Source organism: Micromesistius poutassou (genome assembly GCF_964030765.1).
Source record: "Micromesistius poutassou genome assembly, chromosome: 3".
Taxonomy (NCBI): domain Eukaryota; kingdom Metazoa; phylum Chordata; class Actinopteri; order Gadiformes; family Gadidae; genus Micromesistius; species Micromesistius poutassou.
Genome location: NC_140273.1, coordinates 14,900,896 through 15,033,803, shown reverse-complemented (window position 1 = coordinate 15,033,803; position 132,908 = coordinate 14,900,896). Strand labels below are relative to the sequence as shown.

General features: G+C 43.9%; 6 protein-coding genes across 8 annotated transcripts in view; 4 read left to right on the top strand and 2 right to left on the bottom strand.

The window, feature by feature from the left end:
• Nucleotides 1–239, top strand: part of LOC311340822 (lecithin retinol acyltransferase) — a gene marked incomplete at both ends in the record, with an annotated part of 1,523 nt that extends 1,284 nt beyond the window's left edge. The window contains one exon of the mRNA XM_084465714.1: nt 84–239. Coding sequence (XP_084321840.1) covers nt 84–239 — 156 coding nt within the window. The remainder of the gene's footprint in view (nt 1–83) is intronic.
• A 5,623-nt stretch (nt 240–5,862) lies between these two features.
• Nucleotides 5,863–7,008, top strand: npy2r (neuropeptide Y receptor Y2; the record flags this gene model as incomplete). The annotated part of the gene is made up of 1 exon (XM_084465966.1): nt 5,863–7,008. The coding sequence occupies one exon, from the start codon at nt 5,863–5,865 to the stop codon at nt 7,006–7,008; it is 1,146 nt and encodes a 381-aa protein (XP_084322092.1).
• A 4,372-nt stretch (nt 7,009–11,380) lies between these two features.
• Nucleotides 11,381–18,392, bottom strand: pdlim3b (PDZ and LIM domain 3b). The gene is made up of 8 exons (XM_084465157.1): nt 18,216–18,392; nt 14,570–14,721; nt 14,156–14,240; nt 13,885–13,965; nt 13,615–13,721; nt 12,890–13,017; nt 12,275–12,386; nt 11,381–11,954 (listed from the first exon to the last, which is right to left on the bottom strand). The coding sequence occupies exons 1-8, from the start codon at nt 18,306–18,308 to the stop codon at nt 11,765–11,767; spliced, it is 948 nt and encodes a 315-aa protein (XP_084321283.1). The 5' UTR covers nt 18,309–18,392; the 3' UTR covers nt 11,381–11,764.
• Nucleotides 18,393–21,019: 2,627 nt separating this feature from the next.
• LOC311341050 (uncharacterized protein) lies at nt 21,020–59,744 on the bottom strand. The gene is made up of 30 exons (XM_084465965.1): nt 59,609–59,744; nt 50,298–50,353; nt 47,106–47,132; nt 46,830–46,954; nt 46,731–46,739; nt 45,214–45,912; nt 44,258–44,773; nt 43,172–43,298; nt 42,443–42,621; nt 40,883–40,949; nt 39,779–39,829; nt 39,361–39,577; nt 38,827–38,941; nt 36,957–37,028; nt 34,501–34,557; nt 33,544–33,596; nt 32,235–32,410; nt 29,530–31,596; nt 28,816–28,895; nt 28,352–28,449; nt 27,769–27,883; nt 27,161–27,292; nt 26,246–26,440; nt 25,409–25,638; nt 24,523–25,153; nt 23,976–24,119; nt 23,227–23,364; nt 22,790–22,827; nt 22,304–22,410; nt 21,020–21,936 (listed from the first exon to the last, which is right to left on the bottom strand). Exons 2-30 carry the CDS (start codon nt 50,305–50,307, stop codon nt 21,875–21,877), a joined length of 6,537 nt encoding a protein of 2,178 aa, XP_084322091.1. The 5' UTR covers nt 50,308–50,353; nt 59,609–59,744; the 3' UTR covers nt 21,020–21,874.
• Nucleotides 59,745–75,776: 16,032 nt separating this feature from the next.
• Nucleotides 75,777–83,490, top strand: tlr3 (toll-like receptor 3). Of its 3 annotated transcripts, none has more exons than XM_084465093.1 (5): nt 75,777–75,824; nt 79,343–79,843; nt 80,533–80,727; nt 80,831–82,677; nt 82,938–83,490. In XM_084465093.1, exons 2-5 carry the CDS (start codon nt 79,370–79,372, stop codon nt 83,167–83,169), a joined length of 2,748 nt encoding a protein of 915 aa, XP_084321219.1. In that variant the 5' UTR covers nt 75,777–75,824; nt 79,343–79,369; the 3' UTR covers nt 83,170–83,490. The 3 variants fall into 3 exon arrangements, with proteins under 3 accessions (XP_084321219.1, XP_084321218.1, XP_084321217.1); XM_084465092.1 differs by having other exon boundaries at nt 75,782–75,896; XM_084465091.1 differs by lacking the exon at nt 75,777–75,824 and adding an exon at nt 76,152–76,291.
• A 6,375-nt stretch (nt 83,491–89,865) lies between these two features.
• cyp4v2a (cytochrome P450, family 4, subfamily V, member 2a) lies at nt 89,866–102,256 on the top strand. The gene is made up of 11 exons (XM_084465690.1): nt 89,866–90,163; nt 90,810–90,922; nt 91,095–91,180; nt 92,554–92,744; nt 92,937–93,006; nt 93,130–93,256; nt 95,577–95,756; nt 98,314–98,416; nt 99,574–99,708; nt 100,042–100,221; nt 100,689–102,256. Exons 1-11 carry the CDS (start codon nt 89,971–89,973, stop codon nt 100,847–100,849), a joined length of 1,539 nt encoding a protein of 512 aa, XP_084321816.1. The 5' UTR covers nt 89,866–89,970; the 3' UTR covers nt 100,850–102,256.
• Nucleotides 102,257–132,908: the final 30,652 nt, after the last annotated feature.

Below are 132,908 nucleotides of genomic sequence, written 5' to 3'. Positions count from 1 at the left end.
ATATCATAGCTGCAACTACATCCAACATATTTTGCAATGCGATCTTCCTTGGCTAACTCCACCTCCTTGTATCTGTCCCCTAGTTTTGCACAGCGGTCAGGAAGACGGTGTGTAGCAGGACAAGTGCCTTCCTCACGGCCCTCCTTGGTGTAGGAGCAATGCTGTATCTGGGCTCCGCTACGTCGCTAACCAGTGTCACCTCCCTGCTCGTTTCCTTCATCCTCTGGATGACCTCCTAGTGGACACTCCAGGGAATGCACATGAATCTCAGACTCCACAACCGCACCGAGAGTGAGATAGTGAGGTCCTTCAAGTCTCTTTAAACTTCACGAAACCTTTCTCCAACTCTGGGTCACGGCACCAGTGCAACACATGACTCTGCATCGGTTTGAGCTGGTAACATGATTGGAAGAGGAATGCTCTAACCACAAACTCAAATGACTGTAGCTGTTTGGATAATGTTCACCTGTCACTCATCCCCACTGTTAGGCTACATTATGAAGATGATGGAATGTTTTTTTTGTATGAAATCCCTTTGTATCTATATGGAACTATATCAAAACCTAAATGAGTGTGTATAGATTGATTGATTGGTAAAGTAGGCTATATCAGAGTTAACCTTCATATTGGTAACAATCAACTAATCTCAGTTGATTCATGAGATAGCGCATGAATTCAACTATACGACTTTAAAAGTAAATGATTGAATAGAGCTATAGAAACAAATGTTCTGTTTAGAAGTAGAGCCATACATTGTAATGGTGTATGCAAAAACAATATTCATGTGTTAATTCAGTATTGAATCACAGTTGATAACACAAATTAGATTCCAAACAAATGTGATTTAAGTTTTAAAGTTGGCTAGAACAAAGTGCACTGACCTTAGACTTTTGATATGTCCCGTTGTTTATGATGTTAGCGATCAATATTGATTGCTAATCAATAAAAATGTTTTTTTCTACCTGTGTCACTTATTGTTATAAAATAAAGCCAACCACAACCTCACTAAATTATGTGCTGTTCATTCCTGGAAGTTCAATTCTTGTGGAATAAATAATGATGTCCTTTGGAACTTTAATTCCAAAGGACATCATATTTTCATATTCAAGTCTCCACTTGAATATCAAGGGACAGTGATGAAATCAGCACTTGCTAGGTAATGTGTTTGTCGCTAAATGACAGTGAACAGACATGACCTGCCCCCCCCCAAGTATAGTTTAGTGCTAGTCTGTGACTGAGAGGAAATTTCGTTCCGCTATAGATATAGAGATAGCGCCAAGGGATAAAAAAAACGATTATTGGATAAGTAAGGCAGGGATACAGGAACTTTACTTTGCCAATAACATATCTCTGCATGTGGTAAGGCAAATTATAAGATAGACACATTGTATTGATGGATTAGGCTGATTAACAATAATAAGACCATGCTGATTGCTGACCCTCACTGATATACCAATGGAAATGTGTGGCTTCTTTCCCTAGCAAGTAATAAAATCATACTTCTAGAAATAAGTACATTTGTATTACTGTTGTGTATTGGCTAATCATGCTAGCCTTCTCTTTATCCCAGTGTTCACGACGAGGAACGATGAAATCGTGAGCTGTTCCAACCTTCCGACATTCCAACTTCCAAGAACCAACTGAAGGGAAGATTATCCCCATATTCCCTCCAAGTCAAATCTGCTTCATGTTGCAACATCATCAACAGTACCACACACACACACACACACACACACACACACACACACACACACACACACACACACACACACACACACACACACACACACACACACACACACACACACACACACACACACACACACACAAACACAATTATTTTCCCATTGAACAGAGAGTGAACAACCAAATCAAGAACCAATGTGCTGATGTCCCTGATGGACTGCAAGGAGTTTAGAATAATAAACAGGACAGCTGCCGTCTGGCACATCTTCTCACAGCCAGGTGGTGAGCAGGGCCGGGCATCCATGGGGTGTAATTAAGTTGTATGTAGAGGCGTAGAGGCAGCAGACCGCCCCAGGCCATTAGCAGTGGCTCAGGGAAAGTATGTGTGTATGTGTGTGGAAACAAAGTTAAACTGATTAAAGGCCTCTATTGGAAAGCCAGTGCAGGCATTAAACAATGGAAAGCGCTTCATCATTATTTTAATGCACATACTGCTTGTTTTTTGTGTGTGCTTTCTTTCCAGAGACAGGAGGCATGAGGAGGGTCAATAATATGCCTGCAACACAAAATGTCTTGAGAATTTGACGTGAGCGAAGTGGACAGGAACGTCGATTAGGTGAACCTGGTCCTCTGAATTGAATGAAACATGCTCCCAAGGTTGTGATCTTATTTTTTTGACAGCATCTCACTCTGCCATTCGGTGGGTTATATCTTCGTAGAGTGTGTCGTGTGAATTGCTTGCAGTGTGAAGGTCAATGTGTTGACCTACACGCAAACAAAAGTATAGCCAAGCATAGGCAGGAAAGTATTTGAGGTTTGAATCCCACAGGATATGGGCATGTTGATGAGAAACTTTATTTTTCCAGTTTCCACTGATATTCTCCAAACTTTTTTTTTCGTGGAAGCTCTCCAGGCTGGCTGTATTCATTATTGTGATCGATCAAAGGAGATCAAGCATAAATACCTATTTCATTTCTGAATACTGTGTGTGTATAGAGTGCAGAGCAAAATCTCCATACATTGCGAGGGTCTGTGTAGGAGGGCTTGTTGCGGGGGCCTATTATCAATGATCTGCAACGATGATCATTGTTATCACTCTTAGCCATTTCTACACCAGTGCACTCGCCTTTGAACATATGAAATCCCCACCATCGTTTTCTTTCTGCCGTGGTTCTAAAGCCCTGCTCTAAAGTATCTTAGAGTTATTACTGTGTTAGAAGTGACCCTGAAGCATTGATAACCTTTTCGTTCAACATTATATTGTGCATAGAGGGTGGATGGTGGCCCTGCCACTTACCTAGCTAGAGCTTAGGTATGGCTGATATTAAATAAAGGGTGTTTGACAGCACAACCGAATAGCCCAACCTTGGAACCTTGAGAGGGGACACACACGTACACGTATATTTTGTACTGCAGATATTTTCTCCATTGAATAAATCAGAATTATAAAAGTTTTCTAGAATAAATATTAAAACAACATTCACGAGTCAATCCATCCATGAAGTTTTTCTCTATAATTTGTTTTATTGTGGTTCACGTATTCTGGCCATCATATTCTACTGAATGATTAATGACAGTGGCGTCACTAGGCTGTTTTATTCGGGGCTAAAGCCCCGGATCAAATTGAAATAGCCCTGAATCTATTTGTGTTTGAAAAAAATAATAATTAGACAAAAAAAAGACAATTCAACCTTCCGTCCCCCTCAATCATCTCGTCCTCCCGCGATCCCGCATAACCCCCCCCCCCCCCCCCCCCCCGCGATCACTCGATACCCCCCACTGAGCCCCGGATGTTTAAGAAACCTAGAATCGCGCCTGATTAATGATGATGGGAAACAGATCTGCAGTGTAACATTCATACTCTTGCAGCAATCCAAAAAAGAAAATACCTGAAATCCACATCAAAATGCACTAACCGGGCAATCATGCTCTATCTATACCATGTTTTTTCTTACCCAACAAACATCATTCCAATGATCTCCCTTTTACTTCCTCATTCCTGACTACATGAGGGTGTGGGTATCATAAAGGGGGTGGGGTCTACGTCCTAAGCTAATTAATGACACTGTTAATTATCTGGGTTAGAAACAATTTTTCCTCAATATTCAGTTACAAACCGGAGACACAATCCAGCTTGGTCAACAAAGTTGTTTCAGAGATTCAGATTGTGATTGTGATGATCAGGGCCGGTGCCAGGATGCTTTTTAGTTATTTTCAATAAATTGATTTTAATATGACAAACCTGTTCAAAATATTAGGTTATCATACATACCAAACCACCAAAATGTAATTCAGTCCAATATAGATGTATGGGCATCATGTTTGTACAATGTATAATACAACACATGTATCGAACAACAGGTGTGGCTAGAAATCCATCCTTCCAAAGACCCTATAAGGACAATTTAAAGAATGTTCATATGGCTGGAGGGGGAGTTCTTTATTATGGGATGCGACCAGCATCTGCTGTACAGGCCATACTGGCTGACCCTCCACCACCAGCAGCAAGGGGACATTCACATCCCACTCTTCAGACTATATTTGGCTTTAGTGTGCTGGTGTGCTGGTGGGAACAGATTTAGAGTGACAAGAAGCTTCTCACTTCACAATTTACTTTGACATCAGCTCAAGGTCAGCAGCCACTGCTTGTTCAGTGCATTATCTCTGGGGAATATACCAGGGAATTTGATCTTGTTGATTCATTCAGGGGGCTCCTGGTTGTTTCACCATCTGCCCACTTTCATCAAAGAAAAGTGTGCCTTCAGATAACAAACAAAAGATAGAGAGAGAGAGAGAGAGAGAGAGAGAGAGAGAGAGAGAGAGAGAGAGAGAGAGAGAGAGAGAGAGAGAGAGAGAGAGAGAGAGAGAGGCAAGTGGACTGGGTAACTCGATTAGGCTACCAAAGAAGCACGTGACCCCTTGGTGGCAATCAAATTATGAGACCAACTAGCGGCATAGTAGGGATAAACAATTGGATATGGATCAACGACATGCTTCTATATTGTTCAATACGACTCTCGTTGTGACTGTAATTACTTTACTCTCTCAGGGAATACGGATTTGTCCCATAGCAAAGCTACCACAACAATCAGAGCAAATTAAAGTACAATCTTTGTTAATTAATGTGAACAATAACCACACACACACACACACACACACACACACACACACACACACACACACACACACACACACACACACACACACACACACACACACTACCACCACTCACAGAAGGACGCACGCACTTACACTCGCAGGCACAGACGCACTCGCTCGTCGCATCAGTCAGTGCGCCTCATACTCTCTGAATTTCCCTACTCGTTGATTGGAGTCTTCAACCGCGGCGCGTTCTTCCCCCTCGTTTATCTTTCCGTTTCGAGTCTTGATCTACTTTTCATTGTTAACGTCACTTGGAATCGCGGATGCAAGAAGACAAAGGGGAAGCAAAAAAAATTAAATTTTAAATTCGTGATTCTTTTTCCCTTTTTTAATTTTTTTTTTTTTTTTTTTACATATCCAGGTGAGTTCTCGCTATTTAACTAAATTGCTCATAAATGATGTGACCTACTTCGATTTGATCGAATTGTTTTTCTCAGACGTAGAGTCAGACATAACCTTTATTCTGTGCCTTTTATAAAGTAAACCAGGTAGTTGCCGTTTGGCCCGTTAGTAGCCTACTATAGATTATCCTTTTTTTGCCAGAACCAGAATGCTACCAGCACAAAACCTTTGTAAACAATCAGGTCCATGATTAATAACGTTATTCTCTTGATTGAGCTATAAGCAAAAATAAAAGAGTATTTAATAGACTATCAATCTAAGGACTATCTAGGTCTATTGGATTTTGCATGAACCTTTTATCCACTTATTTATTCCATAAGTGTGTCATAAGTTGTGATGTAATCGGTGCCCGCTCTAACCTAATCACTAGCACCCATAATCACGAGGGCCTTGTGGCTGTCATCTCCATAATCATCTGCCCCCTAGCGAACTTCCAGAGTGGCATATGGCATATTATCGTTTATTATTATTATTATTAGGCAGTTCATTATGTCCATTGGTCCATTGATGGTCTCCTAATGCTTTTCCAGGGGAAATGATTGACAGCATCCTCATTTCCATTTGTTTCCCCAGCGAGGTCCTACTTCTATAATCATCCAACTGGCCCTAATAATGAATGACTCGGGACATCTACAGATGGCGATGGAGTCCGTCCCTCCACACAATGTGACACACATTGAAGCTCCTGAATACTCCGGTGAGTCCTGCGACCAATGTTCAACAAGATCCCCACTTGCCCACCTGGATGACCACCACCTGTCGGGAGAGGGGGACAGCACCCAGCTGGTCGGGGTGCAAGTGGTCCTCATCCTCGCCTACAGCACCATCATATTGTTCGGAGTGGTGGGCAACGCACTGGTCATATACGTGGTCTACAAGTTCAAAACTTTACGGACGGTCACCAACTTCTTCATCGTCAACCTGGCCGTGTCCGACTTGTTCATGAACACGCTGTGCCTCCCCTTCACGCTCGTGCACACCCTCTGCGGCGAGTGGAAGTTCGGCCGCGTGCTGTGCTTCATGCTGCCGTGCGCGCAGGGCATGGCCGTGCACGTGTCCACCATCACCTTCAACATCATCGCCCTGGACCGCCACCGGAGCATCGTGTACCACCTGGAGACCAAGATGTCCAAGGAGACGTGCGCCCTGGTGATCGTCGCCACATGGGCCGTCAGCGCCCTGCTCGCCAGCCCGCTCGCCATCTTCCGGGAGTACGGCACGTTGGACCTCTCGCCCGGCGCGAGCATCGAGGTGTGTGCCGAGGAGTGGCCCGGGAGCAGCATGGACGGCGCCATATACAGCATCTCCATGCTGCTGGTTCAGTACGGGCTCCCCCTGGCGGTCAACTCCTTCGCCTACCTCCGCATCTGGAGCACGTTGAAGAAGCACAACAACAGCCCCGGAGGGCGCAACGGCTGCCACCGGCGGCGGAGGAAGACGACGAAGATGCTCGTGACGGTGGTGGTGGTATTCGCCGTCACTTGGTTGCCGTTCCACGCGGTCCAGCTGGCCATTGACATCGACAGCAGTGTTCTGGATCTGAAAGACTTCAAACTGCTTTTCACTGTGTTTCATATCGTGGCCATGTGCTCCACCTGTGTCAACCCGATCCTGTACGGGTGGATGAACAACAGCTACCGTAACGCTTTCCGCAGGGTGTGTAAATGTGACTTTAACTACAGGTCAAGGGCCGTTACGAGCAGGCCCATTCGAAGGGAAGTCGCCGTTTGCGCCGATTTCAAAGCTACAAATGTGTGAGGTTACCTGCTTACATTTTAGTCAGTGGAAAAAGCTGAATAAAAGTGTCACAGTGGGTAGAGAGGGCAAACTTTGTGCCAATTCACTTTTGGATTTGCAACACTTGTCTCTGAGCTGTCAGGGCAGACCGAATGGACACGGAACAAAATGGGTGCTCACGGGAAAGTTAAAGGCAATACTGAAACTTTAAGGCGTGTTACCACTGTGAAACACTGTTAAGAAAAAAAAAGGTTTGGTCCGGCAAGTCTCAGGCCTACTCCCATTTCTTATTTTTACACATGCCACTTGTTTTTAAACTTGCCCCCGGAACAGAGCCACAAGAGGGTAGTGGTTGAAATCCTCCCCTGTGAAAAGGTAGCCTGGGAGCCAGGCAATGTTGCAAGCTGTTTAATTAGCTCTGCAGATAAGGTCTGGCTCCCCTCCCTTGTAGATTTCTGCCCGTTTTGAGATAGACCGGCCAATCACAACCTTTTATCTAATGTGAGGCGGAATAAATATGAAGAAGGTGCAGAGGAGAAACAACAACCAAGATGGCTGCTGCGGATGTAGAGCAGTCCGTTAACAAACTGGATGGTATAGTTTCACTTATATTAGAACAAACCAGTGCACTTAAAGCTTTTGTTAAGAAGAAAGATGTCTCTGGTCCGATCATTGGTTGTAGGCCTGTCCAATTGTGTCCAGAAGCATTTTGGTCATTTAGTCCGTTGGGCCGTTTAGTCAAATCGAAAATGAACGGAGAGGTTGCAGTCTAATGCAGTTTGCAATTCGTCTGGCAACACCAGGCAAGTGAAATAGGGCAACCCTTTAAGACCCTGCTATTTTAGCAGTAGACACCAGTGGCATTTACATAGACACGCGACAAGTTTGTTTCTGTTGCGTGGGCTGTAGCTATCCTTTCACGGTTCTCAGCAGCAAATCATGAAATTACCTACTATGGAATTAGTAGTATTATCACGCAAATCATTCACAACTTCGTTTTACGGTATCAATCTATCAAACATAATAACATCATGAAGTCATAAAATACTAAAGAACACTGCCTTATCACCAGGCCACTTGGAGTGTGCCTCGAAGAAACCTTCATTTTGAGGGCCATTGAGGCCTACCACTTGGCCCGACCCCTCTATCCAAACAAGAATTGGGACACCTTACCCCTGTGGGTGAACGTGCAAAATGGAGGAGCAGGGCTCAGTGGTAGGGGCAAGGGGTGTATTGGGATTGGGCCTTATGCCTTGTTCCCACCGAGCAGAGCGGTACGGTTCAGTATGGTGCGGCTCGGAGCAGGACAGCTCGGTTACGCTAAATCTGGCTTGCGTTACCACCGCCGACAGTACATTTATGAAAGGACGGGATGGCGATAGCCGTGGTAGCTATGTAAGCATCGTGATCTTATAGCAACCCGACACAGTGTAGCCTGCTAATAAATCCAAGGAAAAAGAAGAATGTGCACAATGAACAAAGAGCAAGCAACAATGTAGGTAGCTTTCGCCATTGTCCAGGAATAACTTGCAGGTACTGTGTTTGTTTGTTATCCCCCTGTTGCACGGAAAGGACGATTCTGTCAACCAATCAACAGATGGCGTGTGTAGCTCAAACTTGCCGGGACCCTTTCAGGCGTCTCAGTACCTCAACGGAGTAGTACTTTGAGACGAGTACGGCTCAATGCGGCTCAGTCCGAGTCACGCCCACCGCTCAGTGGAAACAAGGCATATATGTACAAAGTTAACAAGTGGCGAGTGGCAATAAGATGTATTGGATGCCAGATTACCTACTGAATGGTGTGATCATGTAATGTGGTTGTAATAAGTAATAGTAAGTAAATAATATGAAGGTATGGAAATGAAAGAAAAACCGTGTTGCCTAAATTAAAATAAATGTTTTTTTATTAAAGAATCAACACTATACATATATACATATACTACATTTACTAAATATTGTTTTAAAGCTCAACTTTAACTTCCCAATATCGCACTGATCACCATTACATCTAATAAGCAGGATATTTTAGGGTGTTTGACTCCAACCCATCCCCTACCTCCTGTGACCATCCTGACCCAACCCCACTCAATACCTATTGCTAACTCTTATTGCTTAGTGTTGTTAGTCTAATGTTTTCCCCCTGTGTTCATTTGCCATTATGTTCACCTGTGTTTCATGTAGTTAAGTAACCTAGGTTCTGCCCATTTAGTTGGTTCCTTGTTGGTTGTATGTTTCTTTCTGTCTGCGTATTTTGACAAAGTAAAGTTTCCTGCTGCACCTACCCCAGTCTGATTGCTGCACTTGTACAAGCTGTGACACCTGCTCCTCAATGGCATGTATCTAAATGAAGACTTTTATGTTTGCTTAAGCTTTCTGCTAAGTCTTAAATGCATTGCACTTTCTACAATGCATTTTTTTTTAACTTTGCCTTTGTTTTCTTTTACTTATCTATTTTCTTTTATTTAATTTTATCGTATGACAATGTTTCTATGTGAAGCACTTTGAGTCTACCACATGTATGAAAAGTGCTATATAAATAAAGTTGCCTTGCTTCACTTGAGAAAAAAACATTTGCTAAATTAGTATAGTAGTAAATAGTAGTAAAAAAGTAATAGTAAATCTGGGGCGCAGGTTGTTATCTGGGCTACCTTGGTGGGTACATGAGCAGATTTCCAATCATTTTAAAATCTAAATCCAGTAAGTGAGTTCCATATAGTTCCATAAGACTTAAATAAATCAATATAAAGATGGCCAAGCTGCCATAAAGGGTCTCCTTGCAGGGCTGTAATTGTTTTATGGAAATAATTACATTTATTTTTCTTGCTGCCCTTCGTTCCTCCGGGATTCATATAAAGCAGGGGGCATTGAAGCCACAGCAGTGTCCCTGGCTTTCTATTCTTCTACAGACAACAGATAATGTGTATTGATTAAAAGAAGAAGTGGCTTTGCATGTGAAAGAGGTAGGCCTATAATTATATTAACTGGTTTGCTGTGTATAAAGAATGGTACCATTGAAATCGAAGGCAGGGCACATAATAGGGCACATCTTTTAATATATTGGAGTACCCTTCAACCATTCAGATTGAAATTCAATTAAAAGGATAATGAAACGAAGACGACACAAAAACAATTAACGACGCAGAAACAATAAAATCATGTTCAAATCAATAAAAATACATTTTTGTTGTTATATTTTGTGTGAAATTAACGTGTTGTTGTTTTTTTAGGCCTATCCCTGTAATAAGCGTATAGGCTACAGCCGGTCGGTCATTATCGTGAAATAACGCTTATATAACGCACATATTACCGTTCACGCAGACGCGTCTTAACGCACAGGATAGCCTATAGGCTGTAGCCTAGGGGCCCACGTGTGCAAGGGGCCCTGGATTGACCAGACTTTTCCGCGTCACAAGTTGATACTCTAGCATCCTCTGCTGGCCGCCACCAAAGTACCATTACAAGCAGGACATATGGGAACGAGGTCACAATGTTAGAAGGGCAATCTAATAATTAATTCTGTATGATGTACTGTTGCAAAGTCCAGAATTTTTTTTTTAAATTGGTGAAATTGGTTTAAATCGAGTTCCATTGATGGTTCAATGTCATTAAGACATTAATTCAAGAGCATTTGATGTGGTTAGATTGTAGGCTTAGGCACTGTTCATGTACAAGAATCTGAAAGAATATTTCATTTAAACTCACATAAAACACATCTGAACAGCGGATAGGAGAGATTTGGTAAAGAGGACTCATTAGGAGAAGCGAGAGACATGAGAGACAACCCGAAGCCTGTTGTGGAGAGGAAATACAGTAATGACTACATAAAAAGCTATCTTAATATTGATCTTAACTCCTATAGAATCTTCCATGTCAAATGTGTTGCCTTACTGTTGGGCTTAGAGTGACTTTAGTCAAAAGGAACGCCACGAGCTACCCCTGGATCTACTTTCTATTGATGAACAGACAAGGGCAAAAGTCGACACAGAGTCCTTGACATACACAATGTGACTTGATGTGTTTTCTTATCGTTCTTCATGGGGGACCTCAAAATTACACAACAACAAAAACAATAGGGTCAGCATCTTCATACTCTGCATCATTTTGCATTTTTATTATAATCATATAGGCCATATTGTCCTGATGGGCTTCTATGATTTATAGACAAAACAATGTCTCCAGTATAACGTCAGTGTTTAACTCAATTCTTTATTATCAATATTCATATTCTTATTATTAATTCAGTTCAAAATAGTACAGCAGTACACGTGTATTTGCAGTTGTTGTTGAGTTAATCACTCAATCTTCTCTTTCTTAAATACAGTAATACGTTTGTTCATTTTGATGACATTGTTCTTAATGTTAAAAAAGTGTAGTAATGTTTAAACATACATTTAGAATAATTATTTTTAAGCGTTGATGTCAATCGATGTCTATCATGCAGCCATCCACTCCATATTCCCTTTTTGATCTGAAGACACATGTGTGTCTTGACAATATGTTACGAGAAAAGGGGAATATACCATCAGATTTTACTGTATGTGAGGAACAGATCAGATTGTTTTTCAATTCTGCTCAAATCTATTTGACCAAATGTCAAGTGTAGTCACTCTGTAAAAGACAGCTCACTGTAAAAGCTTATATGTGGCAGAACGTAACAATGTAGTGTGTTTGTGTGTGAGTGTGTGTGGGTTTATGTATGTGTGTGAGTGCGTATGTGTGTGTCTGTGTTTGTAGTTATATAGACTTCCCTATACAACGTGTTCATGAACACGGACCCCTATGCAGAGGTAAAAGTCGTTATGAGGTCGTGTCCCTCTGGGGGTCTCGTCCGTGCCCGGGCGTGAGCCTCACAGTACAGCTGGCCCTCCACAAAGAAGTAACCCTGCTGCTTCAGGTTGACGTCACAGTCCGCACACACGAAGCAGCCGGGGTGGCGATACTTATCCCTGGCTTTTACAACGGTGCCCCTGTAGCAGAGAACACAGACGGAGGAAAGGAGCGAGAACGAGACGACGATGTTAAACAATGTCAAGTACCACCAGAAGGTGGCGCCAAAACCAATCAAGGGTAATTAGTTAATTGGTTTAAGCAACAAATACTTATTTGCTTACCATGTCTAGCCAATACGATATATATTTAAAGATCTATGTTTATCATTGTATATAGTTATAGTATTAGTCGTACAATTGTAATTGTTTTTATATAGTACTTTTTTTTTTTTAATTGAGGACAATCTATTTTCACAACGCTTCATCGCAGTGCTAAATATGAATTAAAATAAACTCACACAATGCCATTTCCACACTTATCACAGAGAGGCAGCTTTTGTAGATTTCCCGTGGGCGCGCTGGGCTTGGTCATGGGGGCTCTCACGCTCTTGGTCACAATGGGACGAGTACCTGCCAGACAAATCAGCCCTTTGAAGTGAATGCTTTAAAAGAAAGATAAATGTGGCAACACAATGGGAACAGTGGGATGAGATGGCTAACCTCAGGAGGGCGGTTCGAGCACCTATAAGTGGTGCGCGAAGCTAGAGGGGCTGCAGCAGCCCTGTTGTGGTCATTGTCAACCACTTCAGTGACAATGCAACACACGCAAATGACACGTTGAACACACGTTACGCATGTGTGGCTGACAATTTTAAGATATACATAATTGTCGCATAAAAAAAAGAAAATAATCCATCATTTCAAATTTCAAGGATGTGCACTAATTAAATGCGGTTAAAAAAAAATGGAAATGAAAATGTGTAACGTGTAGAAAAAGAACATGGTCTTCTGCCATCTGCTGAGCTCTTGCTGAAATCGACCATAGCCTCACAAACCATCCATGACTGAAGTGAATGCACATTCAAGTGATGGGGATCATGATAGGATTGGGACGCAAGTCTGGTGAACAGTACCGTCGCTGTCTACGAACTCCTGCAGGGCTTTGAAGGAGCCGGACTGACGAGGCTCCTGGCTCTCCTCATGGTCCTGCTGCAGCATGCGATACACATCAGACTCCTCGATGGAGGCCAGGGTCCTAGGGCTGGACCCCCACACACATGCACATGCATACATTTACAGACACACACACACACACACAGTCCCGCACACGCACACACGCACGCACATGCACGCACGCATGCACGCACACACACACACACACACACACACACACACACACACACACACACACACACACACAGGTCATTGCACGTTATAGTGTGGCCATATGTCTAATGCCTGCTATGACTAGAAAGGTCAGTGCTATGCTGACTAGAGTCACAGAGTGCCACTGTCACAGTGATATAAACCAGCTGGAGCTGCTTCACTTCTTTATTGGTGTGTAGGAATCCACCCAAGACAAAATAAATGTTGATAATGATTAATGAATGAAAAGCATAACTCCTTATGTAATATAATATAATTAATAAAATACAGTTCATATTGAAGTGAAAAATGTGTTCAATTAGTAAAAAAAATTGCATTGCATCATAAAGAGATGGTCACGCAAACAGTAAATGGTGACCATTTAGAATAACGACTGAATAACGAGAATGAAACATTTGGAGTCCTGACACATTCACAATCATCCAGTCACAGAGCTCAGAGCGTACGCCTGGCTGATTGGTACGTAGATCACCTGTCGGCCTTGTCGTGGACCAGGCCTTTGATCTGACCCTGCATGGCGTCCTGGATGTTCCCAGAGGAGTAGAGGCCTATGGGGGTGTTGTACGCCGAGCTGACCACCTTAGACACAACACAAGGCCTCTGTTATTATCTGAGATCATCGAGGCGTTAAAGCAGAACAACCGACAAGTCCAGGGCAAGTCAAACCATGACAGCCAAAAAAGTGAGTGAGAGCAAAAAGGCAGTGGTGTGCATACGTCTAAGGGGGAAATAAGGGTCTCACCTGACGGTTGTCGTCAATGTTGGCAGCTGCAATGAATGGCTGAGCCTTCCGGTTATGTCCCGCTCCGATAGGTTTGTACTCCTGAACAGAAAGAAACAAGAGAAAAATGACTATTCTCTTCCTTTCTCCTTTGCTTTGGAGGTGGTGCTCCAACACATGGACGTACCCCCCCCCCCCCACCCCACACACACACACACACACACACACACACACACACATACGCACACACACACACACACGCACACACGCATGCACACACACACACACACACCTGATGTTCTGCTTCCAGGTTGACTTTGAAACGGTTGGCTTGACCATCTTCTTTAACTTGAGGGGACCACAGCCTGGGCTCAGTCCTGATTGGACAAGAAGGGAGGTTCAGACGGTCGCATCAGCGTGGAGTAATGGGGCGTTAGGACTGATCTGATGATATGTGTTGTGTTGTGTTAGGCAGTGGATGGCTGTGCATTCCAATGCAGTCGCTGTTATTTAATAGGGAAATGGCCTGTTGTCATTTATGGATCTCTAAAAGGCCAAGATCGTTCATGTATGCCGGTCAGTGTGTAAATATATCAATTGTGAATTGAAATGTGTGTTGTTTGAATTGTGCGTGTTATTTAGAGCGTAGTGTATTGCAGATTGCCAGTTTGTGTGTGGTGTGTTTGTGTGTGTGTGCGTGCCTGACCTTTCCACGGTGAGGCACAGCTGGGTGGAGGCCTCTTTGATCTTGTTCTGGGCCTCACAGTGCAACATGTCTGTGGCCGGGACCCCCTCGATGGCCAGGATCAGGTCCCCAGCGCAGAGGCTGGCCACGGCCGCTTTGCTGCCCGGGGTTATCTACACACACAGAGAACATCAAGGTCCTCAAAAGAGGGGAAAATGTGTGTGTTGATGCGTGAAAATGTGTGAAAAATATTCCCTTCTGGTGACTTCTATCTTACGTTCAAAATTCAGCCACGATCTCCATCCTGACTTTACAAGGCCAATACATCACTACTTCTGAATTCCAATGCCAGCTGAATTCCAACTTTATGATCTCCTGGTATCATAAATGCAATCTGTTCCCCATCTCCTCCTCCTGTCCCTGTCTCTGCAGCATAACATAAGCCCAGAAGGTTCGGTGTGAATGACATGCAGCTAATGAAACTGTTTCACTTTATGTACAGTCTGGTCTCAATCAAGAGCACCTCGTATGCTTGGTCTTTCCTTCCCCCTACCCCCCACCCCCACCCCCACCCCCCAAATCCACATCTTTATAGCTCCCTTCTTATCCATGAGGTCAAGGCATCTAGAGCCAGAAGCTTCCCCTTACTTCTCCTGTCTTGGATTCATGTCCCTCCCTCAGCCAACTCCATAAAGAAAGTCCTGTCAAACCCTGGCCCTTCATGAACTCAGTGTTCTATATTAAACAGGTTCTCCCAGACTTTATCGCTTTTAGTATCTCTTATATTATAACAACTGGGATCATGATACCTCTGGACAATCCTTAAATTCTTTCAATTTTTCTGACAAAACTACACCAAAAAAAAAACGGTGCTGTATTTAACGTCAATTTCATTAAAATGTTTATTTTCAGACAATCCCTGTGTTTGTGCGTCCAAACTTTATCATAGTTAACTTATCACAGGCAGTTAATCTTGGCCTAACAACACGCGGGCTCCCATTACGGAAAAAAAACACTGCCCTGTTCGGTATGCGTGCGTTGTGTAAACGGTCCGCTCATCGCCGTGGAGACAGAGTAAACGCGCGTCTTCCCACCGACGTGATGTCGCCCAGATGGAACATGGCTGCTGCCGAGCCGCAGCGGTGATGTGATGAGTTTAGGAAGCGCGCTGGAGATAACTATCTGGTATCCCGGGAGGAAACTTTTCCTTTTGCTCTACCTCAAACCCCCCCGAGCAGCCATCCAAAGGATGTCTTTGAAGACGGACATGGCCCGTGGATGGCCCTACTGGGTTACAGCACCAAAGAACTTGATCTTTAAAGACGCATTGTTAGGCCCCCCCAAGCGAGGATACATTGACACTGGTGTTAGGTCATCAGCCTGGATATAACTGATGTAATACCCGGGGGGGTACCCGGCTAGCAGTAAATAGCCCCCCCCCCACGCCACCCAAGGGTCAGAGCCTGGCTTGTGCATCCTGTTTCTTGGAGATTCATTCAGGGGCTTCATTCATTGGCCTCGGGCCTGGATAACACACACTTTCCATCTTCTGGATCTTTATAATGTCTCGCTGTCTACGCATGTTGATGGATTATAGGGAAACATTCAGCCTCGGGTAATGTGCTCGGGAGAAAGAGCAAGTGAGGAAGAAACAACACACGTCTGGAAGTGGATATGCAAGAAACGAAAGGTGTCCAAAAAAAAGGAAGAAAGATCTTCACTGACATCATCCGCCTTTAAACAATCCAGCAGAGTTATAGAAGCATGTCGACAGACTCTCCTCTTATCAACAAAAACACATTCAATTCTTTGACTCATGGTGTCTCCTCTCCTTCTAACCGCCACATAATAATCAATGCTGTTCTATCTTCTGCTCGACCAATAAACAGCAGTGCCCAGGCCCAAAGAGGACGGTCTTTCTGACCAAACATGGCAGTGTAAACAAGAGTCCCAGGGTGCAGTCGTGCCTATGTAAGGGATGCATCACTCAGTACAGCTACTGCACGACCGGCAGCTCTCCAGGGAACCTATCCAGCAGCTTGATTCCATCTATTTACAAGCCAGACAACAATGTCAGACAGTCCTCAGCTCTCCAGACAAATCAGACACCAAAAATACCTGATTCAACTGCACTCATGAATGTACTTCTGCCTCTTTTTTCTTATCAACATATTCTTTCAAGCTTTTATGACTTGACGAACAGCAGAGTGGGTTGAAACAGAGGGAATGAAGTACCTTTGTAGAACCTCAGGTCGGAATCAAACCTGGGTGGCTACAAAGTATTGCCTACTTGGTGAGTGCAGTGGAGGATTGAGCTCCCCCTCCTACTCACTCCATCCCAGTTGTCTCTCATCATGGTTCTCATATAGGACTCTACAACAGGTGGGGGGTTAATGCACTGAGCCTGCGGTCTGGAGCGAACACTCATAGCCAGTGCTACAGGGTGCCAGTCCTGAAATAGACCCGCCGCAATCATCGCAACACAGCAGCGATACTGGCAATCCTTTATCTGATCGACATGAGTGTGATTATTTGTGGCGTAAAAAAATTAAACTGTACTTTTGCGTGGCCCTATCTCTCCCTATGTCTCTGTCTCTGTTTCTCTCTCTCTCCCTCTCTCTCTCTCTCTCTCTCTCGCTCTGTCTCTTTCTCTCTAGACTCTCTTTTTTTTATTAAACAATGTTTTAGAACATTTCAGTGATTTGGAAAATGTATAATCCATTCTTGTTGGATTACTGTAATCTTTTAGTTATTTTCTGAACATAATTTTGGAACCATGAGGTACTATTGTACAATGTACATTGCTTGTGTATTCCTGTTCGAGGATACATGCATTACATACCAGCTTTAATGTGATCCTGGCTTTGTTGTGTTAGTTATCAGTGTTGACTCAGCTGTCAAAATGAAATGTTTTGAATATTTTGCCTGGTAAGATTTTCGTCAGGACAAATAAAAAAGGGTAACAGAAGCTACAAGGTAAACGTCTAGAAGCCTTGTCTCTGTGGGTCTACCAGTGGAGACCCACACAATGTAATCCTATATTTGTATCACGCTTTTACAGCAACACAGGTGCAAGCCAGAAACCTTTCCCAGTTACAGCCATGGTCTGTCCAGAATGCAGGGAAGGGATGGCTGACTGATTACAGAAACCATGTATTGTTATGATTGGCTTCCCACTTTTACAGTTCACCATTTTAGGAATTAAAAGCCTTGTGGCGGATATTTGTATGCGCTAAGAGTGGTTAACGAAAAAAGGAAAAGAAAAAACAAAAAAGAAAAAGGCGACTTTTCGCTTTGGGATGAACTTTCCCACAATAAAACAGAGTTGTTGAATGCACATTTAACGATCACAGGGAATAATAAGGAAGGACCAAGAAGGAGATAAAGACGAAGAGAATGCTCAATTCTGAAATAGAAAACACTGTCATGCAATCCACATTTTATGGACAGTTGTGAGAAGGCTATTTCTGTATCCACACATCATACATCTACACACTTGTATGCTCTTAAATGCACTCGCACACACACACACACACACACACACACACACACACACACACACACACACACACCCCCCCCCCACACACACACACACACACGATGTATTCAAAAACAGGCATACATTTACTAACAGACAGACACAAACACGTACACAACACACACTCACCCGGGAAACAGTTAGGGGCTGGTTGAAGTCTTTCCCGCCGGTCAGCCTGAACCCCCAGGGGGCTGGTCCGATCAGAACCAGGTTGAGTGGCATGTCCGTCTCTATGTCTCTCCCTGGCACCAGAGACCTGTGGAGGTGTGTATGTGTGTGTGTGTGTGTGTGTGTGTGTGTGTTTGACGGCCGCCCGGCACCCTGTGGCGATCACAGTGAAAAGGCGAGGTTATGACTACACTGTGGAGATTCTGAACCGAGCCGAGCCATCCAAAGGAGGGGAGGAGGGGGGGGGGGGGGCGGAGAGTTTTTTAACCCCACCCTAATTGTAAGGTCATTGGGCTGATTTAGCAAACACACTCATGTGCAGAGCTTTCTCTCCCTCCCCCTCCTGTACTTCTCCAGAGCCTAGTTTTCAGCCTCGATAGCATTCAAGCATTCTGATATAAACGTTTTGGTTGAACATTCATCGTTCCACGCTTTCTCATCTGCTTTAATGTGAGATTTGAATTAATTGAGTTTGACATTCATAAGTTCCATCTTTAAGCACATTTAGGTCGGATCTTTGCTGCAGTAGTGTAATGTAACGTAAGCAAGCCCCTACCTCCACCTCCTCCTCCTCCTCTCCTCAGCCTAGCGGGGAGCTCCGGCCCTGGGACAAGTCTTCAGGGCAGTGTGGGCTCCTCTGGCTGTGCTGGAAGGATCTCACCGCTCCTGTCCTTATTTGGTGTGGAGGTGCAGCTCCGCACGAGGGCTCTGGGCCGTCTGTACGGCACATTCCTCCAGCTCCCATTGATCTGGATGGAGCCCAGGTTCCTCCTCACTCACCCCGTATCTCATTATCATGCGCTCTCTTTGTCTCTCTATCATTCTCTCCACAGGACCTAGTGTCATGCTTCGATTCATTCATATTTAAACGGCTGTTGTGGACACTAAAAAGAGGTGTCTGCGTCTTGTCTGACTTAGTTTGAAAAAAAGTTATTTCCTCCGCCTCCAATCTTTTGATGTATCATGGCGGTGATTTACACAAAGGCTTTGTTAGACACAGTCGTGGAAAGAGGCAAACGGAACAACCGCATGTTGAGTTCACTGACTAGTTAATGGGGAGTTTGGGGACCCTATGCTAAGGACCCTATGCTAAGGAGCAAGTGCTTTCAAGTCTGTCTGCGTTAAGACAGACTTCACAGAGTCTTTGTTAAAACACATTTTCAATTCCCAACAAAATCTAAGTCTAGTAACATAAGCCTGATGAGAGAAAAAGAGGGTAAAATAAATAATCAGCTTATGTTTTATTAGCAACAAAGGCCTATAAAACAATTCAACCAAAAGATTGTAGAAATATTTCAGTCCAAGAATGCATTAAAACCCGTCATTTTTTAAATGAAATCATAGATTGAGCTCATAATAGAAGCTCATTACGAATTTCCAGTATCGGTGCGCATCAGTCCACATCCGTTTTAAATGCATTCTACAAGCTATATAAAGAACTGGATAAATTTGTCACAATGATGTGCCTTATGTGCATACTCTCAAACAACTTCCAACTTGTAAGTATGGATCATGTTTTCATGAAGCCACAAGACACAATGCAATGCATTTTTTTTGCATTTAGGAGGTTACATGTGTATGTAATGTAGTCATGAAATCTCCTGTCTTGAAGCGGGCCCCATGTGTGTGTATGCTCAATAAAGACTGAATCCCACATTAACATAGCAAGAAATAAGTGAATAGAAATGACTACTATGTAGTGACGGTAGCACCACGGATGAAAACAAGGACATGTGACGGAAGAATGAGAGGAAACCAAATATAATTGTGGGTGAGAAAAACGATGACTTTATAAAGCAGTGGTATGTTGGCCATTTCACAGCTCTCATACAAAAAGGCTTACAAAAAAAAACACACACAGAACAGACACACACACAAACACACACACACACACACACACACACACACACACACAAACACACACACACACACACACACACACACACACACACACACACACACACAGTGATCTCACGCCAAGAGGAGCGCACAGGACGGAGCGATGTGAAGAAAACAATAATATGATTGAAAACAACAACAAAAATAAGGTGCTTAAACAATGGTTTGTTTTGTCAGTGTCTAATCCTATGTGAATAATACGATTAATAACCTTTAAAACAACAAAGCATATTCACTGGACGTCAGAGGTCAAGCCCTGCTGTGTGCCACCACATGTTAAACATAAAACAACACGACGTAGCTGTCACACCCTAAGCCCTATATGGTGGGTACAGTCGGCTTGGTTTCTGACGCAATCTAGTGAACGATACCGCTAACGTATTATTTGGGTGAAATGCTAATTCAACCTGCATCTGACAAAATAAATACAGAATAAAAATCATCAGGTCTTGCTGTGACATGAAATACATCATAGGCCCATAGCAACTCCGTCGGTTTACTTCCGCGTGTGTGTATCTACCTAGAAAAAGATGCTCAGCTTACCGCTCACAAAATATATTAAAAGCACACTTTACCTTAAGTCAATTGGATGAGAATCGAAGAACACACGGTTGTTACAAAGTGAACCCTTTTCTGAATGGACAAAAGATCTACCACATAGTTGTATCAGCAATTGTTCTGTTATAAATACATACAAATTCAGTTATCTTTTTGCATAAAATTCCCAAAACATGATTCCTATACCCCCCCCATAAACCCCAAATGATATTTGCCAGTGTAGGGTTTATACACTGGGTGTGAATTATTAATAAAGGCTTAGGTCAATAGGCCATGAATCAAACAAACAAAACGGCATAGAAAAAAAGTATAAATGAAAAGCATGTTGGGAACCAGGCACACTGGTAGAAAACATCCCGTCACTTTTAAATTCACTGTACTCCTCATGTGGCTACAGTCAATACAAAGGGCTGATTCCAACATGTTATTTAACATTACTTTTGATTCATAACGGGTGGTAAGTTCACCGGCATCCATCCTTCAACCTGACCATGCGACACGTTTAATGGCTGCAATGGGCATAATACAAAACAGACAGCACACATTAAAGGTTCCGGTGTACAAATAACGTACACAGAAAGTGTTGTAATACTCGCCTCACTGATTCAAACTCTGTGACTGAATGGGACAGCGCCATCGTGAGGTTTTTATGGGGATTAAAAACACTGAATGATGGAAATGTGGGACAAAGTGTAGCAAAAATAAGAGGCCAAATGTGAACATACGTCGGCAGTTCACCGAAAGCTACAATAATTGCTTCGTAGTGAACAACCATAAATATAGTCAAACCAATACAGTGGACAAAAGGCACCCTGGGCGCAGCGCTACTGATTTCACTCTCCTGGACGGTGCTTTCGTCGTTCTGTATCGCTCTCTCAGGGTCAAACGTGTGAATGGTCACGGGTGGGTATACGAAGCTGGGGTGCAGCGTCATACTGAAAATCAAAACAGAACGTGTCCCCCTCGTCTGTCTCTGAGGGGGACATCAGTCTGACGTTGGCGAGTTACAGCTGAAAGCTCAGTGTCTGTGTCCTCGGTGGATGGATCTAGCTCCGCCCCCTTGCTCGAAGATGTGGTTCGCTGTGGGAATCGGGCTCGGGGTCTTGAGTGGTTTGTACGGTAAAGGGGAAGAGGGCAAGGTTGTTGGCCGTCCGGAGGGGTAATTATAGCCGCTTCACGTAGTTCCCTGGGAAGGTTCCAAACTGCTTGCTCCGACGAGACGTTCCTTTTGAAAAAAACAAAATCAAAACAGCAAAATTGGATTAAAAAATGTAAATGGAGACGGAGACCAACATTTGAAAAAAAAAAAAAAAGCCTAGCTTAATTTTTCTTAACCTGTATTTTGTACAAGAGACAAATGGGAAACCGCAGCTGAAGGACAGTTTAAAACTTAAACTACAGCACTCTCTGGTGGCAAATACACTGTCCATCATATTCTGCCCTTTACCTTACACAATGTTGAAAAAAACATATGTTAATCCCCTAAATCAGTCCTTAGGCGTCTCTTTTTTGAAAGATCTGTATGACCATAGTCCTACAAGCACGGTCTCTGTTAAACAGAAGAAGGTAGGGAGGATCTGGGCTTTTCTTACCAACAAACCAGCCATCGTCACACTTCTCCATCACGTCCACGATGTCTCCTTCTCTGAGCTCCAGCTCGTCTTCGTTGCGAGGCAGGTAATTGTACAGGGCACGGAACCTGCAGTCACGCACGGAGGGCGGTTGGATTAACTATTCATTCATTCGGCAGACGCTGTAATCCAAGGTGATTTACAGTGAACCCAGACACATGTCATTAATGAGCTTGATTGAGGCTTCTTGTTCAAGGATGCCTACAGCTAGACTGTGGGCATTGGGATTCAAACCTGGAACTTCTTGGCCGGGATACAAACACCCTACCCACTACACTCTCCTGTCCCTGGTTATGATTTTGTAACAAGCTGATTAACAGTATGCAATATTAAAACGTTCTCCGATATCTATAGATGTGGCATAACAAAAAATCGTATTTTAACAATTTAGTGTTAGAGGCGATTTGAGTCTTTAATACGATCCTAAGGAAACCAATGTTCACTTACGGATCTCCTCCGCCTTGGAGTGGGTCTTGAAGGAATCGCTGAAGGAGACAAAGAGAAGTACAGAGAGAGATACAGTGAGAGAGGGAGAGAGAGAGAGAGAGAGAGAGAAAAAAACATATTCATAAGTAAGAATAAAGACAGTTAATGCAGACAAAGTACGACAGGATTTCTAAAAAATATATTTTCGAAAGACCACAATAAGCAACCAACCAAGCAACAAACCAAAACAACCAAGCCTTGAAACCAATTACTCAGCAGAAACCAACGACTTTTCATTCCCCTAAAACACACGCCAACCCCCACTACCATGCGCCATCACGGACCACATAAACAACCCCTCGATGGATGTGAGAAGCGTTAAGAGGTCAATGTGGTCACTGCACGACTAGTAGGATTATACAGTATGGGCGGGCTTGGGACAGGACGACCTCCCCTACCCTTCGACCTCTATCCATGGACAGGGGTGAGCTCCTGGCCGGGATGGGGCTACGGGGAGGTTTACCCTCCACCACAGTGACGTGGTGGTGCTTATAGGCCGGCTGAAAGAACCAGAGACGCGACACACTCTTCAGGCACTGTGGACGGAGGGACGCAGAGGGCCCAAAACATCCAGACACAAAGCACATACGCAGAAAGCACACGTCATGCCATAACAAAAAAAAAAAACGACAATCTGTTTAGGGAAGGGAGGCGTTAAGGACGGTAATCACACTTTGATCACACACACGCTGCCGGCCATGTCCCTTTCTCCCGGGCACTTAGTGCTCGTCGACAAACGCCAACACCAGTCACGTTCGCTAATGTTAACGGGCACACCACGTCAACACTCAACACTGTGTGTTACCTCAACGTTTAGAGACTCAGATAAATACTAGGCTTTCCAGGCCGGCGGTGTTATCAATCACTACCAGCGTTCTCAACAGCTCATCCAAGCTACAGCAAGCAGCTTTACTGTACCTTGTGCTTGGCAGACCTAGGCACTTGTCGGGGTGGGGTTGATGGAGGAGGAGGAGGAGGAGGAGGAGGAGGATGAGGAGGAGATGGAGTGGGAGGTGGAGGTGAAGATGAAGGAGGAGGAGGAGGAGAGCAGGGTAGAGGAGGAGGGGGAGGTGATGGCTGCATGTGTGAGGATTCCAAGGGTGGAGGAAGGGAGGAGCTTGGAGGAAGGGAGCCGGGGGAAACAGACTGCTTTGGTGGGTCCAGATGTCGAGGTGGTGGTGGGCTGAGAGGAGGCGGGCGGAGGTGGGGTTCGGGTGATGTGGCACGGGGGCGATCGGTTGGTGGAGGAGGAGAGCAAGAGGGAGCAGCAGCGAGGGCATTGATGGCATCTCTATCGTCACCATCAAGGAGGCCGGAGGAAACGGAGGCCGAGGAGGGGCTAGGGGCGGAGCGAGGAGGGGCCGGTGCTGGTGGCGGTGGCGTTAGCGCGGGCGATGGACAGAGGCGGAGTGGAGCGAGGGGGTTAAGAGTGGTCGGGCAGACGGCAGCCTATAGGGAAGCAATGACACACATCCATCCTGAGATGAATCCTGGCGTGGGATCAGGGTTGAGGCAAAGGAGAGATTCTCCCCCCCGGAATCACACAGCAGCTAAACTAACCGGGGACAACACAACGACACAACGAGCAACGGACACCACACATGATCCACCTCACGCGCCCATCATGTGCTATTCAGAACCCTCATCACAGCATTTTAAAATCCACAAGTGTACGGCCACACGTCATGCTCTACCTTTTGGCAGTCGTTAGGCAATCTACTGTCGGCTTCTTCGTCACTGCCGCCTCCTTCCTCCTCCTCTTCCTGAATAAAAAGCTCAATGCAGCCCTCTTCTGTGACGGTGGGCAGCCGGCCAGCCTCTACGGGGGGGTCGGCGCCGGGTTTCACAGGCTTTTTCCAACCGACAGCCGGAGGCTCGATGGGAACCGGCTTATGGCCCTCTAGTCGAACGCCGCTCATTGATTGGCCGGCGGGCACGCCAGCGGGGGGCCTCGCTTTGAGCGGCCGCGCCTCGGACGAGTCACACTTCCCGAGCTTGTCGCGCGATCTCCCGGCGAACGGGTCGGGCGACGAGTGCTGGACCGGGGACCGCCGGGGGGGCTTCTCGTCGTCGTCGTCGACGGTGACGAAATCCAGAATCATGGACAACAACAGTTCGTAAGGGTCGGCGTCCGGCGGCGTGGTTTCCGATATTTCCTGGCCGTGTTCGACTATGCTCAGATCTGAGCTGCCCCACCACTGTGGAGCCTCTGTGGGCCAGGCCTCTGGCTCCAGCTCAGTGCAAAACAACCGCCCCGACCCCGCCTGATAGGACGACGGCTGCGGCCCTCTAGTGTTTTTCACGGAGGAGACGTTTAGAGCAGGTCTGGGGGAGGCAGGAGAGTGTGGAGGAGGAGGAGGAGGAGGAGGAGGAGGAGGAGGCGGAGGTGGAGGAGGATCATGTCTTGGCCAAGCCTGATAGGACGAAGGTTGGGGCACTTGAGTTTTATTAAACAAGGAGACAGATCTGGGGGAGGAAGGGTAAAATGGCGGCGGAAGAGGAGGAGGAGGAGGAGGAGGTGTGTGCGGCGGTGGTGGCTCAAAAGGCACCAGAGAGTAGTTCGAGTCTGGCATCGCTTGCCTGAACACGGGGCTCGAATGGCCAGAGGAGGCTCGCCAGGGCGCAGCAGGTGGGCTGAAGCACCTCCTCGGGGGAGCAGGGGGGGGCGTTTTGGGCAGGGACACGAGGTGGTGGTGGGCGGGGAGTGGCGGAGGTGTGGGCGGGGGAGGGGTGCACGTTGCGCGGGAGGGGGGCGTGTCCAGGGTGAGGGAGAGCCACTCGTTGGTGACGGCCTGCAGGTGGAGCGCTCTCTGGGCGGAGGGCGGCGGCGGCGGAGGGGTGGAGGGGTGGTGGGGGTGGGGAGGAGGCGGGAGGATGCAGGGAGGCTCCAGGAAGTGAAAGAGGAAAAGAAAGAGAGGGGGGAGGCTTTAAAAAAATAGGGGAAGAGAAAGCTATGTGGTGTGACTGTTGGAGTGTGTGTGTGTGTGTGTGTGTGTGTGTGTGTGTGTGTGTGTGTGTGTGTGTGTGCGTGTGTGTGTGTGCGTGTGTGTGTGTGTGTGTGTGTAAAACTCGCAGTCGAGCAGGATTGAGACTGCAGGCTATTATGGCTTGCATTTCCTCTTTTCGTTTCTTTAAAATAACCTTTCCGTTAACAAGTTGATTAAATCACTGACATTGCTAATCTGTATTGATCCAGTAAACAATTTCATGAAATCCCATGACATTATCAGTCAACCCTATTCAAATGTAATAACACTGAAACTGTAGATATGATAGTAGAATAGATGGACGAGTTCAAACAATATGGACACGTCAAAAGGTGTGAGTGTGCGTGAATATGGTGCTGTTTATGTATTTCAGAAAATTCCGAACAGCGACGACATTTCCACTGAAGATTTTACCGGCCAACTTGACTACCTTAGTGGGGGTGGAGCTGGGTGTCCTGTTGCCGGGGTAACCGAGAGGATCCACATGGTGGGAGGGGCTTCTGGACGGAGAGTGCTTGACGATGTCCACGTAGGAGACGGGGAAGATGCCCTGCTTGGTGCTGTCTGGGATCTTCCCCTCGTACCAGTTAGGATCCACCTGCCGCAGCACCAGCACTCTCTCGCCCTGGGGGGGGGGGGAGAGAGAGAGAGAGATTTACACATACATACATACACATACACGAAAAACACAGTGGCAAAGACACACACACATTACAATTGTTTTGAAACATGCACAGATTCAGCGTAGAACTACAATTCTCATTCAATGTAAACCCTATTGTATTTTGCAACATTTCCTGAACATCCAGCAACATCCAGACATATCCAATCAAACCACTGGATCGTTCATAGACAGAATAACCACTAGGGGGGAGCCGATAGTAATAAAAAGAAGACTTTCAGTGCGTTGAACTTAATTTTTCTACTAAATCCAGATAAGACTTATTAAATGCTCTTCACTAGATCCCCAAAAAAAGCCATCATCTATAAGTTTGATTGTCAGTACAATAACTGAGACTCAAATGGTAAACAGACTGCATTTATGTTGCGCTTTTCTAACCCGTGGCCACTCAAAGCGCTTTACAATTATTGCCTAACATTTACCCATTCATTCACACCCCGACGACGATGTCTACCATGCAAGGCAGCAGCCAGCTCGTCGGGAGTAGTCAGGGTTAAGTGTCTCGCTCATAGACACCTTTAAACTCAACTAGGAGGAGCCGGGGATCGAAAACTAGCAACCTTCCGGTTACAGGTCAACCCCGCTCTACCTCCTCAGCCACTGCCGCCCCAAATGTGATTATTTTGCTGCATCTGAGCGGCAAACCCGCGGAGACACACATACCTTTCTGAGAGAGAGCTCCACATTGGTGTCGGCATTGAAGTTGTAGCGGGCCACGGCTTCTCCCATCTCCCGGACCTTGGCGGGCGGGGGGGGCCTGACCGGCTGCTGCTGCCTCTCCGACGACGGCATCTTCTACCGATGGAGCACATGTAGGTTCAGTATGTCACCCAGTCACATTAATACGTATTGATATTCCTATAAAGAGGACTTTTTTATGTTTATACAATGATCTTTATTGGGCCTTCAATACTGTGTGATGCGCTTAACGTCCGACAATAATGGATTTCACGTCAGTGCCAAGCTTTTGCCAATGCATGGTGTTTGCACGGTAACAGTTTAAAATTCCCATCAGCCCACTCACTTTACAGGGGCCATCTTTCACACTGTACTAAAACAACAGCAGCAGAATAAGCTTAAGCTTGTGTTCTTTTGGACAGGGAGGTACCACTTTGTGTCAGGGAACCGAGACACAAATGATATGTTCCAACCATGCAGCCTTTTTTTAAGGTACGATGAATGTTGAGAATAAAGTGGGCTTTATAAAAAAAAAAAAGGTACAAAACTCACACACACACGCAGACAAACCAAAGTGGGCGTATCTTACAAACCTCTACATAGGAGATGGGGAAGATGCCCGTCCTGCCGCGGTGCTCGCCCTCGTACCAGTTGTTGTCGATCTGCCGGACGATGTTCACCGCGTCTCCTTTCTTGAACGTCAGCTCCCTGTCAAACAGCCCCATAACATCACTCTCCTCTCTCTGTCTCCCTCCCACCCCCCACCACCCTGTCACCTCAGACACATGCGGAAGAGACGCCCTGACACGCAGAACCGTGGCTCATCAGCTCAAACAGCTGTTACTTCAAAATAAAAATAATGCAGCCAATGAAATGTGTGTTTCAGTTAGCCGGAATGTATTTTGTTTCATCTCAAAACATAAGGCCAAAACACAGTTTTGGCCAAGCAAAAATGAAGCAAAACATTGAGTCAAATCAGTTGGATTGGAATCAGGCAGGCGACCATACAGGTTGTTTGACGTGTCAAAGCATTCCGCAACAAAAGCTTCAAAACAAGGTTTGGAAGATGCTAAGGAGCTAATGCAACCGGCAGCACTTGGAAAGCCATGCTTCACAACCCAAGCCAGTTGGCCCACACGGATGTACTGTACTGTACACGGGCGGTCCTGTACTCACTTAGCAGATTGGGCCTTAAAGTCATAAATGGCTCTGGCCGGCTGTTTCTGGTGGAGGAGAGAGAAGAGAATAAGTTGTGTCATCTGCTTATGGGAGACCTGGGAGAGGAGAGCGAGAGAAAGAGAGAGAGAGAGAGAGAGCGAGAGAGAGAGAGAGCGAGAGAGTGTGGATTTCATCACGTATTAAAAATGTGCCTTTATGTATGTATACATACATATAAAGACAGACTTTAGGGAGATAGAACACATCAAATGAGCAGTGCAAAAGTCCAAGTCAACCGTAAATCAGTAAAGATTAAATTATTTACCTCCATTAACAGTTAAAATTCCAAGATCAAAGATTACCAAGATATATTAAAGTAATATCAATTCAAATAAGATCACCCACGGAGTCCGACCATCTAAATGAATGGACCTCCTGATTGCAGGATAACCAGAGTGTGATCCAGTGAAGGGCCAGTATACCTCTTTGTCGGGGGTGGCCCTCCTCCCTTGTGGTGTGTGGTGTCCATCTGTGGTGGAGTAGCCTCTGGAGACGTCCTGGTCTGGAGAGGGTGGAGAGGAGGATAAAGGATGAGAGTCACAAAGCGGTTATGATGGAGAGTGAATCATGCTGCTGAATGGGAAGGGGGCTCGGCCAGTCCACCACAGGGAACATGAAGGGCACGGGAAAGTTGGTACTGAAAATGAAAATAGTTTGTTTGATTGCCATTTCGACAACACAAATATTTTTCACTCACAGGAACGCATGCATCTGACCAAACTGCAGGCAAAATAATGTTTGGGAAAATCCAAATATTTAAAACATCCCAATAGAAAAAAAGATTAAAAAAATATAAACGCAGAATGAGGGGGAAAAAACAACAACCAAAAGAGGAAACAGTTTGAGGGTTCATCGCAATGCAGACCAAAATTAAAAAAACATAAAAGAAGATTGTTTTCATTCACATTACACGGATGACACATACAGCAGGCGGGAGCCGATGGTATGATGCAAGCAGATGTTCCACAAGACTCTCCAGAAACACAAATGGATGTTTTGCTGACTGCCGCGGGATGAGGTCATGGGCGGACGCAAAGCAGCACTGGGCAGCACATTCAGGCAGGGAGACGTGAAGGGCCTTCATCTTGTCCTGGGTGTACCGTCTGTACCGTATGTACTACGAGTTTGTTGTCCACCTGAGTAACACAGAATGTTTCCATTGCCCCGCTCCTCTCCGTAATCGTTGTTGTTCGCCGTGTCCGGCGAGTGCTGGCGGCTGTAGCAGGCGCTGATGGGCGACTGCATCCGCGGCGACTGTATCCGCGGCGACTGTGTCCGCGGCGAGGAGGTGTCCCGCCTGTACGAGGAGGAGGCGTACCCCGCGGGGCACCCGTCCGGGTCCCCGGCGTTGGAGGAGCTCCCGTCCAGACGACACCTCTGCCGGCCCCGCAGCGAGGAGCTCCTCTCGGGGACGTCCGGGAGCAGCTCGGCCAGCATCCTCCGCAGGATGCCGTCGTCGGGGGCCCGGGCCCCGCGGTGGCCCCTCTCCGCCTGGAGGTGCTCGTAGATGTCCCGCAGGGCGGCGTCCAGCGCGTCGTAAATAGCCTCTTTGGACTTGGGTCTGCTGCTCCGCCCTCCGCCCCCGCCGCCGCTCCTCCTCGTTGAAGGAGGCGAGCCCTTTTTCCTGCGGAAAGGCACGGGGCTGACCAGGAAGGCCAGCTTGGCCATGGCCTGCTGCGACTGGGAGGAGTGGGCGGGGGGCCGGCTGTCGCGGCTCCTCGGCTCCAGCTGCAGCGGCTGCTGCTGGAGGACGGAGGGCCGCTGGCGCTCCTGGCGCGCGCGCTCCCGCTCGTGGCGCAGCATGGTGGTGAAGCGGGTGTAGGAGGCCGGGCAGCGGCCCTTGCAGGAGCTGATGAGGTGGCGGTGCTGGTAGCCCTGGCTCTGGCCCAGGCTCTGGTGGCCGGGCTGGTGGTGGTGGTGGTGGTGGTGGTGGTGCAGGAGGCCGTGGTGGTGGCCGTGGTGGCGCAGCTGGTGGTGCAGCGCGGCCGAGCCGTACAGGCTCTCGGTGGAGGTGAGGGAGCAGTGGTCCAGGTCGCTCTCGCTGCAGAAGGACGAGCCCTCCACGGGGACGAAGTCGCTGAGGTCGGAGGCCACCGCGTCCTGCTCGCTGTCCGAGTACTCCTGGTGGGCGCGCTGGCCCTGGGGCACGGCGCGCGCCGCTGCCGCCGCCGCGAAGGAGCCGCGCGCCACGCGGTCGGGCTCAGGCCCCGCGCGGGGCTGGCCCTCGGGCGGGCTGCGGAGCGGGCGCGGGGCGTCGGCGGTGGTGGCCCGCGGCGACGTGACGGCGACGGCAGTGCTGCCGCTGGAACCTCCATTCACGCCGCCGTTGTTGCCGAGGTCCTCCTCCAGCAGGGACTCGATGGAGAAGCGGCGCTTGGGGAAGACGGGCGTGGCCCCTCCCCCGCTGCTGGCCAGCGACGACGAGCCGCCCGGCGTGTTGGTGCCCGACGGTGCCTCGCCGTCCCCCAGGTTGGGCATGGACTTGGACTTCTGGATCAGCTGCTCGTACTCGGAGATGCGGTTGGGCACCACGTCGCGCGGCACGCCCCCGTCGCACGACGGCGTCCAGGGGAAGAGGTGCTGGCGGAGGAGGTGCGGCTGGCCCTCCAGCTCCAGGATGCGGGCGCGCACCGAGCGGATGACCTCCGACGGGATGAGCTGGGCGCGGTCGATGTGGTGCATCTTGCGGTACAGCTGCAGGAAGCCCGGCGAGTCGTGGGCGCGGCGGCGGTGGTGGTGGGCGCGGGGCAGGGAGCCCGTGGAGGACCCGTCGCCCGGGGCGCCCGAGGGGCTGCCGCCGCCGCCGTCGCACAGCAACGAGCCGACGCTCTCCGAGCGGGCCGCGCCGGCCCCGCCCGAGGAGCCCGGGAGCCCGTCGTTGAGCAGGTCGTCGCAGCTGCGCGACCGCAGCTTGCCCGGCGCCGCCGGAACGGCCGGGGCCAGGGGAGGGGGCGGGTCCTCGGAACCGCTCCAGGTCTCCATCTCCTCCTGCTCCTCCTCCTCCAGCCGCCGCCGGTGGTTCTCCGGCCGGCGGCGCTTCAGGCAGCCGGAGCCCCTGGAGGAGGAGCGGCTGCCGTCGGGGCTGCCGTCCCGCCGCGTGGGGCTAGCGTCGGAGCGGAGCGCGGGCGTGAGACAGGGGGCGTGGGGCTTGGGGGGAGCCGGGGAGGTCTCGCGGGGGGAGTACATGGCGCATGCGTCCCCACCTTTCAGGCGTCCCGACACACACAGCAGCGTAAGAAGGAGGAGGAGAAGAAGAAGAAGAAGAAGAAGAGGGGGTAGGAGAGAGAGCGGTGAAGAACCATGCCAGAGGAAGAGGAGAAGGCAGAAAGAGTGTTAGAAGAGGAAGAGCGGGCAGGTTTAAGAACCTCAGACAAGACAGGTGTTAAAGCAGTGTTTCTGTTTTATCCGGGTCAAACTCTCACGCAGGGAGCGCGATAGCGGACATCGCCGCACAGCCCTTTTCATTCCCTTCACAACTGAATGGTGATAACTGGTTGATGTGTTTGATATATTCTGGAGCTGCAGATAGTCCTGTCTCGAAATGCTCAAAAAACAAGAGAAAAAGAAAACGTGTAGGAGGGAGAAGGAAGAAAATAAGAGAGCGAGACACACAGCTAGACAGAAATGGCAAATTACTAGAAAAAAAGATCTGTGCCTGCACTACAGTGTGTCTGTGAGTGTCTCTCTGTGAACCCATGCTTGAAAGTGTGAATTTATGCTTGTGTTTCTGTGTGTGTATGTGTTTGTGTGTGCGTGCACGTGTGTGTGTGTGTGTATGTGTATGTGCGCCCGCGTGTGTGTGCATATACGTGTATGTGTGTGTGTGTGCGTGTGTTCTCACCTTTAGGTCTGGAGGGAGAGGCAGGCGAGGAGTGGGCGGTGGGCTTCCTCAGGGTGCTGGCTCTGGACGAGTCCGGGGGCTTGGGAGAGGAGGCAGATCTCCTCTGGTCAACTGGGTTGTTGGCAAGGGAACCAGAGGGCTCCGACTTCCTCCGCTTCCTGTAGTCGCTAGCCGCGCTGTAAAGCCCAGAGGAGGGGGGAACAATTAACACTGCCTATTCCGGTCCTCACTGCAATACCCCTGCATCGGGGGAGCAGCCAGCCTCGTGCTGCTGGAGGCTGGAGGTTGACCTCACGTGCCAGATTTGCAGTATGCACCAGTCATGCAGACATATGATACAGCCATATGGTCATAGAACGTCAGTGCATGCTGCACAGAGACGGAAAGGCAATTATTACGGGCTATGTCTTGATTTTTTGGGAACCCAATATTATTATGTAGTAGATATGTGCCTAAATACAGAAACGTGTATGTGGGAACAAATGTGGGCCTGCCAGCCATAATTTAATAACTAATAATCCAATAATAATTTACAAATCCTCCCAAAAAAAATAATTGTCAATCCAGACTCTTCAGTGAATAACATCTGTTGTTCGTCCAAATATATAAATACATAAAAGGGAAGGATATGTGTCTGGCAGCCCTCCTAATAGGACCATGATCAAGCTCCCTCAGCGTCTCACGTGCCACATGTCCTACTCATCCCCGTGTGCTGTGGCTGTGTGTGCCGCTGTTGCCTTTCACGGTGAGTACACATGACATTAGCGGGGGGGGGGGGGGACAGACAGAATCAATAGGATGACTGACTTAATGTATTCCACTATTCCACTCAGAGATGGAGTAGGTGGTGGTGGGGGTGAAGGTGAGGGGTGGTGGAAGGCTGTCTTTACAGCAGTGACTACCGGGATTCACAGATAAACACAGAGTGACCCGAGCGTAAAGCACTGCAGATCGCACACGCACGCGCGCACACACACACACACGCCCAAGCAGAGAGAGAAAGAGAAGAGAGAGAGAGAGAGAGCAAGCTTAGCAAACGGACGCAACACTGCAGTACAATAGGGCCCACTACTGGTAAGGAGAGAGAGAAAGAGAGAGAGGAGAGAGAGGGGGGGAAGGGGGTGTGCCTTACTGTGTGTGTGAGTGTGTGTGAGTGTGTGGGTGTGCATGTGTGACCGCATGCAGCTGTACGCGAACGCGTGTGTGTGCGCGCGAGCGTGTGTGTGTGTGCACGCGTGTGCGTGTGTGTGTGTGTGCTCAGAGCAGCGGGGGGGGGGGGGGGGGGTAAAATAAAGGAGATAAAGCTTACCTCACGGGTCTCTCCGGTGCCTTAGTGTCAGCCGGCGCGATGTGCAGGGAGGTCTGGACGAGCAGCACACACACACAAACACACACACGCGCACACACAAGGAGAGGAGGAGGAGAACAAGGAGGAGGAGAGCGGTGAAGCCGACATGAACAAAGACCCCGACACCGAGCAGGCTGCTCCTGATGCTCGCTCACTAGCTTTTGTTGCTGTGTCACACTCAAAGGAGTCCCCCCCTCCCCGGCAGTGAGGTGTAAAAGGGATGAGATGGGTTCCACGTCGGAGCACCTGAGCTGGGTGGGAGAGATGTGGGCATGAAGATGCACTTTTACTCTGCTGTCTCTGGGGGTTTTTCTGTCTTTTTTTTGGGGGGGGGGGAGGGGGGATTCTCTGAAGGATGACATGAACCTCTGATAGCACAATGATATGAGAGCCAAGCTTTGGATGTGGATGTTCACCTCAGAAAATCCTGGCATGGAGTAAAGTGGAATGGGTGTCAGCGGTGTATGAACGGTACAAACAATCAGTAAAAAAATCAGGTTTTTTTGCGTGTTAATATAATATCAGATCATGTCTCTTGTGTACTTATATGCTACTGTATTAGGTTTGTTCCCCAATGGTAATTAAATGTACTAATGTAATAAAAGACAATACAGTTTGAACAAAGAATTATGTATATGATTTCATAATATTAATACAAAGATATATTTACAGATGTGGATACAAATTCAACAAAGCATTGGTACATACATTTGAACACCTTGAAATAACTAAATGCCATAAGTGTCCATAACAAAAAAGTGTCACCAGAAACATCTGGAGCAGCAAATGGTTGGAGTAGATGAGACAACATGAGAATGGCGATAATCCTGAGAATGTCAACACATTCTCTCAAGGTTAGGATTAGCATATCCTGGCTAGCAGTGCTAATGGGAGCGTGCTGACGCATGTGATGATTACCTCCATATGCTGGCGGGTGGAGACGGCTGGATTATAATCCAGACGCTTTTTAGGAGGCTTGAGGCCCAAGTGGCAGCAGTGAGGAGTATGAGCAGGAGGAGGAGGAAGAGGAAGAGGAGCAGGAGGGTAAGCAGGTAGGTGACGATGAGGTGAAGGAGGATAAGCGGTGGTCATGAGGAGAAACCAAAAAAAAAAAACATGTGAGAACCAGTTAGATATGTTTGGTCCAACAGTAACACACCACCCTATGATTCTATGAACACGTGAATACTCAAAGATTAGCACTTATATTTCCCAAACTATGGCTACATTATCGTGTCCCTTTTCATGAATGACTATGTAGTTAACAGCTAGGAGTATAATGGCTAAGGGTGCTCTAATCAGCGATCAAGGGGTCTTTTTCCTTTGTGTAGCATTATTTATTTACCTATTCTTCACAACATTCTATATAAAGTATTACAATTAGAGCTGAGAAGGTATCTGACCGGTGAAGCCATTTTAGCAGTGTAGAGAAATTGTCTTGTGTGTTTTGCGGCAACTGATCGGCTCTTCTGATCAGAATTTATAGAGACCACCAATTAAACTATTGAAAAGTGACAGATCGCTCGGAGCACCCTTAATAACTGCAATGCTAATATAATTGCAATGCAGGTAATTGTGCGCACGCACACACACACGCCCCTCTTCTGTTGTCTATCAAAATACCACAATACTTAACTGTCTCTTCACAGTTCTTGCATAACGTACATAGTCAAATTAACCTAGTACATACTAACATTACCTGTTATAACTTCTAAATAATTAAACAGTGTTAAAGACCACACCCACAAACACACACGCGGTGCTACAAGCTACGTTATTTTAACACAAGCACACACAAATGTGCTACACACTAAAAAAACACATACACACACGCACACACACACACACACACACACACACACACAAGCATGCAGAGTGTAGGGTGGCAAAGTTTGAGCAGAAGAAGCAGATAAAAGGATAGGCGTGTTGGGTGGAGAGTGCACTCAAGCAGCAGTTGTTTAGTTTTGGTTCACAAGTGCAGATCAAATCCAGCACACTGAATCAGTGCAAGTCCTTCAAAAGGTAAAGCCTGCTGTACTACCTACCGCAGAACTGTTCTGGACGTTCTGGTTCTAGTCGTTCCCCCATGGATTGGGGACAAAGGGCGAGTTTGTCTTCATTTTATAGGCTTAATCAGTGAGGTGCAACACTGAGAATTGGACGGTAGAAATATGACAATATAACCCGACACCACTGGTGAATAGTCTTTATTCACATTTCTAGCTGAATATTGAGAGGAAAAGCCCTGGAGTCACGTACTGACACTGTACTCCAGCATGGACACAGAGGAGCTGCCCCCAACACACTCGCTTCATCAACTTAACTTAGCCGGGCAGTCATTTGAATCCAGCAGAGGGCGCTCAAGACTCAATACTCAAATAACAAGGCCACAAATTAAAATAGGAGCTTCCCCAGCAGGATTGAAAAAAACAAAATGTATTAAAGTCATTGTGTAGAATATAGAAGTATAACGACATGGTGAGTGTGTGTGCGGATGTGGGGATTCTCTCTCTCTCTCTCTCTCTCTCTCTCTCTCTCTCTCTCTCTCTCTCTCTCTCTCTCTCTCTCTCTCTCTCTCTCTCTCTCTCTCTCTCTCTCTCTCTCTCTCTCTCTCGAGCCATGTGTATGTTCTGGGCTACTGTAGAAAAGAGGCGGTGCAACATGGCGACCTCAGTGGAAGAGGACCCGCTCCCTATGCAGGTATAAAGAGCTCATTTTAAGGTAATCAAAAACACGATTCCTATATTCATGGGAATATACCCAAATTAAAACTTTATATATATATACCCCATTCGTGCTAAAAGTCCATTCCCCTTGATGCCACTTTATTCAACACAGTGCCCCTTTCAAATAACAAGAATAAATCTTCATTAATGATTGGCACGCGGCCAAGAGCCAGCAGTTCTTTCTGTTTTTGAAGACACCATCAGGCCATTGGCCCGTAAACAAACAATTTCAAAGAAGAAGAAAAAATATGCATTCCATTTTCTTTCTTCTTGTTTGAACATTCAGTTATTGTTTGCCACGAGACTAAACAACCGAGGAACAGAGGAAACAAAAAACAACACACCCTCCCTCTCAAAAGACTGAGAAGGGGGGGGTGGTTAGGAGAGGCGGGGAGGAGGGGGGTGAGGGGTCACAGCACAACAGTACCTCATGCCCAAGCAACTACAGTCTCACCCCTTTCTACTGGTGCAAAACACAAAATAAAGAAGATCAAAACACATGTGGGTGGGTGGAGATAGACAGTGTACACCTAGGTCGAGTGTGGTTCAGAGCGAGAGAGAGAGATAGAGAGAGCGAGAGAGTGAGAGAGTGAGAGCGAGAGTGAGAGATATGGGGGAGGTGGAGGTCGACTAAAGCCCCCAACTTACCGGTCTCCCAAACTCCAGCTCTGAAAAGAACTTAAACCAAGGCTCGTTCTCTAAATCTATATCATCATAGGTCTGAGGGAGAGGCCGGCCAGCAACATGTTTAGGAGGAGGAAGAACCACCGCAGAGAGAGAGAGAGAGAAAGAGAGACAGAGAGAGAGGGATGAACTTCATGGTTAAGATTGGACTGGTGATGCTGAGGGTTTGGAGGAGAATGTCAGTATAGGAATGGAAGGTTACCGTCAATAATTGGCATGGCTTTGAAACAAATCAACCACAATTCATGATTGACGGTGCAATGAGGAATTGAAGCAGAGGAATTACAAGAATGGTTGCTGCAGCTGCCAGTTATATCACACTGACTGCCCATGGAGATTGTATATTAATGGGGATAATGAGCAACGCTTCCAGAGAGGGCTTTGTTTAGTCTCATCTCTGTGGCCTGGCAGCTTCACAAACTCCACCTCAGTGGTAAGATTATCTGAGAAAATACATGCAGGGTCTTGCATACATGCTAAGTTTTGTAGCTAGTGTACCAAGACAAATTCCTCGCGTGTTAATTCCTTCTGTGTGACCTTATTCGGCCAACAAACACATTCCGATTGTACTGGCACCTACTGGCACCGCAATTATGTATTTAATTTCATGACTTTTTTTTTATATCATACAATGAATGGTCAGACCATTACACAGGCGTGTTTAATTATCACAGGTTTAACCGACTTGGTGGTAATATCTGTTTGTTTTTTTAGAAACATCTTCGTTTAACAGACGTTGTGGCACTAAACGCTTACAGCAACTCCCACCATGTAGCTGTGGGGCTTGTTTGTCTTGCTGCTCTCAGTGTGTTTTAATGCTAGCTTGGACGGGCACCCGGAGTCAGTGAGTCACCAGCGCCCCACAGGCTACGGCAGCTAGCAGGGTTTCTGAGTGTTACTGGGCCATTACATTTGACTTGCAAAGCAGAGAACTTAAGCTCAGAGACGTGGATGAATCACGGTTGATATACTAAGAAGGGCTTTGTGTTGAGACTGTGCGGAAAGCGCCGGCTCAATTTAAATGTAGGGAAATTCCCGGAGATGATTGGTTAACTTCTGATCTCTGATGGACATTAAGTGGGTCTCACCGATCGCTGGATGTGCATCAAGAGTGGACATATAGCGCGTTGGTTTTAAGTGATGCGCTATATTCCCTGTTCTGGCATTTGCTACACATTATTACCTGCACATGAAGCAAATGGGCCAAATAACGCACCCACACATAGAGATCCACGTTAACTGCCATTTGGCTAAAAGCCATTTTCCCTTCACAGGTGATTTACATAGCAGAAGAACAAGATTTATGGCTTATTAATTTAACCACTCTGCAACACTCAGTCTGTGTCTGTGCCAGTGCTGGCTCCTTCCTAGCACCTAATCAAACTTGAAAACACCTCCCCATCATTTTTTACTACAATGGTTTGCATTCAAGGATAACGTTATGCGTCATAGATGTCTAGAAGGTGTCCAAAGGGGGTCTGAATCAAAACATAAATGTGTAAACTAAACATGACCCATTTCTGCATTTTCAGTAAATCAATATGATACACTTGTACGTTTACATATAGTTTAAATCAAGAAGGGATAAATAGAATGGACTTGTGATTTTATGGACAGTAAATTGCTTGAGAAAAGATGGGGGAAATAAGAAAAAAATAAAGGCGATTCCAGAACAATGATCCCAACAGAAAGGTGTACAGGAGGAGCTCGGGACAGCAAGGATTACTGTGATGCTCCTCCTTTACACCTCTCTGTATTGAGTAAAGGAGGAGCTGTGATGTACAGGAGGGATAAGGGGATGTGTATCTGGACATCACACTGTTACAATACTCACTGGTCTCTCCTGCGCCAATATGGAGGACTTCCCAGGCTCATACTCAAATATGCTCTTGGGCTCTGCCCTGTACTTTCTGGTATCCACCTTTCTGTCCGGGGGCCCCCACTGGTTCCTAGGGGACAACATGGACCACAATGTAAAAACAAAACTTGTGTGACCGACAGACATATGGTAAGGCAAATCTTATATGACAGAAATATGTTATAGGCAGGTAGACAGATATACAAAGAGGCATACGGACAGACAGGTAGACATACAGACAGACAGGTAGGCAGCCATTCAGAGAGACATATAGACAGACAGGTAGGCAGATATACAGAGAGATATGGACAGACAGGTAGACAGATAGACAGAGAGACATACAGACAGACAGGTAGGCAGAATGACGGATGGACAGACATACAGACAGACAGACAAGCAGATAAATATAGACCTACAGACTTCAAAGCAAGGCGCGTCACAAGCTTGAGACGGCCTGTTTCGGGGGTTGGTCGCCATGTCAACCCAACACACACACACAGCAGCCCTTACATGTCGTGGGACTCCTTCTCCCGGTCGCTGTCCCGGGTCCTCAGCTGGAGGAGGGAGGGCATGGGTGGAGGCGGTGGGGGGGGCGCGGGGGACGGAGGGGGCTCACGGTGGCCCAGGGTGCCCGGCTCACCCGACGGGCTCTTGGCCAGGGGCCTGTAGGTGTGGGTCCTGGGGGGAGGGTGGGCCATGGTAGGGTCCGTGGACATGCTGTAGGCGTCTGTGACGGACGTGGTGAAGTACGATTAGTATTTTAGAGCAGATGACGTGGAGATGAGGAGAGATGAGAGACTTCAATCAGAGATTTTCTCTGAATATTTTCGTTAAGGAAGCTAAATGCATTAGAATACAGCCTCATGTCGTTTACCCGATGGTGCAAAACACACAGGCACACATTTCAGGAAAATCATTAGTGTTGTACCGTTGTTGATCAAGGCGTACGTGGCGTTGTAGGTATCTGAATAATCGTCGTCTGTGGAAAGAAGAGACAGCAGCTGTCAATATATTGGCACAAAAAGACCTCACATGCTCACACCACAAGGCTCCACGCACATCTGCTGGGCCACTCCTGTTCATGGCACAGTGCGTTGACAATTTAAACCGAGATTTTCACAGTTCTGACTGACATTTACACCCTTCAAATATGTTTAAAAAAAATGCCCAACACGTGATGAATAATCACTGACATTTATTTTTTGCCCACTTACAAATGGCCCTTAAGTAATCCAAACATGACGAGAAACAAGGTCACGCTGTCCTTCTATTGGTCCACATGCGTTTTCAGCAGAACATAGATAAGACTGCTACAACAAGGAAACTATTTAGAGACCAATTAAGAAGTATCAATGCTCTGTATTCAACTCTGTAACAAGATATACACAAACTAAATAATCACATGTTGGTAAGTAGGCGTATGTGTGCGTAAGTTTGCATACAAATATGCATAAAAAATGTTCACATCGGTGCGCTAGAGTAACAGCGACGGTGTGAATTGGAACAAACAAGCTTTGTATTGACGATCTGATTTAGTGAAGCCTAAAGGAATACCGCAGGGTTCCCAGGCCACCTGACTATCAATTAAACATGTTTTAATCCAAACCCGCCGCCTCTGTATCTCAGTGTCTCTCTCCCTCCCTCCCTCCCTCCCTCCCTCTACTATTCAATCTCTCTCTCTCTCTCTCTCTCTCTCTCTCTCTCTCTCTCTCTCTCTCTCTCTCTCTCTCTCTCTCTCTCTCTCCTCTACAGCATAATGAGTTTTGGCACTAATGTACCTCTTCTCCTAACGAGAGCTGGCACGCACGCACACACAAACACAAACAAACACACACACACACACACCTGCATCAAATGACAATACAATACATTCAGCATGTGGTTACTCTCGTCCAAACATACATTGAGTGCCTACAGCGCATACTTGAAAGTACATGTGGTGTATATACCCCCTCCCCCCCCCCCCCATGAGCCCTAGGCCTATAGTGCTGAATAGGAATTGCTCCTCCTCTGTGCCACACACACAACCTACCTGCTTTGTGGACCATGTGGATCTGCTTGAACATGGTCTTGTACCAGTCCTTGGGCCGGTCCACTGTCTGTAGGGGACAAAGACATGGTCACATGACTTTCTGTTTGACATTGTGTTGTCAGTCCGATAACGGGACACCCCAGAGCAGTTTTTTCACTTAGACAACAGGTCAATGATTAGATATTAGTTACTCTCATCTATAACATTATTGGTGTTTTATCGACTCAATCAGCTGAAATGATAATATTCTTCTGCAGCGCTTTGAGCATACTGTTTTTGGGTTTCACCATCTGGTAAATGGTTGTATTTTGTCGTCAATGTTGGATTTGTAACACATTGTTTGAGAGCTGTTAAAAGGCAGAGGAGTCCCAGTATTGAAAAATAATGCCAACCCATGGAACTTTATTGGCCGATCGGGATCGACTATCCAACAATACTGTTGTATGAAGGGGAAGTTAATCTGTCGGCAGTGGGAGGACATCGGACACAGTTCCCGCTCTACTGGAAGAAAAGGGAGGCATTTAAAGAGCAGAGAAAGGCCGTCTGTATGACCAGTGTGGCCCCAGATGGCACTGGTCTGGCCGGCAGGAACAACCAATTACTGCAGCGCTCGCTATGGTTACCCACCAGAGAGGCCGCAAAAATGCTAACGCTGACACTGAGCATCTGTGTGTGTTGTCTTCCCCGCAACTTTTAATTTACCAAATTCTTTCTCTCGCTTCTACTGCCCCGCCTGATGGTTTTGTCTTGACACTTTTCAATACCCAGTTTTAGAAACTGCTCCTTAGGAAATGGTTAAGCAATTTTAGGAGTCAGCATAGAGGCAACATAGAGGTCACTCACCCACACCCGCACACACGCTCACCCACACACACATGAATGTGCGTGTGCATTATACACCCACTTGGGGCATGCATACACACACACACACACACACACACACACACACACACACACACACACACACACACACACACACACGACACACACACACACACACACACACACACACACGGGCAGAATGACAAACATGCACAGAGGAATGAGTCACATACAATACCATTGTAGCAAAGACCATGCATGGGTTGCTAATCACAACAAGCCCACAAAAGGAGTGGGAAGGAAGGAACAAGGGGGGGATAAAGTACATGAAAAGAGAGGGGAAACCACTGAGAGGGCAAAGTGCAGAGAAAAAGGCTTTTTAATGTGACGGTCCAAAGCCGTCGACAGCGAAACATAATCCCCTTCTCCTGGGTCTGCTCACATATCAGAGGAAGGGGAAGACCGGGTCTAATGAGCCAAACACCCAGACACTCCACATTCCTGCTCAAGCCTCCACACAGCACCTACGCCCACCTGCTCCACCCTAGATGAGTCCATTAAGGCGCATCATCCACCACACACCCCACCAAGAGGAGTAGATTATGGACCCCAACTACCGGCCCAACCTCCCCCATCAGGAGGACTGTATGTTGGGCCTAAACCTACACCCTGGTCTCCACCCAGAGCAGTGTATGTTGGGCCTCACCAACCACCCCGGTCCCCACTATGAGTACTCACCGTGCGTATGGCGATGGGGATGCCCGACTCGTCCACGGGGCCGATGCCCTCGTAGTGGGGGGCCTTGATGAGGGACACCTTCCTCTCCTCCTCAGAGAAGCGCGCGATGGGCAGCGTACTGTAGAGCCCGCTGGAGTGGCCGGACACCACCGTCTCCCGGGTGTAACACTCGCTGCCCTCTGTGGCACCGCATGGACACACACACGCACGCACGCACGCACACGCACACACACACACACACACACAAAATTAACATTTGCACAATGTGCACAAACGCAGGGCCAACCAACAACTTTTTATGGCTAAGAGTGTGTGAATACGTATAATCTCTGATTGGATTTGTTCGTTTTTTCTTTCGAGATATGGAGTCAAATGTGAGGCCTTGTGCCTCACTCCTGTGTTAGGATCCACACACATGCTCTCAGAGTAATGAGAAACCTATATGAAGATGTATTCAGTTGCATTGTGTTCTCCACAACTGTAACGCTTAGCCATTAGATAAGAGGACTTCAACATGCATTGAGTCCAACACCGCATTTAGAGAAGTTGGGAGTCCAACCCAGTACAATATTTGTTACGCGATATTACTCTGCTGTTGCACATGGTGTTGTGGATAACAGATACTGGAACCAAACATCACAATCCCATCAGGGTGTGGTCAGCCTAAACAAAGCCAAAAGAGCCAACAATGAGGACGTTGAATGCGTGTGTGTCGGTGCGTGCCTTCACCTGAACTCCTGCTCTGCCTGTGGAGCCCCATGTGGAGGGAGGCTGGGGGAGGAGGGTAGGCAGCGGGAGAGAGGGGCCTCTGGGGGGGGCCTGTGCTTCCATTCATGGCCTGAGAGAGGACCTGGCCCTGGGGGGGTCACGAGAACCGTCACAGACAATCAGGTGTATTGTAGGGATAGGCAGGTTTAGGGTTACATTCACTGTACAGTTGATCATGTGATAGGAAAAAGATCCAGGTCCTTTAGTTTGTTATATAAAAAACATAGGGAAAGGAAATCAAAGTTAATAGGTTAGAGATGGAACAGTAGAGAAGAAATACAGACACGGTCAGGAGAAGTGATATAGTGTGTCATTAGAGGTTAGAAAGTAATGCTGAATCTGGAAAGATTGAACATGAGATGAGTACAGTGTAATATCAGGTTAAGGGGAGGGAGAAAGTGAAAGACAGACCGTATACTCCAACACAAAAGTAGAAGCCAGCGTCAGCATCACCCAGACCAGTCATTAAGAAAATCACAAAACATCTCGTTAAAGTGAGATGTGTTTTCATTTGTGTAGGGGGATGAGCGTCTTCCCAGGGTAAATAACTAGCCAACTCAGCCAAGTGACGGGTGTATTGTTAACAGTATAATCAAACAACAGAGAACACAAGAGGCAGACAAAAGATTTCCCATTTTAAAAGACAAAGAAGATGAGAGGGGGAATTTCAAAGGGAAACTTAATAGTCCATTATGCCGACAATAGGAGGGAACAAAGACATTGTGATACACATTTTGTTGATAAGGGACCTCAGTGGCATGAAGCTTGCAAGTAGGTTAGAGCTGACAGTTAGTGTAGAGTAAACAACCGGTAGAGGCACCACCTTTCGGGAAGGGGGTAGGCTGGGGGAGCGGGCGTCATGGGCAGTTAGTTCAGGGTAAACAACCGGTAGAGGCACCACCTTTCGGGAAGGGAGTAGGTGTGTGGGAGCGGTAGAGGGTGACAAGTTCTAACCACGTAGCAGGAGGGTAACGGCGGCGTTTTTGGGGGGCGGCGGTCAGGGGGGCGGTGGTGGTGACCTGGGTTACGGCAAGGGATCATAATTACATTAGCCACAGCGGGAACCACAGCGCAGGCGGTGGTGGCGGTTAGCGTGTCGTCCGCGGCGACGGAGGCGGTGGCGGCGGCGGCGGCGGAGCTGACGGTGGAGGTCATGTAGGCAGACAAGTGGCTTAGGGTGGAGGAGGAGGGTGTGGGGGAGACGCTGGGGCTGTCCAGGCCACAGATCTGCAGCTCCTCCAGCAGACCCGCCGTGGACGTGGACGAGTACTGGCTGAGGGCCGACACCGTCAGCGGAGAGACCGACGGGGACGGGTAGCGGCCGCCACCAGCACCACCACCGGCGCCTCCGACGCCACCCGCTCCTCCGTAGCTAACGGCGGCGGCAGGAGCTGGCGCGGTGCAGGAGAGGAGGGGGACGGTGCTGCCAGCCCGGGACGGTGTGTACGGCATGGGGGAGAGGGCTATGGGGAAGAGCAGGCCTGGCGGGTAGTGGAGGGAGTCGGAGCTGTGGCTGTGGTAGGGGGGGCGCCATGCCGCAGGAAGGTCAGGGGGGTACAGGCCCTGGTTGTGGGGAGGGAGAGGGGTCAGGGTGGGATTTTGGGGGGGTGGGAGGGAAATGGACAGTGTGTTCAGTGATCTTTCTGGCCATACAATAAGAGATGGTGGGAGGTACCCGGGTGAGGTTGGACAGAAGCTACACCCTGTGGTGGAATTGTTTAAATAAAGCATTGTGGGCTCCGTCCAAACCTACACACAAAATGCTTGCTCTCCGGGAAAAGAAGTTCATTAGTTTGATTAGTGTCAAACTAATAACCAGTGCATCGATAAGTGTAAAAGGAACACTTTTACCATAGCAAATCTCATACACACACATCCACACATCTTCGGTTAGTTTGGATAAAGGGTTGAGTACACACAAATACACACACTGACAAACAGCACAGCCGTAAGAATGTACAGTTCCTTATTTGGATTTTGGGTTCAGGAGCTCGGTTCTGTACCAACAGTTTGGCCGGTGAGGGCCGTGGAGGAACGGCCGGGGCGCAGTCCCTGCTTTCAGCCGCCTGGCTCGGAGGAGGACCCAACGGCAGGGTCAGAACCGACACCCGACCTGACCCCTTGGACCCCGCCTGGGGTCCCGAGGTGGCCATGGGGGTCCCGTGGAGTGCGTGGGACGGCGAGGCCTTCTGCGTCGTGGCTTGGGGGTGGATGCTGGAATCTCTACGGGGGGGCGGCGGTGGAGGGGATGTGGAGGAAGGGGAAGCCAGGCTCTGGTGTTTGGGGGGCTGAGGGTGGGGTTCGGGGGGGTGGAGGTGAGCTGGAGGGTCAGGGATGGTGACGGGGGTCAGCTTGAGGGAAGACACCTTTCGCACTTGAGCCTGGGCGTTAGCTGTGGTGGAGGTGGAGCTACTGCCAATATCGTTTGAGACACTTCCTAAGCCTTGATTAGCCTGAGGGGGGACATCTGGAGGCAAAGAGGTGGAGGTTGTTCTGCTAGTCTCGGAGAAGGAGTGAGAGGATTGGCTGAGCAAGGTGTAGGACTCTTTCCATGCCGCACCCTCATTATGATATGGTGAAAAGGTATGGGGATTCAAACTAGCATCCAGGGCCTGCAGGGAGCTGTACGCAGGGGGGTTAGTAGGGGGGGGCAGGAGGAAACTCTCCCTCCTGGGGGGCAGGAACGGCATCGCGGTGGAGGCCTGGTTTGTCAACGAGGAACATGCAATTAAAAAGTTCAAAACATAGTGTACCCTTATGAAGGAATCATTTTGTTTTAAATGCATAACCTGGGATAACGAATGGTTTCCTGTAGATTACGTATGAGTCTTTCAGTTTATTCCCTGTGCAAAAAAGTTTGTTCAAAGGAATTTTGGAAACCACAAATGGTCATAAACAGTACAAATCAACATACACCACAAGAAGGAATATTTTCATTAGCCTTTCAACAGTCATTTAGAGAACAAACACTTTATAAACAGCATTGCATAATGACAGAAACATGGGGCAATTGCAAGGACAAAACAGAACAATGATTCATTCTAAACACACACAGTACAAATGCAGTATAAACAGTTAGATTTTATCACATAATCTGTCAACGTGTGATGAATATATGAGTGAAAGAAGCATTAACATCAAAGCAATGAGGATGGGTTTCCTGAAGGACCTAATAAGTGCATGGGAGAGAAACATAGAGATTGAGACAGAGAGATAACGAGAGAGAGACAGAGAAAGACAGAGACAGAGACAGAGATATAGAGAGAGCGAAAGAGCGAGAGACATACAAACATGGAAAATAGTAATTGCGATAACAGAAAGAAAAAGAGGTGAACAGAAGTGCAGAAATGAGAAGAGAAGATTAGTGAAGAGATTAGTATAGAAGAAAAGGGAAGAGGGGCACATCCTTAACATATGAGAGGGTGAAGGACGCGCCAGAAAGGAGAAAGAAGAAAGAAGGAGAAACAGGAAGAGATGACTTGAGAGGAGAAAAGTAGAGAAGATAAAAGCAGAGAGGCACCTCCTTTACCTATGAGAGGGTGAAGAAAGGAGAACATATGAGAAATAAGAGGACAAGACTTGAGAAGAGGAAAGCAGAGAAGATGGGCACCTCCTTTACCTGTGAGAGAGTCTTCTTGTCCTGCAGGTTGGGCCTCACACTACGGAAGCCTTTAGCTGCCAGCGAGGAGCTGTTGGCGTCTCCGTTCCTGAAGCCGTCAATGGCGCTCTGCGACCGCCATGCATCTGGACACACACAGAAGTCTTTTGTGTTGCACACGACACGGCACACGTTTCTCATTCCCAATGGGATTGGGCCGTAGTAAACACACAGTGAAAATAGAATAGAGTGGTAACAGTGTACATTGTGGTGGTGGGGTTGGTAGAGGTAGTTTACCTGAATCTGGTGAGTTAGATTCACAACCTTGGGGTAGAAATGAAACAAGAAAACTTCAGAATCAACAATGCACAGCTTTCACCAAACATCCAAATCAAGGTTCTTGCACATTTTTCGCATTTTTCTTTTCCAGAACTAATCTTTCCAAACATTATACAGAATTTCTAGAAAAAAATCTCTATATTACATTTCAACAATGCTCATACTATGTCAGACTTGGAAAGCAAGAAAGTATTTGCAAAAAGCTGAATGATTTACAACAAACTCTTAAACCTATAGAATTAACCATTTCCTTGTCCATTTATTGCCACTTGGTGCACAGGGAAATCTAGATGTGTAACCATCACAGACCAATGAAGATAGCACCCTCTCAAGCATATATTAGCCCAACCGTATACCAGCCACGTTCTGCAACCTAGTTTACAGAGAAGTAGTGTGATAAGTGCAAGTCATGAGTAGGCCCTAAGATAAGTGTTCCGAAGATTGAGGGAAGCCCCTTCGTTAAGGGGTTTATGAGGGGAGTGGGGTTTGAAGTCAGATACAGGGACTCCTTCAGTGGAAAGCCCTGAGATAACCTTTGCTAAGCCTGAAAGCTATAGCAGCTTACAGACTCTAATGCTCTGTGTATATGGTCGCCTAATGGTTTAATAGTTTTAATGGTTTGACTCACAACAGCCTTTGGATATATCGATGGAAAGGGGGAAAAGTGAAGCAGGTAAGAGCTTGAAATGATTCAAGGAAAAATGACTCATGCTCTTTATATTAATACAGGTCAAAAACATGGTTTAACTTCGATTCATAATTAGTTAGTTTAGTATACGGGTCCCTTTAGCAGTGAATACTCATATTTATAGTTTCCCATTAATTTATTTTTCCTTTGCAAACACAAATATTTACTTGACATTCACTTTGGTACAGCGACTATGTCAACAACTGATTAGACCCAGTGGGTATAAAACCTCCAATTTATTATAACGGTGAAAGAAGCTTTTTCCACCACAGAATGTCAAAAGTTTCCAAAACAGTCAGAGCTGGTCATCACGGCACTGTGCCAACATTCTAAATTCTATTCTATTCTTATTTTAACCAGCCCACATGCATGCAATGCACTACAGTACAATTATTCATACAGACATACACACTATTATAGTCATTTGATTACATTGGAGATCTGCCTCAAAGATTCAAGATGTAAAGTTAATTTCTTCATGCATCCAACAAAGTCAATACTGTGCTGGATGCATGAGGAAATGAACCACAATAAGCTAAAAGCACACATAGGGAGAGGAAATGAAGTGATTGAGGGTCCAATGTCAGGGGGGGGTTGCTGAGAGAGGCTGTCAGTAGTTGGACCATGATGCACTGGGGTAAGGTAGAATAACAAATAAGAAATAGAGTATATAATACAATATTAATGTGCAAAGCTGCATATGGAAGAAGATGACTTACCTCATGTTTCGACCACTAGTGCTATTCTCAACGTTTAACCTAGTTTTTTGGGTCATGTGCACACTGTATTCACGGCACATGACGTAAGTGAGTGTCAGTACCTGTGGCGAGATTGGGAGAGCTCTGGACCCTCTTCATAGGGCTGAGTGTGAGTGACATGGCGGTGCGGCGTGTGCATGATCCTCCGCTATCTGGGAGAAGCAGGCGTGCACATGCATGTAAGAGCGCACGCACGCACGTGGGCACACACACACACACACACACACACACACACATACAAGCCCGCACACACACACACACACACAATACACGCAAAAAAGAAAGACGCAAAGCACATGCATTACAACACCGAAATTGTTGCAGTGGGGGATGAGAGTTTTAGATTAATTGCAATGCAGTAAAATAATAAAAATTGCTTTAGCGATGTGGAAAAGAATGAACAGAAGGCAAACTATGTTGTTATTGTTTTGTCTAGTATGTCATGTAAAAGGATGCAAGATTGAATTCATTATTAATTATTATATACAGTCTACTTGTGTTATGCCCGCAACAGAGCTTCATTGGTCACACTGTTCTTTATCTGCTTTGTACTGTTCTATCGCTAGCGGGATACTCTTCTATACATTCTTAATCCATTGATAACATTTTGTGTGAGACATCTACGGTTGAATTGCAATTTAGTTAGGCTATTGTTTATGAGTATATTGTGCAGAAATATTAACCAAACATTGGCTCTAGAGATCAGTGCCACTTCCCGACAATTAATCACTTAGGAATGTGAAACACTGTACCACTACCGACAAAAGACTATTAGCTTTGGGAAATGTGTGTTAAATAGCTTGAAACACAAGATTATCTTCCTTGATTGTGTCGCTGACAATGTGTTGTTTTCAGCGCTATAAAGCTACCCTGGCGTCACAAAGTGCCTCAAGGCTTTTGTTAAAGAAACATGAGGGAAAGTAGAGGCATGGCACATTGCAGTAGGCCTATTGTATCGCTGTGCCTTGTCAACACATCCTTTTGTATGTTTTTAGATTGCAGGATTATCTGAATGCTTGGCCACGTTGGAATGCTGAGCTGCACTGCAATGCAGTTGCCATCTGTTATTCAATTTATTTCCTTCAACGATGTTATTGTAACAATCTTGATCGTTTTCTGTCAGCCAACAACATGACATATTTCCAGCGGAAGTATACTTTAACCTGAAGTTTATAGCCAAGCATGTGGGGGAGCTGTAAGTTGAGGTTCAAAGCCAGTGACCACATTACGTGAGGTTATTATTGGCGACTTGACAGTGGTGTGAACATAAAAGCTGCGACCTGTCAACATGAGCCTTAATATGCACTCCTGTTTGGGCTGACCGCCAAGCTAGGCCAAGGGCACATGGGGAAACACACCTTCATCAACTGAATTCTAAGTTGTTGAAATCTAGAGTGACAACCACAGGGTTTTTACAGCCATGATACTTACTTTGTTTTAGTGGTTAATTTTGTGTTAAAGTGTCTTTATGTGCCAGAAATATGTCCTGTCTTCATTTGTTAAGAGTTCGGATTAGAGTTAATGATGCAAGAAAGTTACAGCCATAGGGGTTTGCAGCACAGCTGGTGTATTCAAAAGAAAACAAACATGATTGCACCGGTAAAATGGTCAAATGACGGAGGGGGAATGTTGTAAAACTGTCCTATCAAACAAAGCCATGGACCCACAGACGTGTGCGTGTGCGAGTGCATGTGCCTGTTATACCTGTATTCATTGTGAAGGACACTTCTTGCAGATTCACAGTAGATGGACACACTTTTCTGTGGAAAGAAAATAAACCATGAATCATTATGCAAACTCAATGAATCAATAAATCAATAAAACAATCAGTGTGCAGTAGGCTGATCATTGCACAGCTGAGACTCTTAGATAAGAATAAAGATAAGGGACCAGAACTAACGTAAGCGGTATGCAGCAGCATATCGCTGGTTAAGATGACATCATCATTTGAATGTGACATGATCAAGCGAAGAGAACCAGCCTATATTATTACGGACTCTGCCTTCCCGGCAAGGAAATGACACATAATGGGGCCTGCAGGGCTCCACGCGTCCACATAACTTCAACCAGATAGCGTGGTCTGTCGGCTGTCCCGGTGATATATGCAACCGCTTCTGGGAACTGTTGCAGTAGAGGGTGGGTATGATTGATATAGATGATATGGAATCTTCTGAAGGCAACACACACACACACACACACACACACACACACACACACACACTTCACATGTTCACACATGTGCAATTTGTGTCATGGTGGGACTTAATGCGCACGGCAGGGCCGTAGCGCTGTAGCGGCTGTGGGTGCTCAAGCATGTCTGGTATGGAAATAACTGCAGCAAATGTTGAACCTTGCCGTTTCACATGCAGGGCCACCTGCTGCTGCCTTGAGCTGGCGGGAAGAGCAGGGGATTCAAAGGGGACGATGATGATGATGTGCATACTGCTTGGCGGTTTAGTCATCATTTGCATAACGCTGTCAGCATTTTGTGATAGGGCTGTCCGTCATCACTGAGGTCTAAATGTAATACAAACATATGTTGCTGTTACGAGTGCAGATTGCTTTTTTAAAATGCTCATCAAAAATTCATTGTTAGCCTTCAACCACTTTGTTTGCTCATTTATTCATATTTGTCTGCCTCATTAAACCAGACAATCAAACATACTAAAGTACTTGATAGGGTGAACATTTCTATTTAAGGGGGTAACTTAATCTTTTTTATTGTATATGAAAAGATACCTATGGGCATGAATGAAATGTACGGGGTATTGAATGTTTATTGCAGGAGTTGGAGTATATCCATTTACAAGCAGAAGCTTGTGTACCTTATCTAATATCAAATGTTATGCTTCAATAACACTTAGTGATGCTCTCAGTATTGTACTAATGTCTTAGTCGTGTCTGTATTTATGTAATTTGTGTAAAAGTCTACAAAGGCACGGTGCACTCAAAGGCCTCATCCTTATTGTGTGTAAGGAAGTTCGACAAATGCCCTGCTTTTGTCAGGGTATTAAAAAATAAGTCTGAGAGTGTCAACAGCAATTCTTCACCAGAGACAGCTGCAAACCTCAGAGTAGATTTCCACTGGGGGCCCTGCTAATTGCTATCAATTACCAAGGCTTACCACGGCTAAGCTAAACATAAACCTCTTTAACAATAAGTGCAAAAAAATGCCTTTCCTACACGCAAGTGGCGGCTGCCACCAGATGAATGGCATTTCATGGCGGTGTGGTTGAACATGCTTACAAGACTCCATGTATGATTAGAATGGAATTCTTTCCTGGGGGGTCGGGCCAAAGCAAGTGACACAAGTGATTGATTGTAATAATTTCCTGGGTAAAAAGCCCAATGATGGATTTCAATGAGCTGTGTAGTACAAGCTGATATTTCAGTGAACCTCTGCGCCATAAGTGCTGCTGATGTCAGGCTGGTACAGGGCTGAGGATACAAGGCACCTCAATCAGTTTTGAATGACGGATCGATTGATGGATCGAAAGTCCGGCCTAGGGGGAAGGAAGCAGGTCTGTAGCCGTTTGGACAGTGCTTGTAGTCAGGACCAAAACCAAATGGAAGACGTGTTTAAAGACGTAGGAAACACGTCTGTAGTGGTTCAGACGATTGTTGTAGTCAGGACCAAAATAAAATGGAAGTCAGGTTTTAGGACGTAGGAAACAAGTCTGTATGACACTTCAAGTCAGGACCAAAATAAAATGGAAGTCGTGTTTTAAGACATAGGAAACAAGTCTGTAGCCCTTTAGACGACACTTGAAGTCAGGACCAAAATAAAATGCAAGCCGTGTTTTAAGACGGATTGCTTCCTAGCCTTTCAAAACACAGCGCCAACACCACCACCCCGGTCCTTCCCCGCCGGTAGCTCTCTGTGCCGTGGCTCAAAGCCATAATGTGGACCTAGATAGAAGTCATCGCAGACGGAGATGCGGGACCTTGTGACATCTATCTTTCTAGTGTATCCCGAGCAAGCAGCAATACGTCATTCTAAGCCCGCTGTGAAGACTGTCATGACACATAGCTCACACAAGCGGTCGGAAATAGGCGTGGATTATGCAATGAGCAACATTTCAGGTGCTCGATTTAGCGCTGCTGCAACGCTTTAAAATGCATGCAATAATATAGCATATCAGACATACAGTAGCGCTGTGTGATTCATAGTTCCGACACATGATTAATATGTTGACATTAGTGAATATATCACTATGCCTCATTAGCAGGACTTGAGTCCTGGATAACCTTTATGTTGCTGAGGAAATAGTTAAAGACCCGTGAAGCGTTCAGTCCAACAAAGATATTTCAGAGCCTGAAGTCTCCGCATATATCCACATACACCTTTGTAACACATACGCACGCACACACACACACACACACACACACACACACACACACACACACACACACACACACACACACACACACACACACACAGGAGGGTAAATTATAGTCCCGGCGTCGCAGCCTGTCGCCGACCAAATGATGAGCAGATTATAAACGGGATCGTGTTTCTGGGGGACAGATTAGTGGCGACACAGCAGCTGTGTGCATGGTGTAATGTTATGGCTGCTCACCACCCACAGTCCACAAGTCCTCCCCCACCCCCCCTCCCCCCCCCCCCCCCACACACACACACACACACACACAACTTCTATTTCCTGCTCCTTTCCTGTGTAAAAGTGAATCTACTATCTGAGGTCAGGAATAGGCATTACCTCGCCTGGGATATCTGAATGCATGAGAAATATAGACTCCAAGCTTACGGTTGTTTTTAGATGGCGTCCAGAACTACGCAGTCACAATTGTGATTAAGTTGGTCGAAAACATGACAACATGCGGTGTTGTGAACCGTTGGTCAGCGGCAACAATCTTTTTAGTTTTTGTTTTTGTTAATCAAACTTATCCATTATAATTAGGTAATAAATGCACAAAAGTAACCTCTCAATATTATGGGAAATAGATAATCCTGATAAGTTAGCTTTGATTTGAGGAGCTTAAAATCATAAGGAACATGGACAGCATTTATTTGTACAATTGTATAGTAATATGAATGTCTATGACAATAGTAAAGCATAATGTAATTCAAAATAATTGGATTTTGTAGTGTGGGAATCAAAAGCACAATCAATCAATATTGTGACTATATAATCTTTCAAAATGCCTTGCTCAAATAAAATAAAATGTCATGTAATATAAAAAGCAGACTTGGATCCCATCTGGAGTAATATTGTTTGGCCATATTGAGGTCTAAGCCTAAGGTATTTACTATTTGGTAGTAAAATGAGAAATGATGAAGAAAATTGGTCTATCAAGGCTGACCCAGAACGTGGACCTCAAAACAAACTTTAAAAATAATAATTTGTGGCTGTCACACACAAAAAGGAGAAGGAATTTATTTTTCATGAAATTCTGAGGATCCACTGGCACCAGTTTTACGATCTTTTTTTGGGGGGGGGGGGGGGGGGGGGGGGTGAGGTCACTGGAGACCACTGGTTTAGAGTATCCACTAACCAGAATGGGCCAGAGCAGTGTGAAGAGGAATGTGAAGTTAATGGATGAGAGATGAGATCTGGATGGGCCATCCACAGGGTCAAGGCTGTGTAGGAATCCCCCAATTACTAAACAACATCCAACCCCTAAACTATAATAAATCCTACAGATATTATCTATATGATATGTTCAACACATATTCTCTATATTATGTTTTATATAAATTTTCTCTGTATGATATATGATACACATAGTCTGAAATAAACATTTAATTTAATTTAATTTAATTACAATATATTCCAGCATACATTGGTAATATACAGCAAATAACTTTGATGCATTAGTGTGTATGCGTTTGAGGTTTTTGGCACAACATGGATGCCGTCGCCCCCGGTGTGATCTTTAGCAGGCTGCTATCACAAGAGTGTCTCTCACTTCTGATGCTGGCATCAGTATCCACCTCATTCCTAGCTTACTTCAGTTTTCTCACTGTTTAACTTTCTAGCTAAATAAAATGTTTATAGCGCATCATTGTTGCTGTACTCTACTGTAACAATGATACATTTTGATCATATCGTATTTGTTTGCTGACCCCTAATGACGTATGTGGAACAGAAATACTTTCTCTGTAAAAAGCTGTCATCGCCAACTCCCATGCTAAAGGCACTGAAACATTTGGCATGTTTAGTGTGTTTTGTAGTCAGTATATTTACTGAGGTCCCGGTGGTTTATCTGCTGGTTGTAATAAAGGCACGGTTTGGTCGTTTTGGAGACGTGCAAGAGTATAATTACTGAATTCAAATTCTGCGGGGTCCACAAAAATACTGGTCAAAGCAATCGCTCTCCAAAGCGTAGAGGCCTGAGAAAGGGAATACAACTGTGATGTGATCGCCGAACGCTTTCATGAAATGTCAAGTAATTTAAACACCTGGGATGGGGTTTTACTACTGATTCTGAAAAAATAGATACTGTTTGGCTGATGGCCACACAGCAGCTTCTTAAACTCCCAGGCCTGCTGTTGGTCTGAGTTGATTTAAAGTATTTCTCCATGAGAATTATGACCTCAGCAAAAACATAGCTCCATCTTTAATCGACATTAGACACGTCGATCTCAACAAGTTTTTATCATCAACCTCAAAGTGCTTACACTGCATGCCCTTTTTGCATTAGCTGGCTTAATTAAGTTGTGATAGCGGAGCTAACAGGACCACAGAGACTAGGTTCAGCTTATAGTGCAACAGTTTTAGAGAATTAAAACATCCAAAGACTGCATTGGTAATCTGCTTTCTTGCTCCTTGTCATCCTAATATTGCAGTATAACAAATTCTAAATAAAGGCTGTACATTCAAATAACTACTTTATTATTGATTACAGAATTCAAATTTATCCATTAGAGGACTAATTGGTTTTCCAATACTGTGCTGTCACGCTGTTTGTATGTCCATCAGCAAGGCTATTATAAATGCTTTGGGGCCAAGTGTTAAAATAGACTGGGTAAAGAGTTGGATTTACGTATATCCTGTGAGTGTGCCTTTCAGGGTGGGAACATGGAGGTTGTGACCCCGAAGAGCAGGCTGCATCCCATTTATCTCCACATGGCAGCTCACTTGCTCCTGCCATTTGTACGAACGAGATCACAGGGATCGCATGACCATTTTGACGTACACACACACACACACACACACACACACACACACACACACACACACACACACACACACACACACACACACACACATTCGGGATGTTTGTTCATGTTTGTTGTAAGACAAAACACATTATAGATTATAAACTATGCAAGTCTATCATGTTTAAATGTCATTCAATGCACCAAATGTCAACAAATTGTCTCTAGGACCCGATACAATCTCCATAGACTAAATACTGCCTGACAGAGACTGTGACCCTTCCGAAAAAAGCAGAATTTCAAATTGGTTTCCAGCCTCATGTTATTTCAGTGAAAGGTTTTTTTTGGTGGGAAATATGTGGGGTAGCAGCAGGGCTTGGGAATCAAAATACGTCTGGAGCTATTTCAGTTGGGCGGTATTCTGGTGGACGCTGTAGGTTTTCACGATTCTTATCCTTTAGCCGTGGCTGTTTATTTACTTCTTCACAGCAGCTGCTTTTTTCAAGATGTTAATACATCAGACACAAGGAGATGTGGTTGATTTAACACAGTGATTATTTTTACACCGAAATATAAGCTTAAGGGTGAAAAAGTAGGGAGGTGCAGTATTCGATTTCCCCCAGCTCCTCATTCTACTGCCTGGGCAGCCACATTGCAATTAGTTCCCGTCCACAGTGATGAAATAAATAACTAAATATATAAAAAAAACAAGACTGTAAAGGAGACATCTCCACACCCATTCTTCCCTAAAGAGATCAAATACTGTAACCGATAATTAAGATATAGTGGAGGAATTGGAATTGCCAGGAAACAACCTTTTTTTCAACAGAAAAAAAAAACTCAACACTGAGTTTATCTCAGTGTTGTTTAAGACAACAATTTCTCCCTAGCTTCTCCAGTTCTACCCTCTCCGACGTCCTCGCCGCGAGACACCGAGACCACTTTCCACGCCATGTCAGTCACCATCAATTCTCCGCCACCAGGACAAACAACAGCCTGCCTGTTATCTGATTGGTTTAGTCAGTCCTGCCACTCATTAGCAGACCCCCTCCCAGGCTGTATGAATGGACAGGCGTGATTGGGGGGCAAGCAAGCATGTCCCCTCTCGGTCTCCTCCGTACTACCAACAACAGAGGCCCATGTGTACACCCCCCCCCCCACCAAAACTTGTATCAGTGCCAGGCTAACAAGCAGAGCTACTGGCCTGAGAGCATTAATGCAATTATGCAATATGAGCCTAGGCTTCACAGTGGATATGGGAGGTGTAGGGGCGGGGAACAAATAGGATGTGACAAGTCCCAGGGTTCCACTGCAATGTGGAGCCAGAGACGCACTCCGTTCTGTTTACATGGACGCAAGCAGGAAAAAACTGAAGGAGAGTTGTGAAGAGACATCGAAAAAAAGCACAAGATAAACAGAGACAATGAAAACATGGAGAGTCTGGAGAGTCCAGACATAGAATTAGACATTCACGGTACTTCTGTCGAGACAATTGCAGTACTTTTACTTTTAATTTGTGGGAGTCGGTAAACACCAAAGATGGTAGGGCTAAAACAGCAAGATATGGCATCAGCAAAACTGGCTGATCATCACACAGTTGTGCTAGGTGTTCATATAGGTACCTCGACATGTGATTGGAGAAGAGATAGCGTGGAGAGATAGCCAACTGCTCTCAACTTTGAGAGCAGAAATGTTTGAATCTCACTCAACACGTGACAAAAAAACTGTTACTGAGGGGAATGGACACACCTAAACATGCTTTGGCACACATAAATGAATATTCACAAGATTTCCTTATTCAATGTTATTTAGTATTTGGTTAAGGTACTTCTAAATACTCAACCTTGGGACTGAATTATGAGATTGTTAACAGCTTATTTTGCTTAGGGGAGTTTTGACAGGAAGCATTACAAATTAAATAGAGACTGTGCCAAATAAACAATAAAATGGGTAAGTGTGCCAAGCCCGGGCAGCCCGGTATTTATACAAAGAACCTTAATCCCACTCTGCTGACATCATCGCATTATCAGACTGCAAAACTCTGATTTTAAGAGAAGCAAGTGTGTGCCGTAATCAATACAAAGTGGCAACATTACACACACTTGTAGCTTTCTTCTGGAATGAGGATGTGAAAGAGTGGGGGGAAGCGAGGGTTCACCATGGCAACCCGGTCATGCCTTAGATATAGCAAAAGGTGCCTCTAAATGATTAACACAGCCCATTCAGTAGGGCTAGATGCTTGCCTTTACAAACTAGGGCTTTTTGGGTGATACGCACGTCCGGGGGCCATGCAAAACTGTATCCGATGAATGCTGATTCACACAGTATGTCGGCAGCGTGGCTCCATATGTTTTACGGTGCTTTAGGATCCTCAGGCGAAAGTGACCGGAATGTCCAACGCACACGACACTGGCTACTTTAAGGCGACGGGCGGGGGCTAAAATTACATCTCCATACATAGTCAGGATTCCACAGGTACCAGTGTTAAGTGTGGCGCGGGTCAGGAAGATAAGGGAGCTTGATTGGGCAAGGGGGGGCTAAATTTATGGCCATTAGACGAGACCCTTAGCCTTGGGGGCTAAGGGTTTGGAGGAGCAGAAGATCTCTGTTTGAGGAGCCCCAAGGGAGTCCCTGGCCACTATGAAGACATCAATGCCAGAGGTGTCCCTGAAACAGGGACTACATAAGCATAATAGGTCACAGTAAAACTTCATCTAGTGCATGAGAAGTACTTTTATATTTTGGCCGGTGACTAAATAATGAATATCCTTTATGTTGAATTATGCCACTTTTAAAGTATTATACAAACTTACATATGACTAATGGATGCACAATCCCACACAAGTGATCTTAATTATAAATAAACTTCTAAGGTAACAAAGATCTCAGCTGAAATCTGTACTTTGATAAGAATGTGGGGAGAATTTCAAGGGAGAAATTATCCAACTTGTGGTTTGTTTCTCACATTCCAGGCTTTAAACTTTGAATAAAAGGAATGAAGAAGAGGTGACAGACTTGAATTGAATACTGCTTGTGAGGAAGAAAGTCACAAAAAAACAAGACCAGATGTAGGCCAATTGAAAAAAGAAAATCGAAATTCCACGGTTGGCAAATGGAAATTAATCTGACCATATTCATTACCAAAACTTTATCCTGGGGAAAAAATAAAACATCTTCTGGCAAGAAGAGAATGGCTTAGTGAGTGAAGTGCGTTTGAGAAGGAGGGGATGGGAAATATGTGTGTGTATCTATTATGTACCCAAGGGTCAAGGAAACATTCCACAACACCTCTGAGACTTGTCTTAATGGAGGGATTTCGGCGTGGCTATTGTTGGGAAGGAAAGAGGAGATCAATGAGAAAAAGAGGGCTGTAACCAGAGATGGGCAGGTGTAGGTGACAGAGTGAAACATGGGAAGGTAGAGTGGTAGGGGGAAGGACAAGAATGTTTATGCCCCAAGTTTCAGTAGATATTTTAAACACGTGTCTTGACGTCTTTTATTTTCTCTCCTCTTGCATTATACATTTTTAATCTTAGACGTTTAGAACAGCAATATAGGAAAAAATAACTTGGTCATATATTTTGTTTCTTCACATGATATTAAGTGTATGTTGTGTTTAATATTATATATATATATATATAGTATTGTTTGACTATTTTGTGTTGTCATTTATCTAACAATGTCATCTTAAATAGCTAGTTAGTGTTAGGGTTAGTGTTTGTTTGAGGGACTGTGCAGTCCCTCAAATTTCAAGGATGTAGAAGAGGTACATTTTGCTTCCATTTTCCTATATACATATTGTGACACACTTTAGACCTTCTGAGAGTGAATTGTGTCAAGCAGACCACAAGCGCACAAGCCAATGAGGCCAGCTAAAAAAAAACCTTCTTACCGTCATAAACTCAAAAGCAGGGTGCTTGTTTAGAAGGAGTCAGGTATAGGTGTGCGGGATATCCAAGTGACTTCTTCTTCTTCGTCTGATTGTCAACAGCTGTCGCAGAAACAAAAATCCTTGTTTTTCCCAGAGACGCCTCCCCTTGAAGTAAAGCTTTATTTCCAGGTTTTAGCCTCGGGTTCAGCGCCTGAGGAACACAAACAGGTGAAATGGCGTTTAGAGTCAGCGCGGCACGCCAAGTGACGCGGTCGGAGAGAGTCCCCCGTTTGGGTAAAGCTGTGATCAGATAGGGCTATTTTCAGACTCGCTGGTCTGCGCTGCTGGAAAGTCAGCCCCTAGAGTCTTGCGTAGGTAGGTGTGGACTACGTGACAGGCCATCCATCGGTCACACACGCATACACACACACACACACACACACACACACACACACACACACACACACACACACAGTCTTGGACACCCCAACAAAAAAAATTATTCTTCACCTTCAAGCATCGTTAAACACCATTCCAGTGGTGGTCTCAGGTTGGTCAGAAGCTCAGAACCCAGACAGACATGCCACAGTCAAGATAAGCTGCATGGTTACATTGATGGATAGCAGGGCATAGGCAGGCTCTCAGAGAGAGAGACACACACACAGACAGAGAGGGAGAGTGTTGTGCTGTCGGATAGGTTGCACATGCCCACTTCTCCTTGTATGCTTAAATGTCACCCAATGGCTGATGATGTCACTGTGGCAACATGTAAAGTGGGCCTTGAGGGCTGAATCTGACCCCAGTGTCAGACGTATCCTCCACATAAAAGGAGATTTCACTCCATGTTGCTGACAGTTTGATTGTGTGTCAAGAGATGAGGCGGGTTAGGGTTAGGCCTACTAATGCATAGATATGGACATTTACACGTGTGTATGCACACAGACACACACACACACACACACACACACACAAACACACAGACACACACACACACACACACACACACACACACAGGCTCTCACACACAGACATATATACTGGCACTCACACACACACACACACACACACACACACACACACACACACACACACACACACACACACACACACACACACACACTTAAGACAGGTCAACCTGAAGCACCTCTAGACCCCAGACCCCCTGCTATTCCCAGAGTGGTGATGTAAATACTACTATTAGCATCTCATATTTAGAACCTGCTTATCTAAAGCCAACCTTGCTGCTACTGTATAATGCCAGCTTCCTCCTCTATCCCTGTATACCCTTACTTGATGAATACATCACACTGATTGAAAGGGTTTTTATATTTGAAGTGAAAAACCAATGTCAACCCAAACAGTCAAACTAACCAAACGACTTCCTTTCCTTTTATATGTGTGCAAGATGAAACGAACACACATCAATCCGGCACTTTGGATCGCCTACGTCTGCTAACAAGCCGAGGCACTAATGTAGCCATCCCGCTGCGCAAAGGCAACAGTCTTAGAACACTATACCAAGCTAGCACACACATGACACACCATCCAGACAAGTACATCCCTCAAACATTCAAGATGAGTACCGGGAGATGTTTATAGCCTGCCTCCATGATCAGGGGTGTCAGCAGAGGCGATCACCAAGCCAATAGAGAACCTTCTGGTTACAGGGCTGGCATGATCGTCTAACCCGGGAACTCGCAAGTGGGCTGAGTGCTAATGTGGTAACCTTGGGAACAGAATCACAGGGGAGATCAGTGTCAACCAGATAGGGTCAAAATAGTATTCTCACCTGTCGTTCTCGACTGTACATTTCAACAGTACTTGCATTACAGTTAGTTAGTGATAACCTATGGCGAGCTGGTTATTATTGCGAAATAAACCCTGACGGTGATGCAGGAGTGGATCCCCATCACAATGGGGAAGGGTCTTTCTTGAACCACCCTGAAAGGATTGTTTCGCAATAATGAGCGGCTCTCTGTACAATACCCCGCCTAATACACGGCTACTTACTAATGAAATCAAAAATTTGATGTAAAATATAACAACAAATGATTGTATTGATTTATCAATTATTGTATTGCTTCCTCTAAAGAAACAGTCAGTTGAACTGCAGCAGTCCACAGCAGTTCAGAAATAACAGACTGTAATGGTGCCATATTTGACCAATCAGAAAGTATCGAGCCATCATTTTAAAAACAGACTTGAGCGGGTCGACAGGTCACTAGGGCAAGGCTGTTGAATTATGATTTGTGAGGTCACATTCCTGACACAAGTCCTCACACAAGCTAATGTTCAGTAGCTGCGGACACAACCGCCTGTTAACCAGTCTACAATCAATTACTGTGAGTGTGAGTGGCCAAAAAAATGATTCAAATTATTATCTTGCCTATTAATCCTCTCATTTAAAAATACCACATCAACAATTTTTATGGCTGTTTTACACTCTGACACCCACATAAACACACAGCCCTATGAGCAGACCGTAGCTACCCAGGCCGTGTCGACGTGGTCGCACCAGTACAGTTTCAACACCCAATTCATTATCAGCTGCAGTGAGGGCCCTGCCAGCTCAGTAAGTGGCAGGATATTAAAAGCAGGAGCGCTATGCAGTCACACGTCTTCAATGCCGCTAGTTCAAAAGTAGCACAGTTTTAGCTATGCTATAAAAAATATAAATATATATTTATAAAAATAACAATGTAAAAAATATATACGTATATATATATATATATATATATATAGAACAAATGTAAATATATAAATATAAATATTTATTTATTTATTTTTAAATTAGTTATTTATATATACTTTTTTTATAGATACATTTTTTTTTAATCTATATAAATAACTAATGTAAAATGAAAATATACTGCTTTCTCTGGACATGATATATCTTGTATAGTAAGTCTGGAAGTAACATGGAAGTACTGTGATATAAAATACACCTCTTAGAGAGAGTTAAAGTACACAGCTCTTATTTCAATTAGTTAAAGAGGCTTTGATTCTTCTGACTTGCATGTGATACTCTACTTAAAATGTTGTTATGATCTTTACAGTGAAGAATAAAAAAAAAAAGTCTGAATGTAATCCACCTCTGTTACCACCTCAAACGAACAGAAGCAGCCCCTCCGAACCCCAGTTTAGACCAACGTAAACAAATAGTGACAACACCATCCATCAAACCTTTCAAAAAAAACAAAAACCAAACAACCCGCCCCCTCCATTCCAAATCTTCCGTTAGCTCATTAAGACAGCCAATCAACGTCGCATGACAGGCTCAGGAAGCCCTGCTGCGAACCAGTAACAGTATCTGCGTGTTGGCAGAGCTATAGCCATAAGCCTTTTTGGCTTACGCTGTATCAGCCCGGGGACTCGCACGTCCATGTCTGGTGTAGGGTTAAGGGTCTGAGCGGACTTTCTTTAGCAGGACCCTCCGTGTCGTAGGACCTCTTTCATCAAAGGACAAGACAGAAGATATGGGGGAGGGGTTGCGTTGCAGGAAGCAGGGGGAGTGTGTCCATTAAACATTTAGGAATTTTAAGTTAGCGTTGGCCCTATTGGCCCTGTTGTCCCTTTTGTTCTTTTTTGCTGGAGGCACATAAGCTCTATTTCTATCCCTCATGCTCTCATGCTCTCCCTCACCGTCTATCTTTCTCACTCCCGACTTCACTCTTCACTCCCGAACACTCTCTCTACCAAAATATCAGAAAAAAACAAAAATTGTTTCAAATAAGCGTTATTCCACAGGGAGAGGTGAATATACAATTTGGCCTTAAGCAATATGGACAAGGACCATTTCACAACCTGATAGGGGTGGCACACATTTAGGCCTATTACATTTGATTTCCATAGCAAGTAGTACTACTATTATCATTATTACTACAATAAATCGACTGCTTATGACTTAGTCCTTACTTAAAACAGCCTGTGGGAAAGAGCAGAGAAGGCCTACACTGAGCATTGGTGGACCCCCTGGTTGGTCATGAGCCCACAGTTGTGTGTGAGTTCAGGCCTCTATGGTTGACTCCCCTGCCACAGTGAAGATACTCAGGAAGCAGTGTGGGGGGGGGGGGGGGCTTTCATCCACACAGACCACTTGAGCCATGACATCACTCTCGCCTTTAAGCATGAGGAGCGGGGGTTAGATAAATGAGGAGGGGGAGGATAAAAGAGTAGAAAAGGCAGAGTATACAATATGGAAGTTGATGGGGAGATAATGGTCAGCAGGAGAAAGCCAACAGGAGTACGGGAAACGGTATGAGTCTGTGTGTGAATGGGAGAGGCGGAGGCAGAGGCAGACACAGAGAGAGACAGGGAGACACAGACATAGACAGATAAGAAGAGTGATCGAGGGACATACATAAAGTAACCACATGTTACACTCCACTTAAGTGAGGGAAATGTATCACATACTCAGGTTCCCCCCGTAGGGCCCGTTTTGATCCCCTCCCCTCGCATCTCCACTCTCTGTCTCTCTGTGTCTCCCTCCTTGCTGTGTAACCCTAAACTAGCAGGTAACAGGTGCAACCCAAATAGCACAAACACAGACATGGTTCCCCGCCGCACAAACTGTCATTTATCAGGATGTAATGCAAGGACATTTGCATGAGCGATTATCATTAGGGTCTAACTGTGAGGCTGTTTATTGGTAAAGTGAGCTCTCTTCTCTGCTTCTCTCTCTCAAAATAGTTACCCATCATGCATCCCTGGGTACATTTCACCACATAAATAAATACACAAGATACAGCATCACAGATATTTTGCACAGCGGGAACACCTACCTCTGATCCAATGACTACGCTCGCAAACACACACAGACACAGACACAGACACACACACAGACACACAGACACACACACACACACACACACACACACACACACACACACACACACACACACACACACACACACACACACACACACACACACACAGGTGTTTAGCACTGAGATGCTGTACTGTGGCCAGAGTGGTACAAATAACAGTGGCATAGTCTATTTATGCTCAACACCTACATGCTCTTTACGACATACTGCTGAGTGACAGTAGGCAGTGAGTGACCTGCAGGCTTCATTCTCCTCATTACATCACCATTTTACATCACTGCTTCCCTCCTGCCCAAACTAGGATCAGCACCTTTGGGATATGGCTACAGATGGAAAATAATGACCAAAGTCACTGGTATAATAGATCTAGTAGCAAGAATCATCACATCCAAGCTGGTATACTATGTCATATAGTTGATTAAACAATATATGGGAATATATGACAACACACACAAAGTGTAAGGAGTGCACGTCCACAATTTCAGTTTAAAGGATGCAATTTTCTAGTGGAGTCCGTTTTATAGCCAAAGACCAGCGAGGAGCATCCTTCTAGGGCGAATCATAAATCTTGTCAAAAGATAAATAGGCTATAGGATGTTTTACATCCAAAATGGCACCTATCCATTGGAATGTAAAGACAGCTGCCTTCAAAGCATGGCCTCCATCGGCCCGGTTCTTTTCGCGTGGAAAGCAATAAGTGACGTTACCGCAGCAGAGGCGACGAAGCTGCATTTACTACCATAAGAAAATAGAAAAAAAAAAACGTTACATCGCCTCCGGTTTGACAGAAAAGCGATGTCATCGCCATAGCGCTTAATAATGAACACAACGGATAAGATTTGCTGATTTACTGGATGTGGGAGAGGCGATCAGCCCTTCCTTCATTGACGACCACGAGAGGCTAAACCCAGCTGCTGCCAGAAGACAACATCAGAGCTAACGACGCATTGTTTACTCACCTTTGAGACCAAGTGTGTCTGGCATTCGCGTCCATGAGAGGAAATAATGTCTCAAATGCACCGGCTCTGCCAGGCGATAACGTCAGCGGTCGGCATAGACCTGGAGCTCGCAGGAGGGGAAGACTCCGGAGCCTGAAGTATGTACCGCGCACCTGCTACTCGACGCTCTCTTTGCCGAACGGGGAGAAAACGCGCATGGATGTTGCCGCTCAGTGGAAGCTACTCCCTCCTCCTCCTCCTCCTTCCCCTCCTCCTCCCCTCGTCGTGGGTCACTGGGGCTCGGTGCCGTCGAGCTAGAATAGAGCCATCCGGACGACATCTACCGACGACGCGGAGAAACGAGTGGTAGCGGCGGCACTTGAAAGCACGTCTTGCTCTTCTCGCGTGCTGCACTTGTTGCGACTAGCCAAAATAATAGCGCTTAAGTATGCGACTTAAAGCACGTACAGCTTTGTTATTATCATGAGCGATGAGAGCGTCTACTAAACGTGGAAAATGGTGGATAGTGCTATTTTTCATCACGTCAGGTTTTGTTTTATGACCCAATAGGCCGGCGGTAGCCGCTTCGTGTACGTAGTCATGGCAACGCTCGTTAATATCACGCCCTGGAGGACAAAGGTAGAACTATGATGTGCAAGACTGTATCAATATCGTGGGTAGAGCATCGCGTCCAACAGCCAGCTCCAAATTTAAATGAATACGTTTGTACACCGACAAACAGATTAATATTTAAATAGATAGATAGATAAATATATGCTTTTTTTTACAAGCTAAAACAACCATTAAATCTATTTTAATGCTTAACCTTCACCCTCACACCATCTGAGGTGTGCACTATTTAACTGAGAGCCACCAGCTCAACGGAAGCAGTCAGGGGTCAGGTGTCACTCATCACAAAGAAGAGCAGGGATCAAACCAGCAACCCCACCCCCCTTCCCCCATGGATGCCAGACAATCTGCCTCTGTTGCTCTACCTCCTGAGCCATGTTAGCACATTCCATGTAAATCAAGCATTTCATGGGGTGCTAAAGCACTCACGGTGGTGGACTAGCACCTCTCTTACCACAATGTCTTGCATTAGAGTGTCACACTGGATCACCAGCAGGTCTTCCATTAGCTCAGGCCTGTGAACCTTATAAATACAACCACTCTGTGGCTGTAAAATTTCATACTTCAATAGTCCACAGTAAAACACCAGCACCAGCTGATGGATCTGTCAAAGAAAACACCAGTTTGTCTCAGCTGTGCCACTCTCTAATCGGTGTCCACTGTTTGTAGGAGAGAGTTTAACTTTTTGGTCAGGTTCCAGCTACTTCATTGCGGATGATGAACTGAAAAATGAATGATATCTCACTATTCAGTTATTCATCAGACTCTTTTGAAGAGACAGTGAATGCAGATTCTTGTCATAAGGAGCAGGAAGGTGGCAGGCATCCGGCTTCCAAGAACTTGGAACCCAGCATTTTTTTCCAACAAACACGCCTCCACAACACTATCCTGTCCCCTAAGTGGATAAGATCTACAATTACATAAAATATAAAAGTAGAGTACATTAAGAATAAAACCTTGCCCCTTCAAACATAACTCACTTTCCCATTCAAGCACGTTCAGCCACAGCTGCATATGTGAACCGTTATTAAAAGGAGAATCCATGATCCACTGCCCAGGAGTTTGATGATCAATACAATGTGTATCCCTGTAAAAGAGATCCATTACCGAATTCCTCTATTCCTCTGCAAGTCAGCAAACTCTTTTTCCTTGATTAACTGGCGCCAGCTGTCACGGGCTATCCTGATACATTGACATTTCACATCATCATTGATCACAGCATTGATTTAGGGCATGGTTATTGATCAACTTGGAGTAGGAGAGACCAAGGAATTCTGTCATTGACTAGCCATTCTTAATTGATTTGTCCTGTAACAGCCCCAGTGAGCAAAGGTCCTGCCTAGAGCCGGAGGTCTGGAGACAGTCAGGTCCCTGGCCCATCTGGGTTAGTCTATTGTGACGGTAGTGAGTCCACATGAAACCGGCCAGGGAGGGACTATAGCACAATATATAGCACAAGAGTTCAGATCAGAGGGGTGAGTCAAGACCAAAACACACCTTGCTAAGGAGAGAGTGGGGATTGGATTTTTTGTTTGTTTGTGTCATCTGATGACACAATGTGTGAGTATACAGTCACACACACACACACACACACACACACACACACACACACACACACACACACACACACACACACATACATACAGTTTGTGAAAAATGCTTTTTCCTGTGTTAGCTAGGTAAGAAAAGATTGCTTTGGGAAACAGCAAACCATGCTCCCTAGACGCATATCAATACCACAGATAAAGCCGACAGCTACTGGCTGTTCATCACCATTCCATTAAACAGATATGCAGACATTTCTTTTTTCTCTTGTCACTGTAAAATATGCGACACTTAGAGATAACCGTTCTGTTATATAACGCTGGTTCATGATGTGTCTGTCACAAGTAATTAGGATAGCTAAACCCAAGGACGAGACAGTTAATTATAGAGATTGTAACGAGCAAATGATCTAAGACTAAGTTATAAGCTTCTGTGTCAATTTCCGATAGCAGTAAGATAATACAATGAAGAATGAAGAAGTATATGAGAATGTGACCTTGGTTTTATCTCAACAGACCCTAGACATATTCCATTTATAGTCCATGGTTTGTGTTTCTTCCATAATGACCAGACACCACTGGATGGCAACTTGGATCCAAGTGATTGGATTCCATACCGATACGTTGATAGGTGCCCTCTATCTTAATCTGACATTTCAAGCCGTTATTCAGAGCTATTCCTAAAACACTTCTTCCATGACATCCAGCCTACAACTAACCAACCCCATTACCATGCATCCTTCTCATACCACAACCGAAGATCATGGCATCACATACCTCTGCCAATATCCTTATGGAGGCATGGTAGAAGAAGCAGGCCTGGCTCACACTCATGATGCAACAGTGCACTTATATGTCCTCCCCCACCCACCCCAAAGCATGTGTATTTCAAACACGATAACTGATAGGGACAGTCTCCCCAGTGTGCCTTATTATATCCTCCCCCCCCCCAACTTGATTCAGCCTCACCTCTGCTTTATGTCGAGACACCATGCTTCCCTGTGTGACAGTTAAGAGGTCTGATAAGTGGGGTGGCAGTGGTGCTGCTGGTGGTTTAGGGGGACGCTGCATAGCTGGACACTGAGGGAGTGTCTGCCCTCTGGGGTGGCAAGAGCCATGGGTTGAGGGACCGTGTGGTGGGTTGGTGACATGGGGTAAAGGTGAGACTGAGGGCGAGTCGAGTAAAAGAGCATGGCCATGAGGAGGCCAGATAGTCAGTACGTTTACATGCACAGCTTAATTCGTAAGCTAATTCGTAACTATAAGGGTAAGAGATGGAAGAGCAGAATCGAGGCACACTATAGAGGAAAAAAGTGGGAACAGTATGTGTAAGGCCTAGCTCATGAAATATGAATAAAATTAGCATTTTATGGCTTCAGGGCTTTAGAAGGTGATAACACAACGGAAGTGATTATGAGGCACAATCTGCAAACTGATAGGAGAAAGTGTTTCAAATCATTTTCAGTTGGTTGAATCTGAGGGCAATCTCTACCTTAACTTGTATCCTACCATGTACATAATTCTTAATACAGATTGAATGATGTATACAAATGCAGGGGCAAGAGCCAAAGTATTGCGTTATGCATGTAGTACGAATATGCCCTTTTAGCAAGACGAGAGGCTATACATCCATAAGGATAGTCATGGTTACGATTCTTTAACTATGCTTTACGTTGTTGTTGCTTTATTGACTTCAAAACCTCTGTCAAATCAAATATACATTTCACTGAATACCCAAAACCTAATTCTTAATGTATTTCTCTTTCTCTCCTCACACACACACTCACACATGCATACACAAACACACACACACACACACACACACACACACACACACACACACACACACACACACACACACACACACACACACACACACACACACACACACACAAAAACAATTACATTTAGAATCCTGCCGTGCACAACAATGCCATGAGTCACCTAATTTACATGTGGACGTTTCATAAAGTCTTTCAGTAAGAACTATTAAAAATCGGCTCTTCAATCCTGTGCCTATTGGAAAACCAATAAATCCCCTTCACCGATCTGCAGCTTTTTCTCAGGCCAGTAATTAAGTAATGGTTCAATTAATCCTATCAAACCTGCATTGCCAAGTGGAGCAGCAGGCCTGTTCTACACAAGCCAATAGGAAAGAGATGAATAAGGGTCACACACACAATGCTATGGTATCTGTTGTTCTTCGTAGCCTCTGGTTCCACTTAAGATATTAACATTGAAACTATGTGCAAATCATTTGAGTGTGTCTTTAGTTCATGGTTCTTAAACATATTGGAGGAACAGATTCAAGATGAGGTTGCAGGTTATAGGGGTAGTAGGTTTTATTTTATAGTCTTAACTGTGATCTGTTTCCGGCATACAACAAAAATAAGGACATTTATTTGAATCACTGATGAGAAATAATGCTTGATTCCCTATCCTCGTTTATTTTTTCCATAGCTATCAAAAATACAAGCAATTTGAAAGCATTGGAGAGACAAAGTGTTGCAACAACTTTGTATCGCAGCATCTGAAACAGCCATTGTGCATGAGATTGCTTAGTGTGTTATTAAAGCAATCTGCTTAGCCTAATGGTTTGGGCTGAGGAATGTCGTTCTGGAGCGTTCTTCCTTCTTTGGTCACTGCTCAGCAGGAGCAGAGAGATGAGACACAAGATCTATTGGACCACATAATGCAGGGAAGTATTTGTGCTAAACCAGACAGGATCCATCAAATCAGGGAAGGAAAACAGAAATGGGGCGGTAAAGGGACTAATGAATGTCAGTCATACTGTATTCTTAGACTTCCGTTGACATGTCTTTGGTTAGGTTAATTTGCTTAAAGAATGTTGTACTTGAGTCAAGTTATGTTACATAACTGAAATGAAGTGAAGTCAAGTAAGGATAGAGAGACTCTCTTTAAAATAATTTATTTTACTACATTCTTAAAGCATGTTTTACATTGTTGTAACACCTTTTGGTTTCCTCAATGGAATTACTGCAAATCCTCCAGTCTGCAGCCTGCATTCCACTACAGGCCCAATAGGAAAGCTCTGTGGGTTGAAGCAGTTTTGTTAGGATGGGATATACATATTTAAATCCTCACATTCATTCATGTACATTTTACCAATATAATTTAAAATAAGAACATTCTTGCAAATATCAAAACCTTTCAAAACTTAGTGTCATCAAACTTGTTATTAACTCAATGAATTAATAATATTTTATTTATTTATTAGAGCAAGGCATTAGTCCTATGAGACACCTAAGCAATATAGTATATAGTATTTTCTTTCAGCTCAAGCAGTCAATGAACATAGTTAGCTAGCTTATACCTCAGGCCTACTGTATAACAAATATCCTCAAATAAGCCTCTGACTTTGTTTACCAAAATAACTAGTGAAAGTAGGTAGCGACTATCCCTGACAGACTAAATCAGTTAACAGTGACACAGCCAGGCTAAAGTTAAGCTTGGCATGCTGCACTCCCTTCCATGTGCTCCATCTGGGGCTGGACATCTGTAATCTGCCTGTGATAAGGCCACTTGCCATGCAGCTTGAAGGCTGTGCTCGATGCCCAGAACTCAGCCCTACTCACAAGAAGGTCTGCCAAGACCTCCAGAGAGGGCCAAGAACCACTCAGCACACACACACACACACACACACACACACACACACACACACACACACACACACACACACACACACACACACACACACACACACACACACACACACACACACACACACACACACACACACGCAGCTGTCCCTGAGAGGAAGAGAGAGGAAGCAATCAATGAACACAGGGGTCGCTTATGTGTTAAAAAGGTTGATGAATGCTAATAACCAGTCTGTCTCTGTATTTATTTATGTTAGCATCTATATCAAGAATTGGGTTGTTCTGCATATTTCCAAGTCCACTCTTTTGATGTCTGTGATTCATAAGTCATGTTTTTCCTTCACAATTACTTAAAGGCCCTGTAACACAAGCAATATGTATTTGTTGTAAGAGGTGTTAGGTAGCTCTATATTCCAACAGCCATCACTGATTAAGTATTGGTCAGGAACATGGGTCTCCAAGTCCCTCTACTCTACAGTAAACAGGATTTCAGTGTTGACTGACAATGGGTGAACAGGCAAAGCTACCGATTCCAGTGGTCCCAGGAGTGGCTTACAAAATCCCACACGTAAACCACACACAGCTGAAGAATAGAAAGAAGAAAAGCAAGCTGCCAGGAAATAGAGACAGGAGCCATGCAAGACCTGCATTTGTTATGTGGGGTTGAAGAGGGAGGGGATTGCTAAGTGTAAAAACACACAGGAACTTAAGGGCTGATTATAGTCCCATGTTAACGCAACGCAAGGGGGTTACGGACCCTTTACGTCCATGCGGACCCTCCTTGCGTCCACCACAAGGGCCTGACGTGCGCCTCCCAAAAATTGTAACCTTCCGTTGAGGCGATGCAGCCGCAAGGGCTGTGATTGGTCCGCACACTAAAACCTGACGCAGAACCATAAAGGTTCACGACGGCGTTGAAGCGTCTGCGTGGTAATTGTGTTACGTCGACGTGGAACCATAATCAGCTCTTTAGCCTCAATGACAACACTTACAGATCCTTAAACAGTCTGTGATATTAAGCATGTCCCTGCAAAACACACAGCACATGCACACACACACACACACACACACACACACACACACACACACACACACACACACACACACACACACACACACACACTGCAGAAAGGTGGGGTGAAGCCTAGTGGATGATGCAGCCTGCTGAATGCTGTTCAATATTGATGTGCTCACACCCAGTGTCTCAGCATAGTGAGAGAGGAGCAGAGTCAGCAGCACCTAGCATGCTCTGCCCGGCGATTAGAAACTCACCATCTATTTCAACCAATGAAATACTGCCCTGACTGTTGGAATATTAAAAAACACGTGCGAGGAAGAGTTATTGCCCATTTATAAGGGAATTAAAGATTCCCAGTGAATTAAATGGGGAAGAACATGAAAGAATGAGAAACAATGCTGCCAAACAGAAGAATACAAAGTGAGCTGTCTTTCTTCTTCACTATCAAACAGACACAAGGTCATCATGTGTGTAGCCAATGGCGGTTCTGGACAATGTCATCTAGGGGGCCCAGTTGTTCTGTTCGAGGGGCCATAAGACCTGTGCTTTTTAGAATATAGGGTCATTTTTTTCATATGTGTTTAGCAATGTTTATCCTTCTGTTTTTACATGTTAGAATCAAGCTACAGGTTACAGGTAATAAAGTTGAACTTTAACACAGGGTACATCTTTAAGCAAACAACATTGCAATTATAAAAATAAACTACAAATGTTTGGAAAGACTCTTGATTGGCAACCCTGAATTGGCCATTTTGATTTCATCCGTTCGTTTTTTTAATGCCATGTTGATTGCAACTATTACGAAATAGGGTTTGATATTTCTTAGATGCAAAGAACATCAATGTGCTATTAAAAGTCTGTGCATCATCCTTTTACAAATAATATTCACTAATAATTATTTAGAACTTCACATTTAGGGGAGCCACAGAAGGGGCCAAGGTTTTACTTAATGGGGCAGTGGCCCCCCCAGCCCCCCCTCAGAAGCTGCAGTGTGTGTAGCACACTGCAGGTTCTCTCTCATCATCTGGTTCACTCTCATCATCCATCCCTTCAATGCCACTACACCACCAGTGTATTGCTGAACACACCACATGTCAGTGTGCATGTAGCCCACTGGCTGCCCCAAGCGACAGAGCTATAGTGAATCTGACCTCTAAACATCATTGGTCAGCATCATGAGGAAAAGGGGCGGGGGAGGGGAGGGTCTACTGCAGCGCCTCCTGCAGTGGTTAGACAGGGAACATGCTGTAACATGCCTGGTCACGACTGTTGGTATGGTACCCCACCCCCTGTCTTTCTTTTTTTTTCAATGAACATTGGTTTAGATCATACAAATGTATTAACAAAGGATATTTTATTCTCAGAGAAATTATTAAGAAGCATCAATGCAAGTACAACACGTGACAACATATATGGGTGCACAGGCACACACACACACACACACACACACACACACACACACACACACACACACACACACACACACACACACACACACACACACACACACACACACACACACAGTTGAGTTGGGGCAAACTCAACATTTGATTTGTGCCAGGGACTTGCAGACCTTACAGTGTACCCTTTTTTTTACAAGAACTGTTTTGTATTGTATGTCTTTTTTCAGTTTTAGTTTCAAGATTTCCCAGCAATATGGGTAATGTATCATTTAACACACACACACACACACACACATTCAATCAAACAGCCCCCTCACTTATCGCTTCCGCATTACATTTAATCGTGTACCCGCAACACACACATCCACACACAACATCCACACACACTGATAGTTAGTGCAGCAGAAATGCCCCTGACAATACACCTGAACTTGTATGCCTCTGCTGTGTGTGTGTGTGTGTGTGTGTGTGTGTGTGTGTGTGTGCGTGTGCGTGTGCGTGTGTGTGCGTGCGTGCGTGCTGTTCCTTTTCTGGAGGTATACTTTCATTTTATGGTCCTGGCAGCTAAATACCTCTTAGCTGTGTACTCATCACCTAATGCCACTGCTTAAGTTTGTTGCGATCAATTAAACAAACTTAAACGGTATGTTCACACATACACCTATTGTGCTGCTGTTGTGCCAACTCGAACGTGTGAGCTCACCATCCCTTAATGAATGAGAGGACTTTATTCACTAATGCACAAAGTCCTAAGGACTTTTGCCCAAAGTCCTTAGGGCATCTGGCGCCTGGTAAGCCAGATGCCCTAAACTGGCCCTGGCTTACCAGGGGCTAAACCAATCAGGTGGTCTTTATACTGAACCAGGAAGGAACTTAGCTTGTAATCTGAGGAAAGGATAAAAAAGATGGAAGAATTCAGAAGTTGAGGCTCAATTAAACTTTACAGTAGGCCTACCAGTATTAAAGTTTATTTCTGTTGTTGTTTTTAATAGTCAGAAAGAAGCAAATAAGACATCCTCTTCTAATAACTGTAATTGTAAATCAGTTGCTAACAACATCTGGATAGAAAGTACATCCACAACAACATATATATTTGAAAATAACAATGCTTGATAACATCCCCTTTGATCAATGCTAGGACGTTGGTTAGAGAGTTAGAGTTAGGGTTGGTTAGAGGTAAGACAAAATAATAACAATTATAATAATTACTGCCAGATCCAAGCGAGTGACTGTCATGAATTTCCACCATGCACTTTTTTTTATTATTATTTAGACTGGCATGAATTGATAAGATGCTATTTTATAAAACACTGACGGGAAATTTAGGTAATTTGGTAAACGATGTTTGTTTTCCTGTGCTTTCAGCATGACTGTATTAGTCACTATGTTTATAAACATGTTATCAGGGCTGCACATCTCTTGCTATAATCATGTTCCATTGAAATAGCAAATAGTGCACTTTTTTTTTTGCACACACTTATTCCAAAACAAGCCATTACAAAGGGAAGAAAAGCTACCGTGATGGCGAAATTCAACTTGCGTTACGTTGTATTTTGCTGCTCTCTAGTGGTTGAATATGTTTGTGTAGCTATCCATACAAACATGTTAAAAACATGACGGTTCAGTCAGAGCCGCTTCAGTTAAGTAACGAAGTTAAGGGTTAGTCAATTACATGAATCGTAATAGAATAAACCAATGAGACAACAATCGACAAAGCAGTGGCACTGGTTATATCGGCTTAATCTAGACAGGGTGAGGTTCTACATTAACTCAACATTTACTTTCATGAGTGTTCAAGTGTCAGAGTAAACCCACCCGCTGTTTCTGCTGGAATTCGAACACTGAGATTAAAAAGGTAGATAATGTGCTGAACGTTTTAGGGAGGAGGGGGACGTGTTAAGCACCGTCATTGTGAATGAGAGTTATAATGAACTCGTGACTTTGTATATTCAATGCGCGCCGTGGCTTTACTGAGAAGCTTAACCCTCACTCGGACGCCTTAGTCAATCGCTGCCCAGCCCAGTCAAAGCTCGTTCTCCGGCGCTATAGCCAGGTGCTACTTGAACTTGTGCAGCCAATGCTAACAACTTGAGAGAGAATGAGTGAGTAGGGATAGGCTCAGGCTGGTCTGCACCTGAGCCGGGGAGGGGCTGGACCTGAGCCGGGGAGGGGCTGGACCTAGAGGTGGAGCTGGAAATAGCGCTGGAGCTGGACTGTCATGGCAGCTGTGCAGCGAGCAGCCTCTTGGGTGTCTTGTTGTAAGTGCTGCTCCCCCCCCCCCCTTTGATCAAATGGTGACATTGGTACCATGGTATGACAGTTAGTAACCGGTAAGTGACTATTTTAACACTGCATCGGTCAGTACATAGGACGTGACACACAATCTGGCTATATTGTCTTTATTCACCAACTTGCAACACCTACGCCACTTCACATGGCTGTACACAAATGTAGTCTCTGGATGCTTGTAGGCTGACATTGAAGTGAAAAACTTTCACTATATCATACCCAACCTTGTACACACACAAGTAACCGTCTGTATGGCTCGTCTCCAGATCCTCTGATAAGTTTCGTTTCCTAAATAGAATGGAATACGGAAGTCTAACCTACTGACGCTGTGTCTCTGAGGGTGAACTGCAGCAGCAATGAGTTGAGTTGAGTTTTCCAACAACAAAAAACATTAAACACAAATAAGTCTGTTCAGCGAAGACGTGCAGCTCGTAAGGTAACCACAACTTTGCTTGTTCATTTAACTGACCAATATGAGTAAATGCTCATGCTTTCGCCAAATCAAAACATGCAATATGTTGCAATAGCGGAGGCTGCAGTTTCAGGACCGCACTCCTGTTACCTCTAGGACCCTTTGCGTTTAAGTGATTTACTATTAAGTGATCTACTCACACCTTGTCTGGTGGTCGTTAACCTCGCGGTCCAATTCAAGACACCTGAATTTTTATGAACGTTATCAATGAAAACAGTAGTTTATGTTGTCCACCGTGCCAACTAAGGTTCATACACCTGATAGGAAGTATGATCTGAAGTATAATCTGAAGTAGGCATATCTACAAATTAAATACCTGTGAATTATAGAAGGAATACATTGTGTAGCAGTTAATGTGTTCCCCTTTAATCTTTGTAAGGTAAGAGGAAACTTCTCAATAATCTAAAATATTTCTTAATTAGAATAGATTAGATAATCATTTATTAATCCTAACAGGGACATGTGCATGGTTACATCAACCAAATGGTATAGTGCAACTGCATGTAAAACAGCAAGATATTACAAAAAAAAGAGAGCAGATGCAGTACAAAGTAAGATACAATAAATGAGTCTACAGCCTCAATGGTTGAGCTCACATTATTGCACATAGGGAATATTGATATTGCACAGTATAATATATTAATTTTCCACATGAGTCTAGCACTCAGCAGTGTTGGTTGTAAAGTCTGAAAGCAGCTGAAAGGAAGGGCCTGCTGGATCCCTCCCTCCCTGTCGTGCTGCAGTGGGCATACTGCGCTGGGCAGGGATATCTTCTCCATCAGGGAGAATAGCTTTGTCATCTGTCCCCTGTCTCCGCCCACCTCCACTGGGTCGAGGGAGCCTCCCAGAGGTGTGTAGGTATGATCTGAGGTATGCAAAATAAATGATGGCAGGACATCATCTTAGAATTACAGAGGGGGTATCATATTTTGGTAGACTGCATGTAGGACAAGGACTTGAAAGGACTTTGGCTTATGAAAAGTGCTTTATATATGCAATACATTATTATCATAATGATATTAGGATTCTTATTGATTATCCTTTAAAGGGGGGGATTCAGAATCCCTTAATGACTTAACAATGGGGATGAAATACAGGATGGTAATGAACTATGTGGCACATAATAACATTGTCAATTATAGAAGGGAAACATGATTGCCTTGGTTTTCCAGTGGAATAAAACAATTGATTAAACAAGCCACATGTGCCTATCTCTAATGAAACAGCATTTAAAACAGTAGCCTATAATAGGAAATGCTCAAAGGTAAATCAACGTCATTAAACACTAACTGTAGATTTTTATGGGGAAAGAAGCAACGGTGATGGACCGTACTAATCAAATCAAATCTATTCATTAAGCACATTTAATAACAAGGTGAGGGGTGGGGGGAGATCTTATGTTTTATTTATGGTTTTGTTATAATGCACACCGTTTTTTTCGACTTCATGCCTGTCTACTTCCAACTCGTGCTGCGTGCATGTTGCAGAAAATGTGCAAAGCGCCCCCTGGGGTCACACTTTTCGGTGGGTCGCAGAATTCGGTGTAACACCGGCTAATTTACTTTTTCCTTGAAGGCGTTGCAAATTATACGTTTAAGTTCTACATTGATATTACTAAATTCGTCTGGTTAGATGATTCGTTTTGGGTATTATGTTTGAGATGGTTCATTTATGAGGTTCAATGTGGTTTTGTTTAGGTATTTTTAGATATGGTTAAGTTTAGTTTAGGGATGGGTCAGAATATTCGATTATTCGACGATTTGTTCCTGAGGGTCAAAGTCGATTTTTAACATTTGGACTGTTAACATTTTTTCCCATTCAAATAAACAAGAATTAACGGACGGAACTAATGTTGGTTCTGTAGCACTATTATTCTTTTTTTATTATTATTAATCATGTACAGAAAAACTATATACACAAGCATAAATATTAATATACTGTATATGCATACAACACAAACACTGATCACTGTTAAAGTTAGTTTTTTTGCGTTTAAGATATTAAGTGATTTCTTGGCGATGATCCATGGCTGCCTTTGTGAATGTCGGCACACATCGAATAATCGATTATTCGTTCATACCACCCACTGATTATTCGACCATGAAAAATTTGAGTTATTCACATCCCTAGTTTAGGTAGGCTATTAGGTTACTTACGTGTTGTGTTTCATTAAGTTATTCTTGAGTTACTCATGAGATCCATCAGAGGAAAACTATACTCGCGTCCCGAAGTCATTGTCACGAGGAACTAAAGGGTCCTAGAACGGCGGTCCAGAAACTGCAGCCTTCAGGCGAAGGAGTTTGAACGGAAAATCATACAATATTAGATACAGTTCGGAAATAATATTGCCAATGAATCCATTACAACGTATCAGGTTGCTGATTGATTTGTTGCGTATTATAGGTGGTCTGCCTAAATAAACACGTGCACCTGGTCAGTCTGACCCTCCTGTTATTGATTTGTATGGAATTACTAGGCATTTACACATTACTTTAAATACATAGGTAGGCTATATTGCTAAATACAACTTTGATTATTTCAAGAAACCTCTCTAAGACAAGTGAACCTTCTCTATGCTTAAGACATAAACAAAATCAAAATCTTGGTCTGAATGTTCACGAAAAAAATCAAGGAAAATTGATGTATAATACTAGTCAACAATTATGCACTGTGTAATTAAACATGACATGCCATCATATCCTATACTATCTTAATCTTATTTGAAACATTGAAGAGGCAACCTTTGGCCTGCTACTCCCTTATCATTATTGGAAGAATGATTTTGGAAATTACGTGGAATTTCAACTTAATAACTTGACAATTAGTTTCTAAAAGTTGAAGATAGAATAAGCAAATTCCAAGTTTAGATTTAAGTTTAGAGTTTCATAAAACAACATGTGCCCTATTGCAAAATAACGTTTTCTGGCAACGTAAAATATACATTTTCTTCCTATTGGACTCTCTTATTAGACGGCTACTATTGAAAGTCGTGTGTCTCCACTCTCTCTCCCACAGTAATTAATTCGACCCTCCTCCACCACAATGCCTCTCCCACACGGGCCCACCCGTCTCCTCTGCTGGCTCGCCCTCTTCGGTCACCTCACCGCCGCCAACCAGGGCCGGGCGGCCTCGGACCAGAAGAAGACCGGCTGTGTCGTGCGGGGCGACTCGGCCGACTGCAGCCACATGAGCCTGAACAAGATCCCCCAGGACCTTCCCGGGAACATCACGCGCCTGGACATGTCCCACAACAGACTGACCGGCCTGCCCGCCGCCACACTGACCCGGTACGCCGGGCTCCTCAACCTGGACGTGAGCTCCAACAGCCTCACCAAGCTGGAGCAGGACCTGTGTCAGACGCTGTCGCGGCTGCGCACGCTGAGCCTGGAGCACAACGAAGTGCACGTGCTGAGGGAGCAGGACCTGAGCGGCTGTGTCCAGCTCACCGTGTTGAACATGGCGAACAACAGGCTGGCGTTGAAGGCCAAGTCGCCCGACCCGTTTGCTGCCCTCGAGGTACTGAGGTTCATGACCTCGTCAGATTTTTTTTTAGGACTTCTGAAGGGTTTAGACGTTTGGATCGTACGATCATAGCAAGGGGAGGGTGAGGCCACTGTGGGGGGGATTGGAGCAGTCCACTTAAATCAATGAACCGATGGAAATTGTTGATGTAAATGCATTACATGGTTTAAAGAAAACAACACGCATGAACACAGGCCAATGACAAACGTGTGCTCTTGTTATTATAACGTTACTTATAAATTATATAGCTGGTTGGTTCCTTATTCTTCATGTATTGTACAAAATCTCTAGTTATTATTTAACACAAGAGTGTCGAAACATAAATGGGCCTTGTGAGACTGCTAAGTAATAAGTAATTTGTTAGCAGGTTTCACGGTGTGTGCACCACACAGCAAATTAGATTGGTAAACACAAGGGGTTGGCATGAATGCAAGAATAACAATAGCAGTTCAACTCAAAAACACCAGAACGGTCTACGTGTTGTCTGAAAAATCGAATTGGAAAATATAAACACGGGTAGAATGAAATGCTTTTTTACTGTTTTGGTCCTCCAATCCATATTCCATCACCTTATAGTATGATTATGATAATGATGGTAGCCTACAAGTACTAGATTACAATGTCCCTTTGAATCCTATGTCTCTATAAACCCCTCCATGTGTCTCTGTTTGCATAATTCACAGAACCTGATGACTCTTGATGTATCCAATAACATGCTGGCGTCGGCCAAGCTGGGATCCAAACCCCAGCTCCCTCGTCTCGTGGCACTGACATTGTCTCATAATGCCATTTCTACCCTGAAGAAAGAGGACTTCTATTTCCTCAGTCGCTCAGCGTCGCTGCGTGTCCTTAACATGTCTTATCTGCCTCTAAGAAAGGTACTGCAGGAAATTCTAAAGTCACTGTTCCCTATGGTATATACAGTGGATCTCTGTTAACTTTGTGTTCACACTGTGTTCATTTTTTTTTCTTTACTTACAGTTTGAGGATGGATGCTTCCAACTAATTGCCAATATTTCTTTTTTGAAAATGGATGGATGCAATTTGGCAGCTCAGACCACTAAACTTTGCACAGAGCTATCCGACACGGCTATTCACACCCTGTCCCTTCAAAAGACAAACCTTGTCAAACTCACCAACATAACATTTAAAGGCCTTGATAAAACCAATCTGACTATTTTAGATCTTTCAAGCAATAAAATGAGTGGGATTGAAAAAGGGGCATTTCAATGGCTGCCAACACTGAAAATTCTCCATTTGGAAGACAATAACTTCAAGCACCTGACCAAGGATACCTTTGTGGGGCTCGAAGGTTTGAAAAAACTCAACCTAAGACTGGCTTTGGTGAAAAGTCCATCCTCCTCCACATCAATCATCGACGATTTCACCTTTAGCCCATTGGTTGCACTGGAGACCCTAATACTGGAGCACACCGCGATTCGGTCAATCACAGAAAACACGTTCACAGGTTTGACGAGTCTTCAGTACTTTTACATTGGCTGGTCCAGTTGCATCTCCCTCAGATCCCTCGGCAAAAACACCTTGGTGTCACTCGCAGCATCCCCACTCAAGTTGGTTAACCTGACGGCCACTGCCATCACCAAGATCGAGCCCGGCGCCTTCTCTGCCTTTCCAAACCTCACCACTCTTTTGTTGGACTTTAATTTCATCCGCCAAACTCTCAAAGGGGCAGAGTTTGAAGGGTTGGGTCAGCTTGAAGAACTTTTCTTCTCCAATAACCACCAGATGGTTAAACTGACCTCCTTGTCTTTTGTCCAGCTTCCTAGGCTGAGGATTCTGACACTGGGCAGAACCTTGAACGGCACCTTGGACCTTGTTCCATCTCCGTTTGTTCCCCTGACGAACCTCAAAGTTCTCGACCTCAGCAACAACAACATTGCCAACATCAATGCGCACATGCTAGATGGTCTTGTTAAGCTAATGGTACTCAAGATGCAGCACAATAACCTGGCGCGTCTGTGGAAAAGTGCCTCTGTTGGTGGGCCGGTGTTATTCCTCAAAGACCTGGGGAACCTAACCGTCCTAAACATGGAGTACAATGGATTGGATGAGATCCCTACGGATGCACTCAAAGGGTTAAAGAAGCTCAAAGAGATGAGCTTCACCGGCAACCTCCTTAACAGCCTCAAGGACTCGGCCTTCGAGGACTTGCTATCGTTGCAGGTGTTGCGTTTACAGAAAAATCTGATTACATCCGTGAGGCCCCAGGTGTTCAAACTAGCCATGGAGAACCTCAGTTTACTTGACATGGGCAGAAACCCATTTGACTGCACTTGCGAGAGCATCCTGTGGTTCGTGACATGGTTGAACACAACAAAGGCCAGTGTGACGGGAGGCAAGGACCAGTTCACGTGCAACACTCCGCTCGCCTACTTCAACCGCACGGTCATGGACTTTGACGTGCTGTCCTGTAAGGACTCCACTCCATTCCAGGCGCTGTACATACTCAGCAGCACCATTGTCATCGTAGTGTTGTTAGGCGCACTTTTGGTTCGTTTTCACGGCTGGAGGATTCAGTTCTATTGGAATGTCCTGATCAACCGCACGTTGGGTTTCAGCGATGCCAAAGTGGAGGAAGGAAGGGAGTTTGAATACGATGCGTATGTGATACACGCAGATGAAGACCAGAAATGGGTGGAGCGTAGTTTACTTCCTCTGGAAAAGGAAAATTATGTGTTTTGCATGGAAGGTCGTGATTTTCTGCCCGGCACATCACGCATCGAAGCCATTGTGGATAACATGAGAAGATCACGAAAGTATTTGTTTGTTGTCACGGAAAGTCTTCTCAATGATCATTGGTGTAGAGGGTAAATATTTGTTCCGTTATTAAATGATCACACTTTTTTTTATGTCATATAGCAGATTACATTTAAGTAACAGTAACAACTACCAGTGAATTTGGATATATTTATATGTATTTGGAGTTTAGTGGTTCCATCTTAAATCCAAGAAATTCTCAAAATATTTTTGGCAAGTTTGTCAACATGTTTCCCTGTCTTTGATTCTTTCTCTCGGTCACCCTAACATGATTCTTGTTCCCCTATTGGTTTCCGTCCATGGCACACAGATTCAAGGCCCACCACGCTCTGCACCGGGTGATGGAGGAGAGGCGAGACGCTGTGATCCTGGTCTTCCTGCAGGACATCCATGACTACAGGCTGTCCCGCGCCCTGTTCCTGCGCAGGGGCATGCTGCGGCTGCGCTGCCTCCTCTACTGGCCCGTCCACAAGGAGAGGATCCCGGCCTTCCAGGAGAAGCTGCGCATTGCACTGGGGATGACCAACGCGCTGAAACCCTGATCGCGCTGCAGTTGTCACTTTCTTTAAGAGTGGAAGATGAAGGGATGAATGAGGGATGGTCCCCAGGGAAAATGGCAGCGGATTGAAATGCTTACTTGTAATATTTAATATATGCAATGATTTGTGCTCCTATTATTCAACACCTTCAATTATCTTGTACTGAACCACCACACGGGCCTCCCTGTGCTGCTTCACCCTCCCTACTAGTACTACTGTTACTCCTCCCTCATTGGCGTTTGTGCACATGCTCAGAAGCAATGCGGCGCATTCTCATATAACCTGACCTGTGGCACACTGTAAAAAATAAAAAAGTGAATTCAACTTGAAATTTCAAGGCAACTATTTTTGGGTTTTCATGTCAACTCAAACTTCTACGTTTTGAATAAAATATCACACAGTTGTGCCAACTCAATTCTTATAGTTCTACCAGCTAATTTCAAAGTTGAGACAACTACGTTTTTTTGGTCCAAATAACTTGTCTTTCATAACAATGAAAGTCAATATTATATTAAAATAAAAGAATCCTATTAACAATTACACAAATGGACAATAAACCATCTTTTTCATTTTAAACAATTTTGCATGTTTATTTTTCACCATGAGGGTAATAAACAGCTTTAAAACTTAGGATGCCATAGGATTCATAGGATCACATATGTGACATGCTGGCTGTATGCAACATAAACTGGGGGGACCACGCTGTTTCAACAACAATAAAGAATTTATTTTGAAATAAATATAATAATGTAGCAGTATGGGCCTTTAATTAGTGCTGCAGTACTGGCCTATCACTGTTGGGTGCGCTGCCTATAAAGGTGAGTGGTTGTGCACTGGGAGCCCTCTTGCCTGGGAGCTCCTGGCTGCCCCGCCTCCTGTTATCACCGCACCTGGCCGCCTCACCTGATCGCCTTTTAGCTGGATCGTGCAGCTCGCCGTTGTTTGGCAGTTCATTGGCCGGGTCTTCCCTCTCCCGTATCGGCCCCAGTTGTAGGGCGTGCGAGTGTTTTCCTCCTCTACCTGTTGCAGCGGGGAGCTGATTGATCGAGTTGCACTTGTAATTGTGCTGCTCGGTGCAAGTGATCCCCTTCCTCCCCTTTGATGTTCATTCAACTCCTGACGGGTTGACGTGTGTGTAGGCGGTTTCTGCCAGCACGTCCCCCCCCCCCCCCCCTCTTCACGCTGCTGTTGGCCGGCTGCTGTTTTGTCCACTGGTTTATATAGCCAACACATCCATCCTACTCTGCATCTCCTACTGTGCTGTACCTGCCACCGAGTATGGTGATTGCTGCCTCATCCTCAGTCTCATTATCTTAATCTATTCATTTAACCGACTTCTAACTGATCTTATTGATGATATTATTTGTGTTTTGTGGGTTGCTTTGCATGTTTGTTTTGGTTTAATTCGTTTTCTTAGTTATTTTGGTTTGGCTTAATTGCTTTACTTATTTATTTGGATTTATCAGTTTGGATAAATCTCCATTACTTTTGATTTAATTTCTTTGTTAGTTTTCTTTTGTTTGCATTTATTGGTTGTTTAAGTTGTGGGTTGAAGCGATTTAACCCTGATTTAAACCCCATTTAGTTATTTGCCCTCCCCGTTTTGTGTATTTTGTGTTTGTGTGTGTTCGCTTTAGTGTGGTTGTGTGAACATATTTTATTGAAGTCATGTTTAAAGATTATATATATTGTTAATTAAAAGGAATTGAATTTGTATGCTGGACCCAGTCTCAAGCTTTCATTAGTAAACAAACTTGTGTGCTTTAACTTAGGTTAATCTAACTCTCCAGGTGAAATTCCTGGGGTGGCGTTGTTGGCAACTTGTCACTAGTTCTTTAACTAAACTTTATCTTATTGGTCCCTCGACCGTCGAATGCCACAATAAGAAGTGTGGTGCAAGTCAGTATAAATGAAAGTAACCAAAAAGGTAATGTGAAGATCAGTCCATGTGTTACAAAGGACCAAAGGAAATCAAATGCCTGGAGGAGGGAGAAGCCAGGTCTGTTGTCTGGGCATATACTGCGGTCCCGGTCCAACCCACACCTGCCGACAATCTCCTAATTAGTAGGGAGAGCAACACAGGCATACAAACAGCAGGGGTGGGGTCACATCCCCCCCCATAAAACAGAAGCCCACCCCCTAGATGGGATTCTGTACCAAAGAAACAATCTAAACAATCAATCCAAAACAAGTAGAAACAACCAAAAACAAAAACTCAACCACCACCAGCTATCTCCAACCAACACTCATACACACTACCACTCCTCTCGCCCACCAGTTTCCGGACCTCCTGTCCCACAGCAAAACCGGGCCCAAGCACTTTAAGAGGGACAAGGGAAGAGTGAAATAATAACATGCATGAAATCAACCACCTATTCCACCACCTCCGGGCGCTAACGCATGGGAAGTATACCATAGGTAACCATAGGATTCAATTCGTATTTGTTTATTTTGCCAACTCAGTTTATGGAGTGAGATCAACTTTTAACCAGAAACGTTTGGAAGTTAGTTGAAACAGCTCAAATAAACAGTGCAACTTGTAGTTTTATAGTTATAGTTTTGTAGTTCACTCAATGTAAAAATCAGATGATGTTTAAAATGTGTTTACTTCTTGGAGACATATATGAGGATGTGTACTTTTTTTAAAATCAGGTCACATCATTAATCTGTAATGTAACCTTAATTTCATTTGCATAATAATCTTCACAAGATTGTTTAGATTAATATATTTAGATTTTGTTTGATTCCTTTTCCTGTGGGTTATCTCTCTCATTGCTACTACCTTATCTCTCCATGGCAACATGTTTCATGCCATATAATTCATACAATGAATTCATACAAAATAAAAAATATATATAAAATATATATACAGTCAAAACAAAAATGCACAGGGAAAAATGTGCAATGGTTAATTGCTGTTTATCCACAAATATAAAACAAATATGTGTTGTATGTATATATTGTTAAGTCAGAGGGTATATTTACTGGCTCACTATTTTCATCACTATATATCACATCATAATGCAAAAGTTATGTATTTAATTAATGTAATTAATGCCTGCTGCCATCAGTCTGGTCAATGACCACATGTAAATGTGATCTCTTTTGTGTTATTTGTTGTCTTATCTGTTACGTGTTTGCTGTTATTTTTTTTATTGCTGGCTGTGCATCAAATTGCCTCTCAGGGATAATAAAGATACCTTGAACTTGAACTTGAAGGGGAAATGCATGTCGTGTCAGTTCTCCTTTGGTGTGATCTTGGGGAGGTTGATAAGCAGAACTACAACTTGTGGTACATATTCATACATAGCCCTTTTTAATGTTAACACTTTCTCTTTTGTGAGTTTTTGTAGACTGCTCAATACAGGAGTTTATTTAATAAAATACAGAATCTTTCTGACATCTAGTGGTTGTCATTAAAATGTGGCGATGAGCCCCTCGGCTCACTCCCACTTCAGGATAGGGGCTACTGGATTGATTGAGGAGGTCACAGGAATTCAGCCAGCACGGTGGTTTGCATGAAATTTTGGAAAATTTATTTATAGTTCTCACTCAAAAAAAAAGTGGCCAAGCCAAACAAAAATACTTAGAGAAACAAAAACAAAATCAACTCGAGGGTTGTTCGCTAGTCCTAGGTCTGCAGGAAACATTGTGCTACATATACCGCCTCACAACAAGCGATCCTCCCCCAGGATCCCTGCAGGCATGAACACAGGGCTTAAATAAAGCCATTCAATTATCTTCCTTGGGAGATACCATTTGCATAGGGGTGCATAGGGGTCCATGTACAATGCTATGTTAATCTTAACAACATTGTCAAACATTTATACACACTTTTCTCTTCTACTACGCATATCTCACATTATGATTATGTACATTACTATGCAAAAAAATATAACACCCCATAATAATTACCTTATAGCCCTAACAATTCCCCCCCCTTACAACTGTCATCTCCCCACATCCCAATCAGACAATTAAGTGATTCCAGGTGCCTGGGTTGCCTGGCATTGGAAATGCTTGAGGGGACCAGGAAGTGAGTGAGGACTGTCAGTGTTTGTTTATGTCGTGCAAAATGTATGGATTAATGGCAGAGAATGGGTTATGGAGCAGATCAGCTGGTACCTAACCGATTGCTAGGATGTGTAGATGAGTTACAAAAGTAAAATGTAGAAGAATAATGTAGTAGAACGTGATCCTTAATGTTTTAATGACAAGACGCGGTTGCCGGCACTGCGTGTCATTACCATATGTATGAATGCGTGTGTGCGTGTTGATCAGTTAAATGTTGTGGGTACGTGAAAAGGAGGGCTGCCTTTTCACAAGTGGTTTATATAATGAGCTGCAACCTGACTGGAAAGTAATGTCTGATAGACAGCATTAAGTACCTGGATGTCCACATCACCAAAGACCTCGCCTGGTGCCGTAAAAAGCACAGCGACGCCTATTTCAATTTAGACAGCTGAAAAAGTTTGGCCTGGGGCCCAAGATCCTGGGGGCCTTCTTCAGAGGCACAACGGAGAGCATCTTAACAGGATGCCTCACAGCCTGGTATGGGAACTGCACTGCTCAATGCCGCAAAGTGCTGCAAAGGGTAGTTCGGACAGCCGAGAGGATCAGCGGATGTGAGCTTCCCTCCTTCCAGGACACAAGGCCCGGTGAAGGCCCTTAGAATCACCAAGGACCCCAGCCACCCCAACCACAAACTCTTTGAGCTACTGCCGTCGGGGAGACGGTACCGAAGCCTCAGTGCACAACATTTTATGCACTGTATTTTGCACTACAATCAACAGTGGCTGCTGGTACCGCTACCACTTGATCACCTTACATTCTGTTTACATTTCTGTTACTTATTTTTACTTATCTTTCTTACTTATTTTTACTTATTTTATTTTTAATATCTATTTACTTTGTATTGTTGCTGCTATGTGTGTCTGTTGAGATACCTAATAATAATCATTTTACTCTTGTGTAGGCCTACTTGTACAATAAGAATGTAATAAAAAGCAATTCTGATTCTGATGTCGTGATTGCTTTACGTGAATATGCATCACTTATAACGATGCATTCTGTCAACGTGAAATTTGAGTGATTTTTCAAATACTTACTAGATTATGAAACCATAAGGCAAGGCAAGGCAACTTTATTTATATAGCACTTTTCATACACAAGGCAGACTCAAAGTGCTTCACATATAAGCACTGTCATACAATAAGAAGAAAATAATAGATAAATAAATAATAATAAGCATTGTAGATTTAAGATTTAGCAGAAAGCAGAATCTTCCCCTGTTCTTCACCAAACCTATCACCCAGCAGCCGAGTTAGACACAAAATAACAATAATAAATGACAAAGTATAGATATGCCAGGGGTCAGCTTAGCTCAGGAGGTAGAGCAGAAGGTCGCTAGTTCAATCTCCGGCTCCTCCTTCGTGGTGTCGAGGTGACCCTAAGCGAGACACCCAAGTGACCCAACCCTAATTGCTCCCGACGAGCTGGCTGTCGCCTTGCATGGTTGACTCTGCCGTCGGTGTGTGAATGTGCTCGTTAACCACTGTAAGTCTCTTTGGATAAAAGCGTCTGCTAAATGACTTAAATGTGAAATTAAAAAAAATAACATACTACACAATTATTATTAACCTTTATTTAACCAGGCAAGCAAATTAAGAACAAAATTCTTATTTTCAAGTGCAGCCTGAAGGGGAAGGGGGAGGGGAGTGCTAAAAGTGAAACAAGGTTAATAAATTACACAGAACAATTCTATATAATACAGTACATACGATATAATCAATAAAATACAATACAATACAGAGCAATTAATCAATGGAGCATGACAAGAAGCCTGTTAGCAAGTGCAGGAGTCAACTGTAATTTGTAGTAAATTTTGTTTGAAAACGGAGAGAGAGGTGAAGACAGAAAGTTTAAGTGTGTTTTGTAAGGTGTTCCAGTCAAAGGCTGCAGCGAACCGGAAGGCACTGCGTCCGAAGACGGTGCGGACTTTGGGGATGGAGAGGTTGATGAATGCACTGGACCTTAGATTGCGGGCAGGGTGAGAGAGGTGCAGAAGAGAAGAGAGGTAGAAAGGTGTGATGCCAAGAATGGTTTTGTAGATGAGCAGAAACCAGTGAAGGAGCCGTCTGGTGTGAAGGGAAGTCCAGTCTACCAGGTTATAGAGGTCGCAGTGGTGAGTGGTGAATGGAGCCCCAATGGCAAAACGGATTGTGGAGTGGTGGAGTGGGTCCAGTTTGCTGAGAGTGGAGTGAGGTGCAATTCTGTATATGGAGTCACCGTAATCGAAGATGGGCAGGATGGTCATTTTGACGAGTGTATGTTTGGCTGCACGGGTGAAGGAGGCCTTGTTCCGGTAAAGGAAGCTCAGACGAGCTTTGACTTTAGACTGAAGGTGTTTGATGTGGGTGGTGAAGGAGAGTGATGAATCCAACCAGAGGCCAAGGTATTTGTAACTGGAGACAAACTCTAGTTCAGAGCCGTCGGCACAGAGGATTTTTGAGACATGGGTGGGAGTGAGTTTCCGGTTAAAGATGATGCATTTGATGCACAATGAACGTCATTGATGAGATAAGGCATTAAGGTAAAGGTAAATTATTGAGGCCAAAGGGAAGGGGGTAGGGTAAGGGTAGATAAACAACAGTTCCAAAAGTCCAACTGGCAAATGGAAAAGATAACAGCATATATCCTGGACAAGCGTCCCTTCTGTCACACAGTTCGGAGTGGTACTTTTAGTTGTAAACGTTCTGCTTTGTTTCATATCTATATCCCATCAGACATGCTTTGAGTGTGAATATGGCACTTTTGCTGAGTGATCTTTCAGTGGCTGTAGTCGCAACTAGTGTTTTTGTGGCTATCCTGAGCTACTTATCCTACCGCCTGCTCACCGGGCACCTTCTCCAGTATTATCAGCTGAAGAGTATTCCAGAGATCGGAACCTCGTACCCCTTCATTGGACACGCGCTGATTCTGAAACCAAATGCTCAAGGTGAGGAACCAAATAAACTGAATAGAGTAAAGAGGCTAGCAGAGTGCAGATTAGGCATTTAGGCAAGGTTTATGACCTTCATCTGCCCAAGCAGGACCCCTCGATGGATAGATAAAGGATCCCCTGGATTGTAAAACAAATGCACTTTAGCATAGCAGGTGTTCAGCAAGACATCTAACTTGTACCTGCACTTTAATGATATGTGTATGATACACTCTTTTCAGTTCTGACTCGAATATGTGCTGTTCAGCAACTTATGGAGATGCATAACATGTTTTATTGCTGGGAGCTACAACAACTGAAGTCACAGGTTATTACCTATATAGGATTACCTATGCTAATCACTCATTCACTTTCAACATGTTGTGTCCGGTTTGTTGGTCATTGCATTAAATGGGAATCAAAATAGTACCTCTGCAGGTTGCCCTAGGGGTCATGGACCCAGGTTGGACGTAGAAGTTGTGTAGTGTTGTGTTACGACGGCCAGCCTATAAGGTACTGCGTTTGATCCACAAAGTCTGCCGTCCAGGCATCCTGGAGCAAGATACTATAACCCCCCTGAATGCCAGGGTTGTGTGTTCTCAAGGTGCATCACTTTGAACACTCACAGCCTGTTTTGTTCTATATATTTGAACGCATTTTCCAGATTTCTTCTGCCAACTTATTGAGGCGACAGACGAGTTCCGTAGCTGTCCACTGCTGAAAGTATGGCTTGGACCCATCCCCACGTTGATGCTGTACCATCCGGAAACGGTTGAGGTACATTCACATCTGTTTTATTCTGAAAACACAGTAGAGTGAGACATAGAGTCTACCTACCTACGTTATTGTCTTCTCTGTATTATTTTTTACAATGTATGGGATGCAGACTACAATTCAATACAAAACCAATAATCTGATTCAATGACTTGTCTATTGTACATGGATGTAGGCTCTTCTGAACAACTCAGTTCACATGGACAAGGCCTACACATATAGCTTTCTTCACCCATGGCTGGGCACAGGTTTACTTACAAGGTATGTACAGCGACAAACATATGACTACTTTATACTTATACTACTGTCAAAATGCTGTCCCATTCTGACTGCTATAACATTCAGAAACAATACAGTCAACAACAGCGGTTCTGCATTGACAGAAACACACACAATATCAAATGAATCCCAAAATTAAACAGATTACAAAAAAAAATCAATACCTATGTTACATACTTTATTACACATGGTAAATAACATTTTGAACATTTAGAACACCAATAGCGCTGTGTGCTAGTGATGTTCGAAATGTCAGTAGATGTAACATCCTCTCCTATCGTAGAGCTTGCTTCCCATTATTTTAATTATCTTGTACTTAACCACCACCAGGGCCTTCCTGCACATGCTCAGAACCAATGCGAGTGCAATTGAGTGCATTGATTACATTGTACACACTGACCTGTGGCATAGAGCACACCATTTCATATTTTGCCCGCTTCTTCGATACATATAGATTTGTAATCTTTTCATCAGGTCACATCATTATTCTGCAATGTAACCTCATTTAATTTGCTAAATATTCTTCACAAGATTATTTTGATCGTCGTTTGTTTCCTTTTCCAGTTTGTTATTTCTCTCATTCTTACTACCTTATCTATGTGCTTTCCAACCCAAAAACATAACCCCAAAACCTATCCCGGGGATTACATGGACAGATTAAGCTTGTTGTTGTATGTTACACTGCCCAAAGTGCCATGCTGAATACATTGATGTGGTGGGATCAACTCCCCCATGAGGTGGTAAGAGGTATCGTCCAACCTCATAGCTCAGTTTGACTTTACAGTAAATATGACATTTTTTCAGTACACAACAATGTTGTTGTTGTCAAACATGATCCAGATGTCATGAATAATCTGATCATGGTATGTGTATCATTTGTATTTCGTAGTTTGCTATTCACTTTTCGAGACTGTACTTTTGCAGAGCGGTGCAGAGAATATATGTGTAGCTGAGTGGCTTCCCCACTCCACCTAGGTGGCTTTTACTGGGCTCCTCCTGAACAAGTTCACAGTGGTGTGGTTATGTTGGAAATCTCTTTATTGTACAGTTTGAAGACAATGGTAGAGGAAGATGGTGATCCAATGGACATGCTGCCATGTAGGAGATCTCCCAGAGTGTGTGTGGGCATGGCTGGATTAACCTGTTGCACATTAATAGCTCAATGTACAACCATTTTCGCAGCCTCACCCAGCCCCAGAGACCAAAAGGTCAGATTAGCTGAGGCTGCTTAATCCAGCCACACACTCACACACACACTCCACAGTATGTTTCACGAAATGAAATCCAAATTGCCAAATCGTATGGCGTCGAGTCAAGTGGACTTGAGTTGACCATGGCTCCCCTTCTCTGAACAGCACCGGGCCTAAGTGGCGCCAGCGAAGAAAGATGCTGACTCCTACCTTCCACTTCTCCATCCTGTTGGAGTTCCTGGAGGTGATGAACGAGCAGGCTGACATCCTGGTGGAGAAGCTGGGCAGGGAGGCGGGGGAGGGCCCCTTTGACTGCTTCCAAACCATTACCCTGTGTGCGCTGGACATCATCTGTGGTGAGGAGGATGGCTTTAGACTGTCACTGGCCTGTCAGTCATGGTGCCCCGGTCCAAGTAGAAAGTGATCGCTGTCGTTGTATAATCAAGGGTGCTTGAACTGTGTGTGTGTGTGTGTGTGTGTGTGTGTGTGTGTGTGTGTGTGTGTGTGAAAAGGTATGGTTCTTTCATTTCTGATCGAATGTCTTTCAGAAACTGCAATGGGGAAGAAGATGTATGCTCAAAGTAATTCAGAATCCAATTATGTCCAGAGTGTGTACAAGTGAGTCACACACACACACACACACACACACACACACACACACACACACACACCAAAAGGCCTCACACTGATGCATTTGAAGCCTTTCATTAATGTTTCTCATGATGTTTTTCACTTTCCCAGGATGAGTGACATCATCGCGCAGAGGCAGAAGATGCCCTGGTTCTGGTGGGACGTCAGCTACAACCTGTTCGGCGAGGGGCGGGAGCACAACCGGAGACTGAAGATCCTCCATGAAGTCACCTCCAACGTGAGTGCCATCCCCACTGTTAAATATGGTGTTAGAGGAGGAAAGAATACATAGTAGCAGCTGTGTCCGGTATTGGGGACACTTTTGATAGCCAACAGCCTAAGGAGGCTCATATGCAAAGGGGAACCGTCGGGGCCCTCTAGGCCCTCAGAGAGGGCCTAAGATATTCTAGATATTCTAATTTTATTTTATTAATTCATAATTTGACAATCAACATCTCAACAAAAATGTTTCTAAGGAAATAAACCCTTCAAACCTGCCTATTCAATTTGTGTTGGAATGTGAAGGTTTAAATGAAAGCCCCTTTGTCAGCCTATCAGAATTTTGCTGACTCGGCAGTTGTTGGGAAGGAAAATGCTATGCAGCTCTGTGATTGGTGGTCCCACTATAATTTCACAGAGGGTCGAGTAATAGTAATTCAATGAGACTAATTTCAAATTACAGTAAAATTGACCAATCATATCTTCCCTCTAAATGGGTGGGCTTTGTTATCTCTAACTCTATGACAAGTTCCGCCCGCTGTGAGGGACACGAATCACAAGCCAATAAACTAGCTAGCTAGCTTATGGGGCATGATTTGGTTTACTTCACGATGGCAGCCGCTGCGAGTAACATAACCGAGGAGGAGGACATTGTTTCTGATTTATTATCCATGCCGTTTTCTAGGTTAACCTTTAATTAAAAAGTTGGAGTTAGTCGTAACAAGAAGGGAACTTTGGAAGGGAACCAGAGCTAAAATTGGTTCAGAAAACCAAAGCTTTTGAAAGGCATTTCAACTCCACCAACTATACGCAATACCCGTGGATGACGGGATCAACCAATGAGCAAAAGTAAATTAAATTAAAAGCAAAGGATCAGTCGCCATCAACCACTTCCAAAAGGACAGGAGGATGGACTTTGTTTTCAAGTAATGCGATCATCAAAGGGTAAGTTATTTAAAACGTATAGGCTGCCTCTGCCACTGGTTTGTGTATGTTAAGGTTTATTTGGGAAAACGGTCATTGTGCAGAATTACCAGTCAAGCTGTAAATTTACCAACTCAGCGTTCATTATGCATGGTAAATGTGCATAACATTTCATGTAATGCTGTGCGCGCTGTATCATGACAGCGCACACACAGCAGCGACAGACTTCAGAACCATGGACAGTGAGAAACCGCAGCGTGTGTCCGGCGTGGCTGGAGTCCACGGACCCGCTCCCGAGGGGGACACTGATCAGCGTTTCGCCGTGTGTGTCGCTCCTTTCCCGGGGCTAGAGTTAGGCTGCGCGTGGTTGTGTGTGTCCGGTGTGGTTGTGTGTGTCCGGCATGGCTGGAGTCCACGGACCGGCTCCCGAGGGGGACACGGATCATTGTTTTTGTGTCATTCCTTTCCCAGGGCTCGATCGCCTCAATCAACGTTACCGTATGACAACAATAGACGCGCAGTCATTGCGCTTTTTATTTTATTTCCCATCATAACCTTTCCCGGGAATCAGGAAATAGTCTTGATCAGATTCAGATTTCCCGGGAATCCCATCTCCCGGGATTAAAACCTAATGACGACCCGCCCATGTTGGAGAGGTTATTTTCTACGACCCGCCCACGTTGAAGAGGTACTTTATTAGATGGAAACGCAAAGTGCCTGGTACTGTTGGTGGAAAAGCGGCAATTGTGGCTTGGCTTACATGAAATTTTGTTGGTTTTGTGTGGTAGGGCTATCTGCTGTCATGCGTTTTGCACCCCGGGCCGTTGTCCCATATTCTACTGAAGTGCACACACAGCTTGTGTGATGATGCGATTATTTGTCAGGAGGATTAGCATTTTGCTTAAGCTTAAGAGATAGCTGTTTTTAGTTTTGGTGATAACTCTCACTCTCTCTGTGCTGTTTGCTTGTTGCATTGCTAAGGCTGGACTAGAGTATTAATTTTTGTTTCAGAGCTGGAATTGTCATAGGTAACTTTTGCAGTACTATAGAGAGGACACAGTAAGCTAAGCTGGTGGTTTGCTTTTTTCGCGACGGGGGAAGAGGGCCAAGGTTTAAGAGTCACGGTTCGCTACTGCTCATATGACTGGTGATTTGATCATGTGGGTGTGGTAATTTAGTTTTGAAGAATAAATCATATATTCAACCCCCCCACACTCACACCCCAGATCTCATCCCACACCTATTATCCAAGATGGACTGGAGGGTGAAAGAGAGTCAAGCGTGAAAGAGTGGTTTATTGAAGATGGGCAGCCTCAGGACAACGCCTCTCTGCCTCTCTTTCTCCCTCTCGCTCTCTTGCTCTTACTCTCTCTCTCTCTCTCTCTCTCTCTCTCTCTCTCTCCCTCTCCCCCAAGGTGATTCATGAGAGGGCGGACCAACTCCGTTTGGAGGAGGAGGACACAGACAGTGTTCCAGAGAATGGGACCAGGAAGAGGCGGGCCTTCCTGGACATGCTCCTGAAGACAGTGGATGAGGGAGGGAACAAGCTGACCCACAGGGATATCCAGGAGGAGGTGGACACCTTCATGTTCGAGGTGAGGAGCCACTAGGACTGACCTGGGTGTGGGTGTGTGTGTGTGTGTTTGTGTATTTGTTTAGGGGTGTGAATCTGTGTCTGGGAGTATGTGTGAGTGCCCAAGTGTGTGTGTCCTTTGAATTTCCTCTGGGGATCAATAAAGTATACATCTCTCTATCTATCATATGTGCTGTGTGTGTGTGTGTCTCGGGAAGGTGTGTATGTGTGTATTTGCGTGTGTTCTTGGCTGTGTGTGTGTGTGTGGGTCTTTGTGCGTGTGTATTTGCGTGTGTTCTTGGCTGTGTGTGTGTGCGTGTGTGTGCGTGTGTGTGTGTGTGTGTGTGTGTGTGCTTGGGTCTGTGTATGTGTGTGTGTGCTTGGGTCTGTGTGCGTGTGTGTGTGCTTGGGTCTGTGTGCGTGTGTGTGTGCGCGGCGGTGTGTGTGTATGTGATAGTCAGGCTAGTTGTGCCTCTGGTCTGTTCCATCTGGGCCGGCCCTCTTACTGAAACTGTAGGCGCACACCGGGTGGAATTTCCCTGGTGAGGCGGTGCAATCAGCAGCTGCCACCGCCCGACACTGGGCTGCTTGTGAGCCACCCCGAACACTCGGCCTGTCTGAGTCTGGCGGGGGGGGGGGGGGGTCTCTGGAACCATCCACCTCCTGTCGTCTGACCACGTCTTGCCTATAGACAAGACGTGGGCCGGTTGAGGGAGTGACGTCGACATCATGGCCCCTTGGCACCGTCATTTATCCAAATCCTGTGGCGTGGACGAGTCACAAAGCAGCAGGCATGGATACGCAGGAGGCTGCGGACACAAACCTGCACCCAGGCGGCTCAGGGGAGTGGTCGCAGTGGACGGGAGCCACAGTAAAGTCTGTCCGTGCCCTGAGCGACTCAGCAGCCCTATTCAGGATCACACTGCTCAAAAGGTACCCTAAAAAGGTAGCCTGTTTCAAAACATCCTGGCTAGCCTTCCGCAACTCGCTGTGGGTACCTGGAATGTGCCCACTTTGACGGACACTTCTCGATCGAAAATAACCGACGCACCGCCCTCATGGGCTGAGATGAGGTAGCTGGAGTCCATGTGGATCTTGCTTCCCTCAGTGAGACCTGGCTAGCCGATACTGGAAAGGAGCAGATGAGGGGAAGACGAAAGAATATATAAAAGATCAAGGCCAAGTACAGACATTCGGTATAATGCAAAAACTCCACAATGGCATGTGGAGTTTACAAATGGAGTGATGTGAGGGGGTCATAGTGCCAATGCACTTCATCTTCAGCAGGGTGGTTTCTGCTGTGCTGCCAGACTCACTCGAAAACAACAACACTGGGTTAAGCCTTGTAGGCAAGGCAAGGCAACTTTATTTATATAGCACTTTTCATACCCAAGGCAGACTTAAAATGCTTCACATATAAACATCGTCATACAATAAAAAGAAAATAATAGATAAGTAAAAGAAAAAAATGAGTCAAATAGATAGAAAATAAATGCAAAGGTAAAAAAATATATGTGTATACCGTAACGGCGGGCTTTACAATCTGATCAACTGTTCAATAACATTTGTTTGCTGATGACTGCTCTGGCTGCTAGATTAAATGAAGAACTAGAGGACAGGCCAGGCCACTTATCCTCAGGCCTTTAGCCTAATAATCATCACAAAGAAGACGAAAGTCATGTACCAACCTGCTCCTGGGAAACCCTACACTGAGCCCACTAGATTTGTGACCAAAAGCTTTCAGCCTTTAAAAAGTTAACTTGCATTGGAATTACTTTGGCACTTAGATGATGCAATTAACATCTGGATGACCAAGACAAGTGCATCTGGCACAGTATCAAAGAGTTTTAAATAAACAAACTAAGACGATTAACTTCAATGGATATTTAAATTAAATTCATTACTTTACTTTTTGGAAAATCACAGATGTTGATTTTATGAGTCTGACACTTTCTCTGAACTACCCCTTGCTCTATCTGTTGCTCCAGCTAACCAGAGGGTATTATCCCTTATCCCTCTATATCTATTCTACACTTTTCTCCAGTGCTGCTAATGTTTGGAAATGACGTGGACTGCGGCACTCCTTGTCCTTCATGAACTGTAACTCCCTCCCTCTAAATGATTGGTCCTTTCATTTTGTTATGTTTGGAAAAGGCATTGCACAGGCTTCAGCACAGAGAAACATATGTGAACTCACAAGATCAGGATGGTGTCACAGGGCTATTAAACCACAATCAAAACACAGACAGATGTATGTGTAATGTCAATCATACTGCCTTGACCATGTTATTCGTTTAGCTGTGATTTAGTCATCTATGTTATGAATGAACTGGTAGGGGATAGGCATCTCCCTCAAGGATGCCTACGGGTTAGGCTGTGGACTTAGCCGAACCCCCTAGCCGATAAACTCCCCTTCGGCAGACGCTTTTATCTACATCGGGTTAATGATCTCAGAAGTCGTGCAGGTCGGTGGGGGTTAGGGCATCTTGCTCAACGATGCCTTGGGGACATTTCAGGGGAAATCACCTCACACCTCTTTTGTTTTCCTCTAATATTGTGTTTTCCTTTCGTCCCCCAAGGGCCATGACACGACTGCCGCCGCCATGAACTGGGCCGTGCACCTGCTGGGTTCACACCCAGAGGTGCAGAGGAAGGTACATCTGGAGCTCGACGAGGTTTTCGGTAAAAAATGGATTTTAAAATAAACATAATGGCTCTTCTCACCTTCTCACGTTCATAAACCTAAACCTCTCTCTCTCTCTCTCTCTCTCTCTCTCTCTCTCTCTCTCTCTCTCTCTGCAATGAGTTAGAGGAGGGGGCCCCGTGGGTTCATGACAAACAGGTGATGTCATGTGTAAATTAGCACACAGGAAATGTGTGCCAAAACAAGCAATGTGTTTGTTTAGTTCAGGCCGTGTGGAGGCTGTTCCACGCGCTATTCCAGAATGTAAAATAGATTAGCCTATGGCAAGAGCAGGTACGATGCAAACATTCCCCACCACCACCAGTTCTGCCCTTGTGCCTTGGAACGTTATATGATGAATATGAATTAGGCTTAACCTGCACCACAATAATCTTGTAGGCCAGAGCTGCATTCCCAACATTCACATCAATTCCAGGAGACCGTTTATACACAACAAATCTCTTGCTATGTTTGCGTTTGCGTGCATTTCAGGCATATCAGTATAGAAATGTTAACCTTGTGAGGCAATCCTGATCTCACCAGTTCACATTCTGTTTGTCTCTGAAAATCAGTCTGGCCTCGAGCCTGTTAAAAGCCTCTCCCAAAATTACAAAACGGTAAGAACGCTGCAGTCTGCTCAATCCAAATAACAACAAATAACAATAGCAGAACTAAAGAAGTTTTAAAAATCGACTGAGCCATCAAAACTGTTTTATCCGAAACTGACTGAATAACGATGTTAAAATATTACCATCAATTTGAACACAAGGCTTTTCTTGGAAGAGAAGCTTTTTTTGTTTTACTTCCAACTGGATTCAACAAGGGCGAAGATAGCGACTATGTAAATCAGATTCACTTAATTCTGATTGGCTGGAGTTTATAGCACAATATCAGGCTGCGCCTATATGTGGAAATGAATTGCTGCCGAGGCCACGGGCAGACTGACATCTATTGCAAAGGGCATACTTGAATATCAGGATGGTCTCACAAGGACATACAAGCCCTGTGAGACAATCACGAAATACAATTGTTGGATCCTCTAGCTTGGACTGCCTGCCCACCTATATAACAGATACTTAGTAACAGGCAAACCCCTTCTCCTCCTTCATCTTATGAATCACCAGTAATGTGCTTGACACTTTGTACCTCTGCTCAGGTGGGTCCAAACGACCCATTACCATGGAGGACCTGAAGGAGCTTAAGTACCTGGACTGCGTCATCAAGGAGTCCCTGAGAATCTTCCCCTCAGTGCCCTTCTTCGCCCGGACACTCTGCGATGACATCGTCATCAGTGAGTATAAAACACAAGCTCTGCAGTTCTTCAGGGGGGGCCAGATAGTGTAATCTCGGTTCGGGTGTTCAGCTCCCCAGTGGAAGGCACAGGCTATGAAGGGTTGTAGTTTCATGGTTGAATGCACTTATTGTTAGTCGCTTTAAATAAACGTGTCGGCGGAAAAATTAATGAAATGTGATGTCATTTAATTGTAATACTGTCCTGTGCTTATGCTGTAACACCCACGTTTCCCATTGAGGATTGATAAAGTGCCTCTTCACTATGTATCACAACTGGCAGCGGTCATTTTGAGCGTGACCCAAAATCTTCCAACTGTGTCTATGCCTGCAGGCGGCTTCAAGGTGCCCAAAGGAGCCAACGCCGTCGTCCTGACCTACGCCCTCCACAGAGACCCCCGCTACTTCCCCAACCCCGAGGAATTCCGGCCAGAGCGCTTCCTGCCAGAGAACTCCGTCGGCAGACCCCCATACGCATACATACCCTTCTCTGCTGGCCTCCGGAACTGCATAGGTAAGATGAGGATCAGAAGGCATCGCTGGGGTTATATCTGCATTTTTCTTTCTTAATCCATGTATTGCTCTTACTGCTTGTTTTTACTGTTTTATACCGCTTTGGTTTTTACTGTAATTTAGATTGTTAAGTTTTGTTATAATTTCCATTAACTCCTTTTTTTCAGATTTTACGTAAAGCAGTTTGAGCTGCAATTCCTGTATAAAAAGAGCTATATAAATACAGTATTGCTTACTTACTTACTATATGGTGGATTGGTTTCAATCTACTACACAATCTGGTGGATGTCATAGACGTGGATGGTGATGCCTTTGATGTAGTGACACGAGTTTGTAACAACACTGTTAAAATAACTCATCCTAAGAAGGAAGACGAGTGGAACATGTCATGATTGAGTCATGATAATGTTTGTGTGTTTGTTCAAAATCCGGTTTGAATCATTGTTCTTTTTTTGTATCCGTGCGCAGGCCAGCGTTTTGCCATGATGGAGGAGAAAGTGATTCTGGCGTCCATCTTGCGCTCCTTCAACATCGAGGCGTGTCAGAAACGGGAGGAGCTCCACCCCTTCGCAGATCTAATCCTGCGGCCATCGAATGGCATCCTCATCAAGCTGGAGAGGAGGGAATAGTTCCCTGCGGTCCTACTCTGGTGGTGTATGCTGTACCTCTTGGAGCTTTCAGAAGCTTGTTCCCCCCTCCCGACGAGGAGGAACATTGCACCTTGACTAAGACAGAGGAGCTGCATCTTGATTAAGCAACAATACTTTGAATTTGAATAATAAATGCAATTTTCAATAGTAAGGACCATCATTTTGACTAACACATTTGATGTAGAAAAATACAAGTATACTAAATAATTGGAATCCAGTAATGAAAAACAACATTTGCTGGTATGTTGGGAAAGTGAGCCTACTGACTGATTGAGTCTTTTTCAGGGTTGTGCCCTCGACTTCCACCCACACATTGTGCATTTGTGAATCCAATGCTACACACAACGATAGTTTGTCAGGGATTATCACGTGATTGTGATTTGGATGGCACTTCCCAGCAATCGTGGGTAGTGCACACACAATTACAGGAAGATGTATTGCTTTTGACATTTTTTAAGATTCTCACCAAACCTAATAGAAAGCGTTTCCATAGAAACGCAGACCCAATAGCTCTGTGTTCTCAACACACCTACGCTACTCACTTTGGACTGGACTAACTAGTCTCTCTCTCTCTCTCTCTCTCTCTCTCTTCCCCCCCCCCCCCCCCCAAGTTACCAAGGTCATGCAATCATGGGCTCCTTTGAAGTGGGGGCACACCTAATCTCACAGCTAAATTACCTGTTAAAAAACAGGTCACATTCCCATATCCTTGTCTGATTGAAAAGGTTACCACCAGCTCGCTACAAGTTCATAATCCAGTCTGTAATATTTGTTTCTTCTTTTTTCATGCATTTTTCAATATGCATTAAAGGGACAGTAAGTACGATTTGAGAGTTGTGGAGAGAGCCCGGCAGAAATGAGTGGAAGAGAGAATTTTAATCAGAAAAAAAACGTTGCCTTGCTCTCTGCCCCCTCCTTACATTTCTCCATCATTGGGAATGTTTGCATTCATGCACCATGATTTCCCCGACCCGGGAGCGGTCTGAAATCGGAATTGGCTCAGACACATCCACACCTTGCAGAGTACACTGTTCAAAAACTGGCAGGCAGAAATACGGATTTGTCCAAATGATGGTCCTTTTTTATTAACAGTGACAAAATGGCACATATATATATATATATATATATATGCCATAAATAACTTATGGCCATATGTTTATATATAAACATTTTAGGTTCACTGACCCATTAAGGGTTTGTGTAGCATCAGCATCATGTGTCAAATAAATATACGTTACAATAGAAACACACAGATCCAAACTTCTAACGTTTTATCAGGCTGTTGAGTGCTAAATCATTTGAAACAAACACACAACACAACACAACAACGAGGGCCCTCGTGGATAGATAGTCACCCTATAGAACCCTCTATTTGAAACAGTTATTTTGTACTTGAAACGAGAGAGTCCAATCGTTGTACTGGGGGGGGGGGGGGGGGGGGGGGGGGTGCATGAGTCACTGGCATCACAGGACTTGTGTTTGGAGGATCTGCAACAAGCTGCCTCTACAACTAAAACAACAACAAAGGCTTTGGTCCCTAACTGCTGGGACCTGGAAAAAATGATATAGATATATATTATATCAAACACAAAACATACACCTTTTCTTTGTTTCAGATCATGAAGCACATGAGTGCATTGCATATTGGTAATACTAAGTGCCCATACTAGGACAATACAAGTCTTATTATTATATTTTATACTTAATTATTATTATTAATTTGATGTTTAATATAGAAAATAGTTCACATTGTGAAAGAGTAGGTATTTCATTTATGTATAACGATAAAAGCATAATTGAATGAGCTTTACATCTCTCTCTCTCTCTCTCTCTCTCTCTCTCTCTCTCTCTCTCTAACACTATAGAAATTATTTTAGCAATCACTACAAGAGAAAGTCAGGTAATGGTGAATGTTTAGAAGGGTTGAAAATGCAACAGAAGAAACTGTTAAAGGTTAACTGCCAAAGGTTAATTAAGTTAGAGTTGAGCAATTTGTAAGAATAGGAAATAAAACTAAAAAAGCTATGGTGTGGGAAAAGAGGATTTCTGAGTGGATGAGGGCCAACTCCAGGAGAGAGAGTCACCGGCAGCCAACGAGGGATGAAGTAACTGCTGAAATTGGCTGGTGTTTTTAGCTTTTCCCTAATTTCCAACAAGTCAGCGGAATAATTTAATAATCAATAACAATTAAACTGCTGCTGTTAATGAGTGGAATATTTCAGTTTATTTTGTATAGTGTGGTATAGTATTGGTCTTTTTTTCATTTTTCTTTTTGGACAATGCTACCATCGTAACTGTCTCTCATTTGCTTAAGATCTGTAACCATTTGTCGAAGCACTTTTTTGGCCAAGAGCCAACGGAGCACTTTGCGATAACGGGCCTACCACGAATGTGGTACAATAGCAATAAAGAGCATCTTTCTTTTTTCTTTCTTTTTTCGGTTGTAATGCACTTTCACAGATATTCTGTCCACAAACTCCCTACTGACCTACTTTTGGTCCAAAGTGCTATAATGGCCCTTGTTTACATTCGTAGCATGGGCGCTTTCCCTAAAGCTCTTTGGCATCCGCACTTAAAGAACAATAGGACAAAACAGGTCCTGGATGGGGGAACCTCAATGTAAAACCACAGCCCTTAAATGGAAATTGAAGTACACACTGTTTTTGTTTCTCCTATTCACAATCAGAGGTTGTTTAGAGGGAGTTCCTCAAGGCTCACGCGTCCAATCACCCACCCACTCTCTCTCCTCCAGGCAGGGAAACAATTCAATTGATTCACAATATTCCTGATAGAATGCCCCCCGTCCTCTCAAGCCGCATGAGGCCCTCCCCTCTGGAGGGGGTCTTCAAGGAGCTGCAGGCGAGGAAGTGGTTCCCACGCTGCAATGTTTCAAGTGCTAATCCAGCTCAGCGCTGTCTACGTGCTTGGAGGGATTTTGTACTTGTAGTGGGGGTTAGATGTGTGTGTGTGTGTTTATACAAGTGTCTGTATTTGTGTGCATTTGTGTATATATGGATGGGTGTATGTCTATGTGTAGATATGGAAGTGTGTGTGTGTGTGTGTGTGTGTGTGTGTGTGTGTGTGTGTGTGTGTGTGTGTGTGGATGTGCCCCTCTCACGTAGACATGTTCTGAAATGATCACGCTGCTTACAACAAAGCCACTATCTTTGCACAGCATAGTAACTGTTGGCCTGCATGAGCAGTGGCACGTAAACACAGAATCAAAACTGGTGGTTTGTTTTTGGCCACTATTTCAGAAAGCTGCTAGTCCGGGTGGTTAGCGTGCACTTACCTTGGTTGGACAAAACAAAGTTAAAGCTATGGCAGTTGCTACACTGTCGTTTGGAATATAATGGATGTCAATGGCTCACCAACTGCCCAGTTTTGGATTGCATCTGGGCATAGACAATGTCAACAAGTAACCTGGGGTCTTAACCAACCGGCCAAATACTTTAATAATAAGCTGTTTGTACAATGTGTTTCCCTGTCTCTGTAACCGTAATTCAACTCTAATTGTATTTTCCACCACAACAGTGACGACGATAATTGCATTATTAACCGCCAAGAAACTGCCAAGAAGAGATTAGTTTATGCTACACGTGAACCTCCTAAGATGGTGCAATTTGATTGGTTTGCTTTCTCTGGATATTGGCCAATATCCCATAATTGAGATCTCAAACTCGGGATATTGTTTTCATTGCGTGTGACGGTCGTCGCTAATAAAAACAAATAAACTGCTAATAAAAACAAATAAATCCCGGCAAAAAGTGTTATCTTGTTTATTTTTGGAGTGTTCACGTGTAGTATATACTAATACAATTATTCACCTCAGGCTCCTGAATAGTGAAGAATAGCCCCCTCGACTGTCAGTCTCGGGGCTATTCCTCACTATTCACAGAGCCTTTTTTTTTGTAATTAGTATTTTATTGAGTTTTTGAACACCACCGTTACATTGTATTCAGCATTACTATTGACATCTTAACATATATCCATTAGTGATGATACATTTCGGAATACAAATAAATAAAAAAAATGTACAGTTTTACAATAAGCACCACTCTCTCATCTGGTAGCAATATACTGCACGTAATTTCCCCATTTGGCCACATATTTTTCAGCACTTCGGCGAATAATTGTTAAATATTCCTCATGAAGCATTAGTGGCTGGGAAAAAAAAGGTTTCAATTAAACACACAAGAATTTTAATCACCACGCATGATGTGTACTCCTTTAGGATTCTGCTTGTATGAAGGCCTGGCAGCTGAAGTCTAATGTTCCTAGTCAGGCCCTCGGCGATCCTCGGCGGTCAATCCTGGCTGGCTAAAAGCTGGCTGTAGGCTAGGGGTTGGGGGATCAATGGTATGGAAGCTAAAAATACCCAATGAATAATGCACCAATGAATTATAAATCTCTTGCGTTACTAAGAAATATTAGCATGTATTAGTAATATTAATAAGTAATCAGATCACGTACATGCTTCCTAATGAGAAAATTACCATGCCTCCTCGTCACTGTCTCCCCTTGACCTGTGTTCAGTAGCACCACCTATGCATCACGTGAACTCCATGGGATGGTTTAGAACCTTGCTGCTGAGATCCGACCACTGAACAAAAAGGAGGTGATGACATTTTCTGTCTCCTTTGTGTGAGTGTGTGTGACTGCGTGTGCGTGTGTCGGGTTTGATCTCTGCTTCCATGTGTTCTGTATAATAAATAAAAATGTACAAGTGTTTTTATATATCATTTTTGATGTTCCAGGTCCCAGCAGCTAGCGCCCAATGCCTTTGTTGTTGTTGTTGTAGAGGCAGCTTGTTGCGGATCCTCCAAATCCAATTCCAAGGTGATGACAGTGCCTCATGCCCCCCTCTAGTCCCACTCTGAACACAATGTACAAACGATTCTCTTGCCTCAAAAAAACTGTTTCCACTGGAGAGGACGTTCAGGGCAGTATATCATTGGTTGAAGAAGGGCGGAGCTGCTGACTCTGGCTATGTGGTTTGTGGGTCAATTCTGTGAGTACCTTAATGCAGTGTCTACTGTAAGCCATGTCAATATGTATGATGCGTGACTTTGTGATTCGCCGACGCAGGAGTTTCCTGTGTACTTGGCATTCACGTCGATATGCCAAAGGTGTACACTTATTTTAAAGGAGACATATTATGGTGTTTTCCTAACAAGTAAACATAGTATATGAATTCCAGAAAACATGTTTTTGAAGCTGTTTGCTGGAAATAGCTTTTAGGAAAATTCTGGCCTACCGCTATTCACCTCTGTTTCAGTCCCTTCAGAATGTGCTGTTTCTGGTGTCTCTAGCGTTCATGCAAATGAGCTGCTGCCCATTGACCAATGAGCTGTCAGAGTGAATCACAGCATGGAGGAGAAGTGATTGTTGCCATTTGCGGACTCCCGGAGCTCTATCTATATTATATAATAATAATAATAATAATAATAATAATAATAATAATAATACATTATATAATATATAGGTATCTATATAATATAATATCTAATCTAATATCACGGCCAAAAACGATGTGCACCTCGGATGATATTGTAGCGACCCTGGGACTCTTTAAGAGTTTGTGTGCTATGTGTTTGCATTGTATTTCGTTATAGTCCGTTATGCCAGTTGTTCTATGTGCATGCATTGGAATGGTCTACTTGTCAATCAGTGTGGGGGGCGAATCGCCAGGTCAGCTGGGGAGGGGCTTAGGAGAACAGGAGGGTTCTGCGTTCTGCGGTGTGTGTGAGTGTGAGCTTTGCAGCCTATGCCATACCTGAGTGTGTGTCTAAGGAAAGCTGTCTCTTCTGACACCATATCCTCTTTTTGTGCTACTGTTTACCTATAGCTTGCCCCTGGAACATGTTCTAACTCCATATTTTTAGCACTGGCTTTGTGATTCAGCACAGCCAACTGAACTGGCTGAGGTCCCTGCACAGATTCTAAGCACATCTCATGGTTTCAGGCCTCTGGCACTCAAAAAAGTATGGATCTACTTCAGACAGGGGTGTCTGGAGTGTGCATGTGTGTGTGGTTGCATCTTCCCTCCCACTTTCTTTGGCGTGTGAGACGCATGTGTATTGCATGTGCATGTGCATGCGTGGGTGGGTGTTGTACGGTGTGCGTGTGAGAAATGTGTGTATTGTGTGACTGTGCATGGGTGTGTCTGCACAAGGGCATTTGTGTTGTGCATGTGTAATTATGTGCACAAGAGCGAATGTGTGTGGGTAGGTGTCTGTGTGCACATGCATGGTGGTGTGACTGTGTGTGTACGTGCGTGCGTGTATGCGTTTATGTGTGTGCATGCAAGGGCATACGTGCACGTGCATGTGTGTGCGTGAGTTTGATAACACATGTGCACGTGTATTGTGCATGCATGTGGATAATTGGAAGCCCGCGTGGGACACAGATCAGACAGAATGGGGCTTAATTTGGCACCACTGTGCTTCCCCACCCACAGTGGTCTCATCATCAAAAGGGAGAAGCAGCTCATTAACTCAGTGTTAATATTACAACATTAGGAGACACCTCCTTGCCCTTATCACTTATAGGGCTTGTACATGGCAACGTCACATGCCAACTACCGCCCTCATTTCGGAAGCATTGGAGCATTTGGAATAGTTTTGATTAGTTATAATGTTACTAGTAATGTTTTTTTGGTAATTGTTTAGTAATAAATTGTGAAATGATTTGTCATTAGTGGGAGACATTGTTGTGTTTTAAATTGCAACAGCGTTTTTCATGTTTTCATTAGCTTTGCTGTAGGTATATTTTAGTGCTGTCAATCGATTACATTTTTTTACAAATTAATCACACAATTTGCTGTGATTAATCACAACTAATCGCCTTTTTTCTTCTTAAGATTGTAGCTAATAATGGATATTTAAATGTGAAATTATGGAATTAATGTAGAATCAACACAAAGGAAGTATTTAAACTAAAATACTATTTTCTCATCTTGCGTGTGTTCATCCTCCCTGCTCTCTCTCCTTCATACAAAGTGTGTATTCTTGACACAATGGTTCCTCTCAAGGGTAGATTATACTGTAAGAGGTGTCTCCCGATGCAATTTGAATTATTTCTCTCAGTCTATTGTCTTCTACTCTATGCTTTTCGGGTGGCAGTTTCTAGCTATCCAGTTAGCCAAAGCATAAGTTACAGGTTTTGTTATTCGCAGAGTACCATGCTTGGTCATTTAGATTGGTGAAGCCCTATAGTTTCAGTAGGGTGTTTTGCTTTGGTAAGATATATTTCAAAGACAAATTAGTTCTGTGGAGATTGTGCAGATTGCTTTTGTCTTCTCCAAAAATCCAGCAGGCAACTTTTTAAATTGAAACATCCCGCCTAAAACTCCTTCCTTGTCCTTTTCCATCTTTAGCCAGGATGGCTAAGGGCATCCGGTTTTGTGAAACGCTTTGTCACATAGCTCCACCGCCACAGTAAGTAAACAAAGCTGTGTTCATTGCTTTGAATTTTTTCAACTTGTTAAATCTTTAAAATTAATTAAAATGAACAGAACTAGTATATTTACATTGATTCAGGGTTTTACAGTACTGCAACTATGTTTAGTCCTCTCAATATGACAGAGTATCGCAAACAAAAAATCCAATGAAGTATTCTGATGTACAAGTGAGGTCACATCACTGGACCATGTGTGGCCAGAATTTTAGTGGCTGAACATCCCTGAGAATTTACCAAAATCCCCTCGTTAAATATGGTGAGAACACGGTTTAATCCGAGAACTTCCTCAGTGAATTACCTTGTCTTTCGGGGGCCTCAGTCACTCTGAGCGCCTGCCTGTTTCTGGGTCTGTAGGCCGTTTGTTAGAAAAGAGGAGCGCTCACAAGGGAAGGACCAAGCCGCAACATTGTATGTGATATGGAACTCAGCCATTTGGCCTCCACAGCTCTGGTCAAAGCCAAGGAGAGCAATTAACTAACATTTCCTTGTATTTATTGTAGCAAGTAATGAAGACCAAAACACTGCCTGAATACTCGGGTCAAATAATTGATGCTGTTCCTCTTGGTTAATGGTTGCCAACCATCACATGATAAATGTGTCACTGGGTTAAGCCTTCGGGGAGGTGATAATAATTGAAATCTGAGCTGTCGACGAGGGATGGATGAATGACGGTGAGGGTTGAGATGGAGGTTGCAGAGCTGATGGCTTCACTTAATAAGCAGTCCCACGTGCCTGGACCTCATGGTGGGGAGGGAAGGAGGAGGAAGTGGTGGAGGTGGAGGTCTGGAATCACATGGCTACAGAGCCCAGATTAAGGGAGGGATCATGGTTTCGATCTGGTGACATCATGTGGAACACTCCCATCTGGGAGTTACGTGTTAAAGTCATGTGACTGGAGTCTTAACAGATGTAACCCCCCTGCCCCCCCCCCCACTAATTGATAAGCCTCACACTCAGTCACGTACACTGTTGAAGCACTTTGATTTCACAGGAGTTAAGAGCCTTTCCTGAGGAAGCAATGGAAGGAGGGCTAATACTACCACGTTATGTAGCATGAGTATACTGCTAGGCATGACATACAGATTATATAGTCACGCTGTTGGTGTATGCATTACCTGTATGAATCACCCTTTGATATTATTTACTTTGGTTCAATTGGTTGATATTTGTTATAAAAGTAATATAAAAATACATTTTCCATGCACTGAAAAGCACTGAAAACCTTTTTAAATCAATAATAACAAAAGTCTGTGTGTGAATATGTGTAGAAATGGTTGTAAATTGCGCTGGATAAAAGCATCTGCTAAATGCCCTATTTGTAAATAATATCTATTTTTGTGATATATTTTGCGTGAAATTATTGAATCTTTAGTAAGTAGCCGTGTAATGAGAATCGGGGTCCTGCATCACCATGTCATTTTGTGATAAAGACCAGTTGTCTGTAAATGATCCCTTCCTTTACAGCTGTTATGACCTTGTAACAATATCTCTGTTGCAATATCTCTCGTTGAGGCCTCCATATAGACCCATTGAAGCATGCACACACGCACGCACACATGCACACACACACACACACACACACACACACACACACACACACACACACACACACACACACACAAACCAACTGTTACATAATGTGTGAGGTAACCATAATGATTCTGTTTGTTTGTTATGCATTGCATCCTCTCAGCCAATCGGGGGGGACTGTTCTACCTGTCATCACTAGAGTTCTAGCAGCATCACCACACATTTCATAGTTGCAGTAGTCTTTAAAACAAGCCCCTTTCAAACGTCTTTCAACCAGGCCAGGGATGCAACTGCTATGACCAGAGGCACCCCAGTACCATCATACTCGACTACGAATGATTGGCGATGAGGTTCCATACATTCATGTTATTTCCCCCCGCTTGGGATTCATCAAGCTTATCTTATGTGATGTGAATCCATGCAGAGGACCACACATATACAGCAGCAACCTGCTGAAGGCCATCTGAGGAGGTTTTCAGCTGTCTAAATATGACCTAACATACTTATTCCAGGCAGTCACTTTTCAGACACACACACACACACACACACACACCTTGTGCTTAAATTGAATGGCCGAATTGGATTAGTTGCTAAAAGTATGTATGGCACCACAGTTGGCATGGCATTGTATTTGAGGATTACATATCCCTGACCTTAACCCTCAACATAACCAAGAGCATAATTATAACCAAAACCCTACACCTCACCCTTACAATAACCATAAACTAACCAATGCCATACCCTAACCATGACCCTGACTCTATCCCTAACCCAACACCTTACTCTAACCCAAGACCTTACCATAACCCTGACTCTATCCCTAACCCAACACCTTTCCCTAACCCTAACCATGACCATGACTCTATCCCTAACCCAACACCTTTCCCTAACCCTAACCATGACCATGACGACCATGACCATGACCAACACATAATTATGACCCTGACTCTATCTTTAAACCCTAGCTCTGCACAATGGAGCTGAGTGGGTTACTGATCTCTATCCTTGCCATTAGGGGTAAAAGTAAATACAGCAATAGATAAGAACAACCTTGAGAGAGAATTGCACATGTTGTGAATACTCTGCAGTCACACACTATATCTGGACAGCACACATTCCTTCATATTCATTGCACGTACGGAGAGAATCGCTAGAAAATTGGCTTTCCTATTTATAACGTGTTCAATTAAAAAGCAATTACTTAAAGTGTATCTGATACCAGGTTAAAATCATATATATGACTCTGGACTCAATTAACTTACTGCAGTGATTGCTAAAAGAATTTCTATAGTGTTAGAGAGAGAGAGAGAGAGAGAGAGAGAGAGAGAGAGAGAGAGAGAGAGAGAGAGAGAGCGAGCGAAAGTGAGAGTGTGTGTGTGTGTGTGTGTGTGTGTGTGAATTCAATCACACACACACACACACACATGCTTTTCTGAAATGAGGAGCAACTGGTGAGAGAGCAAGTAAGACGTATTCATCTTAAAAATCTATTTTCCAAACCATGGAATTCTAAGTCATCGTGATAATTAAATAATTGATTTAACATGGCTGTTTGTAAATTGTTTTTATTAGCTGGCCTGGGCTGAGAAAAAAAAAATCTAAACGCTAGTTGGTTGAATCTATGGGAAGGACTCTTCACACCAAAGGCAACATTTCACTTTATGTTTGTAGTACGACACAAATAATAAATATAATCATATTGTTTACAACGAAGTGAAATAACACAGAGCGTGAATGTAGCGGTCTGTATGTCCAGTCTGTTTTGGATGTGAAAAGTCTGAAACGTGATTTTGTGTGTCCTGACATGGCCGTAAGCTTTGGGCTTAAAGGGAAAATCGCTTTGCATAGGACCACAGCAGAGTGCGTGTTGTAGCCATCATTCTACACATGTCATTGCTTTTCATACTTCTCTGGGCAGTTTGCTGTGAATCCAACGGTACCCTCCAGCTGGTGGATAGTGCACTCAAGCTGTCCATTCAAATAATTCCTCTGCTGATTTAATGGAAACAAAAAAAAAATACAGATCTCAATATGGAAAAGAGAACTTTCCAACTAGAGTGCTGAATGGCAGAACGTTCAACTATGAAATAACCTTGGGAACTGTGAGAAAGTGAAACCCTTCTCACTTGCAGCCTTGTATTGGGTTATGTTATGTTATGTACTTGTATTGGGTTATGTGTACTTCCGTGGCAGTAGGTGGCGGTAGAGATGCCGCATGCAGCCTTGGCCATTGAATGTTCCCCCTTGGTAAATGGTATGGCCTAACTAGCCTTGATTGGTACACCTGAGACCAATTAGTAAGCTTACTTAAGGGGAGTCTCAATCCGTGTTGGGGAGAGGGAGGTAAGAGGTGGTTTGAGGGCACCACTTAGATCTCGGTTAGGATTAATTAAGTTTAGATTATGCAGGGATATGCTAAACTGCTAAATTAATAACAGTTTTTCTTTTTGAAACATTAATTTGTATTTTTGGAACCAGTTTATTTGTTTTGTGTATTTCATTTTGAACCCTGGGTTTGAAGTAAATAGAACTTCATTATTTTTGGCCAATCGGAATTGCCTTGTTTTTCTTCGCCCATCCCAAACACGTGAGGTGACCACGATGGTCTTTCACAGGAACAAACACAACATTAGACATAACATTGGAGTGTGCTGTTTTAAATAGAGGTAGGTGGCTTTCAGAAACGACTGACCTCATCGTTTTGGTCTTTTGAGCAGCAGCAGAGAAATAACCTTCACCACCATAAGTGAGACATACAGACCAGGGAATGCTATAGCGTGACGTGTTGCACACGTCACGGCTGAGCCCAAAACCCAGGACTGCACTGAGTGGGAAACATGCATGGCTCTAAGCATAACAAGCAGCAAGACACAACAGAGAGCAGACTAGCAGTATAAATACACTGATCACCCACTAGCACACGCAATCAGAGTCTGCCAAACACAGGAAAGTCTAAACCAGGGGATATACCAGGCTAAAAAAAAAACACAATGAGATTGAAACAGATGCATTAGATATGGTGTCGACATTCACTGTCATCTGCTAAATTTAAGTGATAGTAAATGTAGCATGTAAAGTGTTTAGGCTTAAATATATATATATATATATATGCATAACCTCTTACGTTTTTGGGCTTTTCTTGGTGAGAATGATGCTTGTGTAGAATACAAAATACTTTGCTAGCATCTTCTCGAACAATGTCACCGATTTCTCCTTGGCTCTGTCTCTCCCAGTGCTATTGATTCAACATCAAAGGCGACCAATATCTATCAGGAGGAAAGTGGAAAATTCAGCCGACTGGCTTTAGCCGGCCGTTGGTGTGGTACGGTTTATTGGTGCTGGAGATGAAAGGGAAACTGTTTTAGAAGCCCTACTTCCTAAACATAGCTCTGTCTCACTCTCATGCCCTCTGTTCTATGCTTGAGAACAGATTCTCTCAATCACATTATAAAATGTGTATAAATACATATATTTGTACAATATGACAGAGCATTACTTTGTGTGTGTGTGTGTGTGTGTGTGTGTGTGTGTGTGTGAAATTAAGGCTTGGATCACGATTAAGTCATCTTAACTACCCATTTTAGTAATTCTAACGATCTGCTCCTACAGCGACTTCAAACTGAAGAAACAAACTAAATGTAGCAGTCTCTCCTTGATCTCATCCACCTGTTGCGATAAGCAACAGCTGTAACCCCCTAATATTAAATAAGTTATATTTTCCAACTAAATGTACCTTGTTCTTAATTAAAAGCAAAGGATGTCCTTTGAAAGAACTACAAAATAAAATTATACCATCAACTCTTCCCCTTTCCTTACTCAAACACATTTCTTCATCCCTAGGCAACCGGCATCCAAAATCACCATTAAAACAGCCCAAACTGAATGCCACCTTGGCTGTCAGGAGCGCTTGAGATAAAGTGGCCTATCTACATTTGTACTAGCGATGAACTATTGATTCGCACACTGTCTCATGTTTAATTTCCTTTTCTGCTTATCATAAATGTCATATATTAAATTACACACATTTTGTCCACTGATAAAAGGAAAATATTGAAGATGAAAGCTACATGAATCACAGATTATTAATTATTCTCTGTTCTTATCACAGGATAACAGGATAAAATCAAGCTCACTGTTGTCTCTCATGAGTAAAACACTGTTTAGCAGTGAAGGTCATGTCCAGACTTGTTGGATAAGACCAGCAGACTTATTTTTTTATTGCCAATAACTTTGCCAACGTTAAGACTGGATTTGTGTGTAAGCCTGTGGAAGCAAGCACATACTTGTCTGAACAAGGGATCCCTTTCCTCCAAGTCTTTTTGAAATGTGTCTTGCTCACTGTTTGGAGCAGACATCCAGTGACATATACTGAATTGAGTGTCACTTGGTAAAATGTTGACAGTTAGAAAATCTCGCTTCACATTTTTACAGCTCAGAAACTGTGAAATCCTAACAATCCAACTTTAATAATACAAATAATGCCAGGATCAGATTTCATAATGAATACAGGTCCATACAGGCTTTTACATCAGTGGCAGTGGAAATCCTTTGCCAGGACAATGGGGTATGTGGTCCTGGGTAGATTTCTCCAGAAAAACCTTAAAAGCCACATGGAGCACATGTGGTTTGGTGTGGTCAATTCCAAAGCACACTGCTTTTCACACCTCCAGGAACACCCGTCTGTCACAACCTTCTGATGATATGAACCCTAGCTGCTCGTATCTCTCACAGTGGATTCAGGGGCCCTCCGTGTACATCCGGAGCATACCGAACTGTACTGTGCCATTCATTTCCACTACGAGACGGACTCAGACCAGGAGTGGATCCGAAAAAGACTGAACTGTTTGGAATAGTTTTTCTAAGCATTATAAGCATTATTCCAATAAAACATGTGTTTTAAAGGTCCCATGGCATGCTATTTTATGGATGCTTTAATATAGGTGTTAGTGGGCCCCTAATACAGTACTTGAAGACGTTCAAGAAATTCAGCCTTGGTGCAGAGTTACAGCCACTACGAGCCAGTCCCACAATGAGCTCTCCACAAACGTGCCGTTTTTAGAGGCGGGTCAAGGTGGAGGGTGGGGGTGTGGCCCTGAGCAGCCTGCCAGCATGGTACCATGTGCTAGTGTTTACAGTGGAATACTGAACACTCCGGGTGCTCCGGTGGGAGTCCTGGAGCTCTAAATCTAAATAAATTATATTTAGATATCCATATAATATATTATCATGGTCAAAAGCTGTTTGCGCCTCCGGATGATATTATGAATCTCAAACGACGTCGGGTTCTCAGACGCCTCTGGTTCTTCTACGTCAATATTAAGTACAGACTGAACCGCGAAATGGCGGAGAAAGGGATTGTTGCCCGGGATTGTCTCCTGGCGGAGCCCCGCTGCCCGCTGCCGTGGTAGTGGGCAGTGGGCAGCGGGAGACAACCTGCCCATTGCCTGGGGTTGTCTCCCACGGTAGTGGGCAGCGGGGCTCGCGGTAGCGGGGCTCCGGCGGAAGACAACCCCGGGCAACGGGCAGCGTTCAGCAGGCAGCGGGGCTCCGGCGGACAATCCTGGGCAACAATCATTTTCTCCTCCATGTCACGGTTCCCAATTCCTTCTCAACCATGGCCAAGATAACCCGCACTACGAATCTCATTGTGGAAATACAAGAGACCTCAGAGAACCCAACGCAGTCTAGTCTTTTCACCAAATGGGAGCTTTATGCAAGCTTGCGTTATTGTGTTGCGTGTTATGCACCATAACACCATATGACGACATATGGGGCCAGTTCCCAAATCAGCTCGTTTGAGCGTTCATTTTTTCAAAGGCGGAGCAAGATACCTACTGCTTGTTTTACACCTAATACAATACAACACCTTTGCTCAGGAAGACCCCATTCAACCCAGCTGAAGCAAATAACTATAGACCAGTCTCACTGCTTCCCTTCATGTCAAAGGTTCTTGAGAAAGTGGTGTTTAAGCAAATGAATGACTTCTTATCTCAGAACAGTTTGTTCAACTGTCCAAATCCAAAGCAATCTGGTTTTAAATGTGGCCACTCCACTGAAACTGCTGTCCTCTCAGTAACCGAGGCACTGAAAGGGGCTAAGGCCTTCGCTCAGTCATCGGTTTTAATTTTACTCGATCTGTCGGCAGCATTTGACACTCTAAACACATCTGTTCTCCCAGCACTATCCTGTCTCTCCAGCACTTTTCCTGTTTAAAACTGAGCTAGCTACATGCAGTGTCTTTATATTTCCAAATTTCTATTTTTATTTCATTTATTTTATTTTTATTTATTAGAAATGACTGATGTTTTTATGGTGATGTTTTTGTGGTGTCAATCTTGTTTGTACGTCACCTTGGATAAAGGCGTCTGCTAAGAAACAATAAAGTAAAGTAAGTAGCATATTCGCCTCGCTTTTTGTATGAACACACGTTTAGCCTCCATTGTTTGGGGAGAAACCTGACATAAATATCGCAAGGTTGATCTAGCCTAATTGGGTCCTAAACTTTTCATCTTGTATATAAATTATATTTGTAATGTTTCCAATGCCTTGAGGTTAGTTTTGTTTGCTAATGACACTAATATATTCTGTTCTGGGGAGAATTTAAAACAACTAGAAGAAAACATCACTAACTAATAAATGAGCAAAATAAAAAGATGGTTTGATAAAAACAAACAAAAAGTAGCCTATAAATGGAGTTGAATTTGAGTTTACGAAATAGTTTACGAAAATAAATGTCTTGGGGTTATAATAGATAATAGATAATTCAGTTGGAAATCACAAATTACAGATTCAAAACTGTTAAGAAGCATTTATTTATTAAACAAAGTAAAACGGGTTCTAGATAAAAAAAATCACTCAGTATTCTCTAGTCTTACCATACCTTAGTTACTGTATGGGAGTCTGGGGCAACACTTACAAAACTTAATTACATCAATAACTATTCAAACTACCATTTGTGGTTTTCATGTTTGTAAATATTACTTAACTGTCCACTTGTTTCATCTTTTTATTTTATTGTTTATTATTGCTTATTTTTTAGTATTCTTTACATTTTCTTTACTTCATTTCTCGATGTGAGAGAAAGCAGAGTGGCCCCGGACTAAAAAGACAAGCTTGGACAGTGAGAGTTTTCTATTTTGTTTGATTAACCACCATGACCTCGTCACATGAATAGAATTCAAGGGCTTTTTTTGTTTATCAAGTTCGATGGGTGAATAGAGTTCATTCATGTTCTCCCCCTCCGCATGCACAGAAAGCACAAATGCTCACACCCTCACGCTTCTTCGATTCAACTTTCCCACAAGCTCCTAAATCAATTCTGTTTACACACTGATGTAATATGTATACTTACCCGGACTATCGTTTACTTTACCTAAATAAAACACGACAGTGCATCTTTTGTACACACATAATGCTCGGTAGAACGTCATTTATTTCTTGAGAAGTAACTACTGTCTTCAATGTCTTGCACAAACCCTTACTTTCCATAAGCTTACCATTATTCCCACTGTGCTTTGTGGAGCCTGGTGTATATTTTATGACACATATGTATGTATCTTGTCTGTATTGTGTGTCAATGTGTTGCACCATTGAAATCTCGAACTGCCACAGAGACACAGATAACTGTCTTCTCTCGATCTTCCATACACATGTCGTTGTATGTGTTGGCTTGACAACAGTCCATGTACATACCTGGCTGGAACACATGAATAAGGAATAAAGGAATACATACTGCATTATTTTTCCTTATCTTACTTCCACAGGGATATTACAGATCACCACAAAGATGTCATTGTGATCATTTCAATTTAAATATGTAATGCATTTCGCAAAAGTCAGCGGTGGTCTTCAATCTGAGCTGATTTCCCTTACAAAGTGGGACACAAATCACTTTAGAGACAGTTCATCCCTTACGAAGAAAGAATTTATGGAGAAATAATGGAAGAAATACAGTAAAATGATTGACAGTTGATTGTTATTTCTTAAGCTGTATGAAAGGATTCAAAATTGAACAAGCCATGTTCCTTCCTGCTCGGATCTCCGTTCTATTGTTAACTTGAACCAGGACAGCTGCGGAAAACAAACAAATGAACTTAAAACTTGGCAGAACGGAGTCTGTGGCAGTGAAACCAACTGAGACCACAGGGTGTATTTCACCCCCCCTGCCCCCAGCTGGTATAAACTTGGAGTGAGTCCCAAAATGTGAACAAAAATGTGAAACCCTTTTGTTTTTCCTGCATGAAATCCAGCCCAATTTGAATGATTGTTTGCATGAGAATGGGTACAATGTGCACAACAATGTGACAGGAATTAGATTTGACAAGTCAGACATGCCCTCACCCCAATCAGCCCCCCCTGGAGTAGGAACTTGCATCCGACTTCGGCAGAAACAGTGCCCCTGAACACAGAGACCTGCTGTTTAGAAGGTCAGTGCCAACCGAAAACACAAGTTAACAAGTTTAGCCGGCTGATTGGGCTGAGCATACAACATCAGAGCATTCATCACAACCTGCCATTTAAAGATAGTCCACTTTAGACAATTTTGCCTCATTTTTGCAGGGCAGGTGCACTGTTCCAAACAAGTCCAGAGTCAAATTTCAGAAGAAAGGTTTTCTGTACAACCTCCCCTCGTCACCCATAAACCTGCCTAAATCCACCCTGCATTCCGATGTGAATAAGGGATTATACTGTGCCCTGAAGCCGGCCAGCATTCTTCTACTGTTCGTCTATTCAGGAAGCTAGTGTGTCTGGTCAAGGTGAGGCTTCTGTTGTCCTCGATAAAGACATGATGTCAGCCCTTGGATGACCTCCATTGAGAGCTTTATCTTCCCGGCCCGTAATAAGACACTGCCCATTTCCCCCCATCCTATTTTAATCAATCCAAAACACACACTCTGCCTTTCATCTTGGAAACTGACCTGCTCACTCCTGTCAACGCCAAAACATGAACATGTATGGGTAACCTGACGTTTCAAGTTTGTTGTGTTTTTTCACTTTGCAATACATATCCACACCAACTTATCATGAAGACCACATTCTTTATTGCCTGGAGCACATTTGGAGCACATCTCTCTGGCTGTTTTGATCTCTGCAGTCAAAAGTAGATATACACTGCATGTTAAAGTTTCTCCCTGTTTAATTCAATGTTTTACATATTTTTAATTGTACATATTTCCAACAAAAATAGAATTGCATTGGAGTGTCTTCAATCAGGTAGATCTGCTAACATCAATTGTTGGACATACTGAGGACCTCTTCCTGCTTCTCCATTGATATGCGATAATAATGATAGTGTCAATTATAAACTTGTCAATTATCTGACCCCTGGGTTAATTTCTGTTTTAGCTTAACTTCCTACTCAAAAAAATCACAATTAAATTTGCCCATTTTTGGAATGTTCTTTCCAAGATTACTTAAGAGCAATATTATTCCAATCTACATTCTCCTGAGTGATCTACACAAACACAATGTCACACAGTTGTGTGGGCCACTGCATGTCCTGGAAGAAAAGGCCTCGTGATAAAGTATACACATATCAAGTAAACACATATCTTCACCCCTTTCAGGCTTAATGTGACTTTTAACTTGAGTTTTTGTCCAAAGTATCTCAACAGCATGGAGAGCATGATACATGTATCCTACTGGAACCCTCTATATACCGGTTTTAGCCAGGAATCCACCAATCTCCTGCTGTACCTCAGGACCTAACATGTGCCAAGAAATGTGACCATATCCCTCCTGTTTTATCGTCTTATCTCTCATGGGAAGATTGATTTAAAACATGGGTAATAACCTGTAAGGCAAGACATGGACCCTCTCTTTCATAACTTTCATAACTCAGTTTTAATTCCCCATCCCCTATAAGAAGGGCCATTCAATTGAAAGGTTAAGGTTGTTCCGAGGTCAAGGGCATGAAACAGACTTTTCTGTCAGGCTCCTACACTTAGGAACCATTTTGTGCACAGTAGGTTGTCCATTTTATCACACCCCATGAAGACACATCTCTCTTGAAAAGCACTTATTTTGTGAAATTCCAACATATATACAGTATATTTGTCACACAATGTTTGTTATGCTAGTTCTGTTCATATTTGTATTCAGATTTATAGGCCTATATTAAAGATTTTCATTCATTTGTGATCTTTTTGGTAATAGTAAAACAAGCCAGTAAAACTAGAACACACATTCTTGAATTAGATCTATCATGCAATTGTTCCTCTTTATAGTACACCTCAAGTTTGTGTAAAAGTAAATGATACCCAACCAACTGGTTTCCTACACAATCAGGGGTTAAACAAGGCATGGCACTCTGTCTCCCACACTGTTTGCTTTACACATGAGGCTGTCCACAATGGAGCCATGCAAAATGTCTTGGGGTGCACGTAACTTTGTAGCAATCCTACAACTACCTATTACCTTTTACCTACTATTCATTCAGATTCATAGCCTACATCCTGACTTGCAGGGCCTGGGCAAGCTTACCCATTGTTGTTATTATGATATTGAGGCAAATCATGATCACTGTCCTATAGTGTCCATTTTTGTGTCTCAATGGCTATTTCAAATGCAGTTAGAAATATGGGACAGTTGCTTTATATTGTTTATATGCTACAGGCCGAAAGACTAAATTAATATGTAACTTACTTGCTCCTTTTAAGTATAACATTGCTTGGGGAGTCCAATTCCTCCACTGAAATGGGAAAGTGCTTTTTTTCTAAGGTAGACAAAAATAAAGAATTTGTGTCGATCAAGGAAATCTGAATAGAAACGGCTCTATCAATATGAAACTTTCGAAATTTATTATTTTTTTAAAAGGCAATTTAAAAGTAAAAGGGCCTGAGGGGTATTTCATCAAAGTCACTAATGAAGGCGGTGCATTGTATGTGGAATCATCTACAAAATATCCCAAAAGGCAAAAGCGGGATTCTTTTGCAGCGGTGAACAGAAGCTGCTTGTGCAGGTGTATGAGGAATACAAGCACATAATTACAAAAAAAGGGAATACTGTTACTATTAATAAAAACAGGGAGGCCGCCTGGCAAAGTATCGCGATAGGTTGAATGCGTAAGTAGTATTAGTGTAACATAGTTTAATGGAATATTGACCATGGTATTGAAATCAGGGAGATGTAACATGTCAGACTTGTACCCGGTCATCTGGGGTTCAATCCCCACGCAATTAGTAATTTAGGAAGGATTACTGGAGAAATCAAATAACTTTTCATGCCATGTATTTATCTCAACAGAAGTGGTCCCAGCAATGAAAGAAGCTGGATACAGGTTAAAAACAAACATAAAAACATATTGCAGAGTGGTAAGTAGCCTATCCTATAGAGGAATAAAGGAAATTGTTAAAATTGTGGTTCATCTTGAGTGTGCTATTATAGCAACAAAGAAGAAAAGTGACACCCTTGAGATGGTTGGGGGGAATCCACCAAAGGGCCTTACTCCGCCCTTTGGTGGAGGGCATTGAAGCTGGAGCCTTGTCTCAGTGTGTCCCACAGGAATTCAGGGAACCATTTATACAAGGTAGGCTATTGCTGACCGCATGCTTAGCCTACCAACTGTCATTCCGTTGGCTTTATTTTAATTGTATGATTTTCTGACAATAGAATTGGTGGATCCTCCACAGGAGGATGTACTTTGCCAAGATGAAGTGAGTATTTAGTTTGTTTCTGAACATGCACATTTTTTCCCTTCAGGTTTACTAATTGTTGTTCTTGAAGGTTGAAGAAATCATATTGGATGAACCAGAGGAGGAGTCACCGACCAGATCTAAGTGGGAAAATGTATAGTCTTTGGACTTGGCATTTTTACATTCTCAAATGTCTTTAATAAGAACGACAACCTTCTGTAGAACATCCCTGGGACTAGCCGAGTAGCAGGACAAAATGAAGTGTTACTATTCACATTGGTACAACAGTACATTAGTACAAGCTATTCAGACATATTTGTGGAAATCAAGACGCTGGAAAAGGAAGCAAGTACCAATTTAAACACTGCACAGGTTCATGTGTTTGTTGTGTAAATTTTCTTCCCACAGCTTCGGGAAGATGAATAATTGTAATGCATTTTTAATAAATGCATTTAATAAAAACAAATGTGGTCTTAGAAAACATATAGTGATCATTAAATACTTGTTTAAGTTAGTTTAAGGTTAAAACTGAAATAAAAAAGGTACTCCTACCTTGTGTAAACATCATTGACAGGGCCGATGCCCTGAAAATCCTGGCATCATGGGCAGAGCCAGTCCACTTTGCCTCAATGTTCGTAATAAAAAGCCTGGAGAAGATTTAAGTTCCTGTTAGTTATTCTGCTGAGGTATTCCAACATGACATGACTACTTTGTCATATATTATTTTAATCATCACATACCTGCAATTGAATAAAATGCCTCCTTCATCCTCTGTGGTGTTAGATGGCCAGTGACAAATACATTTAACAACTTTTTAAGTGCAAGGCACACTTCTAATCTTCCTGCAGATGGTGGCTTTGTAGAGACCCTCTGCATCACCCACTGTATGGTTATGGTTAGGGTTAGGAGTCAGGGATGACCGGGAACATAGGACCCGGGGAACATAGGTACACTCCCGGCCTGACTACGTCGAGTACTTATTTGAGTACTTATTATAGTACTTATTTGTACTTATTTGAGGCTCAAGTAAACAGGACAGGTACACAATACTGGGCCTTGTGAATCTGTATCTCTCCCACAGGTACTCATTACTGAAGTCCAGTGGGTTGGTCCGGTCCCTGAAGATCATCAGGGCTGGTAGCTGGAATGCCTGCCTTAACACCTGAGCACCCACATGAATTGTCTCTTTTCATCTATAAAAGGGCATGCCATTCTTGCAGATCTTTGTTTGCTCTAACAGGGACAAAAGTGGTGCTGCTTATATACCCTAGTCCTCTTGGAAGACCCATCCTACCAATCAATTCATACATTAAATTAACCTATTAATAAACTCACCTGAATGGAATTTATGTGGTTGATATTTTCCCATGCAGCAGTGTCTTTGTCATTGTGACAAAGACTTTACTATCAGTAACATTAATATTAAAGGCATAGTCAGGTTTTTTGCACTTTAAGCCTTATTTTCAGGTTGTTTCCAGCGCTTACTTAGCCAGAAGTATAGGTTTCTTTCTAGCCCCCGTCAAATCCCAGTGTACAGGTCAATGGGCATGAAACATCGGTCCTAAAGCAACATTAAACGTTTGTTTGCAAAGCTGTGAAACTCACAGAGTGGTCGCTGGTGTTTGTTGATGTTCAACAAAAAAAATCTGAGCAAAGTATGCTTTCCAGCAGGTTTTAGTAGTAATTTTGTTGTAGCCACTCATTTCTATAGGAAGCGTCGAAAGTGTTCGGTATTAGTCCGCCACCAATGTTGTTCCCAGCTGGTTGGTAAAGTAAGGTAAATGCTCATTATCACCAACTACTGGCAGGTGTATAACTGTCAAGCGGAAGTTTACACACCGATGTGGTTCAGCTGAAAAAAATAGTTTGATAAAGATAGTTCGATAGCACGATCGTCAAACTTCTGCTGGAAAGCATACTTTGTCGAACATCAACAAACACCAGTGACAACTCGGTGAGTTTCACAGCTTTGCAAACGAACGTTAAATGTTGCTAATCATACAATTAAAATAATGCCAACTGAATGACAGTTGGTAGGCTAAGCATGCGTTAGCCTACCTTGTATAAAAGGACCTAAACTTCTCCAAACACAGAATTTCGGTGAAGTTAGCACCAGAACCGATCTATTTCATCGTAAACAACCTCAAAATAAGGCTAAACTCAGGCTAGACACAAACTCAGGCTGCCCGCACCACAGCGCCAGCACTAGACCACTCACCCAACTACTGGTTCCTGATTACGGTAGAATACATCGATTTGTTTAAAAATGTGTTGAGAAAATATCCACTATAAAATGCCATTCATTAAATTATTTTATTTGCAATCATTTAATCTTAGACAAAATCTTAGATGAAAATATCGTCTGTTTGTACTTCATATATGTAAATCATATATGTAAAACTTTCACTTGACAAAATGCGGACTATGCTTGGCGGAACCTTCTGGTACACACGGTCAAACTCTTGTTGCGTAGCAGCAGAAGACAGAAGATGCCAGAGCACTGTGCAGCATATTCCTGCTGAAATCGACGGACCATCACAAACAGGGCTTGGGGGATTACTTTGCAGGAGACACAATTTGGCATCGACAACCATCATTCTGACTTGTCATTGGTTGTGTCTGTGTTTCCCAAGTTAAGGCTCCCCCACATACTCTGAAGAATAAGTTGTTGGATTGTCGGTGCCGTTAAAGTAGCATTAATAATCGTTTACTACTTTAACGGCACCAACAATCCAAAAACCCAGTCAAAACTAGATGGAAAAAGTGTGTAGTTCAAAACGTGACGCAGCCTTTACTTCTTCGCCACCTACAGAGTTTGTTATGTACGATCATTCAAAAAACCCATGTTATTTCCCATAGACATTTGACCGAGGGAACTGGAGCTTCGGAGGCGGGACTTATTCTTCAGAGGTCTCTTGCCAAACTCGCCTCTCTTGAACTGCAGAAAGGGAGCATGAGAAAGAAGCTCTGCAAAACAGCCCTCTTTCAGGGGTTTTAGCTCATAAAAGCTCACAAAATGTTCATGTGTTTATATATAGATATCTAATGTATTGTTTATGTAGGCTATGTACAGTATATATTTATATATAGCCTAATCATATATTGTTTCTTCAACTTATTAAAATAGCTGACTTTACTGCCCCTATCTGTTTCTGCTTCTCTATCATATTTATAGTTTGTGATTTTCAAAATACCTATCATCAGTGAAGGCTTCTCCAGTGAGGAGAGGGAGGAAGATCCTCCTTAACATTGTTGAGAATAAAAAGTGTAGATTTCCCAGACTACTATAATGAATGAATGCCCTTAAATATGACTATATAGGAATACTTTAATGCCTTTGTATATGTAATGTTTGTTTCCCTGGGTAAAGGGACATTAGCACCCCCTATCGCCTATTGAATATTACTTCGGGGAGGACGTTCCTCCCTCCGCCTCCATTGACTCCCATTAATTTCTCGGGCACTACTGGCGGCCGGTGAATAACATGGGGTTCAATGGGTGGATGGGACTAGCTAAGGGATCTGAATCGCATCAACGTCTTTTCAAGAATAGGCTGGAGCCCTGGCTGCGCTATGAACCAATAAGAAGTCCTGGCTGCGCTATGAACCAATAAGCAGGAGCCCTGGCTGTGGAGCAGCCCGGAGGGAGGGTTTATCCCCTCAAGTCTCTAGGCTACGAGAACCAATGAACGAACCCGCTCAGTCATATGCCTCGTTTCCACCAAGCGGTGCGCTACTGTTCGTTGCAGTACGGTATGGCTCTGTTCGCTTTTATTGGCATTTCCACTGAGCGGTGCGGTTCGGTTCGCTTATATTGGCGTTTCCACCTCCAAAAGTCAGCCGAAATAAACACGCTGAGCCTACCTATTTTTCGGTACTCGTTGGGTTACCAAGCCATCTGAAAGGGGGCGAAACATGGAGCTACACACCGCATTATTCTGAAATCACTTAAAAAATATCCTGTTTGGTATGACCAGGTCACTGATATCTTTGCAACACAAACAGCGAGGAGGATTGACTTGATCTATAAATGAAGTCCCTCAATCTTATTTGGCTTAACACCATGACCAACATTCTGAAACATCCATTAACATCCACATTTGCCTCAAACATTGTTAGGCTTACAGCCCATGTCAATAGTTGTGAAATTATGTTATTTTAATTGTTTGTTACTCTGACCGTTCTGTTTGATATTGTGGAAAGGATGTTAGTGAATGATTCAGAGCATGATGCATTTTAAATGGCATCACTTTTGGTCTTGTGTCTTAATTTCTTAAAACAATTGTAGCTGAAAATAAACAGCTAAATTACAACCAATAGCTTCAGTCATTATGGGCAAAAATAGGCCCAACGATAGGCCCAGATTTTTTTCTTTAGTTTTACAAATCAACTGTAGGCCTGATTTGACTAATTGGCTTTGCATCCTTTCCTTCTGCCCTTGTAGTCCAAGACATGCTGCCCACCAGCTTTCAAAGTACAATGCTGCCACTGGTTGATTTGTATCAATTTTATTCACATAATTATCCCTCCCTGCTATTTTGTAGTTCACCAAAACACCCTGAAAAAACTTGAGTCTCACATACTTGCCACTATACGCCACTAACAGTGCAAGCAGGCCAATGGCAACCAAGCGCACAGTCCTTCCTCCCTCACTTTAAAAACCACCAGCCGCCACTGCCAATCATAGTCTACATCACATATCATAGGGTGACCAGACGTCCCCATTTTTGGTTGCCTGTCCCTGGCTAAATACAGAAAAGACTACCCAGTCCCCATTTTGTTTTTGAAGACACAACATTAGGTTTTCTATTTCAGATTGCTAGTCAAACTGTAAATGTCTCTGTTTTTTCCCCCTTTTCTGGGATTATGTTCCCAGTTTTGATCTTGGACGTCTGGTCACTTTATATCATATATCAGAATATTCTATTACTGTTAAGCACAATGAATAAAAAAAAAAAAAAAAGCAGAACCATGTGTCATGTATCATAGCTACATGTATGACCTTTTCAGCAAAAAAAACTGTGAAAATCGGTTTGGTATTCAGTGAGGTGTGATTAATTAAATGCGCTGACAGTTCATTGCACCAAACAGATTACACTGAGTGGAGCGGTCGACCGGTCCAAGATGGCAGCCCCGCGGCTCGTCAGCGCCAGTAGGCAGTACCGGTCAATGCGGCATCTATTCTTTATTATGTCTATGCTGCAACTGACCAGGTTACTTTGGTCGGATAAATTCCCATGGTTACTTAGCGGAAAGTCCCTTAAGTCATGTTAATGGAACAGAACGCTAACTGAAAGTAGCGAGGCTAAGCAAAATAAGCCTGGCTTTGAATTTAGCTTGGTTGATGAAATACCCCTCTGGTTTCCTGTGCCTGTTTGTATGTATATATACTAGGGCTGGGCAAGTTAACACGTTAATTACGCATTAACGCAATCTTATTTTAACACGATTAATACAAATTGACGCATTAACACATTTTTTTTTAATCTTTCATTTTGAAAGGTTTTGCCCAAAGAATCAACATTAATATCAGAAAAAAAAAAAAATTGTTCCACTTACTTTACATTCAATTACACTTGCAGTAAGTGACAGCCTGTTTACAATTCCCAAATATGTGGTGCTACTAAATTTAACTACACTTAAATTTAACTACACCAAATCTGTGGTGTTCCGTAAGTTTCATATTCAACCCACACTGTCAATGAAACTCAAGATCACTTGGTCTTGTTTTTGCTTATTAAGTACATTTGGTATGAATGATAATGTGTCATTCAATTTGATAATGTCATTTAACTTCAATTGGATTGGATTTAAAATAGAATTTTAAAAGTGTGATTAATCGCGAGTTAACTCACCAATAAATCACGATTAAAGAAATTCATCGTTGCCCATTTAGTCATTTAGAAAATAATTTAGTTGAGAATACATACTGTAGGTTGTTTGTGCCATTGTTGTCCCTTATATAAAAGCAGCTAAAGGTTCTCTCCCCACTACCAGTTCACACAACTAATTAATCTCATATCTCCGTCCACGTACTTTCATCTCCATTCGGTCTCTCAGGAATTTCCGTGTTCTCATTGCCTTGCATTATGGAGAACTCATTTACATTTTCACAGTTTTGCATATTGTATCCCTTACATTAGACTCTCACTTTTTCCATTTTTAGCGCCATCTCTCCATTCAGTCATGAAGCACTGACTTAAAGTCATGTATGACTTAATACATCAGAAACCGCTGAAGGCTAGGAGATTTAACAGGAGATTTCACAGTGGAGCTACTGCACAGACTATTTTTCCATCTCTCTCCCTTTTACACACGCAAGCCAGACTGGGCTCTTTCTTTGCCTGCCTCCATCTGCGTGTCCTTCAAGCTGCCACGATTCTCTTCCACCAAATTGCATGCATGTTTTTGCTTTCACAATGAAGCGAAAGCAGCAACAAACACAGGAATGGGTTTGCTAGAGGCGGGACAGGCGCGATTCATAAAGGGATTCATAAATCTATGAATGCAGGAGGGCTAAAAATAAATCTCCCTCTCGCCCTCCCCCGCCTAAATTCATTCAGCCCTGACTCTCCGAGGACACTGTCTAAAAATAGAGGTCTTTCCTGCACACGTACCAGAACACCCTAGTTCTCTCCCCCCATCTCTCACTCCCCCTGCCTCTCTGAACCATACACACGTGTACACATACTGTCATGCATGGGTGATTCATTCATATCTCTTCTTGAAAGGAGCACAGGAGGACATACAATTAAATTATGTAGAACTGGTAGCATTGAGTTTCGGTTTATAAATTAAACAAATTCTGAATCCCCCAGTGTGACAAATGTTTCTGGAGATGAAGACAACGACACCTAAGATGTGTGTAATTATATCAAGAATTGTTATTGCTTGATGTACTTGACTCAATTGCATTGAGTTTTATCTTGAAATAACCTGGTGCCCTATTGCTGTAATCTGAAGCTTCAACTATACTTATAACTAGCCCATCACTGTTGTCACAATTATTCACTATTTGCCTGGTTTTGCTATCCAAAACAAATCAGCTGGTAAAATAAATCCCTAACAAATCATTACTTTTGTGTCAAAAACTGAATTGCTATTATTTTTCTTCACACACCCAGATTCTGGCCAAGGCCATATTCTACACCTTACTGTATCATAACTACATTCATCATCCAAAGAGACTCAGCCCTTGCTGCAGCTTTGTCTCTATCATCAAACTCCACCTCATTTTGGAGGCCACACCCTCCTACATTTCAGATTCTCCCAAAGCCTGTCAACCCTTCAACTGACGTTTATGGTTAAAAAGGACATCCCGCTACTCCTTATAACCCTCAACCCTTCCTCTAACCCCCTTCTAACTCTATCCTCCTTCCATACCCCTTCCAGCCCTAACCTCCTCCCCTAACCTTTCTTACCCTAACCCCTATAACAGGGCTTTTCAACATATTTATTATTGCACTCAAAAAACAACACTAAATACCCATACACTGAATAAAGAGTTTAATCACAATTTGTTTATCTAACTGTAGCTCTCTGCTACACTCCACCTAGGTGACTTTTGCTGGGCTCCTCCAAACACAGTAGTCATGGGGGTGTTGAAAGGACCAAATGATTGTAAAGGTTAGTTGATAATGATACTTTCCATGTTGCCGTCTAGTAGAACTCCTTCCTGAGTTTGTGTGGAGATGGCTGGTTTAACCTGTGCACACTGATTACTCAACAGGTGTGCAGCCTCACCCAGCCCAAGAGTCCAACCAGACTCTGGCCAGGTGAGCTGCTTAAACCAGCCATCATCCACACATCGTTCATACTTTTCGATGTTCTTCATGTATTTGAAGCAAATGTTACCAGTTTGCAATTAGGAATGATCGATTTTACATTGATATTTTTTTCTGACTGAGTTCAATCAGTAGTATAGATCTCTGTCAAGGCAGCATCGTGGGGGTTTCAATCCCAATTAATGGTAACTGGTCCTCATTTATATAGCGCTTTTATCCAAAGCGCTTTACAGTGTTGACTAACATTCACCCATTCATGCACACATTCACACACCGACAGTGGAGTCAACCACGCAGGGCGACAGCCAGCCCATCAGGAGCAATTAGGTTGAGGCGTCTTGCTCAGGGACACCACGACACTCAGCTAAGAGGAGCCGGGAAACCTTGGGCAAAGATCGAACCAGCAACCTTGCAGTTACAAACCAACCCACTCTACCTCCTGAGCTATTGCTGCCCCTAGGGTTCAGAATTAGCTGCTAAGAGTTTGACGTTTTTAATGATGTATCTTTCACCATCGATTTTCTATATTATTAATCTGATCCATATGTATTCCCTTTATAGTACCTTCAGATATGAATTGCTATTCATCAATTATAAAAATAATCTTAAGATGATTTATCCGCTTCTTTTGCAAAGTTATAAGTAAATAGAAAACACATCTGTATAGAAATATAGCTATATATTTCATGATTAATGATTTCATCATTATGTTCATGATATTGTATAATAATCTTTATTATTAGTTATTATTCAAACTAAGAATCTGTACAAACTGTATATGTTTACTGTCCTTGGGAAGTTTCACAATGTATTATGTCATTTTGGTAAATTAATACAATAAAATATATTCAGGCAGCATTTGTTAGTTTTTGTAAAAAATCGTTGGTAATACATTATAATAATGTTCAGTCATAAGTAATTTATAAGCCTTTTAGTTAATGATGAACTAATCATTAACTAAACATTCATTTATAAGCCTTAAGTTAATTACTATCAAATTAACCCTATCAAAACAACTTCATTTAATATACATTTGTAGATGATTAATATATGTTAGAGCATTGGGCCTTATTTGACCTTTTTTTGATAACCATCACAAGTGGAAGTATCCATCTAGATGTATGATGGACAGATCAGCCACTAGTTGGTACAGTCCACTGGATAGGCTGGTAGAACAACACTTATTAATCTACAGATCCATATTATTGTTTTGTAAATTATTTGTTCATCGTTAACTAAAGGCTTATTAATAACTTATGACTGAATGTTATTAAAAAGTGTTACCCCAATTAATAAATTGTAACTATAATACTGAAATTAAAGCTGCGAGCAGCGTTGGGCGGGACCTTGCACTCCACGCAACTCGGGCCGCGGCCGTGTCACGTGCCGTCGTAACATGTGTGCTGACCAATTTTGATTGATCTGATAAATTCCCTAGGAGTTCGTTCGTTCAAATACAAGACCACGGAATTCAAAATGGCCAACTTTGACGGCACGCCACAGACACGCCCTTCAACGTACAGTCACAAATAGCACGGCGTTCATTCAGCAACATTATTCAAGTGTACTGTCCAGTTTTGAAACAGATCTGATAAGTTTGTTTGTTCAAATACAAGACCACGGAATTCAAAATGGCCAACTTTGACGGCACGCCACGGACACGCCCTTCAACGTACAGTCACAAATAGAACGGTGTTGATTCAGCAACATTTTTTGACTGTACTGACCAAATTTGAAGCAGATCCGATAAATTCCCTAGGAGGAGTTCATTCAAATACAAGGCGAAAAAGTGAAAATGACCACAAAATGAAAATGAAAATAGACTTCCTGTGAGTTTTGGGGAATGGGTCCAAGAGGCTTTTCTGTAGGTCTTGTCACGTTATACGTGCCTACCGAGTTTCATACATATTGGTGAAACGTGGCACAGGGGCTGCTTTTTAAAGATCCTGTAGGGGGCGGGAGCTACAAACATGACAAACACGTTTTTTGGTATATGAGCTACAGGCATCAGTCTACACGTGTCCTGTGAATTTCATATTTATAACTATTATGGTCTCCGCAGAGTGATTTACCCTGCCACCAGAGCCTCTGGCGGCCATGTTGTTTTGCCAATCGACTTCATTTCATTTGAGCAGTTGAAACTTTGGGCCCCAATGGCCACTAAGTCGCCACATCCTGCTTAAATCAAACATTGCGTCTAGAAACTGTGGCGATTTTAGTGACAGGCCACACCCATTTCGATGCTACGCCCTATTTGAAAATTTGTTGACTTTATCTTGTTCAGAATTTGATTATGAACAACTTTTGTATTGGAGTCAACATCATAGGAGTCCAACTTGATGTTGATATGAGCAATTAACTATTTTCGCGTTTTAAACCACACCCCTTTTAGAACTCAATGGCTCATGGGTGCTTTCAACTTTATTGTACAGACTAATCCTTATGTCAGATTGAAGATAATGGTCCATAGATGATATGGGCTGTAGGATTTTTGTCAAAGTCAAAAAACCTGGGATCCTTAGGCAATTTACTGCTTTTAACTAAATTCAAAATGGCGGCAAATCTGGAAACCGGAAGTCATAGGTTCTTGAGGCATATTTGTTCAGCATGAGGATATTCATGTGTGAACAAAGTTTCATGACTCTAGGTCAGAGATATGCTTGTGCAAAGTTTGCATTTTTGGACAGTTGCTATAGCGCCACCTTTGGGCCAACCTGAATGTGACGCATAGAATATCACATTTTTTACCATTTTTAACCAACAAATTTGCCAAATAAAATTGACTTTTCATATATGTTCAGGGGGTCAAAAATGCAGTAGAAGATGCTAAAAATAATAAACATACCAAAAACAATAGGGACCTTCCAGTTCCTGGCTCGGTCCCTAATAACACTTTTTTCAATCCTTTGAAACATGGTCACATGGTCTAATATTTTTGCATTGTTGAACACTTACAAGCTACTACTCAACAATAACAACCACAACAGCATTTCCATGCCGTTCCAGTATATAGAGTATCACTGTATTTCTACAGCATAACTTTGTATGTGCTGTTTGATTACTCCATTGTTAAGGTGTTCACACCACCACCGACGTTCTGTATACAGTATACAGACAAGCCGATGAATACCATCAAATCAAATATAATATCTTGCTAATGAAGGACCAGCACAACGAACATGATCCTACAATTCCCATGAGTATACCCGTGGTATGCAATAACAGTTAATTCCTCATTACCTCAACGCACATCTGAATTCATACTATATAAGTGTTTGTGTTGTATGCATTATTTTGTCTATGTATACATTACTATCTATAGCAGACGCACAATGAGAAATAAAAGGGGTAAATGCATTTCCCATCTCCCCCACTTAAACCAGATATTTCTCCCACGGTGCAGGCCGTGGAGGACAAGGAAAAGACAACCTAGAAGGTCACATTCATTAGACCATTTCCCTGCTGCTGCTCATGCAATGTCTGAAGAAATTGAAAGAAACCCGGGATTTGAACCGGTGACAAGCTCTTGACAGTCCCCGACGTCTTCTCCCCTCTGCCAACAACCTGTGTCAACACACAGAGCTATCTTTAGCCACATGTATGTTCATACTTGTTCATACTCCCATTCCTT

Coding starts and splice junctions, on each gene's coding strand:
- pdlim3b (XM_084465157.1), bottom strand. CDS start 18,308: ATGCCACTCAACCTGGTTCTGATCGGACCAGCCCCCTGGGGGTTCAGG. Junction 13,722..13,884: donor ACATTGACGACAACCGTCAG/GTGAGACCCTTA, acceptor GTTGTGTCTAAG/GTGGTCAGCTCGGCGTACAA. Junction 13,018..13,614: donor GTCCACGACAAGGCCGACAG/GTGATCTACGTA, acceptor GTGGGGGTCCAG/CCCTAGGACCCTGGCCTCCA.
- LOC311341050 (XM_084465965.1), bottom strand. Junction 46,955..47,105: donor ATCTAACTCACCAGATTCAG/GTAAACTACCTC, acceptor GTGTGTGTCCAG/ATGCATGGCGGTCGCAGAGC. Junction 38,942..39,360: donor GAGAAGGAGTCCCACGACAT/GTAAGGGCTGCT, acceptor GTTGTCCCCTAG/GAACCAGTGGGGGCCCCCGG.
- tlr3 (XM_084465093.1), top strand. CDS start 79,370: ATGCCTCTCCCACACGGGCCCACCCGTCTCCTCTGCTGGCTCGCCCTC. Junction 80,728..80,830: donor CTTATCTGCCTCTAAGAAAG/GTACTGCAGGAA, acceptor CTTTACTTACAG/TTTGAGGATGGATGCTTCCA. Junction 82,678..82,937: donor AATGATCATTGGTGTAGAGG/GTAAATATTTGT, acceptor CATGGCACACAG/ATTCAAGGCCCACCACGCTC.
- cyp4v2a (XM_084465690.1), top strand. CDS start 89,971: ATGGCACTTTTGCTGAGTGATCTTTCAGTGGCTGTAGTCGCAACTAGT. Junction 93,257..95,576: donor TCCATGAAGTCACCTCCAAC/GTGAGTGCCATC, acceptor CTCTCCCCCAAG/GTGATTCATGAGAGGGCGGA. Junction 98,417..99,573: donor GGAGCTCGACGAGGTTTTCG/GTAAAAAATGGA, acceptor ACCTCTGCTCAG/GTGGGTCCAAACGACCCATT.